Source organism: Zosterops lateralis (assembly GCF_965231275.1).
Source record: "Zosterops lateralis genome assembly, chromosome: 2".
Classification (NCBI taxonomy): Eukaryota; Metazoa; Chordata; class Aves; order Passeriformes; family Zosteropidae; genus Zosterops; species Zosterops lateralis.
In genome coordinates, this window is record NC_139763.1 from 106,929,864 (window position 1) to 107,071,802 (window position 141,939).

At 46.6% G+C, this 141,939-nt stretch overlaps 3 protein-coding genes across 3 annotated transcripts in view; all 3 read left to right on the top strand.

Annotated features, from left to right (window-relative positions):
- The first annotated feature begins 10,151 nt into the window (after nucleotides 1-10,151).
- Nucleotides 10,152-75,439, top strand: PTGFRN (prostaglandin F2 receptor inhibitor). Its single transcript, XM_083854823.1, has 9 exons — nucleotides 10,152-10,229; nucleotides 38,386-38,751; nucleotides 39,657-40,079; nucleotides 42,904-43,287; nucleotides 46,461-46,886; nucleotides 53,664-54,083; nucleotides 63,406-63,513; nucleotides 70,385-70,690; nucleotides 71,909-75,439. The coding sequence occupies exons 1-9, from the start codon at nucleotides 10,166-10,168 to the stop codon at nucleotides 72,073-72,075; spliced, it is 2,664 nt and encodes an 887-aa protein (XP_083710949.1). The 5' UTR covers nucleotides 10,152-10,165; the 3' UTR covers nucleotides 72,076-75,439.
- Nucleotides 75,440-86,968: 11,529 nt separating this feature from the next.
- On the top strand, nucleotides 86,969-104,133 carry CD101 (CD101 molecule; the record flags this gene model as incomplete). The annotated part of the gene is made up of 9 exons (XM_083855704.1): nucleotides 86,969-87,020; nucleotides 87,947-88,324; nucleotides 89,662-90,078; nucleotides 92,809-93,192; nucleotides 94,003-94,386; nucleotides 95,307-95,711; nucleotides 100,079-100,480; nucleotides 101,300-101,695; nucleotides 103,170-104,133. The coding sequence occupies 9 exons, from the start codon at nucleotides 86,969-86,971 to the stop codon at nucleotides 103,355-103,357; spliced, it is 3,006 nt and encodes a 1,001-aa protein (XP_083711830.1). The 3' UTR covers nucleotides 103,358-104,133.
- A 13,594-nt stretch (nucleotides 104,134-117,727) lies between these two features.
- IGSF3 (immunoglobulin superfamily member 3) overlaps nucleotides 117,728-141,939 on the top strand; it is a gene marked incomplete at its 5' end in the record, with an annotated part of 185,936 nt that continues 161,724 nt past the window's right edge. Inside the window, 2 exons of the mRNA XM_083855286.1 lie at nucleotides 117,728-117,807; nucleotides 120,633-120,706. Of these exons, the coding sequence (XP_083711412.1) occupies nucleotides 117,728-117,807; nucleotides 120,633-120,706 (154 nt within the window). The remainder of the gene's footprint in view (nucleotides 117,808-120,632; nucleotides 120,707-141,939) is intronic.

The window sequence follows — 141,939 nt, forward strand, 5'->3', positions numbered from 1 at the left end:
CTCCACATGAGAAGCAGAATGGGGAAGAGCAGTAATTCCCCACAGTATGGAGGAAGGAGAAAGTGAAAGACGAGACATCCTCTTTTGTTTGTTTGAATAGGCATGAGGTGTGCTCCAACATGTGCTGGCAGGAGCAGTCAGAGAAGACCAGCTACAGAAGCTCATCAAGAAATGCAAAAGGCATGACCTGCTATCTAAGGTATCAGTGAGATCTTCCTTTCTGTAGAGTTTTGTTTTTTTTTTTCCTTTAATGCTCATTATTTCTGAGAGCCTGTGGGCTTGGTAGCAAATTGTGCCGATGTTTTAAAGTTGACTACTTGATCATTCTAATTAGGATCCTGTGGATTTTCAGCGTTGCCAGCTAAGTGAATTTCAGTGCATTTTTAGTTAGACCAGCTGAGTACCACTGGACTTCTTGTTGTGCAGTGGCCAGGTAGCCCAGCTGATCCAGTGTTACTCACAGGGAGCACCACGTTTAGCTGGCAGCAGAAGCATCGCAACATTCAGATAAATAAGCCCACAATTGTATGCCAGAGTATGATTCCAGAATTGGCTTGGCATTTTATTAGCACTTCAGAAAGCTATTGCCATGGATTTGCCAGTCTCTGGATACATGAAATTTACTAGGAGTTCCTGTCTGAGACAGGAGAGCACCTGAAAACTAGCGCTATGTCACAGCAACTTGGTGGGGAATGCCCATCACCTGCTAAACATGGCTGGTTTTCAAACGTTCTTGAGAATAAACAGCCTTGATTTCAATCTAGAAAGGGATGCTTTATGGAGGCTTAGTGCCTGAATGCCTCGCAGTCTTGTTTGATTGGTGTTGAGATGTAAGCAGAGGCAACATGAAATCTCTAAAGCGATATTCACATGCAAACCTTGTAATACACAGTGTTCTCAGGGCAGGGTGGGGGAATGTAAATTCCAAGTACGTGAAAAAGAAAAACAAACAAACATGAGAATGGGGAAAGGCGATTTAAAATTTAGAAGTGGACTCCTCTGTCCAAGGATTTCATCTGTGCTGATGCTACTGGCCCATTGCTCTAGGTAGCAGGAGCAAGGCTTCTAGCTGCCAGTCAACCATTTTCTTTTTGATAATTATTCACATTGCTGTAGAAACGGAAATTATCTCTATTTTCTCACTTCCCAATTGAAAACTGTAATTGCAGCTGCTCCCTCCTCCTTGTTTGGAAGTTTTACATGCAGAGAGTCATCAGCCAGGCTTGCCTTAAATCAAATCTTCCCATGCAGCCTGGGTTATAATCTAGCGAGCACAGCAGCTGCCTAGTCACAGCAAGGAGAAAAGCAGCACATTTCTCCAGCCACTGGCTAGGAAATTCTTGCTAAAAGAAAGGGGCTATGCCTTGTCTGATGCCTTTATGAAAACGTAAAGGAGTCAGCTTCCTGAGGGCTTTCACAGATATTGCTAATCATCTTAAATTGAAACAGGACTTCCAAAACCAGCATGTAAATCCCCGTAACACACCTTCAATTTCTGTCTCCAAGGCTACCCAGCTGTCCTGATCCTCCGTGACAAGCTCTGGAAATGCAGTGATACTTCCTTTTGCACTAGTCCTTCCCTGCTCCTCAATCCCCCCTGCTCTGAAGTCATCTTGCTTGCATGAAACACCACTCCACAGCATGGTGGTGGGTGAGGAGCTGGCCTGAAAGCCCATGGGGAGTCTGAGTGGCAGGGAATGTACAGGCTTTCATCCCTTCCACCAACAGAGAATGCTGCTTCCCTTAGGGATACAAGAAAATAGCCAGAGCCCCCGTGCAGACCTCCCCAGCTTTGCTCACTCATCTGTGCAAGGGCTGGAATGGAGGTCTCCCTAAAACAATGCTAATAGGATTTATTCATGCTGTTTTTATCAACCCTTCTTATTCTGCTTTAAGACGTGCAATTCATGAATAACAGCCACTACTCGCCAGTCACAGAAGTGTATTTTGAGGGACACAGTATGTGTAGCCTTGTTGAATGTTTTCCAGTGACTTTATATGCACACTCTGTGCTGTCACAGATAGCCAAAATCTGCCCTCTTCTGAAGTCCCTTGGGTCTAAATTAGTGAGACTTTCATTTATTGTGATTTGGATCTGAATGTGTTTCCTTGATTGCAGTCCCTGCTGTCACTGAGTGACATGGGGACTTTGTGCTGTGGTGACTTTTGGGGCTTTTTTGGGGTGTCCTGAAGAACAGTCAGCAGACGCATACCCTGTTCTGTCAATGCAGAAGCACCTTCTAACAGTGCCCATCTTCCAGGATGAAAGATTTGCCAAGGCACAGGTGGTGTGGAGTGTCCTAGCAGAGAGCAGGAACCCTCAGCTGGCAGGTCAGCTGAAGGTCTGGGGTGAGACACAGCTTCTCTGAGTTACTCCTCTGACCATTATCCAAGATTCACAGAAGATGTGTTGGATGAGCTGATGAGCCTTTTGTTCTGCACAGATCTCCTCAAAACGCTGCAGGGTCAACAGCACAGTGCCAAACTAGAATCAATGAGGCCTTACACAGACACTCAAGAACAACAAGTCAACCAGTGGATTTGCAGGCAGACTGTAACAGCTTGTTATCTGATGTCCCCTGGGCACAAACACTGAGACATCTGCAGCTTTTGACCTTTTTTTTTTTGTCTCTGCTGGCTCAATAGCTAGTTAGCTGGTCACTCGTTGTGAAAACAAAACAGAGGAAAGGACAGCAAATTGCAATGGGCAGGAGATGCTGGACTATTAGGATGCCAAAAGGACTGGGAATATATAAGTACAGAGGTTGCTTTGCTCTCCTTTATTATTTTATTAAGATCTCTGAGTTGGTTTCTGGAACTCTCTTAGAAGTAAAGTTTTCAATATGCCAGTTGTCACTGAACTTTTATGTTGGTTTTATTTTGCATGCATTTTGCATCTCTATTCTCTTTGCTCGGCACTGCAAGTTAGAAATTAACCTGAAAAACACACATTGAGACTTCACTGACTTTCCCAGATATTTTTTGTCTGAGAACACAAAGCTCTCTTCACAGCATCTCCTCTAGTCCCATCAAGGGGAGGGAAGATCCCCAGAAGTCTGACTTCTGGATCATCCTTTGTACTGAGATCTCAGCTCCTTGGAATGCAGTGACTGCAGTGGCTTATACGTATGGGGGGTGTGAAGCCTCCTTCCTGTTTCTAGGCTCTTGTTAATAAAGACTGTGCCCACATCCCTCACATTAGACAGGGCCCTAATCACCAGCCTTAGCCTAATCTCTTAATTAATTCCTGTTAATGTAAATGGACTCGAAAAGATTCTTTTAGCCATAGTGTTCAAGAAATTAGAGGTCCTTTTTTGAAGAGACAGTGTGTTTCTTCTTTCATGATCTGGTATAATGACAACACTGTCTTGCTGTATGAGAAGGATTTGCCACATCCTATGGTGCTCATTTCTCATCCCTGGATTATAGATTATTTTAAATCAACTCAGGATAATGGGTGACAGCTCAGTGTATATTATGTGTAGCATTTCAGTCTAGCATAGGCAGAGACCTCCTGGCCTCTTGTTTCCATAATTTCTGTGTCTCAGAATGGCCTTGTGTAATACAAGGCAACAATATGTGAAGTTTTGGGACCTGCCAAAGAAATGCACTGTTCTGCTTCTGATTTAATCTGATTTATTCTCATCGCATGGATGTCCTACACATTGCAATCAAGGTCAGAAAAGGATTTGAGCCTGTTTCTGATGTGGGAAGACAGCAGTCCCACAGGTAAAAAACACAAAGAAGAGCTAAGCTCAGATTGACCTTACTGAAAAAAAAGCAATCTCCAAAAATGGAGTGTAACTGGTCAGTATCAAAAAAGTGTATCTGGAGCATGGTAAGAATTGTAGAATTGTACCTGCCCATGTTATAAGCAGAGACTCCCCTCTCTCGTGACTTCAATTTTGCCTAGGAGAATCCATATAAAAACAAATAAATGCCAAGAGAAATATTTCTATTGTTTTCCTTCTCTGTATCTAATGAAATCTGTTCCTTTAAAACAGAGCAATATCCTCCCCTATGATATTTTGCAGTCACATCGCAGAAAGAGTAAAAACCTGAAAGCAAAATTGACTCCTTTTGATTTTTTCCTAGTTCAAGAGAAGAGACATGCCAGTGGGAAGGAGAATAAAAATCACACTGAGTAAAGCTAGATTTTAAACTGCCTCTAATGATCAACAGCTATCATACAAATATTTATTTCTGGTTTTATAGTTTATTTGTGTTAAGGCTGACAGCAGATTTTTAATTTGATATTTGGTCTTACTTATATAAAAATATGTATCTTTTAGGTTGGTTATTTAAGTATTTACTTCAGTAGGAGTTCAGAGTGCAAGTTGTTGAGGGGATAATTTTGTCATGTACTGCTTAAGAATGTGTTTTCTGTTCCCTAATTCTTTGGTTGCTCAGGCTCAGTTCAGTACTAGAGATCAAATCCTGTCTGCACTCAAGTTGACAAGAAAATGTCCAGTAGTTTGAATGGGGTGTTGATTTTATCCTTACTGCTCATGCCGTAGTGGGAGCTGCCATAACATCTAACATCAGCTCTTTAACATCTCTCCAGCACTTTGAAGTGCAGCTCCTCATATTTCATTTACCATTTCAACCAAGAAGCAACAGAGGGACTGCAGCCCTGCTGCTGGAAGTGCAAGAGGGAGGCAGGAGGCAGGAGGATGTGCCATTTATTGCATAACAGGTTGGATAACCTTTTTGCATGTGGTTTGCTCATGTGGTGACAGCGATATGATGTGCAACCCACAGCCACAGGCAGCTTTCTGCAACCTGCCTGTTCTGCAGCTATTACAGCTCTAACCTGTGAGACCATCAATCATCTAGAGATATGCTGCTAAATCTGTACACATGCATGGAAATATCACGACACATGGGGGTTTTCCTCGTGTATTTAGTGCTCGAAATTCCACCAAATTTCAACAAGAGCTCAGCACGTAGTGTGTTCATGAGTGCCTAAGTAGTTAGGAACCAAAGTTCAGGCAGTCAGATTTGAAAAATCTAGTCAGTCTTTGAATGGTGTGCTCTGTTGAAAGGAATCTAGTCTAAAGATGCTCATGAAGTCTGAGAGTTTATGATGTAAAGAAACCTGTAGCTTGTGGTGTGTGCTTTCTACTTTTCCTGGATTTCATTATGCATTCCTGCCTCTCAGAACAGCTGTAACATTAAACCCATTGAAATTTGTAAAGTGCTTAGAAATCCACTGAAGGGAGGCTGTAGAGGAGTAAAAGGTACTCAATTTTCACTGCTGTTCTATCAAGCAGGAGAGTTTCCAGAGTGTCTTAATAATAAATAAGAGTAAATAACTCCAAATGTAGAATCTGTTCTATGTTCATTAATAGGTACCTTTGGGTCTGTGGTTGAGGACAATCTCTTTTAAGGAGAAGGTGAGTATAGATTTGAAGATTTGAATTCATATTTCAATACCTTCTGCATGGCCATGGCTTGAAGCATTGGAGTGTGCTTTAGTAGTGTATGAACATTATCCAGGTCTACCAGAATTTGAATAATAGTGGCAGATTGTTTGACCATTTTCTCCTGTCAATTTTCAACTGGATTTTCAAATAAATCATTCACCAATATTTTTTCCTCATGGTTTGGTTAGCTCAAGAGCCAGCTGAACAATATTCATCAAATAAATTACTCACTTTTTCCTCATCAATCTGCAAATAATTTATTCACAAATACTTTTACATGAGGCAGCCAGCTCTAGCCAGGACAAATCAAGGTAATTTCCTACGCTTTTGATCACATGCCAGTAGGACTTTATCTTGGACAGCTCAATAGAGACAGGTTTTAATGCATAATACATAAATGGGCAAGCTGAGTTTTTCACAGTTCTTTGTGAGCTCTCTACTGTTGCCCATATTTCTGTTCAACTGCTAAAGGGGAATGACAGGGGGGCATATATTTTCCATCCAGGTACGATCGGAAACATTTCACAAAACCGAGGGTGTGGGGCTCACGTCAGCCACAGCAGTGATGGGGCAGCCCCTTGGCTGGAACACGCAATCTGCTCACTGGAGCAAGGCAAAATTTAACAAGAGTTGAGAAGAGGAAATGAAGACGAGTATTGTGCCTGCTTGGAAACACAAAGGGAACCTAGGGGTGGAATGAAATCAAGCAATGTGGAATTTCACCAGCATGCTGGGGATAAAGTCCCTAGCACTTGAGAAAAGGGTCTTCAAATGAGACGACACATCCCTGCACAAATGTCTCCAGGACAACGTTTGTGCTGTGGCTCCCTTTCCCCAGGGTTCTCATGCAAACAGTCTGGAAGCCACTGAGAGCCCCCTTCCTGCCCTAGAGGATGCTGTGTTGCTGATGAGGCAGTCGAGCATGGACTTGCCTGTCCATCTGCCCACACCTCTCGTTTGTTGTGGAGAGCTCCTGGCTGCCACACGCTATGCAATGGCACCAAAAGACTTCTTCTCTGGTTAAGGTTTGCAGTCTGCAATCTGCACTGCATGAGAGGAGCACCTTTGCACCTCTCCCCCTGTGCTGGGTCCTCATCAGGTCAGGTCCTTCTGCTGTTGATCAGCCCTTCTAAATGTTCTTTACTCTTTCCCCCCGTGCTGGATGTGGACCTCATACACAGACATTTCACCCTGTCCCCTGCTGCTCAGGCAAAAAGGTGGGGAGAGCAAAAGTTGTTTATCCATGTTTGCCAGGAGATAAACTTCGCAGAAGCTAGCAAGTGTATGTTGGGGGAGTGGTGCAAGCAGGGAGTGGTTGCGTGTGGGCTTCTTTAGGATCAGGGCGTGTTCATGTTTCATGAATATGTGTGTGTATAATAATGTGTTTAATACAACACTCCAATCTTGATCCTTCCCTGGAATTCTGCTGGCTAACCTAGTTACCCCCAAATGAGAGACACTTTCAGCCTATACATTATGCAGAAATGTAGGTATGAAGAAACGTAAGCAAGGATTTTTACAGCATCATCAATAAATAAATATGTGCTATCTACTCAAATCAACAACATGCTAAACACTGAAAGTCAAATGGGATGCCTTCCTGAGAAACAAATAACTGACCATGTATTTACTCTGCAGCTCATGAATAAACATGGAAAATGCACAAAAACAGAGGAAGATATTTGTCTCAACTTGGAGAAAGCTTCTGGCTCAGACTGGCTCTCATAGCTGAACGATACAAAATGGAATTGGCAAGGGGGAAAAATGACATAATCACATACATGTAACAATCCACTGAAAGTAGGACACACAAAAAGGAGAAGAAAACAGGCTTTGAAGGAGAAGGTAGACTAACACAGTGGTCAGCTTCAGACCTGCTCTTTCTGTCATCTATGGTGGCGATTTATCAGCCGTGGATAAATGGCTCTCAAATTGAATGAGGGATCTCAGACACCTGCTTAGATTGTCACAACATTACAGAATGTATTTTAACACATCCTGCTGCAAGGCCATGTACTGAGGAGGGAAGAGCATAGTGATGAATGGCAGGATAAAGATGCTCTCAGGGAAAACACAGATGTACAAAGAGATTTGGGGACTCAACACGGGTAATGAACTCCACAAGCTTTTTGTACAGCAGAGGAAACAGTCTACTTCCATTTTTAGTTATGAGAGAAGGGGAAAAACAATGACTGAGAAATGACTTTTACTCAGTGCACAGCATGTGTGTATAGACCACAATGACATTGTACCCATGGTGGGTGCCTGCAAGTCAAAAAAAAACCACTTAGAAACACTGGAGTCCAAAAAATCTGCAGCGACTGGAACTAAATCTTACAATGTGAGGCTTCAAAGAAAACAATCTATTCAGTTAAACAAGAAGTGATAGAAGCACCATGTATAGTTACTTATCCATGAAAACGGGATGGATGTGCAGTTTTGTAGGCAAAGGCATAACAAGTTCTGATGTCTCGAAGTTGAAGTTAGACAAATTCAACCTTGAAAGAAGCAATTTCCTAGCAGCAAGGATAATTAAACATTGGAATAAATTAGTAGGTGGAAGAAGGCAGCTGCCATTACTTGAAGTCTTTAGAGGTGTTGTCTTTCTAACTCACTTTGATCCAGCTGCTGAGGAAAAAGTCTATGACTTTTGTATATGGGTCAGATTAATGTGTTATAGTGGCCCTTCTGTCTGGAAGTCTGACTATATGTGGGGGAAAAGTGATTCTTACTGAAGTAAAAGAGTGAGAGGTGCTTGTTGAGAATACAACCCAGGGCTCAGGACAGCATAGGGTTTCAGGATTAAAGCTTGATGAAGTATCAGGACTTTAACCAGTGTGATGATGAAAGCTGACTAGTGAGGGTGAGTCGTCTTCTAACCTGCTTTCTCAATTTGATATAAGGGGGACGTCTTGGTTTACGGAAGTGACATTTTCCGGTGAAGAAAAAGTGTGTTTAAATGCTGGCTAAAGGAGGAGAGCAGAATGACTGGAAACAGGCAGCAAGAACAAGCAGGGATATGAGGGCATTGTGAACATATTTGAAGACAGTCTTGTTTTGCCTGGGCAGTTTTTTCTCAGTCACATTTGTGGATTCCAACTGGGAGCTGGGAGAACTTGTGTTTGAACAAGACCAAGTGTCCCCCAGAGAGCTCATGGCTGCAGCACTGCAAAGAGATTGATCTACTCCATGCAGGAGCTCAGGTAACTCAGGAATTGTGGAAGTTCTCCTCAGCAGTTCTAGGAGGGTCTCATCTCATTCCGATCAGGCAACTCCCTCTCTCCCATAAAGCGTAACAGAAGGAATAACAAAGTCCAGCCTAGAACCCAGTCTGATAATCATGCTCAGTCAAGAACACAGCACACACTTCCTGCTATTGGGAGCAAACAACCTCGCCCAAGTCATGCTCAGGATCAAGGTGCACTGGAGATGCTTGAATAAAGCCTAAACCAGCCATTTCGTGCAGGAGCAGCTGTCCCAAACCATGCACAGGCTCCAGAGATTCCCCACACAGGGATCTTTCTCTGTGACGGAGCCTGGACAACAGAGGGCAAGACGTGCCCAAGGAGAGCACAGATATCACAGAGAATGTGCCAAGGGGGCTGAAAGAGCAGATAACTGTCCGAGCTACTAGAGCCGCCCAGTGCCTCCGCTCTTTGTTTTTACAAACAAACAGGAAATTAAATCCCCGAGCAAACAAAAATCTCCGAGCAGGCTGGGAAGAAAGGAGGTGGAGTTGGTGGCACGAATGCCATGCTGCAGCAGCCCCTCATCGAGTTAACTGTGATCGCGGGCAGGGGAAAAGACACTGAGTCTCAAAAAAGGGCAGAGCTGCTTGTGGGGGTGCCCTGCACCAGTGGGGTAGCGAGCGGTGCCTTGTCCATGAAATGCTTGGGGTGTCTGTGCTCCCCCTCTCCCCAGCCAGGCCGTGGGCAGGGTGGTATCACAGGAGCAGGGGCAGGCCCGGGGATGGGCCGGGGACACGATGGGCACCCCCAGCACCGCCTTTGAGGCTGCCCATGGCACGAGTGGCCCCCGTGTGTGCCTGGGGCGGTGGGCAGCCCGGCAGCCAGCCCCGTGGGGCGGTGTCTGGGGACAGGGCCAGCAGTGACCCCGAAATGTGCGGGGCTCCGTGAGGGAGCAGAGAGGGCACAGGCGAGAGGAGAGCGGGCACAGCGAGCCCCGGGAGCGGGCACCAGGGGACCCCCCCCCCCCCGTGAGGCGGGGCCGGGCGGGCTCGGCAGCCGGGGCAGGAACGAGTGACCCCACAGTGCCCCAGGGGCCCCGCGCTGCCCGGGGGCCGCTCCCGGCCCGGCGAGCCCGCCCTCCCGCACCGGGGCTTTCCCGGCCACGTGTGCGCGGCGGCGGCCCCGGGAGGACAGAAGGGAGGGAGGCGGCCAGGGCAGCGCCGTCCTCCGCCGGGCCCCGGGACCAGCGGCCGCGCTCTCCTCCCTCGCTCGCTCCCTCCCGCCTGAGGGGAAGGGCCGGGCCGCGCCGGACCCCGCGCCGCCCCCGCTACCTGCGGGCGGGGGCGGGCGCTGGGAAAGTTTGTCTCTGTGGTTGGCTGCGCCGCGCGGCGCGGCCGGTCGGGGCGGGCGGGCGGCTCCGTGCGCCGGCAGGGCAGGGCAGCGAGCGGCCGGCCGAGGAGCGCTGCCCGTGCCCCCGGGCCAGCCCAGCCCAGCCCAGCCCAGCCCGCCGTCCCGCTCGCCTTCCGAGAGGCGCCGCGCAGCCCTGCCAGCATGGGGCACCGCGGGGAGAGGGCGTCCTGCCTGCCTCTCCTGCTCCTCGTCCTGCTGCTGCTCGGTGAGCCGGGGGTGCGCGGCCGGGCCGGCGGGGAGGGAGAGCGGGGGGCGCTCGGGCACCTCGGGCGCAGGGAGCGCGGGGGGCCGGGAGCGAGCGGCCCGGGGCCGTGCCCGCCTGGGGCTCAGCCCGCCTGGGGCTCAGCGGCGGAGCCCGGCCGGGCGCTGCTCTCGGCGGGGCCGGGCTGAGCCGCCGGCCCGCGGCCCCGGGCGGGATCGGCTCCCTCCGGGGGATCGCCGCCGGGCATTTCCCCGAAACTTCAGGGCGTCCCCGGAGCGGGGGCGGTGGCGGGCGCTGCCCGGGCTCCCGGAACGTGGCGGCGCGGCCGTAGTGCCGGTGAAGGAGCCGGAGCGGGGCTGTGCTGGCGGGGCGGTGGGAGCGCTCCTCGCTCGGAAGCCTCACCTGGCGGAGGTGAAGCCGCTCGTTGAGGCGGGGACCCTCCGTGTGCCTGTCCCCGGGGGCTGCGAGAGCGGCCCCGCGCCCTGCTCCGGTTCTCTGGGCACACCGGAGCTTCCCCCTCCCCACCGGGCTCCCGGGTTTGCTGCCTCTGCCGGGAAGTTCTCCCGCTAGGAGAGGGATAGTGTGTAATTGTGTGGGTGATGGTTTACGCCGCGCTCAGGTAATTGTGTAGCTGTCGTTAGCATGACATGTGGCATTGTTCCTCACCGGTGTCAGTGCCAGCCAGGCAGCGTGCGGGAGTAAAGACAAGCAAGCGCTACATACACAAAAGGGTGGGTGGTGGGTTGTCCTGGGATTTTTTTTTTCTCTTCATTTTTTTCCCCCCTCCCCACCGTTGTGCTTGTAGCATTGTTGCTAACCCTGTTACAGAAGTAGCGGTGGATGTAAAAGTAGAGAAGCAGAAGACTGTTCGGGTTAGGTAGCGCTGTGCAGGAGTATTTAGGTGGCTTTGTGTTGGCTCTGGGCAGGCAGAAGGACATCAGGTGCTGGCGAGCAAGCGTGTCCCACAAGTTACTCTACGTACTGCGTGATTCAGAACACTTGATTAATTGCAGGTTGTAAGTGGGAGCCTTTTCCATATTTCAGGTGGAAGGAGCAGCTGAACAGTGGCCCAGCCCCACTGCCACTGCCAACACTCTTCTTTAAACAAAACTCTGTTCACTGACTTAGTTTGTGCTCGTACTTTTGACTTCGCTGCTACTTTTTTGTTTCCCCCTTAAGTCTGCCAGAGCACTTCCCTCGTTGTTTGGCTGTTGAATCTTTCATAGCCAGGTCTGCAGAGCTGAGAGCTGCAGTTGGAAAGTCAGCCTCCCAAACCTGGTCATGTCCCAGTCTTTTTCCTGAGGCTGCTTGCAGGCTATTGGGGCAGAGGGTGTTCTGTCTACAAGATCCTACCAGACAAAAGTGTCCACTGTGCTTTCTCTTACTTGCAGGTGATGTTAGTCATCTCGTTTATCTTTTCAGTATAGGCTTTCTGCCAGCCAGGGAAACAGTCAAGAGGTGGAGAGCTCACCTTCAGTGTTTTCGTTTAGAAACAGAAAGGGAATAAGATTTTTCAAGAGAATGGTTTAGTAGGACAAGCAGAAAATCAAGACTCTCAGATGCTCAAGGTCATGGAGCAAAAAGTTAAAACTATTAAGGATGATGCACAACAGGAAAGTTGCTTCCTTATTAATTCAGGAAGAAATAATTAGAAGAACTTAGAAGTGTTCATGCAGAGATATATGACCATTGTTCATGATCTGGTTTGTCTAGATGTTCTGAATTGTCTCTCAGGGATTTTCCTTTGGTGATTGGAATGGTGCTTTTAAAATTGAAAGTGTTTTTGTGTGCAGAAAAACCTCTGAACTGTAGTCTTATTTGTGATGTGTGTTGTAGAGTGCCTATCTTCTGATACCATTACTTGGTGACTTCTATGAGATATTCCAAAGGTTAAGAGGTTTGGAAAGTAGTAATTCTCTCACTCTGGATGGGAGAAGTGTGCTTCTGTGAACCATGTCTAGCAGGTCATTAATGGAGAGACAGGTTGGAGCTTTTCCTGCAAGTCTTGGGGAATCCTTGTGTAAGGGAGGTGGAGGAAAGGAGCTGGACCTAGACAAGTTTATCCCTTGTGAGTACTTAGACTTGGCTGTTTTCTTCAGATACTTACAAAACAATCCAACAAAAGGATGCAAATGGCTGAAGTATTTGGCTGTGAACAAATAAGAATGTTTTATCATCCTTTGTTTTTGATCCAGTACAGTTATAATCTGCTTGGTAAGGAGATTTTGGGATCCTGATACTTAGGCTTGATCTCGTCTCTCTTTTCTTCCCTCTGGTGTGGTTAGATCCTGAGAAAGGAGGGCATTTTGCTCTGTCTGTTTCATGTGTGATTTCACTCTGCAGCCACTCTACCTCATCAACCTGCTCTGGAATGAAATGCTCTGGAAACCAAAACATCTCTCCTAGGACAAGACAACCAAAAACCAAAACAAGTATCTGATTGTCACCAGGGCTCAGACAGTAAAGTAAACAATAAGCATTCCACCTCCTGGATTCTTTTTCGTGGTTCTTATTTGAGGTTCAAAGTAATAATTTCAGTGGATCTGGAAAAAAAAAAGTTTAAATGCTTTGGGGCGTGAGGAGAACATGTACTCAGTAGATCCTGGGGGAAGACCACTGATAATGGGTTTCCCAGAGATGGCCTTTTTCTTACTCACCTTTTAGAACTGCATGGCACTCACTGTCTGCTATGATGAAAGTCAGTTCCAGCATGCCAGAAGAACCCCAGGAGCTGTGTGTTTAGATGAATGGAGTTGTTTCCTGCATCTCGTGTGTCTGAAATTATTTTTGTTTCTTTTCCTCAGAAGCTACAACAATTAGTCATTTGAATCAAGGTTTAATTCACGCTCTGCAATAGAAGGCTTTTGGTAATTAGTGTAAGTTATTGTGATCATGCACTTCAAGGAAAAGCCTGCTTTAATCTTTTCCTGCATTTGCAGCTAAAGTGGGAACATTAGAAAACGGGAGAGCCTCAAGGTTTAGGGCAGGGAGGCAATGTAGGGATGACTGCCTACGGAGTGTTCCAAGGTATGTTAGGGTGGAATCTGCTCCCTCTTCCCTTGCTGGTGCCTACTTACCTGTGGGTGAGCCCAGGGCTGGCCCTGGTGGCCTTTGCCTGTTTTTGGGAGGAGGCAGGCTCAGATCCTCACTGCTACTCAGAGAAGGCTTACAGCTAGACCTGCCTGTCTCTTGTGACTTAGGAGGTGGCTAAAAAGGTTCCCAAAGGGGAAATGCAGACTGCTAAGGCACTAGAAGCATGTAGTGAGCGTTGGAACTGGGTTGGTGAGGCACTGAAGGGCAGGTGGTGTTGCTGAGGGGGAAGCACTTTCCCTGTGGCTTTGTCATGCTGATGTATTTTCTTGGTGTGTAGGCTGCAGGAACATGTGGGAATGGAAGGGTGAGCAGTGTAGTGAGTGTTTGTTCCTTTGCATCCTGTGTTCTTCAGGGCTGGCAGATGACAGCTTAGTCACCTTCTCTGGCTCTCTTGCATCTTTGTAGGTGCCTCTCTGGGGCTGCTTTTTAGGGAGCCTAGGTGCTTTTTCTGGAATCCTTCGACCTTGTTCCTCAGGTTTCTCGATGGCTACATTTCAACATAGCAACAGCTTGCTCTCTTTAGGTAGCCTCTGTTGTATTTGGCTCTAATCCCTGAACTGAGGTATAAACCTGCCTGAACAAGATTTGAAGTAAGCAGTAGGGGTCATTTAAAAATGCAGCCACATGCTTGATTAGAGGGGAATGTGCTCAAGAAATAATATATATCCATCCCTCTAGTTATATAAACAAACATTCAGAGACATTTGAGATTTCAGCTTTCACATCTAATGTATTCATGGGTTGATTTGTTTCTGTGTGGTTGTTTCTTGTTGTTGTGGGTTGGGTTTTTTTTTCCCCAATCTCCATAATCCTTGTCAAACACTAACCTGCAAAACAGAAATGTATATTTTTTTTTAGAAGGGAAATGGGTACATATCTGAATAAGGTATTTTTAGAAAGTGAGCATTTCAATTGTCTGGTTTTAGATGCCTTTCAGTGATATATTTTATGGTGTGTGAAGTTCTGTGTTTTAGAAGGAAGGGAAAGGGGACACATTGTCTAAAAATGTGAATTCTTTCAGATTATGTATAGAAGTCGATTGAAAGTTAAGTTGGAAAGAACTTGAGGAAAACATTGCTAACATGAGCTAGGTCAAAGTAGGGGTTATGTTAGTGTCTATAAAAGTCTCTAGTACTTCAAAAAGGAAGATATTAGATGGAGTATAAAGTCAGTGTGTATATTGTAATACCAATAAAAATATCTGTTTAATACTTTGTTTTTTACTTTTATTGGAGATGTTACCAGGCCTCTGATATTTGTTCTGCTTTCTCAGATCTGTGATAGTAAGTGATAAAGTCTGTTTTATAGAGACCTGTGAGGTGAAATTGTCTAGGCATACCGATCTTTCCATTTCTCTCCAAGAATAATAAGCAGTTTTGTGCATGACCCCAGTTCCTAACCTGCACAAGGTACCACAAAACTGGATGGAACAAGGCAGGGAGAGACTGTGGCATAAGCAGGTTTGAAGTTGTTAGAATTTCCTGTTCTAAAGAAGAAATGAGCTCGTATCAGAGAGATACTAGGATCATGATTTTTCCTTTTCTTTTCTTTTTGTAAGTCGATTTTCTAGAAAACCTCAAATTCCAGTTATTTTTCAAGACTTGAATATCTACTGAGAAGAGACTTTAAAAATAATAAGATACTTTTAATATACCTTGTCTTTTGCAAAGGGCAAAGGTATAAAATCAGTTTCAGACCAAACTGCTTTTGGATAAACTGACAGATAGCTGCTAAGGTGCCAAAAGTCTTGAATAATGTCTTTGAGATGAGCAGCATATGTAAAATAGGATAAGAAGCATGACAGAAATTAAAGAACTTAAAGTTTCTTAGGTTTTTTTGAGTTTGGTATCAGAAGCTGGCTTATTCATATACATGTAAGATTTCATAATTGTAAAGCAGAACTGATTTCTTCTTAATGAAGTCTGAGACAGGATTAAAGGTGCTTTTTTTTTTTTTTTCTCCATTCCTTCCAGAGTTGGAAGTGGTTTCAAAGCTGGGTTTCCAATGGAAACTGTAATCAACTTTGACTGTGGCATTCTGACCGACTTTAAAGTGAGTTAGATAGAAGGTAGAACCAATGTTGCTAAATGCCTGTGTTGAGTCTTGGAAAAGTTATGAAGCAATGTGGTGTAATGCCTATAGATTTCAGTTGACATAATTGCAGTGGGGAGTGCTTGAAACTGGCACTGAAGTGTTGCAGTTGGTGTTCCATTTCACTTGCCTTCCTCCTGGAGGAGGCAAGTTGTGGGGAAAGAGGGGCTGGAGAAGTAGCCTGGCAAGCAGGATCTGTTGTATGCAGCAGTGGCAAAATCCTGCTGCAGAAATATGAAGAATTGCTGAAGCAAGCCGAAGTATTTGACTAGTTATAATCTCCACGGCCAGATGGAATTTGCATGGATGCTCTAAAGGATCTGAACTGTTAGCTGAGCTATGGGAAGAAGAGGTAAGAAAGGCAGAGAATCCTGGACAGGATTTCCTTTAAAAAAGAATCTGAGGGTGGTTTTTAGAATTAATTGACTTGTGAACTTCAGGAATGAGAACTAATTAAAGACTGGAGCTCCCAGGCAATCTGTCACAGCTGCCAATAAGCAGGGCTGGCAGCAATGCCTGTAGTATATCTACTTGTTACTGTTTGTTATGAGTGCCATCTCTTAAATTGTTTATTATTCTGCAGGACTTCAGGCATTCATGTTGAAATTTTCTGGGCTGCGTGTCTACCATGGGTTGACTTTTTTTTTCACCCAGGAAACACTGCTCCCCTCATTCCCTCTTTCCTTAAAAAGTTCCAGTATTTCCAATAGTTGCACTTGGGAAAGGCAGCAGGGTGAATTCTCTTTTTCCTTTTTGATTCTTGTAGGTTCCAGCTATTTCTTCCTTGTCACTCTTGAACCAATAATAATCCTAGCTGCCAAGTTTAGAAGTTCTAGCACAACCATGGTTTAGAACAAGAACTGAAAATTTGGCTGGAGTGTTAACTCTGCATCAAGAATGTGGCTTTTGCTGTTTGTAGGAAAATGTCCAAATTTGGCCACATTATAAGGCTTGGAAAAGCATCAGTTCGTAAAAGCTTAATAGGGAATTAGTCTCAGGTCTCTAGAGAAAATGTTCTGTCATTGCTTGTAAGGTGTAAAAGGATTACAACTGCAGTTGGGGGTGGAGAAATGGAGCCCTCCTTTTTATTCCAGTTTCAGACTTCTGTAAATGTGTGTGAAGGCCTTTCTTTTTTCCCCCCCTTCTGTTCATTTTTTCTCTCCTTTTGCCAAATTGGCCAATGCTGGAGTGATGTACTGGTCTGTGTGGATCACTGATCAGAGCTGCTGTGAGAGTCTGCTGCTTGTAGCACACAAAGTGTATATATATATATCATCTTTCTTATATGTAGCTTGGAAAAAAAAAAAATCAATGTAAACTTTGTGTTGCTTTTAACTTTTGTTCTCTGGCTTCAGTTCCTCTCTCAGGCTTTTTTCCCAGATATCCATCACCATTCTTTACTTCACACTGGCTGTAAAACAACTCCTGCTGCTCTAGCTGCTCTTATTCCACTCTCTCTTTAAAAGGCTTGATTAGTCTGGACTTGCCTTTCTGCCTTTCTTAAAGACATGGTTTAGCTGTGCTGCTCAGTGCTTGCTTCATGCCTGCAGTTTGTGTGCTCTCATGGTTTTTGAGTCACCCTTTTCTTAGCCTCTGAAAAGAGTTTGGTGCAACCATCGCTGGGGGTGGTGTTGGTTAGCGAGAGTCCAGTTCTCCGACAAAAGCTGGCTCAGGTTTGCAGGTCTTAAAAAGAACAGTTGCCAGTGTAGAGGACTTTGTTTCCGTGCATGTTGCACTGCTGGCTCCGAGTGCAGAGATTCAGCGTGGTGTTTGAGTGGGCCTTTGATGCAGTGTGGCTGTGGGGAATCTTTGAGCGGGGCTGTAGCGCATTGTTCTCCTACGCGCGTTAAAATGATTGTTGCAAGAGAGGCATCCGCGGGGACCTCTGCCAGCTCCTTATTGATGTGTGCAGTTTCATCTATTGACACGCTACCCTTCATTATTACACAGTGGATCCTGTGGCAGTGGAATTCGCTATTAAATCTGCCCCGCGAAAGAGAATTGGCTGAGGCTGCTTTAAAAGCAGTGTGACCCCTGCATTTGCAAAGAATAGCTTCTAAATATGAAACAGATGCTGAACTGGTGGAGGATGCTTCCTAGATTTTCAGGGTACCAAACACAGTCATTTTGAGCAAAAAAATAAGAATTTGGCTCATTTGCGAATGGTAATTCAAGTTCCAATACCCATTTTTCCCCCTCAGAAATGCATGTCTAATCAGTACATGGATTTGTGCTTGAATGCAGCCAGTAATACTGAGGTGAAAATAGGCAATTATTTGTTAATGGGAACTGTTAGAATAGGCAGCGAGGTGTTAGTCTTTCTGTCTGCACTCTAATCCTCTTCCTAGAGGGGGGGAGAGGTGATGTATCTTCCTTTGCCTTTTGCCTTTGCCACAGACTATCTTGTGCTTTCACAGCACCACCCAGAATATTTACCCAGATAACATCCACCTTTTCCCATAAAGAGAAGTTATATTCTTTAGGAACCCAGCAAGATACTATATACTGGGGAGGTGATGTCAGTGGATGGTGTCTGTGTAAAGGGCCTTTATGGTGTATGTGCAGTGTTCCCATCCTGTTCATATGGAGGTTTAAATTAATGCAGAGTAAGAAGTGTATCTCATCAGCCTTGTTTCTGTTTGATCTCAGGGCTTGGTCCTAGACAAGGCATGTTGTACCTTTGGGCAAACAGAGTTTAAGTGGTGGCCTCATCAGTGAGAAAATAAAGAGCATGACAGCTTATTGGAGACAAAAATCACTCGGTGGGAAGTAACACAAGGCTGGGTCTTCCCTGTCTTATCACAAAGCTGGGTTGAATGGTCACTAAAGCTATTGACTGAGCCCTGTCTGCTGGCAACTCTATTGATAGGCACCTGTCAATAGTTGCAAAGCTACTGACATCCCTAGGTCTGTGGGTTTATCTATTAAAAAATATTTGAGAAATAGCATATATACCCTGATGTCAGTGGGCACAGAAGTATGGCTGTTGCTTGAAATTAGAAGTGGGAGAAGAGAGAACTGGAGTAGGGCATGCTTTCCACAGAGAAAGGGAAGTGCAGGAATAGCTTGTTTAAAATGGAAGAATTAGTTAAAGGGATGTCTGCATGAGATGGTGGTGCTGGGGCAGTTATCACCACAAAACAGCCTTGGTAAAGAACCACAGGTTTCTCAAAACTCTGCAGTTGAATCTTGAAGTACCCTGGTTTTCTGAGCCAAGTTTTCTGCTCATCACTGGCTGGTAAATGGAATATCTAATTGCAGACTCCTGCGGAGTTTAAAACAAGGACTGAAGTGTGATGCATGTGGCTGCAGGGTATGCTGTGGCATCTGAGTTGCTGGTGTCTGCCTTTTAAGTCTGAAAGGGAGGGTTGAGGGGGAGGTTGCAGTACTGTGAATAGAGTTACTGGGTGGGGATGTCCTTCCAAAATAGCCAAAGAACAAATGAGACTTCACATGGAACCCTTGTTCCTGCTTAGGACCAGAGAGGCCTCAGGGCGTGTGCCTGTTCCAGGCTTTGCCTTATAGACCTCTGAGGATCAACAGAGATAGGCCAAAGTTACTTAGAAAGTATCTGTTAAAGGTAATTTGAAGTATGTTTTACTGACCCTCCTCTTGATCTGAGCCATCAGCTTTTAGTTTGTATGTATATAGAGGGATTTTTCTCCCTGTCTGATGTTTTAGAGAGACCCTTAAACCTCCATGTGCATCTGAGCAAAGGTAGTAACCTACAAGTGGATGCAGAGCAGTGCATGGGACACTTCTGTACTGAAACTTGTAAGGTGGGTCCTTTCCTTGCTTTAACAATTCCTACCCCAGGATGAGTCCCTTTACCCGGATTTTCACAAAACATGCATTTGTCATCCAAGTAATGTGCTGGCTTTCTTCTGTATTTTCTTTTTTTTTTGCTTGCACTTCTGGTATTGGTGCATTGGGGTGAGAACACGCTTTGCATATGTGGGTTTGGCCCGAGTCCAGTGTGAGTTCTGCCCTCACATGAGTGGCAGTCTGGGCTCAGCACTAATCCTCGAGTGTCAAGGTTGCCTTGTTGCTGTGGGATCTTAATTGCAGTCCAAAGTTGAGCTTTGGTCAGGTGACTGCCATGAGTACACAGATGTTTCTTGGAATTTAAACTCTGCAACAGAGGTTGGCTCCTGAGTGAGCTCAGACCGCAGTTTCTGATATGACACAGCCAGATATGTGTTGGCTGTGGCTGACACACTCACGAGGAGGGACAACCCTGTCTGCCCTAGTTTTGACTGTTCTGTTTGCATGGGTGAGTGAAGGACTTTGACCTTCGAAGTTATTTGAATGCTTCTTGGCACTAGTTAACACCACCACTTCCTTCTGCACCTCCCCAGCAATTGCTGTTTTCATAGGCATTAGAAACTTGAAAAGCTCATAAAGTGACAATTGTTTTCAATACATAAAGCCAAGGAGATTTTTAGCTTGTGGTAATTAATACCCTACCTTTAGGACCTCTGTATTGTCCTGGATGTATGTCACCAGATAATGACAAAATGGTCTGATGATTTGTTTCTGTGTCTAAATTCCTCACAGGCAATTGCATGTACCCTTCTCTTGTAGTTTGATATAAAATTTGCTCCTGGTACATTTACCATGTTTCAGACAGATCGTCAGTACTTCTTCAGAGGCAGTGATGTGTCTGGGTAAGTCAGGCTGGGTTTGGACACTCTGTAAAGGTGTGCAAAGGGGAGAAAGCATGGCTTACCTGTGTTTTTTTTCTGCTGTGGCACTTCTTAGAGACCCCTGGTTCATACACTGAGTGTAGCTTGGAGGGTTGGTGGGAGTTTCAGGGGACCTGTGGGTCTGTTTCAGCAGCCTCTGCCACAGGAGCCTGAGACTGTCTCCTAACTAGCCTGCCTGTACTGAAGAGGTTCTGCTTTTTGTTGGAAAAGATGGCATATGTGCTTTGTATTGAAGTGGGTGAAGGGCAGTGAGTACCTGCTGGGAAACCTGAATAGCACTTGGACAGAATTCTGCTCATCTGGTGGTATATATTGTTGGCAATCCTAGGAGAGCAGAATCTCTCTCTTGCCCTCTTTCAGAACATCTGTTTCTGTGCATGAAGTTGTCTTTTGCCTGCCTTTTTTTCTTCCATCTGAATCCATTTCTACCTAAATAGTCTTCTTTGCAGTATCAGAGGCGTCAATGACAGCAAGGATTTTTGTCAGGTCATCTTGGGTGTTTTGTTCTGCAGGAAAGTCACTGTGGGTAGAAGCACTGGAGTGTACACTTGTGATGGGCAGAGCTGTGAGAGACTGTGGGGACGTGAGCTGAGCTGTGTTTGAGCTCACTGAGGCAGAATGATAGCAAAGGTATAACAGTAGAGAGGCTTTTTCACTAGGATCTTGGTGCTTGTGAAACTTTACAGAAGTTTCTTATTGTATCTGTTTCAGAAAAAGGACATGTATGCCATCTCTTCTTACTGTAACAGCTGGTCTAATGAAAGGTCTCTGAAGAATATTGCCTTATATTACTGTGTTACATAAATACTGCTACACTGTTACACAGTTATTCTGTGACTTCTTGTAATTTTGATGATTTTTGCCACATGAATGCTGAATTATGCATTGCATGGAAGCTCCTGTCACAAGTCCCAAGTAATAATAAAACTGGAGTTTAAAACTGAATGAGCTCTAAAAATGAAATAGTTGGCAGAACATACTTTGAATTTATGGTGGGGGTCATATAGAAATTCCTCTGTCCATTTCTGGATTCCCCCTCCTTAGCATCATCTACCTCTGATTATTACAGATATTTTTTGAGATAGAAACTAATTAGAATTAGGGCTATGAAGATGAAGGGACTGCTGGGGAAGCCATACAAGGGCAGCTGAGGTCACTTGTTCTGTTCAGCCTGGAGGAGACTGAGGGGAGACCTCATTGCAGTTCCAGCTTCCTCATGAGGGGAAGAGGAGGGGCAGGCACTGATCCCCTTGTGGTGACCAGGGACAGGATCCAAGGGATTGGCCTGAAGGTGTCAGGGGAGGTTTAGGTTGGATTTTGGGAAAAGGCTTTTCATCCAGAGGGTGGTTGGGCACTGAACAGGCTCCCCGGGGCAGTGGTCACAGCACCAAGACTCACAGAGTTCAGGAAGTGTTTGAACAATGCTCTCAGGCACATGGGGTGACCCTTGGGGTGCCCTCTGCAGGGCCAAGAGTTGGACTTGGTGATCCTCCTGTGTCCCTTCCAACTTGGGATCCTCTGTGATTCTGTGAATGTTTTCTTTCCTTGTCCATTGGTATTTCTGGCATTTAAGGATGAAATAGGGACAAACATTTAACTGACTGACATCCAGGCTTAGCAGGAGCTTGAGAAGTTAGATTTTAAAAGTCTAGACAGAAACTAGGGAGCCTCATTTTAAGCTTTTCTTGTAGGATGTTTCTTGTAACCCCAGTACTGCCTCATGGACTTAGTCTGACTGTGAGAGCTGAAACTGAACATTCAGCTCTTGTGCATTTCCATAAAAATACATAAATCCTGAAACAGTCCACAATAGTGATATTAAATTTGTTATTGGCTTCTAGTGTTGACATTCAAGGATACAGCTTTTGCCTCTGCTGTTGTTCAGGCTCTCTGCAGATAACTTACAGCCTTGGCTTACAATACTCTGGGTGGCTTTCACTCAAAGTTTGAGCTGCCCTGAATAAATATGTATCCTTCCTGCAGAAAATAGGATTCTGATTACTGAGTTCTGCTGCTTAACAGATGCTTGTTTCATTGATAACCAGTTGACTGACCATGCCTGTGACTCTTCCCTGGCAGTCAGCTGTGTACATACCTTTTCACAAAGTGGGTATCAGCTCGGAGTAAGAAGTGGTTTTGATGATTTACAGCACCATGCCCAAGAGCTTTCTTTTCCCAGAGAATTTGTAATCTGAATAATGTGATGTGAGTACAGCTTTGTTAGATTTGTAAACTCACATAATGATTAGAAGGGAAGAATACATCTGCCAGGTGGATTAATGAAGATGGTTCTTTTCATCAGCAGAAAGATTTTTTTCAATAGGATCTCGGAGAATTCTGGGAGAACTCACTGATTGTACTGAGCAATTGTAAGTGATGGACAGGTAGTGAATTTCTTGCATTGAACTGCTAGGAGATGAAAGTGAAGTAGTGTGAGCAGGGTAGGCAGAAATATGAATACCTTAAAACTGCCCAGGGAAGATAATTACTCAAATATTAAACTGATTTTTTTTTTAACCACAATTCTCTTTGGTGAAGAGGATATCCTTTTACAATAAAGGCAAAGAGTGCTGCTTTTCCATCTAGAAACAGTCTGGACTTCTGTACTTTAAGACTTCCAGGCAATCCCTTGTCCAAGGCTTACTTATTCCTTGTGAAAGGAATAAAGATCTTGAAATAATCTGTGTTTTGTCTGGGGAAAGGCAAAACTTGATCTAGTTGTGTGCTTTGTGCCCTGCATTTTGACTCCATGTAGGCTTAGAGTATAAAAGTACAAACGTTTTGTAGGAGGCATTTGTAGGCTGCTCTTGCATTCCATTAAGGCAGGTGCTCTTCTGCTTGAATTCTTTGAAACATCATAATTTGGTGTTGTGGATTTGAACAGATTTAAGCTCCTGGGAAATGCTCCTCAGATTATTAATCTCTAAAAACCTGTTCTTTTTTCTGAAAAATCAGTGGGGAGGCAGGAGGTGAGAGCAAAGTTGTATAGTAAACTAGAGCCCTGTAAATTCTTTGTGTACCTTCCATTTAGATCTTCACTGGCAGCAGGAGTGCCTTTTAGGCATTTTGTTATTTTCTTGTAACAGTAGTGATACTGATTGCTCTCTAATAATAAACAAATTTTCTATAGGATATTGGTGCTGTTAACATGACTTATGACTGCCATTCCAGCAAGACAGAAACTCAGTTGGTTATGTAGTGTAGTAAAATAAAAATTGAGCAGGGCGTATAAGTAGTACTTAGAAACTTTACAGTGTGAATTTATAAACAGTGAAGAAATTAAAAGGGAAATAAACAGTTTTGTTGTATTTATTTATGAAAAGCTTGTCAGTCTTATTGTTATGTATTGCTGTCATTGGACCCTGCTAGGTGCAGGCCTGGGAGGAGGGTACTTTATTTTTAAACCATCCATTGAGAAGTCTGAGTGCATGTCTACTGTGCTGCTTTCTGAACATTAATGAAGGCATAACTCCTTTTCTTTTGCCCAAGGGGGCTTAGATATAGCACTGACTTCTTAAACAATGCTATCTTTTTAGATGTTATCATGAAGTATGTGAGCAAGGAGAACTTCTTGGTGCTGCACAGAATTCAGTCTCTTACTTGCTTATCTTCTTATTTGGGTTTTTTTGGGTTTTTTTGTCTGTTTTTTTTTTTTTTTTTTTTTTTTTTTTTTTACAGCCTGAGTTAAGGGCTTAGGTGGTGCCAAATGAATACCTCCAGTTTAGGTTAGTGTGATACAAATATACATCACATTTGTTTTCTTTCTGTTTTCTCACATTTGGGTCCTGTGTTTTGTGCTTGCACTCAGAGGGATATATCAGTTCACGTGGTCTCTAGTGCTAAGGCTGGTGAACAGGTCTCTTTGGCTTGGCATGGCTTCCAGGATGTGTTCTGACGCAGGGAGCAAGGCTTGCCTTGCTCATTGGACAGGAGTGTTTCATGCTGTGGTTTTCTGGGCCCAGTCAGAAGTACCTCTGGGGAATATTGGCTCTCTGTGCAGTGAGTACATCCTTTGTTACCCAGGGCTCTTTGCCTTCAAGTGAAAGGGACAGTTCTGGGAGATGTTCACTAGAAATCCCAAAGGTACTTAAAAGCTGCTACTAAGGCTCTTCCCTCATGCTTTAAAAGCATGGACTGCAAATTCCAGTGTTTGTGGCCAAATCCATCTACAGCTCTCCAGGTGAATTTTAGCACCATTGGCTTTCTAAATTGGTGGTGTACTTTCCCCTTCTGTTCTCATTAGACAGCTACTGTGCTTGCACTAGACATAATTTCAATTGATATTAAAATTTTGTTTGCTTCAACACAGGGATTGGTGGAATCTTCTGAGGCTTAGTCAGCACTGCACTGTTGCATTTGCAACGTGTTGCAAGAGGTGTTGTCTGTAGTTGTCGTGCTGCAAATCCAGTGCAGGATCTACAAAATGGCTGATGTGCTGTCCATTGGGATATGCAGAGTCTTTTGTTCTGCTGAACAATGTACTGTGGGACATAACTGTTCTTTCCAAGGCAGCAAATGTGAGGATGCCTGGGGTGCATGCAATCTGCTGTCTGTTTCAATGTAAGCTGATTATAAGTGTTAGTTACCGAGTAATTTCAGCATATCCCAAGTTTCACCCAAATATTAACAGCTACTTATTTTGTGCGTAGGTTGTCATGTTAAATAGTGTAACCTAGAATAGATCTGCATGGAGACTGGAGCAGAAAAGAAACAATTAAGCATTTTCCCTCTGGGTGTCTTTCAAAAATTGTATTCTCCTCCTCCTGCTATTTTAATGTCATGTTGGTTCTCTACCCGCCTTTCACTCTTGTTTCATGCTCAAAAGGATTCCCTCACTTCTGATTTTGGAGTTACTTGAAAATTCTGTGTTCTTTCATTCCTTTTTTTGTCTCTGTTCTCACTGCTGGGCCCAGCCTAGTCACCAGCCTGGGCTCCGCTGCAGAGCAGCAGTGGTACAAGGGTAGTGCCTCCAAGCTCCTTCTTCCTGAGGCTGTAGAAGGGAGGGGAAGGCTGACACCAAAGATGTATTTAGCCTCAGGTCTTACCTCTGACAGTGGCCACGAGTGGAAGCCTAGGGAAGAGTGAACACAGTATTGTCCTAGTGTATCATTTCACGATCACGTGTAGCTTGGAAGCTTCCTAAGCTGGAGGTGGTATCCTTATAGAGTCGTAGGATGGTTTGGGTCGGAAGGGACCTCCAGATCGTCTAGTTCTGACCCTCCTTCCATGGAGAAGAACACTTTGCACTGTAGCAAGTTGTTCAGGGTTCCTTCCAACCTAGCTTTAATGTGCTTAACCTTGGCTAATTCCTCCCAGTGTTTGCTAGCTCATGGGTGTTGCATTTGGCTACCTCTGAAGTTGGTTTCTGAAATGTTCTGGGTGTTGGCACCTATTAGCTAATCTTGTTGTGTTACTTTTCCCTTTCTCTTTCATCACCTCTGGTGCTGACTGTCCAATGCATGACATGCCAATGACAGCAGCAAAGTATCTACTTCGGAGAGATACATTTCTTGAAAGCAGGAACGACAGGAAGCATTTTAAGATGTGTATTTGGGCATGCTTAAATGAAAGTGGGGAGCTAAAGGCTGAACCCCAAACTTTGCTAAGACTCCAAGTGGTACTGTTCTGTGATGTCTTTTATTACATGTAGGTTTTCTCATGTCTAATGGCATCAAATTCTCCCCAGAAGCTTAAATGTGTGTGATATTCTGCAGTGCTACCTGTTCCTGTGTGTACCAGGGAGGCTGTTCAGGATTGATTGTAGAGGCCAAAGGAGATTCTGCAGCAAATGCTGCAAGTTAATCAAAGCAGATAACAGTGATAACTTGCTGGCATATAATCTAAAGGGAGAAAAGACTTTAAATTTGTGATGGGGAACATGAAAAGACTGCTGGTCTTCTTCAGCCAGGTGCTGAATTGATGAACCTTGCTATCCTGCTACTGGAGGTAACAAAATGCCTGCATTGAATTCAGGGCAGGGTTTTCAGAGGTGATGGAAGGCTTGGGATTGTGAGCCTGGGACTTTAGAAAGGAGACTTGGTTCCCCAGGAGATTAATGTTTAGGCATTTTTGATAATTGAACCTCTTCATTTCTAGAACTAGCTAACTTTGGTCACAAAAGAGCAGAGTGCTGCTTTTTTTTTTTTTTTTTTTTTTTTTTTTTTTTTTTTTTTTCTTACTTTGTAAGTCACAAGTAGAAATGTTTGTTTTTCTCCAGGATTGGGTAACTAGGAGTGAAATGTCAGCAGGTGCTTGCTCAGTGCTTTGCTGGTTTCTGGATCTCTTTCATGTTGCCCACATGCACATACCTGTCCACCTGTTCCAGAAAGTCTCTTCTTCTGTCCAGTAAAATTAATCTTCCAGGAAATTAAACAGCAGCTGCATGCAATACTGTTTCCTTTCACGTGTGAGAACAGCTTTCTAGAGGTAGGATTCAGGGCCACAGACAGCTAATTACACAGCTAATTTGCCTTCAAGCTCTTGGAGGCACTGAATGCCAGGAAATTTTTGACTCTTGCATGCTTTTTTTGGAAATTTTGGCTGTTAAATTTGTTGAGCAGGCATAAGTGATGCTGCGAAGTGTGGGTGGATTTCAAATCCTGGCCACACACGTGTTCGTGGCTTTAACTCACATTTGTGATTTAGGGAAGAGTTTCTGTTCCCATACTGAAGTTCAAATGTGAACAGTCCTTTCAGCATCTTTTAAGAGCGCACAAGTTGCATCTTCATTACAATTTTGGTTGTCAAGGACTGAATTTCTGAGATGAGTCTCCTAACTCTCCCAGTTTCTGCAGTTTGCTTTTTACTGGGAAGCAATCTGAGCGTGGAGTTAGTATTCCTTGGTATGTAACTGTACCAGAAGTGTCACTCCAGGACTGCTGTGCTTCAGGTATCTTGGATCTTTGGTACATTGCAACCCCCCAAAGATGCAGTGAGATTTTTGGAGGTTTAGCATCAGCTGCTCTCTGCAGCCTCTTCTCTTTTTAAAACTGTGCTAGTGCCAAAGTAGAGATAGTTGTGCTAGGCTTTATTTTCTTTGTGATGCAGATTTTTTTTCTTTTTTTGCTGTTTAAATATTAGTGAAGTAAATAAGGAGGTCATCTTGATAACCTAAAACTTTATCCTGAATTTTCAGGAGTCTCAGTGAAACCAGCCATATTGATTTGAATGCTGTATGTGAGGCTTTTTCCTATATTTCCAGAACTGTCTTGTGTTGGTATTTGTCCCTTTCAAATAATGAAGGTGCTGTGGCATGCCTGTTTTCAAAGCCAGCTGTTTTGCAGACCCATCTGGGGGTAATTTTGTTTAACAGTCTGTGTGGGGGTTGCACAGAGACCTTGACTGGAATCCCTGTGTGCCTTCTAGACGTTGTTTTATGTCCCTGACCTCTCATCTTTTTTCTTATCCAGACTTCTTTTCTTCTCTTGCTCCCACTGAACCGCTGACCCTCTGCTTTGGAAGAGAGAAATGATTCTGTAATGGAAAATATCTCTTCCTGAAATGGGTAATTTCATGTGTCTGGTTTTTTTTTTTTTTTTTTTTTAATGCTACAGATGAGACTACCTATCTTTTCTGGGGCAAGAGAGTCTCTCATTGTCTCTCCCGTAGCAAATAATAAAAGCTCAGCAGCATCAAGTACCGTAAATACCTTGCAGTCCTGTTCTCAATTACAGAATTAGTTATGTAAATCTTGTCTTAAAGGAGGAAGAGCCCTGATGTCTCTTAAATCATACTCGGTGTGCACGCATGCGTGCAATTCCTTATTGTCCAGGAGAAAAATACCATGCGGGCTTCACAGGGATTAACATACTAAGCACTGTTGCTCTGTATGACCTGAAATTGGCTTTGGGGTGCTAATTGGATCTGTAGGCTTTGAGAGAAGGGCTTGGAAAACACTGGCCTCCAGGTTTCCAGGTTTCAGGCAGCAGTGTGGTTATGGTGGTTGTGTAGGGGCCCAAGTGAAGTCCTGTGGGGGCACCAGTTGCTACAGCACAAGTCAGGTAACTCTTCTGTGTTGGTTTATGTCATCTTGGCCTGGCTGTGCATATCGTTGCATTCATCTTTATGTAAAGAAACAGTGTGATACAGTGAGCACTAAGCCTGGAACCAGGAATGCCTGTTACCTGTTCCTAACTGTTCCTGTTTTTTTTAAATTTGGTGTAGTTGGTTAATCTGTCCAAGTAGATCTGGTGCAGAAAGACCTGGCGAGAGCTGTGCCACTGCACTTAAGTACATGTTCCTACAAGATACAGGCACTCATTTCCATGCCATAACACCCATTCTGTGTGCATCTGCTGCTGGCATTTTTAATGTGGCTGCTTGCTTGGAGATTATTTACGGTGAAGATGAGACCGTTAGAAAATTAAATTACAGGCGAAAAGGATTGCTCTAAAACACTGAGCTCCATCCCCCCACTGGCTCCTGTGGCTGCAAATCAGTTGTCAAGCGTGGAGCCAAGGTGGGCCAGTGCCATATGCTGCCTTGTTCAGCAGTTCCAGCAGCCTGGCTGCCCAGCCACCTCGTTCCATAATCTCTCACAACAGCAGATGCAGGCAAGAGTGAAGCTGCCCTTCAGGATCCCAACTGGAGAGTCTGAGAGCCCAAGTGTGTGTGTTGTGTCATTTGGCTTTGTGGCTGCTGACTTCTGTGATGGGCCTCTGCTGCTGCTTTTGCTGGAGCCTCCAGGATGGCTTCGCTCGTCCGGTGAAGTGCTGGTTAGGAAATGAGTGCCTGTGTGTGGAGATTGGAAGTGAACCCCAAAATAATTCTTGGGGAGGTGGAGGTTAAGATTAGTAATATTTGGATTATTAAAGTATTTGGCTTTTTAAATTTCATTTCCAAATCCCCTTCAGATTTAACTTGGCTTTAGACAGGACCTTGTCTGGTATGAGTGGGGCATTGGGTTAAATTGCAGTGGACAAATGCCACCAAATTTAAGCAGGTAAAGAACACAAAAACCAACAAGGAAAACCTCCTTCAGCCTGCCTCTCTTTATCCCAAACACCAAATAAAAAGCTCACATCTAAAAGTAAGGCAAAACAATTGCCCAAGAAACCCCTCCAAACAAAAAAACCTCCAAACATCTGTTTGTGCTTTTTCTTGCTTTGCTTTTTAGTTATAGTATAATTGTTAATGGAAAGTAAAAGACTTTATATTGGTTTCAGCACTTCTTGTATTTGTTAGCATTTTTAAGGTTTTTTTTTTTTTTTTTTTTTTTTTTTTTTTTTTGTATATTACCTAGCATTAGAGATAACTTGGAAAGCAAATGATTACTTTATGCTAATAAAAATCATTGCTTTCTGCTTTGGGAGGAAAAAAGGGTGATGATAGTGGAAATTATTTTGGGGAGAGGAGGGAGTGTTTCAGGATTTCCTTTTTTTAATATATATATGTATTATACAAATTACAGCTTTGTGAAACACATGGATATTGCTATTTGTGTATTTTTTAAAAAAGTCTTTTTTACACAAATGCTTTTTCTTAGCTTTCCAGCCTTATCAACTCTGCTATGTCCTATGTAAAGATATGCTGGTAAAAAACAGTAGTATCTTATTGAGTTTTAATGTGAGTGATCTTTCTAGGATTTAGATTTTTTTGTCTTGGATATTCACCTGATGTATGATTTTTAGTTAATATAGATGCAGATTTAGAAATTATCTATTCCGATTGTTTACTCCAGTTAAATCCTCCAAAAGTTCAGTTTGATCCTAGTGGTGTGCTGCATTCCACACAGAGCAAAGAAAATGGTTTGTCTCTGCCCAGAGGAAATTGCAGTATAGAACAAATGGATTTGGACTGCTCTGCTCAGTTCCAACTGCTTTGGGAAAGATTTAAGATAAGAGATAAGAGATAAGTGCAAGTTAATGATGTTGCAGAACAGCACTGATTTTAATTCTGTATATTCCAGTTTGGGGACTTTTTAAAAGTACTGCTCTTGCTCAAGTTGGCATTAGTAGTAGATATTTGTTAACTGCTGTCCTTCCTCCCCACAAAAGGAAATGTGAAGATACTGTAGATACAGCATTTCTGGAAATATTTGCAGCCTGCTTTCCAACTATGCTCTTAAGCTTGACTTGTGGGCTTTACTGCTTTGTCAACTGTTTTCTTTAGAATGTAACATACTGAACTTCTCCTCTGGAACACAAATTGCTTCTGAGGAAGAACAACAGAAAATCACCTGTCTTGTATGGCAGTCTAAATACCACTTCCAGAATCTCTGGACTTTTTGGGTCACATGTCACCAGGTAACCTGAATGGGCTGCTCTGTCAGAGTAGGATAAAAATGGAGATCTGTGAGACAATTTGGAGGACAGTAAATGAAGGCCATTAGCAGGGGCAGGTTTGTCAGGTGAGACCCAGGAAGATGTGTCATATTAATTCCTGCATTTCATGGGGTTTTTTTTTCCCATCCCTGTTCTTTTTTGCTCCCAGATGCATTTTAGAGGCTTGTCAAAAGTAGTTCTTAGATACAGCCTTTTATCTTTAACTGTCAGTCAGTGATAGGGAAAGGGAATAGAGATTATGTGTGATGGAACTGTTTGACATCCAGGGAATCTAAAACATGATCTTTAGTATTATCTTTGCCTGCTAGGTGTGGTGGTTTTTTGTTGGTTTGGTTTGGTTTTTTTTTTAAGTTTTGTTTGGACCAATGGTGCCAGAGTTCTCTGCTTCCCAAGAGCTGCTCTGCTTTACAAGGCAGCCTCCTGTTTTACACAGTTGGGAAAGGTTTATATGGCTTCTCCTTTCCCTCTTGCCTGCCACATGCTTTGGTCTACCTTCTTGTAGCAAATGCCATATGCCTTGGTCTACCTTCTCCCCATGGCCAGGAATCAGTGGTGTACAGAGGGATCTGTGCTGTCAGCAGCCACTGATTGTGTTTTAAATGCTGCCTACATGTGCAACCTGGTTTCTGCCTTCCAGCTCCCACTGCAGTTTACTGGTCTCTTCCCCTTGTCCTGTAGCTTGAATAATCTACAGAAGCACTTGTAGCAAATTCCTGTAGCTTGTTTTGGCACAGGATTGAAATGAGTGATGTGCCAGGGTGAGAGATGCCAGTCAGCTTGTCTTCAAACTAGAGGAGCTGTACAGGTGACCAGTGCTTCATTCCCAAAAGCCCAAGAGATGGCAGGAGGGGCAGTGCTGTATGTTGCAGCTGCCTTAGCAGAGAGACAGAAGGTGGCTTTCATTTTTGTGAGATGGTTCAGTGGTGTTTTTCCAAACTGAATCTTTTTGGGCAGTGATCAGATGAACTGCTGAATATCTGCAGTGATACAGTGTTTTTCATATGGTGAAGTACTGTTCTCTTGCCCTTGTCTTTTTAGACAATAAGATCTTCTGACTGCTGTCAGGCCTGGAACTCCTTTCCTGTGGAGAAAGGCTGAGAGAATTGGGGGTATTAAATCTGGAGAAGAGAAGACTTCAGGGAGATCATGTTGTGGCCTTCCAGTCCTTAAAGGGGGCTTGTAAGAAAGATGGAGAGAGACATTTGACCAAGGCATGTAGTGATAGGACAAGGGATAATGGCTTTAAACTGAAAGAGGGCAGGATATTAAGAAGAAATTCTTTATGGTGAGGGTGGAAAGACTCTGGAGCAGGTTGCCCAGAAAAGCTGTGGATGCTCAATTATTTGAAGTGTTCGAGGTCAGCACCTTGGTCTAGTGCGAGATGTCCCTACCTATGGCAAGGTGTTGGAACTAGATGATCTTTTAAAAGTCCATTCTGACCCAAACCATTCTGTGGTTCTGTGATAACTAAGAACTGTGCCCTAGTGAAAACCTCCTGGTTTGTTCAGGTGCTTTTGTAATCCTGTGGCTTGATGGTAGTGGGTGAGGGGATGAGTGGTGAAGAAAGCAGGTTGTTCCTGTGCTGCAAAATTAACATTCCCATGCTTTCACGTGAATGTTAATCCACATGGTATAGGTGGAGTTAGGCTGGGAAGGTACTTGCTTTTTCACCTGTGCTGGAGATGTGGTTTTTCTGAGATCTCAGATGGTATGGAGATAAGAACAATCCAGCAGCCTTGCAGTTTGATAGCTTTTCTGAGGCTCCACTTAAGATGCAGTATGCGTTTCTTCATCCTGATAGAGATAATGGGTTTTAAGCAATTACACCCAGGCTAATTCCTTTTGATAAGAGCTCTACATTATCTAAAAAAAGAATCCTAGCCGCCTGGGAAAGAACAATGTAAATGTCTCTCTCATGGACTCTTTCATTTGCTCTTCTCTGATATCTTCAGATGATAGGCTGCAGATCTTTCAGGCCATAAAAATCTATCAGACCTTTTTTAGGTAAGGGAGTATTGCAGTCAGAGAGGTGTAACAGGACTGTTTTATTGCAAGGTATGGAGGGAGCCCCGTGTGCCTCAGATGATCCCAGGCTACTGTGGTGATTACAGCTTTGACATAAAGAGTCAAATTTGGTCTCTTTTAAAGGAGCCCCTTGTTTCTTCCCTGTGCAGACTGGCTGGTTGTAAAGTGTGAGTTGTTTCTGCTGATTAAGGCAATCTGAAATTTGTAATTTGGAAAGAATAGGAATAGCCTGCCACTTAATTTAGCGTACATCCCAATCCCTGCTGTGTGTTTGTCTGCCCTGCAAAGAAGGGTATGATGATATCATGCATTGAGCAGGAATGATAAGGGATCTCACCTTACTTAGTTGTTTTTTGTTTTTTTTTTTTTTTTTTTTTTTTTTTTTTTTTTTCCTTCTCTTTTTGAGACTAATATGGAAATTTTGATAGTTAGCTGCCTTTCTGGTACTTCAAGAACTTCCCTTTTCTGCTTCATCTCTGACTTTTCCTCTCAGACTACACAGTGTAGCGTAGAAAAGTTAATTGACTGCATTTAAAAAGTGGAGGAAATACCAAACTAAAATGTTTGTTTAAATGCTCCTCTTCTAGGAAGATCATGTTATTTATATATTAGAAAAACAATTGCCGTAACAGTATTGAAAGGTTTTCAAACATTGTAGGCATGTTTGGTATAACTTGTTCTCTCTCTCCCAGATAGTCACTGATGACATTCTTGATGTGCCTGATTATAATTGAAGCTGGGAGGAGAGGCAAGGGGAAAAGGGCAGATTGGAGATAAGGATTATAATGTCCTGTGCTGATATGCTTTGGCTCTCCTTCCCAAGAGGGGAGCCTGGGAATGTGCACCATGCTGCCTATCCCTTCACCTGCATGCTTGCTAGGGAAAGTTGCTGAATGCTTCCCATCAGGAGCCTCATAAATTCTTTTTTGAAAGAGGAGGAAGACTATTTGAGTGGACGTGACTCTGGTGGGCTAAGAACAAAAATAGGCAAAAATATATTTTTTTTTCTTCAGTTTGGAAAATGGCTTCATGCATCACAAACACTATAGTTAAGCAGTTCAATACAGAAGTGAGAGGTTTGGGATTTTGCTAGAAATAGCTGTAATGGTAGGGAATCCACTGCTCACATTCCAATGTGGCAAAAGAAGGGTTGCCCCTCCTCAACCCACTCCCACAGTGCTGCAGCAAGTGTTGCTGTGACTGGAAATAAATGGAGGAGTTCAGGGAGGGAGGATTGTTACCACCATTTGCAAAGTTGGCTGCAGTATTTTTTTTCCTGTCATAAACTGTTGTGAATTTGAAAGGGCTGCTGGGTATTTCCTCCCCAGACATAGTAATGTTTAGTTGGCAAATGAAACAACCTTTTGTTCGGAAAGCTCTTTTGAGATGAAAGGCGTCAGCAAAGTTGTCGCTGTGTCTCCTGTGACTGCCTTGGTTGAGGAGCTGGACTCTGTGTTCTAAGTCTTTCTGATGCAGAGGCTCGAGTGCTTAGTCTGAGCCAATTTACTCATTCGTTAGCTCTTACTTTTTTGACTTTAATTGGCTTCCTACTGCATGTCAGATTGCATTTTCCTTTGGCTGGCGGATGTGGAGGCGACCTCCTTCTCTGGGCTGCTACCAGAACATGTTTTCTTATTAGATAGAGCTGTCTAGTGCAGGCTGGAGGAAGCACCTTGTGAAAGAGAGTGCTGAAGCACAAGTGTGTTCTTTGCAACAATAATACCTCCTCAGCCTTGTGGAAGACTCCACAGGTTGCTTTTTATCTTGTTCTTTTGCAAGTGATACGTAGATGCAAAATGTGTATGAAAATGAAGCTCCTAGAAGGCTTTCCACATGTCCCTAATGCAAGGGGAAGTCCTTAACCAGCCCTTTCCTTGAGGAGTTTTGTAGCTTGTTGAGAGTTTAAAGAGAGTACCTGTTCTGTAGATCCTGCACAATTTTGCTGCCTTGTTTTCTTGGTTATCCTCAAAATGACATGTTGCTATTTAATGTGCCTGGATTGACTTCACAACCCATCTACTCAATCATCTGCTTTCCTTGTTCTTTTTGGAAGGATTTAATTTAATGCCAGCAATGTGATGGTGCATCTGGGTGGTGAGACAAATTTATAAACCATTGCTAGGGAAAAAATACTACCCCAAAGCTGCCTTGGCCATGTCTGAGCTATTTTGCTCCTGTCTTACTAATATGGCAGACCCCAGTGGATTATTATTCTACCTTGAGCCACACTTTTTCCGTGTTTCTGGTGGAGTATTTCATGCATTCCCATGGGAGAATCCTCTAATCAAGTGCTTGACAAATACCCACCAGGGCTCTGTGGTTGTCTTACATTTATGTATTTCTGGCCCAGCCCTGCAAAAGGAGCAGTGTTACCTGGTAGTGCTGTCACCTGTTTAATGAACCCAAAGAATATGTCCCATGCCTTGTGTTTGTGTGCTGTCCTCCTTACAGAGGCTCCATTACCTTTTGTTTTGGAAAATAGTTCCTTGCAATTTCCTCTGGTGGTCTGGTAACTCAATAAAAATAAAGTTTTGTATTTGGGCAGTTAACCTTGTGCTTAGGAAAATTTGATGTCCAACACTGACTCAGATCCAGTTATTGAGTTCTTACTAAATACACATCTTTGGTGGGATTGGTGATACTGAAAAATACAGAATTGCCAAAGTTCTGTTGTCTTCTGTCACTAGGGTATATTGTTTTGTCCTCCTCCATCTGTTTCTATAGTTAAATGGGATTCAGATGAATTCATTAAGAACTTGTCACCTTATATTAACAGTCAAATATATTGAGTGTCATGAAAAATAAATGTTTCCAACAAATTTGCAGTTTTAAGCTCTTGTATCGTGATTGCTCTGGGAAGGTGAGGGGGTGTATGTGAGTAACACAGGGCTCTGTAAGAATAAAATATTTGTAAAAGCTCTTCCCTTAGCTGCCAGAGTAATATGGAGCTCACCTTTTGCCAAGATCAGTGTCTGTAGCTGCTTCTGCCACAATTACATGAAATGTTAATTCCCAATGCACGCAAAGAACATAACACCTTGTTTAGTCTCCAGGGATAGTCTTGCTGCAGGACCAAAGGCAGAACCTTGAATTCACAGCCTGCTGGGTCACTTAGAAATGCAGTTTACCCTTGGAGTGCCTTCCCTGTGCACACTCCTCCTCACTTGTGGGGAGGCAGAGCAGCTGCTCTGCAGGAAGTTCTCATTCTTCTATTTGGTGATGTTGCCTCTGCTCCTGCCTTACCAGAATCCTGATTTATCTTAGCAATAAGAAATGTTGTTGTTTGAAAAGTATAAAATTCTGTTACACCTCATCCCTCTTCTCTCCTGCAGTCTGTTCCACTGCCTTTCTTCCAGCCCTGGGTTAAGCAGGAATTGCTTGTGGGACTGTGTTGTGGGGAGGGGGATAGTCATGGCTTTACAGATCTGGTGAGGACTCCTTGTGATCCTGTCTTTCACTTTGGTTTGCCTTTTCGTAGGAAGGTGCTAATCACCCCCTACCTTCATTTAGTGTCAAAGGGTCTTTAGTGACCTTGGAAGAAGAGGAACTGAGCTGTCGGTGCTAATCTCAAACACAAATGTGCAGCCCTTGCCACATTAGTCATGCCTTTGTCACCTCTAGATTGGATTAGTGCAGTGCACGGTATGTGGGTCTACAGCTGAAGACACATGCTGAACAGTGTTGTCTGCTTGTTTTAGTGTCACCAGAGAGTATTTTCTGGAGAGATGTCAGTGTTTGAAGAGTGCCCTCAGTCAGGATCCTGAGCTGACTTCTCACAGTGGTTTGCTGGAAGCTGGTTTGGCTGTCAGGCTTTAAAGCTTACCTGCTGCTGTTACTGCTTTCTGTAAGAGGATAAATTGAAGGATTGAATGCAACTTAAGACTTTGTGAGGAAGTGTATCAGAGTCCTGTAGCTTGGTTTATTTTTTGTTGATTGTTTTTCTGTATGGATGATTTTAGCGTGGTGCTTGGGTTAGGAGATGTGTCCTTGAAGAACATCTGTCTGTGGAACAATACATTGTCAATGGAGGTTTTCCTCTCCAATGCACATGTGAATGGTGTAGCCAAGTCCAGCTTCCTTATTAGGATTAGTCAATCACTTGATCAGGTATATAATAACAGTCTTCTGGGAGGGATAGAAGGGGTAGGAGATTAACCCCAGTCTGCATTACAAATAAGTTTAATGAAGTACTAATGTTGAATACAGAAGGTCATGGCAGTGAGGAAATTGGACTATTATGACTGAGCCTGTACACGTGAACAGCCTGCAAAGTAAAGAACATGGTAAGAGTTCTGAGCTGGGGAGGTAAAGGCACTGTCAGTTCTTGGTTCAACTGCTTGCTGAACTGTAACTGCAAATAAAATTATGCTTTTTCTCTTGCAGTTATGCTGAGTGTGTACAGCTACTTGTGTAGTTTTAAATGCCCACAGAAATTTTATTCTTTAACACATCCTTCTCCACATTGCTCTGGAGGGGAAAAGCTGTGCTTTATAGGAGGTTCCTCAGTGGGGAGTTTCTGTTCACAAGACTCTTTTGCCCACACTTGGACACCCATTGGCATGATGGGCCTAAGGCACCAAGTGGAGTTCTAATCTACAGCAAGAAGATGTGCAGTGATAGGAGGGAAAGGCTCAGCAAATATATTGGTGTTCATGTCACTAGCTGGTGGCTTTCCCAATGGACTTGGTGAATTGTAGCAGATGTGGGATGCTGTACTTTGTGTGTTGGGGGGTGGTTTGTTTAAATTTGTCTTTTCCTCTGTGGTATCCCAGATCAGTTTTTTTGGTCCAATTGCTTTTGGTGTTGTTAGATGTCTACTTGTTTGTATCAAGATCTGTCTGTCAGTGTTCCGGCTTCTGTTCTATATGGCTATTAAAATATTTTGCTATGGAGGTGGAGATGGTGGGATGCAGTAAGCTGGTTATGTTTGGAAGCTGAGTTTAGGTAGTAGTCATCTCTTAAGAGAGATATCTGGTTGGAACTATGACTCAAAGCAGTTTGCTCTTTGGAGAAGTAAGGACCTGCCAAAATCCGTGTGCAGCTGCCGGGGTTATTCTCTGGACTACAGAGCCAAATCAGAAGAGTCTCTTGCTGTGTCTTTGCCAGGTCTTCTGGCTTGTTTAAGTGGTTCACACTTCTGCCTGGAGCATAGCACACTGCTTTGCCAGCCTTCTGCAGAAAACTGCTGCTGTCCTTCTTTCCTTCTGGTGGGACCAGAAAACATGGTCTGAGCACTGTGTGTTCCTCTGCTTTGGAGAGAGCCTGCTCTGCTCATGCTCCCGGGTTCTGGGCCTTCACCAAAGAGGAAACTTGTGGTTGCAGAAATCCACTCAAGCAAACTGTGTCTGTTATAATCAGTTCTTCCTTTTAAATCAATTTGGAGGGCAAGGAATCTCACCTTTGTGAGAGAAGCCATGACCCTCCAGGGCAGCTGTGACTATACTCATTTTTGGAGACAGTCAACTTAAAATTCTCATGGCCCTCAATCTAGGGGAGAATTAATTTCCTACTTCAGACTCTCTAATGGTATCAGCAGAAGTCTTATAAAAATTCCTGATTAGATTATGCTCTCATTGTAGTAATGAAAGCCACTTATTAATGTTGTTTATACATCTTACATAGCACTTTCCTTGTAGTAGAGAAACTGCTATCCATTGGATCTATGGTTAATTATCGTCTTTTTTTTTTTTCTGTTTACAATTTTCTCTCTGTCAGTATTTTGTTACTTCATGTAACATAAATTAAATTAAATAAGCAGTGAAAAAAAGATTGCCCACGCTAAAAATGGTGTGTTTAGAGGCTCCCGCTTCAGTGAGATTTAAACGTTAACGGGCAATATTGCTCTTACTAATTCTTGCTTTCTGCAGAGTGGGATGCCCAACCTGGGCATATTTAATTTTTGTTTTTTTCCTGTTTGAAGCTTGTCGTTAACTGTGTGTTATTCTTTGTTCTCCCGCCCAGCTTTGTGCAGAGGGCGCATTGTGCGAGTGCCCAAGGGGCCCCTCATTCGGGTGGTGGGCACGGAGGTGGCGATCCCCTGCAGCGTGAGTGACTATGACGGGCCCAGTGAGCAGAACTTTGACTGGGAGTTCTCCCGGGAGGCCGACTTCGTGCGGATAGTGAGTACCTGGGATTCTACCTTCACCTCTGAGGAGTACCAAAAACGCGTGGGCCGCGGGGATATCAAACTGAGACGGAGCAGCAACGATGCTGTGGAACTTGTGATTAGGAACATCCAGCCAGCTGACCAAGGGAGATACAAATGTTCCACGCCCAGCACTGATGCCACCGTTCAGGGAAATTATGATGCTGAGGTCCAAGTGAAAGGTATTTCTGAAGAGTGAGGTGTGCTTTAAATTTGTTTTTGATATTGATTACCCTTAAGAATGTTGACTTTCTGTTGTTTATGATTGTCATGATTTTTGGTTTTCTTTCTTCTTCTTCTTATTCCTATTTAATTCTCCTAAAGCCAGAATTTAAAATTTGCAAATATGATAGCAAAGGCAAGTGAGGTGAAGAAGTGAAGAGAGGCTGTTTACTATAAACACCATTTTCTTTTTTTTCTGTCTAGTAAATATGTAAATAAAACACTAAGTGGTGGGTATTCTGAAGATGTCTGCAAATATTTCATGTCCCTAAGGCTCTGGGTAGAGAAGCAAAGTTCAGGTAAAAAACACAGGCTGTCTTCTCTCTCAGTTTTAGTGTCATTTAGGGATCTTTCTGTACGAAGGAGGTAATCTTCCTTTTCTCCTTTGGCATTTTGATACTACAGTCTTGTTCCAGCTTTGCTCTATCACTTAGCATTTTTCAGTATTAAATTTGGACAGTATTTCTTTTCCCACGTCTTATCTTTTACTCACATGAATATCAAGATTAGTTTTGTATGGGAATAGTCAAAATGATGATGTTTGGATGAGAAACTAAAGTGAATGGAAGGATAAATGAATTCTTGTCTTGCAAAGTGAGTGGAAGGATAAATGAATTCTTGTCTTGGCTTGTTTAAAACAGAGCACTTCCTTTAGTGCTTTTTCAGCTGAATTTTCTTCTTCCTGGAATAGATTTATGTGTGGAAGAAGGAATGATTGGCAAGGTGTTGCTCTGTGGTGGTTTTATTGCCTTACATCTGAACAGCTCACTGTGGGTGTTCTCTTCTTGATTCTGTTTTATGATGCTTGTGTCTTTTGGTCTTTTTTTTTTGTTGTTGTTGTTGTTTTTTTCTTTCCCCCTAATAGTGATTTCTGACGGCTTGTCCGTGAGCGGTTCCAAAGCTCGTTCCTCGACGTCTCTCCGGCTGTCCGAGGGCGACTCCTTCAAGCTGCGCTGCTCAGCCATCACCACCTCCCCGGAGCACACCCACCTGCACGTCACCTGGCAGCTCAGGAGCAGCGGATCCTCGTGGCGGGACATCCTCTCCTTGACTCACGAGGGCAAGTTCCAGCCGGGCCCTGGCTATGAGGAGCGCTACCGCAGCGGGGACGTCCGCCTGGACACGGGGGCCAATGACACGTACCGCCTGTCCGTGTCCCAGGCCTCCTCTGCCGATGGAGGGGCCTACAGGTGCCTCGTCAGCGAGTGGGTGAGAGGGGCGGATGGCTCGTGGCAGAAGATCCAGGAGAAGAGCGTGGAGATCGCCACCGTGTCAATCCAGAGGACCGGTGAGTGTTCCCGGTGGGCTGTGGTCGCAGCGCGGGGCTGCGTCCAGGCTCTGGTGCTTTGGGGTCAGCTGAACCAAGTGAGGGTGCATCCAGCAGAACCTGGAGTGCTGTTTGGATAGCTGGCCAAATAATTTTTCTAGCTTTACTTTGGAGAAAAGGGGGTTGATGGCATGGAAGGTTTGCCTGGAACCTCTTGGATGCCTAGACCCAGATTTTATCTCATCCTTTGTTTGCTTCAAAGTGCTCGTGGTTTTTTATATTTGTGAAATAAACTTTGTATTTAACACCTGATCACCCAAAGCCTTCCCTCTGATCTCTTGTTAACACAGGGTTCCATAGCACTAAACAGCTGCACTTCCCCTGTGAAACTGGCTTGTGATAGATGTGGAGCTTTTCTGTATGCTGTTTATTAAAATAGCATGGAAAGATCAAGAGAAAGGAGGAAGGCAGTGATAATTTAACAGGGCAAATTACCCAATGATTTTTATCACTGATCTGATTGCTCTGCTGTGTTGGCAGGGGTCTAGGGCAGTAATGGTTCTGTTAAACACATCATTGCATGCTTGGCTAAGGAGACAAAAATACATGCAGTGCTATGCTGAGGATATCCAGATATCCCTGCCCATACAGATTTAGGACTAGATGCACTAAGCACTTGATTGCATTAGCACTGCTGGTTGGAGGAGGGAGGGCGGGGGTGATGCACCTTATCACTCAATAGGTGGAAAAACAGGCAGTGATGGTCCTTCAGAAATATGAGATTATCACGGTATTTCAGAACTGTGCAGATAGGAAGGGTATCTTTTCATTTTTTGTAATCCCTTAATCACTATAGGGAGAACCCATAAATCTGGGGTTTTTTGATTGGTTCCTTTGGATATAGTTTTAGTGTCTTGGTGGTACTTAGCCTGTGAATTTTGACAGGATCAATCTGTCCCCTCTTTTTCAGGGTGTCTTGCACAGCAAAGCTTGCTGGTGCTCTTTGCTGACACAGGACTTGCCTAATTAAGGGCTGTAATTCTCGATTTTGTCACACCTTTGCAGTGTTTGGTTTAAGTAGGTGGGTTTTAATCCGTGGCTGAAAATAGCATGAAGCTGGCCAAGACCAGTAGTGGTACAGTTTTTCTGATGTGGTTTGGGTGTGTGGTTTGTTTGTTGTGGGGGCTTTTGTTTGTTTTCCTTCGGGTTTTTTTGCCTTCATAGCAGCACTGGCACTTTGTCAGGGGCATGAAGGCTTTTTTGAAGTTATGCTAAAGGGGATAGGTTATTCTCCAGCAAAGTGCTGTATACACATCCTGTAGAAGGACTTGAAGAGCATCTTGTGCTGACATCTGAAATCTCTGCACTTGCATGCTAAAAGAACTTGAGATGTAAATGGTTATATGCCTATGGGTAAACTCTCTCCAAGTCCCTCTATGTGCATATATTGCCAGATTGTGAATGCCCATCACTTTCATGAAGACAGAAATGTTGCTTGGAGAATTGCTGCTCTTAACCTTGCAGATGAATCTTATTTTGTATTCTGGTATTAGTCTGTTAAATTAGCTAGGCTTTCCTGCTGATTCCAATCCCATGATAAGACAGTGAGGCAAGTCCCAGTGAGAGATTCATCTGGACTTGGTTTCAGCACTCAGGTGGGGCCTGCTACCCTCTGTACAGTTTGACTGCTCTGTGTTATCAGGTGGTGAGGGGTGAGAATGAGCATTGCTTGGTTTTATTGGCAATAGTTCTGACTACTCAGTTTGGCTCTAGCCTTCATGTGTTGTCTCTCATTCCAGATGATAGTCCAAGTAAGTTTATGCAGATGCTTTTACACAGAAGTCACTAATCTCAGCAGAGAGACAGTTGCTGGTTTAAAGCAGAGATCTCTGTTATTGCTTGTGCTGAGAAGAGCCACTGCTGTAGCAGCCCTGTCCACTGGCCTCAGTGGAGACTTTAAGAGCAGCTGCATTACACACTGTGAGAATGATGCTGCACTGAGACCCAGATCTAATCTTCAGGCAGTGTAGAGCGAGCAATGAGCAAGTGAAGACAGGTGGTAGCCTGGTCTTGACACTCTGATTCCATGGTTTTCTCTTAGTATTCTGTATCTGGCCCTGTTTGAATGCTGCCTGTGACCATATGTGATATGTATATTAAAGCTATTCACTGGCCAGTGGTTGTTAAGTGTGTTTGGAGTGGCTGTTGGTGTTGCTTTGAAGTCCCCAGTGTGTGTTGTTCTGAGCAGTAAACGGAGAAATCAGCAGTATAGGGAGTTACTGCTGCCTTCTGTTGGCTTCCATTTCATGTTTTTGCAGCACACCTGAGGTCAGTCAGGACTCCAAGGTATGGCTATGGTTGCTTCTCATCTAAATCTGCTCTGTTTGAGGACAGTATAAACCATGTTGAGTTCCAATGTAGTTCCTAGTGACTTCTGTAGATGCTTGGTCTTCTGAAGCATGGTCCCAAAACACTTTGAACCTCCTGCGAGACTGAAAAATCCTGTACACGTTTTCCTGCTATGCAAAGGTGATGTGCAGTCTGTGGATGAAACAAAGCCTTCATGGACCAGTTGCTGTTGAGTTATAAAAATGCTCTTCTCCCTCCCTTTCTCCCCTCTGCCCTCATCACACATCCCTTGCTTGACTGATAATGTGTACTGCCCTTGTAATAGATCACTCGGCTCAATATCCAACAGACATTTGAAGGTTGGGCTACTGAGCCTGTTCAGAAGCTCCTGTTAAAGAATGAGAAGTTCTGGATGACTTAGAGTGAACTATGTTTATTAAAAGTAACAAATAAAAAAATATTTTTTTGTTTGAATTTTTGTGTCTCTCTTTCCAAGCTCTAGATGTGGTCATCTCAACCAGCAATGTGTCTGTGACCGAAAGAGACTCCCTGGACCTTACATGCAACATTACAACAGACAGGAGTGGTATTTTCCAAGCAGAGGTGATGTGGTATTTTTCGGCATCACCTGATGACACCTTGTCAGATGCTCAGCTCTTGCTGAGCATGGACCATGATTCTGTTGTCAGTGACTCAACCCTCATCAGCCTCAGCCATGTGGACAGGAACTCCTATCGCCTCTTGGTGCGCGATGTGGATGTGGAGGACTCTGGCTACTACTTCTGTGAAGCTGCTATCTGGGTGCCACTGCACAATGGGAGCTGGCATAAGGTGGTGGAGAGGACCTCTGCACCAGTCAGTGTGGTGGTGACAGCACTAGGTGAGTGATTGTGCTGTCAGAATTCGTGGATAATGTGTCCCTCAATCCTTGGCCCCATCAGAAAAGGGAGAGGACCTTGCAGAATCTCTCCTGCATGAATGTTTCTCTTGTTTGCATCTATTGTCTATATGTAGAGATCTCTTTCACATATATTTCTCTTTATGCAAATATCCTTAGAAGTAAAGTTACCTGGGAGAAGTACTAAAAATGAAACTCCAGTAAAACTTCTTAAAAAGCCTATTGTTTTACAGATAGGTCTTAGATATGTCAGCCTACCTAATCTGTTCTCTAGTTTATTCTTGGAGATAATAGCTTCAATTTAGAGGCAGTGAAACTCAGGATGTTGTTGCAGAATGACGTAGGTAAGGTATCTGCACCTGGTAAAGTTGACAAGGTATTGGAAGCCTGAATGAAGCTGGATGTGAGCTGGCAGAGCTGTAGTGCTTGGTGCCTGTTCCCAGGCCCAAACCCTTTCAATGTACCCTTTCAGATCCTCTTGTCATGAGAAACTGGTGGTACTGCCCAGTTACAAAGGCAGAGCTCCTCCAACATGAAAGTGCTGAATGAGGCCAGCATATAGAGAGCCTGTTTTTCAGCAATAAATGGCTGTGCCATAAGGTTAAATCCCATCGACAATGACTTTAAATGTTGCATTTTAGCATTGTGCAGAGCAGCTGAGCCGTGGCTGTCTCCAAGTACACTTGTAATGTGTACTAAAAGTGCACAAGTGATTAATGTCTTCATTTCCTGTCCTCATTCAGCCATTCACATTGTACATTTAACTTCTGAGTATTCCCTCCTTTCCCCACTTTGTGTGTGCAGTCATGCACATGTGTTCATGTGTGTACGGATGTACTTGCACGCTCATGTGCTCTCTTGTCGTGCCTGTACCTGCAGGACTACTCTTTGCATTCCAATGTAGCATTATTTGGGAACAGGAGAAAATAAAATCTGCTTTTCAGCAGATGCAGATGCTTGGTTGCTAGGGAGAGGGAAAGCAGAATAAATTTTCGGCGTTTGAGGTTTTCAACTGCATCCAGAATTCACCAACTCCTCCTCCTTAATGGAAGTTAAGAGCTCCTGGAGTATTAAGTCATTGAATTGTCAGTGAGGCTGTTCTTTGACAGCTGACAGACTGGAGGAATGAGGTTTATCCAGCCAGCCTTTTATTCTTTCTAAATCCTCTATTTGAGTGTCTGTCAGGGTGAAGCGCCTGTCTGGAGTGGTGCTATCAAAGGGAAAACTCTCTTCTTAGGGTCCTTCCCCTGCCCACAAATAAAACAAACCTCAAGCAATTTTCTAAGAACTTGGGATTCTTGCAGTTTTTCCTTCTTGTGTCCCTGTCTTGAGAAGTGCATCTGCTTTCTTTGTTGCTGTGAAAATATTAGTTGGTCTTGAATGCCTTCTTTTTGAGGGGAAGGGGAGGCAAAGGGGGAATGATAAGAGAGTTGTAGAGTGTGAACAATACATCATGAGGCCCTGGAGTAAACTAGTTTTGTGAATGAGAAAGGAAGAGCAGTGTAGCTGTAGGATCTAAGGGGGCTTACACTACAAGCAGGGTTTGGCCATCATTATTAATCTGTACTTTGGTTGTAGCAAAATGCTGTGCATTTCCTTTTTATTTTGCCTTACTTCTCCTGAAAATGTGCAGAAATCTCCACATGCTCACTGGTAGTAGGTACCACAGACTTTGTAAGCAGTGCTTTTAGGATTTTATGTTGCCTAATGTCACAGAAACTCACCATCAGTATTACCAGATTCTCTGGGGTCTGGTGTGTATTGATGCCCTTGTTCTTGCTAGATGCAAGGACACTGGTGGGAGATATTTTCTGCAGGCTGACATAGCAGCAGCCCAGCTTGTTTGCTACAATTGTTTTTATCCTTTGCATCTCAAGTGCAAAAGTGCATATGCACACAGAGTTTCCACAGCAGTTCTATTAAGATGCTTTATTATCTTGGCTCGTTGGTGAGCTAAGCCTAAGTTTTAGCCTTGGATTGCCGTCTTTGTCCCAATTATAGCTTCAGTTAATTGTTCCTAGGAGGGCAAAATGCCAAGTAAAACATAAAACAGGAAATAAATACAGAGTGCTGAATACAGTTAGGCTGTAAAAGCCGTGTGATGAGTATTGGCCAAACAGTTGGGAAGCTGGTCATTTTTCTGAATTATAGTAGACAGCAAGACAAAAATATTCTAATACTAGTAAATAAATATGTATTTCCTTTGTGGTGTGAAGTTCTTGCTGTAATCTTTTTCCTTTACTATCTCTGTAGTCTGAGAGAAAATAGTCATGCGGCTCTCTTATCACTTTTAGGCTTTGGGCAGCCAGCTATTTCAGATTTAAATATAACAGCCCCATTCTTAACCCATGAAAGTCAGGCACTGATTTTCCAGCGTGAGGTATTCCAGCCTCACAGCTGTACAGCACATATTTCTTTATTCAGACTGTGAAGCTTTTTCTGATCTACACATCTTCAACTCTTATCCTACTTAGTATTTATTGACTTTAGGTAGTATTTAAACTGCTGACCTCTGAAATTTACTGTGCTCAGCTCTTGGTGCTGCCTGTGGCCATTGCCAGTAGTGTTCCCTGTCCCCTGGCTTGGGTGTCTGGGTGTTTTTTACCATTCTTAAACTGTTGTAGAGACACAATGGGATGGTTAAGTGTGGAAAGGAAGGCATTTCAAGATGGAAGATGGCCTCTTACCCTGGAGAGATACTGGGGAAGTGGGGTGTCTCTGATCAGTCCAAAGCTAGAGGATAACCAGTGTTCTGCTGCAGGTTGCCCCAGGCATTTGACAGATGCAAAAAGTGGCTGGCTGGGTTGAAATCGAACCCACAGGTGGGTTCTTGGGGGCAGGCCTGAAGGAGGTAATTATTTTGCTCAACAAGATCTATTAGTCCTGATTTTTCTGAAGTGGTCTGACCAGACCTATGAAATGGAATGTCTTGTTTAGAAATGCAAATCTAGGGGTACCTGCATCAGACTGGTACAAGACTGAGAGCCAGAGTCCAAGTTCCAAGGTCTTGTAAAAAAAGTGCATATTGTGGCACTTGGCTTCTTAGCTCAGATGCTAAAACTGGATGTTAGAAGTTAGTGAACCTTTTAATTAATTCTGCCATTTTCTCCCTTCTTGTAGCTTCTAACCCGTTTCTTCTGTTTCCTCTCCTGCAGAGCCAGACTATGACGTGTTCCTGAATGCCTCTAAAACCCCCAAGTTTTCAGATGACCCCACAGAGCTCAACTGCAGGATCACAAACGTGCAGGACACCGAAGCCAACATCCGCTTCACTGTTTCCTGGTACTACAGGCAGCACCTGCCTGGTGATGACGTGGTGGCAGAGGAGCTCCTGGCCTCGATGGATGCAGACTGGACTCTGCTGCCTGGGGACAGGGGCAGAGAGAGGATTCAGAATGGGGAAATAATCTTCTATAAAAAGTCTGCTGACACCTTCAATATGAGAATCCAGTGGACTTCAGAGAGCGACAGAGGGGATTATTTCTGTGTCATCTCAGCGTGGAGTAGGCACCGCAACAACAGCTGGGTGAAGAGCAAAGATGTGACTTCTATACCTGTCCACGTTTTCTGGGCTACACAAGGTAGGAACTTTGCACCTGGGTGGCTGAGAACAGGCTTGCCAGCCAGAAGGCCTGCTAATGGGCTTTGGAAATGGAGTTCTGTGTTTATCAAGGTCTAAAAGCACTGTCAGCTTGTGTAAAGGCCTCTTATCTGTGGAGGGGAATAATTACTTTACATCACTCTTTTATTTTACATCACTACTTTACCAGTTTTATGCAACAGTTTGGAGTGGAAGTGCAAAGGAAGGGACACCATCAAAGGAGAGATTCCATCAACCTGCTGAGACTTCCAGGAGCTGGGCTGGAAGTGGCAGGGGTGGCATCCAGCAGCGTTGCTGTGGTCATTGCCCACTCTTGTGGCTCGGAGTATTTTGGTCTCTTTAGGATGTAGCTGGCTGCTAACAACAGGGTTGTACTGAGGTGAAAGGAGAAATGTCCGTTTGTCTTCTCTGCTTGACAGTTTGAGAGTTGTGGGTTTATTTTTCTCTTCTATAAACCCATAGTTAAAAGGCAGTTCTGAGGAAGTTCATGGGCATAGCACTACCAGAGTATCAAAAAAAAAAAAAGTGGGTAGCTGAACAAAGTTAACTCAGTGGTTAGCTTGGGTCTTGACCTTTTTTTAGGCTGAAGTGAACTAGCTCTAGTCAGTACCTAACTTATTCTAGGAGCATTTTTAGAAGCTTAATAGTTACCTGAAGTTGCTTAACTCTGGTTTAAAATGGGATCTGTGTTTCCTGGATGTGCTGTACAGTGATACTGTTTTGGCTGAGAGTGAAGTCATGCACAAGGGTCTTGGACAGCCTCAGAAATGTTAGGATGACCTAGGATGTAATGCCTTTGTCAAAAATCTGTTCTTAGCTGAGCTGCATTTATATTGATAGATTAGTGTAACAGTCTGGCTTAGGCATCCACAGGCAGAGAACTGTATTTCAGAGACAAGCAATTTGAAATAATTTTAAAGTTGTTTAGGGATAATCCCTGAACAGCAAATTGGAAATCTTCTGCTGTGATTCTGCTTCAGTGGAGAGAGAAGTGGTGGGCTGCTTGCTCGTTACTCCCTGCATGCCCAGACCAAGTGAGTGGTCCAGGGAAAGGTCTTTTTTTTTGATTTTGTGGGTTTGTTTTTTTTTTTTTTGTTTTGTTTTACCCCTGAAGCTGGCTTCTCCAGCAGGACTGAGAAGTCTCATTAATGCTGAGTGTGGTCACAATTAGTTCAGTGTTATGCCACAACACGGAGTGTGTGTATGTGCATGCCAGTGTAATGGATCCTCACTGTCGGAGCAGCCACAGAGACCAGCTGGAGTTGAAAAGTCTCAGCCTGTGTTGACATTTCTGAGGGAAAACAAACCGTGACAGGTGTGAACATTCCCTCGTTTCTGGTTTTGTTCCAGAAACTCTGCTAATTCTGCAGCACAAATGTAAATGTTATAGTCCCTGTGCTGAAAAGTACGTTCTGTTGGCAAAACTCGTAGTTGGGGGATTTATTACGTGAAAGTGAGCTCTCCTACAAAAACCTTCCCCTCCTGAAAAAGAATGTGATATGTATGTGATATGGGGAGGGTGAAATATAGGTTTGATTTCCCCTTCTCTTCCACCCATCAACTCCCCCCTCAGCATTGCAGCCCCAGATGCCTCTCCCTGTGTGTCCTGTCCCCTGGCATATCCCATTCCTGTGAACTCCAGACTGGGCTGGGAGCCCAGTGTTGTTAGCCAGCAGCTACGAAGGAGTTAATCTGCTGCTGCCTGTGCTCTCTGGCTGTTGTTTTGACAAGTATCTCTGGTGATTTGAGTCCCTAACTGCTCCCAGTGCTTATAAAAGCCAGCAGCCAGGCTCCCACGTGTTTGCCTAAGGAGAGAACAGAAATTTGCCTCTTCCTTGGATAGCTTATGCCTATACAGAGACTTTTCTTCCATCTATTTCATTGCTTGCATCTTCTTTGTTGACTTTAGAGCAGTGCTTTGGGGAGAGGAGGTTGGAGAAATCTCACTTTGAAAACAATCGTTCTGAATTCTTGAGAAAGGAGAAGTGGGTTTATATTGTGTCTGTGGGTCTCTCAGCAAAGAGGGGTGTTCAGAGCCTTTATTCAAAATGTAAACATCATGTAAAGATGTCAAAAACCCTTTTTTGTGCGTTGTATAATAAGTTGTGTATTTGTCCATTTGAACTTGAGGTTTTATTATCTCTGTTTTCTATTTTATTCCACGGGGACCAATAATGCTCACACATCTTTCTGCTTACTCAGCTTTGCAAATGCAGCCAATTGCTATCATAGATCACCGTTGTTTTTGACATAGTCTGCCTGATATGTTTCTTCCCCTCTTCTACTTTCTCCCCTGCCAAGGTGACAAAGAAGGCATTTCTGTCTCATCTCAGAAATTAAAAACATCAGTTGTATTGTTTTGCTTATTTAGAGTACAAATTCCAGTCAGTGAAAAGGGGTGTAAAGAAAGGGAGGAAACCTTTTTTGACTAGTTCTGTAAATGATTTTCAACACAGAAAAAAGTTTGATATTCTAAAAGATAATTTTATTTATTTATTTGAATATGAGTTACATTTAGAGCACAGATACTGTTTGCAGTGGAACATGGAATCAATGCTTTTTTCCTAAACCAGTGTTGTCAACCTTGGATCTGCATGGAGTACTTAGCAGAAGAGAACATTATCTTTTAATTGAAATTCCAAATCCCAAAGGTACTATTATTTGGGGTTTTGTTAATACTTCTGTCTTTAATTTACAAAATAATTGTATTTAACATGATGTTACTTGTCCTAAATGTTTGCACAGGCCCTCCCATCACACTTAATTGGGAGCAAGGGTGCCTTAATCTTTCAGACAGCCCTGCAAAGAGAGAACAGATAATATTTCTGCCACCTACTTTTCTTTATCATTGCTGATGTATCACAGACACAGTGTGGTACAGACACACAGTTCCTCCCGGGCAAAGAAATCCCCATGGCACTAAGCTGGTGTGTGTATGTGCCAGTTTGGCTGTAGGGACAAGAGTTCCTGAAGCCAAGTGTGTGTCCAAGAGTAGTTGATGTGTTCAGGGGGAGGCTGCAGTGCAGGCTTTGGTGTGCCTGTTGTGCTTCCAGAGCTGCTGGGGCTGCAGTTGTACCTCGGCATGTCATACAGCCACCTCTTCCTGCCGCGGTAGAGCTGTCACTGCCTTGATCTCTGCTGCATTCCTGTACCTGCAGCCTCCTTAGTGCACTGGGGGATGAAGGGGCCTTTATGAACACTGAGATTCTTGTCAGCAGCCTCAAGTAGTGCTGTGATGCTCTGAGGTTGCTGTCAGCCCTGGCCTTTTCCAGCTGGAGCCAGAGCAGTGCAGGGAGGGTGTTTGCTGTTTTCTCAAGTCTTCTTGCCCTTGTAGTTGTTGGGCTTCTCTAGAAATTTGCCTGGCGTAGATTAGGTGAAAACTGGTTTTGGTCACTACCCAGGAAGTGCTCTTGAAGCTGAGCACACACTTTGTGGTAGAAGAGCAACAGGAAAATTACAGTGTGGCTTAACCACTTGGACTGGCCAGTGATGGAAGGCAGAAGGCATTGCCAGGCTCCAAAGTACAGTTTACTCAAATTTTATTTGAGTCATTTGGCTAGGATTTCTCCTGTTGCTAGCCCTCTGTCTTGGAGTAGTGCCCAAGCTTTGGGTATGGTTTACTTAGGAACTCTTCCCTTACTGCTTTCCAGAGTAAACTGCAGATTGCAGCCTCCTGTATATAACCAAGCCGAGTGTGTTTTATTGTGCTTTTCATTCATGGAGCTTTACAAGAAGAAGATGAGACTCCACATGGGACTGCAGGCATGTATGCAGACAAGCAAGTCTGTGGAATAATGGTCAAGACTCACACTGCTTCCTTGGAAATTCCCAGAAGATTAGAAATGAAACCTTAGGCTGTAGTTTTTGGAAGAAAACATTCATTTGTCCTCTCTGGCTCATCTTATGCTGCAAGATCTGATGAGTAATTTCTGCTAACACAGGAAACATGAAGAGACTTTCTTTTTCCTCTTAATTTTCTGTGCATATTACTGTTATTTCTAAGATAAGTGCCAAATCTTTGGGCTGCCCTCTTTCTCATAATGCGCACTCTCACACACAGACAGCTACATGCTTTCCTAGGTGGGGGTGAAGGAGTGCTAATTACATTTCATCTGCTGCTGCTGAAGGAGAACAATATTAGCACAGAACCAGAATATTAAGAATGGTGACCCAGGTTTTTCTAGTTGATAGGATATGGGGCTGTTGTTGTTGTTTTACTTTGCTACATATGCAGGTCTCTAATATTATGGCACATAGAGAAACATCCCTTTGATCTTTTTTTGACTTTATTGCAAAATGAGACATTCAGCACCTGCACGTCATGGGTTGTGTGTCCTCTTCTCTATTCTGTTCTAGATTTCTTATGGTCTAACAGAAGAGTGGGTGCCTGCTTTGTGTGCTCATCCAAACTAAGGGTCTCAGGAGTTTTTAAAGGAAGGAAAATGCTTTGAAAGGACTGTCATAAGAGCATACCTCCTTGTTCTGTTCAGCATCCTAATTTCTAACCCTTTTGAACTCTATCAACTGTTCTCCAGCTGCATCTCTGGGCCCCAGTTGTTCTCTTCCACAAACTCTACCAATGGCATTTCTGCTGTTGTCCCATGCTACCACCACTCCTTTTTCTTTTTCCTTTAGCAGAAATACTTAGTAAAAGCATCTGCTATTGCCCTCAAATGGAAAGCCAATAAGGGATGTCTAGGAACAAAATCTGCTCTGCTCTTGTTGGGGACAAGACACTGCCCTTTCTGCTGCTGCCTGACCTGTGGCTCAGGGAATAGTGGAAGTTAAGGTATTTGAAGCCCAGGTAGAAGGGAGAGTTAATTCAGCTGTAGCTGAACTACTCTGAACATGTGAGGGCGTTTAATATTAAACACATATGCTGGAGACCAAATGTAAGATTTCTTTTCTGGTGTCTAACACACAGTGCTCTGGATGTGAAGATCAACAATATAAAGAACATTTAAATAAGGAGGGATTTTTGCCCAGAGCCTCCTCATATGGCCTAGAAAGCAACAATATGTGCCAGAAAAGTATAACTAGCTGTTTGTGCTTCTGCTTTTGGGACAAAATATAATTGCCTACTATACTCCTAAAAATATGTGAAAAGCTGATCTGTGCTGGGCTCCTAAATGCTGAAGAAGGAAATATCAGAGTCTGACAGACACAGAATGAGGAAAAAATGGATTTTAAGTCTGGAATTTGGTATCTGATGAGCTTTTTCACAAAGGAGAGGAGAATGACTCTGAGTCTATACTATTTCATTTGTGATTGTACCGAGTGCCTAAATGTGCAACTCTTGTATTGTCACTTGCTTAGTGGGTGGACGTGTGAGGGGGGTTTGGTGTGGAGTATCAAATAATTCTGTGCTCAGCTAGACCACTAGAAGCATCTCAGCCTTCACTGCTCCTGCTGTTTCTTTATATAGCTTTGTACTGTGATCTGCTTTATACAGTACTGATTTAAAGTTGTCATACCAGGCTTCTCATCTTGTGGGCTGTGTTTACTCATTGTGAAAACTGCTGCTTGAAGGCAAAACACTGCAAAATGTAATCTTGACAAGTATCTTGTTGCTCTTGTGGGGAGGACATAAATATTACTGCATTTAAGTTCAATTTTGGGAAATGTGTTTCAGTCTCACCATTGCTTATTTCCCTTTTCCTGAGAAGTTTCAACTTGCATAAAGAGGTTCTGTGGAGCTTTTTAACAGTCTATGCTCTTTTTTTTTAATGGGAGAGGGAAAGGAGAATATGGTACAGCAAAGTAAGTCCAGAGAGTTGGATTGGCTGTATTTTTGCAATACTGTTACTTCTGTGTATTCTGCCCCATCCCTCCCTTGCTTAAGAAAAACCTTGATGTACAGGGTGTCTTTTCATCACAATGCCAGGAAACTGGCAACTCCCTTTCCTTTTATCTGATTCTGATTTCAGTCACTCCTCATTTTCTCAGTTTCTCACTGTGAGCTTGTATTTTGTGTGTCTTGGAGCTGTGCTCCGAGATGTATAATTTTCCCAAACCCTGTAATTAGGGGATTCTTTGGATTGAGGAGCCAGTAGAGAATGGAAGGAAACTAAGCAGTAAGTGTTACTGGAATTCTTGATGTCAAATGGGAAATTGTCAAGACTTCTGGTAGGCTTGTGTGCAAGTAAATGTGTGAGAAGCAAGGGCAGTGAAGAGTGACACAGAGGCAGAGGTGTGTGTAAATCTGTAGGGGAATACCTGAGGTGAAGACTTCTGTTACCACCAACTTTTGTCATGTGTTTCCAGTTGAATGTGTCTGGATTGCTGTTTGGGTGTCTTTTCAAGGGAAATAAAAGATGCTAGACTAAGTGTTGCCAATTCAGCATATGGCAGCTTTTGTCATTAGTCGTGAGTACTTCAGCAGTGCCCTTATTACCCCACCACTGAAGGTGCTCCTCCAGATCCAGTATAAAACTGGGGCTCTGAATCTTGTCTAATATCTTTACTCCTGAATAAAACAATCCTGTCTTGTTACAACCTGTGTATTCTGTTATCTGCTCAGTATTTGGTGTTTGTTTGCATTTGTCCATTTTGACCCAAACTGTTGTGCACTTTTGTGTGTGTGTGCACTGTTGAGTAGCATTCTGGGCTGTCCACATGTTTAGATAAATGTGCTGAGATTTCTTCCTCCAAAAAGGGAACTTTGCCTGCCCGTAATCTTCTAGGTTGAACGGTGCTGCAGAAACACCCATACCTACTTGTTAACCCTCTCTTGCTGCTTATTTCCTTCCCTCTTCAGATTACACCCTTACAGTGGAGGCGGTGAAACTGAAGCCATTCTTTGTAGCAGGCCACACCTTTGAGATGACGTGCAAAGTGTCCTCCAAGAACATCAAGACGCCGCGCTACTCCGTCCTCATCACGGCCGAGAAGCCCCTGACGGACCAGTCGAACCCCAACGGCACCACCCGCATCATCTCCCTGAACCAGGACTCGGTGGTGCGGCTGGAGGACTGGACGGACCAGACCCGGGTGGACGGGGTGGTCCTGGAGAAGGTGCAGGAGAACGAGTTCCGCTACAGGATGTACCAGACGCAGATCTCCGACGCCGGGCTCTACCGCTGCGTGGTCACCGCATGGTCCCCAGGCGGGGGTGGCATGTGGCGCGAGGCGGTCAACGGCTTGTCCAACCCTATCCAGATAGACTTCCAGACATCAGGTTGGTACAGAGCCTGGCAGCCGTGCACCTAAGCTGGAAAGGGAGAGAATTCTGTGACGCTTTCCCATTAATTTCTCTGTGTCTCAGAAATGCCTGCTCTTTGGAACAAATGGTGTGATGGCTGAGAGCTGTGCTTGTCTTCTTTGGTGGTACTTGTGTCCTTTGTGCTATTGATTGTTTACAGAAAGATGTTTAATGAATTGGCTGTAATCATAACCCCTGGGTTTTTCTCTACTAATGCAGCTTTTATGGTCCTGCAGGCTCAGAGCTGGTTCTCAGTATGGAGCCACTGCTGCTGCATTTGCCAGCTGTATCACTAGATTGTTAGCAGTGGCTGCTCTGGAAGAGGATTAATACAAACTGGATTTCTGTTCCAAAACAGACTCTATTAGCATAGCATTAAATTCCCTGAGCACACCTGACTGTTGATGTAATTGCAGAAAATGGTCAGGTCAGGGTAACATTTCAGCCATCTCAGTAAGTGTATCCAGCCACTGCAAGACCTTAGAGGTCCCTCATGGCTGAACTACAAAGCTCCACAAACTGGGATGAAATTCAGTACCCAGAAGGACATCCTGTTCCTCAGTTGCTTACTGAAACCCTTACCTTCAGCTGTAACAAAGCCTGCCAGTTGAGACTTTTCTATAGAAATGTGCCTGTCCTAATATAATGTTGGGGGCAGGGAGAGATGGATGGCATTGATTTGGATCGTCAGAGATGGATGTTAACCCCCTGACTTCTGTCATGTTATGTTGTTGGGAAGTGCAATGGGAACTGTTTTCATAACACTGGTGCATGTATGAGTGAAGGGTTGGTTCCTCTCATGATTTGATAAACAAATCTGGTGGGGTCTTGTCCTGGTGGGGTTTTCATGCTCATATTTTGCTGGTAGTAATGGGCTGTAGCATATCTAGATGTGTCTGTGTCTAGGCAAGAGCAGCCTGACTTCTGGTTGCATCTACAACTAAGGTAATTATTCTAGATGATGTGGTTCCTAAGACCTGAACTTGCTTATATGGCACACTGGGAAAAGGACAGGGGCTGATCATAGGAGGACAGCCTGGCAATGAGGATGTCACTTTGTAGGAAGCTTTGAGATGTAGCTGTGATCTAAGCTGGCCAGAGGACGTTGACTCGGCTTCTTTCAGTTTTAGGTAATTTCTCAAGATGGTTTAGTGGGCTGCAGTTTTAGCCTTATTACTCTTCGTATATGTGTCAGACACAGCGGGAGATAGTATTTGCAAAGGGGGTGATAAAAGAAACCAGAAAGAATGAAATCTGCTCCAAACTCTTCCCCTCCAAGCTCTTATGTGGAGACTTCTCTGTGCAAAAGTAGTTGGTTGGTGCCTCTCCCAGCATTGCTTCTCTTGTGTCACTTTGAACTCCCATCCAAAAAGTTTGTTGGGATGCTTTGACACCCAGGGTTCAGAGGGAAACCTGCGAGCAATGCAAGGGAGGGAAGCGTCCGTGTTGTAGTCTTGACTTCTTTTTGCTGTCAGCCTCCCCTCCCAGCCCCTTCACCCAGATTGGATTTCTGGAGCGTGGAGTGAAGAAAGGGAGGCAGTGTGTAGAAGTGCCCTGGGAATGTGTGAATTCCAGTAGCAGGGCTGGAGCAGGGGGAGGGATGGTCCTGAAGCCCTGTCAGCCTTTCATTCTTTACAAGAGAATGAAGAAAGAAATGAGATCCCTGGCACAATTTGCTGGAGTGCTACTTCCCAAAATAATCTTGGCATGTAGTAAAATCTGTCTTGAAATACCTGCAATTTTCTTTAATTGATGGATGAACTTTGTGTCCTTCGGTTGTTACTCAGATATCTCTGCTGGATATTCACCTCTGGGCACGATGAGAACATGTGATGAGTACAGTTGGAATGGACTAACTGTGGAATTATTATTTGGGAAATCATCTGGAATTAAGTATACAAGACAGAAGATGGTTTGTGGGTGTGTTACTTTGGTTTTGTGTGTTGAAGCCTCCTGTCTTTGAGGCAGACTGAGTCAGGGAGCCAGGGGTAAATGGCAAAGTGGTGGAGCAGCTATGAAAGCACAGCTCAGATATCACACCCTTCTCTTGCATCCTGTGGCACAAGCAGCTGTCAAACTTGTTCTTCAGAAAAAATAAATTGGTGCCAGAATTTCCCTAATGGGCATGGTGAAAGGCAGAACTGCTGAGGGAGCTAGTTGTTTCTAGGGAGATTTTCCCCAAAATTGGAGGGAAGATACTAACAGGAAAGGTGCAGGGAAAAAGAGGTATCTGCAGCTTTCCAGGCAACTGGGGGGAAAAAAAACCCCCAAAAAATGCTGGGGAGCACTAGTGTGCTAAATCCTGAGCTGTATGGAGGGTGGGGTGTGGTACCTTATGAGCGTTTGTCCATGATAGGAAAACTGTTAAGGAGTCAGTTGCACTGATTTTTCAAAGTGTAACAGAAAGACAACTTGTCTATAACTGCTGGAGGGAATATAATACAGCAGTGTAATTTTGAAAAATAGGATGTATTCCAGTCTCCTCCGTACTTTGAAGTCTTGGGCTTGGGCAGCATTTTCAGTTTCCATCATGGCTGTTGGAGTGGGGAAAGGATCAATAAGGAAGCAGCATTTTCAGCAAAAGGAAGCCCTTAAAGGGTTTTACGTGAAGCTTTTAGTCCTAGGAGGAATTTCTTTCTCAGTTGTTTTTATTGATTCCCCTTTGATGGGGGATGGTGAGGCTTGCTGGGACTGGAAATCCTTCTCTCCGATTTGACTCTCTCCCAGATCTCTCTGAGCTGAGTGATGTTTCAAAGAGGAGTTTTTAAGCATGCATACACGTTGTGCAGTGTGATCTCTCTGAGTGGCAGTGGCCTGTGAGCTTTTCACATATGAGCTGGGTACTGCACACGTGAAACTTCAGTGTTTCCTGCCACAATAGGCTTGAAATGTGGCAGCGCTCTGAAATGTTTTTCCATGAACATCTGTGGAAAATGTCTTGCTCAGATTCTTTCCATTCAAGGCAGAACTTGCTGGCTGCAAGCAGAGATCTCCTTTCTTATTTCTCCACTTGCTGTTGCAGAGGGACGTATTTATTCCGTTTGCTTAATGAACTGAGATGTTAATGTAAAGGCATTTGTTTGAAACAACCTGGACTAAAAAAAAAAGGAAATGTGGATTTTGTCCACCGGACCATATGAACTGGAAGTGAGGGTGGAGGAATGAGGTGAGGAGGAGCCTATCAGGCCATTAGTTTTCAAATATTCAATCAATGGTATATTGTTCTCTGCTGGATATATTTTAAGACCAGAGATGATCTTGTGAATCTTCTGGTATGACCTCATGGATAACATGGATCACTAGACCAGTTTCATAAAACGAATGCCTTTTGTATGTCCAGCTGCTGTAAGCAAAATAAGCTTATCTGGGAGGCAGGGGAAGCTGTCCCATATGAAGAATTTAATATTCCTCAGTGTTTTTTTGTTTGTCTTCCCAGTGTAGGACAGAAAGGTTCTGCCATGTCTTTTTTAAAAGGTTGCCCAGTGATGTGAGGAACAAGAGCAGCTGCCAGTGCCTGTCTTGAAATGTTCTCTTAATTTCATTGCACTGTTTCTGCTCCAGTGCATCCTCTCTCCTCCCAAGCTACTGGTTGATGCATGTGTACAGAGCCTTTCTTTCAGCCTGGAACACGCCTGTCTTCTGTCCCTTGCTGTTCTTCCCAAGCCAGTGCATGAAGACAGCTTCATGAACTCTGTTTTGGCATTCATCCTTTAATTTTCAAACCCTTTCACCATAAACTGGGCAACCCAGGTTAGTGTTTAGAATGTCTTTGCCTGCTACACACTCTCAGGGATTTCCACAGAAGTGAATTATTTTCCTTTCTCTGGAAGGAAACAGGGAGAAGGAAGCTTTTAATCTCATGTTGAGAAGTGTGTTATGAGAGAGAACCATTTGCAGCTTGGCTGTGCTCTGAGCTATCTCTGCTCTGTGCCATTCAGCAGAGGGTAGAAAGTTCTGGAGAGGCAAAAATAAAAGAGAACTTGTAAGGGAAATATCTCAATGAAATCTTCAACTCTGGATTACATCTGCATGTGAGCTCATTGCACAGCAATGTATTATCATTCACTTTGGAGGGAGCTGAGATAAACCAAGAGCTGCTGAAATATGAGCTGAGTATTGATGTTGAACTTGCAATTAAAATGAAACGATGCCCTGCAATGACCCCAAGAGATACTCAATTTCAAGAAGGGCGAGTAGAAAGATCCTTAAAGGAAAGAAAGCTTAATCACGGAAATGAATGAAAAGCAGTGCAGCAGAAACTCTTTGGCAAGAAAGGCTGGTATTTTCCAGCCACTGTTAATGGGCAGGAACGTGCTTTGTCATTGTGTGCCTTTTTTTCCTGTGTGCATTAATTTGTAGCTGGAAGTAGAAACCACAGACTTAACTACTGAGGGTTTCTTCCAGTAACAGCCATTATGAGGCTTGGGGTAAAGCTTGTTAGGGAACAGCTTCATGAAGAAGCTGGGAGAGGGCAGGGGTCTGGAAAAGTGAAGGTGAAGAAACTTATTATCTGGAGAAAAGCAGGTCATGGAATTCTCAGCTGAAGAATGAATGATTTGGTGCCAGGGCAGAGATGAGTAATATTTTGGACGTTTGCAGAACTCGTGGGTTGCATCAGTTGTTTCCCTCTTTGTGGTCTGTGGTGCTATGTGATTGGAAGCAGGGAAGCTGCATGCAGGAATTCCAGCCCCCCTGGTCAGTAATGGACTGGCATGGGCTTCTTGGGGTGAACAGTCTGCCCTAGGTCTCTGTTGTCATCAAATTACTTGACCTTTCTCTTCTCTACTTGGCTGGGAAATAAAACTAGCTTGTGTCTTAGGGGAGACTATGCTTTATTTTGCAGAGAAGTATAGTGTAAAATGATAATCAAAGACCTAGGACCCTAGATAATTAGGACCTCTTCGGTTACAGAGCTGCATTGTAACTGGCTCTTGGTTATTCTCTTTCCTTTTCCCATTTTTCTTGCAGATTTAAAGTGGATTACTGAGCAGGGAAAGAAAGCAGGGAGAAAATGGGGTGACATCAGGTAAAGAGGGCTCAGAATTTGTCTCCAGTTTGTAAATACTTAAGTTGAGTAAATTAACACGATCAACTTGAACTCTTCTTTTCCACCCTGCAGTCCCTTCAGTGTGAATCTGATTGTGCACAAAGTAAAAAACAAATTTTGGTTCAGCTTACAAACTCTTTCTTCTTTCATTTTTATATGTAGAAAAATTAGCATAGCACTTCTTAGCTGAAAAATGTATCACTATAGGGTCTGGCTCCTGGAGTTACCTTCCTGGTGACACAAAATCAACAGTTTGAGCATCGAGATCTAATATAAAAGGGAACATTCAGAGAAAAGTACACAGAATAAATCCTGATTCTGGAAACTGTTTTCTCTTCAAGCACTTCTGGATTTGTACTAGTAAATTTCTTAACCTCAATTTCTTCACTTTCTGCCTAATGTTCTGTAGTGTTTTTCAAGTGTTCAAGAGTCAATAAATGCTCTGAAAACTCTTACTATCCTGACTGCAGAAAATTTTTAATATAAATTTGTTATAACTTTAATAAAGAAGAAAACTTCTTTTAGGGATTTTATCTAAGCTTACATAAGGCCTTACTTATAGTGAGGAACAGATATTTTGGCTTATTTTAAATCAAAGCTCTCAGTAGAATATTAGGATGCTCAGCTCTTAGAATTGGGAATGCTGCTTTGTTTTGTAAATCTGTGCTCTTTGGCTTCCAAATTATATGAGGGAACGACACTTATCTTCAAATCTGAAGTTATTAAAATCCAGTTATTTCTCACCTTTCAAGCTGGTGAACAGCTCTTCAGCATTTAACTTTGCCTTGTTCTTGATGAGTTTTACAGGTCATGCTTGATCTGTCAGCCCTGCAATTGAAACTAAACTCTGGTTTGTTTATTCTCCCGAGTGGCCAGTAGGTGCCAATAACAGTATTTCAGACTGTGAAATGCAGGTGGCAGGATGGCCAAAGCCACATCATCTGTTATCTGCAGAGCTCTGTTTTTCTCGGTGTTGATGTAGCATGGACTCATATCTCACTGAAGGAGAGAGTTCCTGTCACCTCCCCAACCCTTCTAGTGACACTGAAAGTACCTGAGCGTGACGGTGCTGAGACCCTGAGCCAGTGTCATCAGTGTCTGCTGGGAGCTGCCTGTTTTACCACATGCCTGAATCTGTAATCTTGGGGTTGAGATGTTTGGCCTCTTTTTTTGTGGGGGTTTTTTTTTTGTTTGTTTTGTCTTGGAGGGCAAAAATTTGAGAAAAGTACTTGGGTTTTGTGTTCTGAGCCTTGCTTGGTGTGGTCCAGATCCAGGGCCTCTTGAACACTGGGCAGGGGAATGGGGCACTCAAGCCTCCTGCCTTTTCAGGATTTTTAAGGGGAGGAATAAATCTCTGAAAGTCCGAAGGTTTTTTCTGTCCTTTCATGCCTGAGGCCCAGGGTTATGTGGGCAGAAGGCCTGAGATACACCCAAAGAAGGCATATAACCTTAGGAAGTTGCAGCCACACAGTTTTTGAGACTGAACTGAGGAACTTTCGATGTAATTAATCTTGCTTAGGTTTAAAAAAACAAATGTTGTTCTCCCTCTTCAGCTGAAGAGGGAAGAGCACAACTACCAGCACATCTCTTGACTCTTTATTGATATCCAGTTCTAGCACAGGACAGTGATTTCTCCCTGGAGGCAGAGATGGTAATTTGCAAGAGATGTTACCTGCTAGGGAAATAACTAAAGGGAAAGAACTGTTTGTGCCTTACCAAGGGGAAGCACAATCCTGAAATGCCAATGCAGCTGATGCCTTGGAGCCTTTCCAGCCTAGGAAGTTTTGGCTCCATGGGGGAGGCCTGGTAGAGAAATGCTTGGTGACTCAAAGGAGTCTGTTCATTGCAGGAGGTACCTGGACTTTCAGCCTAGAAATAAGGCCTGAAAAATCCCATGTGCCCTCTGTCTTTCCTTGTTTGACCTGCCAGGGCAGGGGTAAGGTAGCCCATCTTTAGCCTGACAGAGTTGGAATCATTCAGTTCATCTCTCTTGCTCAACCCCTCCCAGCATCCAGCCTGTTTCCTGGAGTAGAGCACATCCTGTATTCCTGATGTGATGTCCCCTCACTTGCTGCAGGATAGACTTAGGGTAGACTCTGGGCTAGGACAGTATCAGGATTATTATGGTACTGTTCTGCCTTTGATCAGTGCAGCAGAGGGACTGTGCTGGGAATGTAAGGATGTTCCTAGCAGATTTTGACTGTCTCTTTCTTTCTTTTCTTTGACAGTTCACACACAGCTTGAGACTTTTCTGCTTATAGTTGGCTGGAGTACCCTGGTCCATGCTGCCTTTAATCCCCTAGGACCTTGAACTTCTGTCTGCCCAACTCCGAAAAAAAAGGATGGAAAATGTCTTCATTTATCTGAGGACAAATAATCAAATAGGCTGCAAGGGAAATAAAGTTTGGTGTGTGTGTGTGTGAATGTCAGGAAACAAATTGAATTCACACAAAACCAGTTTAGATAGATGCTGAGGAAGCATTCAGATTAATCTCTGTTCATCTCCTAGGAAAAGGATCCCATCATGCTGAGCTGAAGTTAGGGCTGTGCTTGTGTGAAGTCACTGTCTGAGCAGCTGATCTCAGTATTCTGGGTCTCTTGTTTCCTTAAATGTGTTCTAGCATAAACATGTAAATAGTACTCTTGGTTTGTAATCCATTTATAACCTCTACTGCTTTTCTACCACCCTTTTATCCTTGACTGGGGGGGGGGGAGGTAATTTGCAGTGTTAATTTTAAGAAAGATCTTCTAGTGTCAAAATGGGTGTCAAAGTCTCAGATTATGTGTCTGCATGCTACCATTGTGTACAAAAGTTCAACTGCTTCTGGGGCAGAGGGAATTGGGGGAGGGGGGGTTTTGAAAGCTGGAAAAGTCATTATTGCATTGTAGTTGGAATTAATTTCTTAGCATGCTGTGTATTATCTCTTGACCAAAACAAGACAGGCTGTAGTAGTCTAGAAAAGTTGCACCAAAAGTTATAGCTCTAGCTTCATGATACATCCAAGTGTCTCTCCAGAACCTCAGTTTGGGAATGATGTGGTAAAGTGTGTGCCATGGGGTGAGCTGTCAGAGTAGCTTTCCACAGAAACCTGTTGAGAGAGCAAGGCACAAGTGGGTTGTTTTGGATGATTTCCCAAAGCGTTCTTCATTAAAAGCGTTGTTTGCTACTGATCTTCAGCGGATTTGAAATGTAGGGTTCTTGTACTAAAAGAGTAGCATGTGAGAATGGAGGAGAGTGAATAAGCAGCTTTTCTTTCGTCCCAAGCCACTCTTCTCTGCTTGTTGTTACTGCTGCTGTGCCAGAAGTAGGTGAGCCAGGTAATAATAGGAGTCTAGGGAGTGTAAAAAGGGTTCTTAATTTGAGTCCCAAGTTTCTTTTTGGCTCTTTCCTTGCTCTTTCCCTGAAAGTCATCCTGGAGGTCAGCATTGGGATCAGCTTTCCTTCTACTAATCTCCTTCACCTCAATTAGTAGGGAAATCATAGAGGTATTTTGGTACATTCTTCAGTTTCTGCCCTGTGAAATAGAGAGTATTAACAATGCTGGCATATCTGAGGAGTTGTGATTTTGCTACTTTTCCACTAGAGATGCAGCTGTTGTCAAAATTCGGAGAAGTTTTGTTTCTTTAACCTATGTGTGTCAGAAGTCTTTTAAAACATCACAGTGTTGTCATGGTGTCTGAGTATTTCAAAACAGCCTAATGGTTTCCATTGATATCATCACCACTTTGCAGCTGAAGGAGTTACTGTACCCTTGGGCTTTGAGACATCTGCAGAAGAAGCTATCTGTGGCAGAGCCTGAAGGAAAACCCACAGAAAAGTATTATCAGATGCACTGCTTGTATTGTCTGTTCCAGTTCCACTGTAAAACCATTGGTATTGTTAAGATACTGTTTTGCTTTAACTTGAATTCCTGTTGACAGCCTCAACAAAAAGATCCATTCTGGATTAGCCTGCAAGTCTGACTCCCATGCTCTTAAAGTGGAAGACCAGCTCCTTTTGTGCTGGAGAGTAGAAGGCAGATCTGGGCAGCAGCCTCTGTGTTGGCCTGATGGTTTGGATACTTTGTCTTAGTACAGGATTAAATGGCTAAAAACTATTTTGCAAAAAACTTAAATGGCTGCTTATCCCTCCTTCAGAGCTCTGTCTCCACAAACTAGGAGAGAATACTTCAAAAACGTGCAGGAAAGGCGTTGGACAGTGAAATAAAGCCCATCACGAATAATTTACTCTTATTTCTTACTCTCTTCCAGGTCCTGTGTTCAATGTCTCGGTACATTCTGACAACCCAACAATTTACCAGGGCGAGGTGGCAGACTTGCTGTGCATCATCACAACGGAAGGAATGCCACTTGAGCCAGGTATTTCAGCAAAATTATTTCACTTGTAACTCATTTGCCTTCAGAAGTTACAACTCTATGCCCTTAGAGTGAGGGTGGAGAGTTGAGAACTAACAGTTCTGTGGAACTAGATAAAAACAGGACAGTGTGCTTGCTTTTACACAGCTCAGTTTAAAGCAAGTTTGTTTTTTCATTTTACCTCTTGAGGGAGGAGGGTAAAAATATTCTTAGCAGCAAATCCCCCTCTGCTTTCCCCACCAACTGACCCCACTGCAGGCAACCTCAACCTACAGCCATCAGATGGGCCATGAAAACTATTCCTATTCCCTTTAAATGGAAAGGAGGTCATTTGGCTAAACCGTTTAGAAGAAAATGGTCATCTGTAAAGAAATCTTAGACACCTGGCCAGTCAGCTTTTTCAGAGTGAATTTAAGGCTTAAGGTAAATATAAAAATCATAATAATTGACTGCTGCAGCCTAAATGTCAAAATGAATGTTCACTGTCTTCAGAGCTGAGCATCCTCTTTTTATGTGGAAGAAAGAAATACAGTACCTAGTTCCTGTGAGAAGGATAGCAGACACAAAAGCAAATTTTTATGGGAAGCTAAAAAGTTCAGAGAATTGTTCAAAACCTAGCTGCTTGCCAAGCATTGTCTGAGCTGCTTTTCATCAAAATGATGTGAGAGTAACTCTCTCTTATACCCAAAATTTGGGTTTGGATTGAGTTGAGTCACTATGTATATAGTTTGTTTATGAATATAAGCATGTCTTTAAAATAAGTCTACAAATATATATGTAAATATAAATATCTATGAATATATCTAAATATAAATTTGTCATGATTCATGCCTAACTTAAAAGCCTGCACATAAACCACTACAAAAGAGGTGCTGTGCAGAAAATATTACTTATGGTGTAGTAGCTGATGAGATGAAGTACCAGGCTTAGTAAAGGCCCATCACTTTGAAATTACAAGATGTCTGTTCTACATTAAATATGAGCGTGGCAGGGAAGCAATTTGCTAGATTACAGTCGTGTGCTGCCTGTGAAAACATGATAGAAGTCTGTAGATTGTATTATTGAAATGCTTGGTAGGGAGGAAAAAGCTGAGTAAACTTTATTGCTGTCAAAAGAGCCATAGCCTGGGATATTGGGCACAGCAAGCAGCAACGTGTGCCTGTGCATCTACCTCAGCCTGTCCTGTGGCTTCTGCTCAGCAGGAAGCCCCTTCCACATTGAGGTGTGCTCAAGCTCTTACAGGTATTGTTGTGAGGCAGTACCCAGAGCAGCTGCCTTCCTTTTCAAAGCAATAATTGCTGACAGGGAGCAGCTGCTGCTTCTGCTGGTGTTCGACAGCCTAAATAAGCTCGGCATTGCCTTGTGAAGGAGGCCTCAGCATCCCTGACTCACTTAAAACTTGAAAACTGGAACACGAAAAGTTCCACCTGAATATGAAGTGCTTTACTGTGAGGGTGACCAGAGATGATGTGGAGGCTCCTTCTCTGGAGAGATCAAAAGCCCTCTGGACAGAATCCTGTGTCATGTGCCCTAGGATAACTCTTGAGCAGGGAGGTTGGACCAGGTGAGCCCCAGTGGTCCCTTCCAGCCTTACCCATGCTGTGAAAAGAGGCCACTTAGTAGCAGTGGGGCTCTCCTGTCAGTGCTTTGCTGCAGTTGGGTTTGGGATGGGTTTGTGTGTATTTGGTACCTTGAGACTGGGAGGAACACAGAGAGTATAAGGATAATCAAAAGGGTTGAAGTAAAAAGGTGGTGTCTTTTGAGGAGCTGCTCATCAGCCTAGTTAGGTTTTAACTTGACAACTTCACAAGGGTTTATGGGTGTCTGTTGAATTGATAGATTATCTCTGGAGCTGGAGATGATGATGTTTCCAGCAATCCTGGACTACCAGAACAGAGTCTTAAATGTCAGCACTGTAATCTGTTCCATAGCTGGCTAATGTCATCTTGGACATGGCAGACCTCTGGCGGTTTTTTTTCTTGTTTCTTTCGTGTTGGTGGTTTGTTTAGTTCCTTTCTTTTTCAGTCTGTAATGGAGCAGATGAGGCAGACAAATGAACCTAGAGTGGAGTAAAGTGTGGCATTGTGGCAGGCCTTGAGGGGGCTTTTCAGTCCATGCTCTGAGCCTCCAGTTGCAGGATGAGCAGAATTTGGGGCCTAACCAGTCATGCTGTGTGATGAGACACAGTCTGTGCTGGTCCTCTGGATGAGACTGGCAGAAGAGCTGCAGGAATTTATACAGGGTGTGCAGACTTCCCTCATCCATCTGCATTCTTGGCCTTGGGAGCTGGAGGGGGCTAATGGAGCAGGTTAGAGGAAGGGCTGAAGGGCTTGTATGGTAGCAAACAGATGTAGTTCCTCACTGTATCCCATCTCTGATCTGTCTTTATGCTGTGTCAGTATCACAATTTAATTCACAACTGGAATGGAGGACTTGCTTTTTAAATTAGTGCCAAATGTTAGACAGACTGTGCAAATAACAGGGCTGTCTCATCCCACTGGGGACATGAGGCACACTATTAGGGAAAGCCTACACCTGGCATTTAGAGAAACAGGACAAGAGTTATCAGCATCTTCTGGAAGAAAACAGATGACTGCAGTACAGACATGGTCATTCCATTTGAGAGTGTGATGAGAAAGGGAGAAAAGAGCAAATGCATTAGACTCCTTTCTGAGGGGTGTGGTGGCTTTCAAGGCCATCTGTACTTCTTGTGTCAGACCTGCTGCAGGGCTGTGGTGTGGGAGCAAAGGAGGAGCAGGATGCTTCATAAGATGTCCTGTTAAATGCACATCCTTTGACCATATGTGGTATGCCAGCCAACTCTGCTCTTGTGCACACAGTCACTCAACTCTGCAGGCATGCATGTGGGTTAGTATGTATGCCTCCAATGTGCATTGGTGTCAGGTACCACCTTTTCTCTCCCTCTTTGTATGCACAAATAAAAAAATAAAGTACTTCCAAAGAGCTGAAGAAAAGCTCAATGACCAGTTATCTTTGTCAGTGCCATTTTTTAGTTTTTTTTTAATATACATATAAAATTCTAGAGGCATCACTTATGGTTTGAACCCTTTTCTGGTGGAGGCAACTCACAATGCTTGCAGTGTGTGTTTGTGTGTATCCGCCCTGTGGGAAATTTTCAAAAGGGTAGAAAAGGTTTTGGTGTGACTGCTACATGCTTTAATTTCCTCTGCTTCTTTGAGACCCTGCTGAAATCGAGTGTGTGTTACTAAGCCCAGTACATGGCAGCAACTGCTCCATCTAAAGAAGGGCTCCTTTGGCTTGGCAGCTGTGATTGGTGTTTTGAATTGATACGAGGGGAATATGTTTGTGTGTCAGTGGGGAATAGTAGTTCTTCTGTGCCCTGAAGATATAAAAGCTACTTCTGATACTTCTGTTGAATACACATTTTCACAAATGATCTCTCTGGACTTCCCAGATCACCCATTCTTGGGCTGTGTGCTTAGGGATTTAAAAGTATTACTTACTGTGTCTGAAAGGAGATGTGGGTTTTTTTTTTAATCTGCTCCAGACAGACCCAGTGGGCACTCCAGAGAATTTCACAAAACCAGCTTGTTTACCCCTTATATGGCTTGAAGTGGTTTGCTCAGCTCTCTAGGAAGCCCTATTCAACCTCATTTAAATGTAGTAAACAAAAAGGGTCTCAAAATTGTGATTCAACACTGTAACAGGATGCTGAGAGAGCTCCATTCTAAGCATTCTAAGTGGAAGTGTATGGTTCCTAAGAAGCTGGTCTAGAAATAGGATTCCCTCTTTTGAGGAGTGATTGGTCAGGGAACTAGCTAAGACCCAGACAGCTTAGCCCTGTGTGTCAAATCGAAATGTGCGTAAAGATGTGCTTTACATGTTGATGATCCTCACTGGCTGAGGAGGGGAGGAAGCACAGCACCACTGTTAACTCTGCTCACAGAGCTCTGAAGTGTCCAGCTCCCAGTGCTCCCTGTTCCTTTAGGGTTGCATGTCCTGCTGGCACTGAGGTCCTTGATGCCCTTGTGGGCACTGGGATGTTACGCTTCACTGTGGGGCAGCTTGGCCAGGTATCCCACATTACTGACTGTGGCACAGAAAGAACCAGGAAAAGAAATCCTTATTGAGTGTGAGTGTGGCTCTTGAAGTGGAGTTTTTGTAGATTTGGGTCAGAAATTGAGAGTGACTTGTCAACATTGTTGCAAGGTGTGTGGAATGGTGCAGATGCCAAGTGTGTGACCTGTTTTATGTCAGTGAATCTACATATTTATTAGCACTTGGTAGCTGCTAGGCATGTTCATCTCTGATATTTAGAGAGGACCTGATTTATGTCCTGGCTTTGCTAAATTTGCCTGTGTTTTTATTGCATGAAACCCAGAGATATATAGATATGAATCAGATGACTTTGCTGTATTAAGCTATTTCAAGGAAGATAGTGACAGAGTACTCGGAGCCAAATCCTCCCTCTGACTGTCTGTAGTGAGTCACTAATTGCAAACTGTATACTGGCTAATAAAATATGTTGGCATAATACTGTTGTCCCATGTTGTAATTACAGAAGATAGATTCAAATATTTCAAAATGACAGCAAGTGCCTGTACTCATGTGAAGGGAAGGGAACCTCAAATTATCTGAGATGCAAAAGAAGGAATTCTGCAAAGCTGCCTGAGGATCTGAAGACTAGATTATTATTATTATCTTTTAACATCTAAATTTATTGCCTAAACCCTTTCCAGCAAGGTCAGTGGTGTGTTAAGTATAATTTGACTTAGCCTGAAAGGTGTCCATGTGCTCCTATAGCACCTGGAAACACAAGAGCAAGCATCAGTCTTGGATCTTTGGAAGGAATTGGTCATTCCCAACGTGACTGCCTGTGGACCAGGGCTATTACCGTATTTGGCATAAACAGACAGCAGGGATGAAGAGTGGTTTCTATAAACAGAGCTCTCTCCAGCAGAGGCTCTGTTTCCCATAGACACTTGGATGAGTGCACAAAGCAGAGGTCAAAGTTTGGTCTCTTTGACTGAACATGTGTTTATGGTAATTTTTATTAACTTTGGTTTCAAGGGAAGTGATCCGAGTGCTTTGCCAAATAACTGATAGTTGCATTTGTAGGATGGAGGCAAAGAGGGATTGCTCTGAGGGCTGCTGGTCCGTGTGACCTATGCTCAACCCCATGTAGGATTGGGACACTAGCTCCTGCTGTAGGGCTGCAAAACAGGCCAGGTGCTCTCACGAGGTTCTGTGCATTGCCCAGAACACCAGGGTGTGGCAGGAAGGCAGGAAACTGGCTGGTGTCCCAAAACAGCTTGGTCAGACACTCTCTGATAGTAACATGTGCTTTCTCATATTTTTGTTTTGTTTCTGTAGATGTGTGTAAAACCAGTGCACCTTAAGAAGGAGTTAATTATACCCCAAACACTGATTTGTTTGGGTTTTTTTCTGCAGTAAGGAAGAATGTCCCACAGGGCTGGCTGATAATATACTTCAAGTAAAAGAGCTGAGGCTGTCCCTTTACTTTAAAATATGGAGGTTCCCTTCTTTGCCAAAGTGATAGCTTGCCTGATAGAGACTTAAAAATCATCTTCACTTAGATCTATAAACAATTTCAGTACAACAGCAGGCTTAGGGCTTCAGTTATTCCATTAGCCTGGAGGCCAAATGTGAAAGTGTAAGAGAAAAGCAAACCCAGTTAGACAAAAGATCTGTTTTAAATTTCAGATTGCTAGTACTGTATTTTTCAGAGCTCTCAATAATAGAAAATGGAGGTTTGATACATTGCCAAAAGTCACTGGGACTGCCTTAGGTGTGCACACATTGTACCAGTACTCCAAACTCAGGACAGAAATAGTAACTTCTGTTTCCAATTTGGACCCATCAGTTTGCTCATGTGCCAGGAAGGAAGACCTGTGAGGAAACAAGTGAGCAGGCTTTCCTGTCTGTGCTGTAGGTCATGCCAGGTTTCAGACTCTGACAGGTGTTGCTGGGCTCATGATAGCAAAGAATAGTGGTGATTTTTAAAGTAGATACTCAGCCACATCTGCCTAACAGGCTTAGGACTGAGATCTGCTAATGAGATCAATAGGACCTTGCACGAACACACAGCGAGCTGGATGTGCTGACAGACTCTGACTACCTGTCAGCTGTGTTAAAAGTGTAAGTTCCTGCAAATCCATATTATAGACTGTGTCTTTGGGTGGTGAAACTCGTACAAGGCATCATGTCTGATGTGTCACAGTAACCCACAACTCTGGGAAGAATGTATAAATGCAGCATGGTCAGGCTTTGCTCCTGAATGTTTTATACTGTTGCAGGTAAGTTTTGTGCACTGTGCAGAATCAGTGTTCATTTAGGCAAGCTCTAAATGCAAGGAAGGGGCTTCCAGGACAGAGCCTTCTGATCTTGTGGTTGTGTAGGCCCCCATGAAGACAGTGACTTGCAAATCTCTCTCTGCTAGCTAATACCTAGCACTCCTACCCCCTTTCACTATAGGTGCAGCATACCTGTAGGACTTCTTATGATACTAGGCCTGCTTGGTAAAAACTTAGATCAGAGTTAAATACAAATTTCAGAATTGCAGGCAGAAAGGCAAGAAATCACTTCTGTGTCATCCCTGTGGTAAGTCACCCTTTCTGTACAATTCCATTCTTCCTGTCAGTGCGTTTCATGGCAGTTCACTGCTTGAATCTTCCTAGAAAGGACATGTTCAGGGGACTCTTTTTCTTTCTGTTTTCTTTTTTTTTTTTTTTTTTTTTTTTGTTTTCCCTCTGCTGTCAGACCAGTGCTGGCTGTGCTGCTTACAGATTAACCTTTCTGCTGAGAAATGACACTGTGAATGCTTTTCAGGACTCACCAACCTGTCTGAATTCTTCTCTGTCCACAAACACAGATGATATGTCCTTTGACGTCTCCTGGTTTGCCGTGCGCTCCTTTGCGCTGGACAGGGAGCCCATATTGCTGGCCTCACTGGACCGCAGGGGGATTGTGACACAGGGCAGGAGGAATGGGAGCAGCGACCTCAGCCTGGAGAGGATCAGCCCTCTGGAATTCCGGCTCCGCGTGCACGGCTGTGAGGACCATGACTTTGGGAACCACTACTGCGTGGTGACCCCCTGGGTGCGATCTGCCACAGGCGTGTGGCAGCGGGAGCCTGACATCAAAGCCAAACCCATCTTTCTGTCTGTGAAAATGGATGGTAAGAGACTGAAACATGTGTTCTCAGTTTAGTTTTTAACACCTTTTATTATGTCTTTTTGTGGCAAATGTTCCCCATGACTACTTTTAAAGGTGCCTCTGGTAATCTCATTAGATTTTGTCATCTTTTTTTATGGTTAGCAATTTCTGATTCGAGATTCTTCAGAAGAGAAGAATCTGTTCTGCCTAAACAGTAGGTAGATATAAGGCTGGAGCATTTTCTTTTCTGATCACCTCTTGGGGATGTTTGCCATAGCTGAGGCATCTTCAGTCAAGGGCACAGTATTCTCTCCAAGTGTTAACCCTTCCTGGCTTGCAGATGGGATTAGTCACATTTGTCACAGTGTCAAAGCTGGGAAGAGAAAATCAGAGCTCTGACTCCTTCCTCCCTCTCTAATGACAAGACGTGTTGCTCCCTGCACTTTATGCCTTGTCTACTTTCCACACAGGGTTGCAAGTGTAGCTAGACTTCATGAGAAGGAAGTTGCACACTAGATACTGCATTCAGCACATAGCTAAGGAGGAAAATGAATGCAGGAGGGGTTTTGAACTAGTTGCTTTCTTGATATTTCCAGGAGAGGTCATTTTTGGAAGTTCCATGAACTTGAAATGAACAAGAAGCTTTTGTTCTCCCCACTGTGCTGATAACTATTATAACTGCACTTTCTAAACTCCTTTCAGTTCTTACTGCCTTTTAACTGAGCAGTAGGTACTTCAAAATCAATTTTTTTGTTTAGGTACCAGCTTTGAAGGTTGATTAGACAGAGTAAATATGTAGTAATTCTAGTAATTCAAAGCATAAAGGAGTCCACTCCTTGCTTTTTTTGAAATGTATTACAAAGAATGCAGCCACACTCTGCCTCTGATGGGGAAACAATCCAATGTTTTTGTTTGGGGAAAAGTGTGATAGGATGACTCTTGGAATAAACTCAACTTTTTTATCTCACTCCAAGGCTCTTCTGGTGCTTCCAGCCTCTCCAAGGCTTTGAAATTACAGAGGAAGAATTAGGGTAAAGAGGAAAGGGAGAGACTAAAGGACCAATTTTTCAAATCTGGGAAGATGGAAGTCAAGAAGGAAAGTTAGTGTAATTTCTTTCTGAAATAATTAATCTGCCCCTGACTGAATAATGTGGAATTTTCTCCTTTTTCAGGCAAGAAGAAATAAAGGGGCTGTCTGAATTTCTCCACGATATCTAACAACTCTGCCTTCCTTTTTCAGTTCTGAATGCTTTCAAGTACCCCCTATTGATTGGCATCGGCCTGGCCACTGTCATTGGACTCCTATCCTGCCTCATTGGCTACTGCAGCTCCCGTTGGTGCTGCAAGAAGGAAGTGCAGGAAACAAGGCGAGAGCGTCGCCGGCTAATGTCGATGGAGATGGACTGAGCACAGGGGCAGGACACACTTGCATTTCGGGAGAGACTCACAGGCCTCTTGGATTGTGTTGGGACACTTGCTCACAGGCCCAGACAATGCAGTGTGTTTGCCCTCTGATTCCAGCCTGGACCTCAAGCTTCTCCTTGTTACACGTTGTGTCCTGAGAACAATCAGGCCGTATTTAGCAACTTGGGAGTTCTCCTTTTCCAGCAGCACTTTCTGCATAGGGATTATGTCCTTCTAATGTGCAAACTGTTGAGCCTTCTTTCAGCAGGGCCCTGTGACAAAATTCATTAATGTTTTGTTGTTTGTTCATTGGTTTTATTTCCCCCCCGTGGTTTTGGAAAGATGTTCCTGTATGAAAGCAAGTGGGCAGGATGATGAATGGGAAAGAGGCTGGTAAAAGTGTTAGACTTTCACTCTAACCAATCTACCTTTCCCTTCTATCCCCATCACACCATCCTGTTCCCTTTCTCTTTCCACCTTGGTATCTCAGAGACTTCTCTGTGTTGGGTTGAAGGCTGGGGAAGGTTCCTGTGCTGGAACCATCACGAGGCTGTTCCGGCAAAGAACAGTTTTATGGTTGTCAGCATGCCTTCTCTTTCCCAGCTTTCCAAGAGATTGCAGTTAGTCCTGATGTGTGACTTGCCTGGTGGAGGTCTTTGAAGCACTTTTTACAAACCTTTTATTTTTAGTGCTCAAAGCTCTTAGCTGTGGTAAGTAGGGACTAACTTGGCAACCCTGAAGGGTCAATCCTCAGACAAGCATTTGATGGATGTCCGCCTATGGCCACCTTCTCCCCCACTCTACCACCTTCTTTTCTCCCCACTACAGCTGCTCACATCGTGCCTGAGACCCTGTTCTGCTGGTGGCAGGGGGGCACGTGGTATCTGGGGACAAGGCTCAGCCTTCTGCTGGCCTCAGCAGGGAGGCTGGAGCCCTTGCTCCCCAGGTGATGGTGTGACTTATGAAAATAGTAAGAGATGAATCTTCATCTGCAGTTGGCCAAGCGATCATGTTTAGAGACTTGTAAACTATGTATTACCAAATGCACAGACCAGACTTCAGTGCTGCTTCTGCCAGTCACTCACTGGTAACCCTCAAACCTGTGAGCAGAATCTGAGTTCTGCAGTAGCTGCAGTGCAGCTCAGGGTAGGAATAAGAGCAAGCCCAAGAAGGCAGCAAGAATCCTTCAGGTTCCAACGGCCCTGGTCTTGAGCATGGGCCTGCAGTGGGGCTTTCCCCATGGGCTTGAGACCTATTCCTCGGTGCTATAGTACAGAAGTCCTGCTTTGGTCTTCCAAACACACTGACCTGGCTCCTGAGAGGGAGCAGCATCTTTGCCAGGCAGTTCTGTCTTCCCAGCACAGCTGGTGTTCTAAGCAATAAAGGTCAGAATAAAGATACTGTGTACAAACAAACGAGGAAGTAGGACTTCACCACCATCTGATGTCGCAGCCGTGGTTTGGCTTGCGTCAAGAGGGGTGAGAAATGCAGAGATGAGGCCAGGCCTCAATACTTACCATGGTTTTTAAGATAAAAGATGGTAAAGAGGAGCATCCATGGAAGGTAGTGGCCGTGGTGTGCTGTTGGCTGATTAGACATTAGTTATGTCCTAGACAATCTGCTTTTCTAATAGCTCATCCCACTGCATATTCCAGGGGAACTGCAGGTCTGGTATCTGGGCTATGAAGGTTTTTTGTGGTAAGTTTTCTTAGTGTGGATTTTTTTTTTCTGTCTTGAATTGTGACCTTTTTCTCTGAGGCTGATGTGAAGGGGTTTTCCAGAAGGCTGCTCTGTGTCCTGTGTGTGAACATGCATGCAGTCACATCTGTATGCATAGAGGTGTCCAGGGATTTTTGAAAGATTAATATGAAATTATATTAATTAATATCAAAATGGGCTTGATTTGCAGAGTTGGGGCTTGTAAGTTGTTATTTGACTCTTTAGGATGTTTCATGTAGTATTCCAAAACTGGGATCCCCAGACCTATGAACCTCTGAAAGACCTTGGCCTGAAGGTACATGGGAACTTTTCTTTCTGGCGTGATTTTTTTTTTTCTGGAAGAGCTCTGAAAAGGCCTCTATTGCAGGCAGAATTAGCTGCCTTTCCTAAGGAACAGGGCAGAAGCATTCTCTAGCTTCCACTGTGAAAGCCCAGAAATCTGTAGCAATGCTTTCCAAAGGAAGGAACTTCAGGAAAGGATTCACTCAGACACTAATTTGACAGCAAGAATTTTTCTTCCTCTCCTGTCTCTGTAGTGAAATCTTGCTTTTTCCTGGATGTTATGAAACACTATTCTGATATGTGGGATGCTGGCTGATCTAGCAGCTTCTTTCCTGCATTAACGTCTGCTTTCTTCTCAGAAGGCTTGTGGCATTGGGGCATCTTGGGAGGGGTGGAAGTGGTGGTGAAGTTGTAAGCACAGCATCAGTCACTTTCTGTCCTGGCAGACTGACTCCTTTTCTATCTGTGCCCTCAGTTAAGTTTTAGGGAGAGAGGATCATGACCGTAATGCAATAATTAGGGAATGGATGAGCAGGGAACCGCCAGCTCTTCCCAAACACACAATATAGCACACTTCCTCCCTGCTGGAAAAAAACTCAGGGTTATTTTGGTCAGGGCTCCCTTCTTCTCTAGTGAAAGGTCCCGTGTCCTTATCCAATGCTGACCTTCCTTCACGGCCCACAACAAACCACCTTGTCACTCCAAGTGAAGGAAATTTGCCACTAGCTTGTACTGCTGACAGCCCCTTGGAAGGCAATGCTGCATCCCATTCCACCTTGTATTTGCTGTAGTTGGGAGGCTAGAAGCTGATGGGCTAGACCTAGCCCCCAGGTTTCCTTCTACTTGTGCCAATTTTGTATTATCCCCTTTTTTAAAAATAGAGTGTGAATCTTCTCTCTAAGGGAAAAAAAATCGAGGTCACTTTTCATGTTTTTTATTATTATTGTTATTATTATTATTATTTCATGTGTGACCAGGATTTGTGTGAGTGGAGGTGTGTGTGCATCTGGTTGTGTATTAAACCTGCAGAGTATCAGAAGAGTAAGCTGCCTGTGGTGCAGTACAAGCATCCATATCCTCCCTGCTGCAACCTGTGGTATTGTCAAAGTATCCTAAGGGCTCACATTGATCTTCCTCTGTTTGCATTGCCACGTCTCCTGGTTAAGCTGGTAAATTCCTCCAGGCACTTGGAATTTCGATCCAGGGCAACCTTGAACATCATACAGCAGAAGGGCAAGATATTTGCTTTCTCTTGTTTTGATTTCAAAGTTATAAAATAAAGTTTTGGGCACAATTCTGGAATGCAGGTACTGAATAGTTCTAACAATGCTGTGTAAAATGTTTCTTTTTATGTTTAAAATAAAGAGCGAGCCTTTTTGATTATGTCTGTGCTGTGGGTCTGGGTGTTTGAGCTACGGGCACTTCTTTCCTTGTTCCCTGCATGTATGCAGACACTATTGTTGAAGGTATAAAATGTAAACCTCACAGTCCTGATTCCAGCACTGTTTACCCTGTAAAATAAGCATGAGCCCTATTTTACAGTAAGTTTTAAATATTTGCCTACATTGCTGGGATGAATTGAGAAGCATAATTATTTTCTGAGTCTATTGTGTTTCTACCCCACTGTAAGTCAGCCTTTTTGTTGGGAGAGTTTTATTTTGATTAGCTAAGGCCAGGAGTCACAGTTGGGAGTGTATATTTAATATCTGCTGTAAAACCTGGCATTAGATGTTGAATCTTCATGAGGCTTCTCGTTTCCAAGGTACCAAGAGGAAAATCAATAGTGAAGAAGAAAACTTCCTGCTTTCTTTGCCAATGGCTGAATTTAGGATGTTTTTTTACCCCCAGCAACCATGCAAAGGCACCAAAATCATACAGCAAGGAGGTGACTTGCTGTCATGGTTTAATCCCAGCTGGCAGCCAAGCTCCATTAAGCCACTCGCTCACTCCCCCACCAGTGGAAGGAGGAGAGAATTGGAAAGGTAAAAGTGAATAAAATACATGTGTTGAGATAAAGATAGTATAATACGGAAAGCACAAGCCATGCACTCAAGCAAAGCAAGGAATTCATTCCCTGCTTCCCATGGGCAGGCAGGTGTTCAGCCATCCCCAGGAGAGCAGGGCTCTGTCACGCGTAGCGGTGACTTGGGAAGACAAACTCCATCTCTCTGAATGTTCCCCCTTCCTCTTCCTTCCACCAGCTTTCTGTGCCCAGCATGGCCCTGTCTGCTCTGGGATATCCCTGGAGCCAGCTGGGGTCACCTGTCCTGGCTGTGCCCTCTGCCAGGGTAGGGTGAGAGGCAGAAAAGGCCTTGGCTCTGTGCAAGCTGTGCCCAGCAGTAAGGAAAACATCCCTGTGTTATCAGCACTGCTCCCAGCACAAAGCCAAAACACAGCCCCATGCTAGCTACTGTGAAGAAAATGAACTTTATTCCAGCCAAAACCAGCACACTTGCTTTCCATCAGGAAGTTGTTTGAGGCAGCAGTGTTTTTGGGAGGCTAAGGCAGGCTTTGGCAAGGTGAGTTTGTGTTCAGAGTGTTGTATGCTCTCTGAGCAGGCTGCAGTGCAGGACAGGTGACAGCAAAGTGTGTACCTTTGGCTTCTTTCTAGATGGAAAGGTGTGCTCTGCAAAGTGTGCTTGCAGGAAGCTGTGAGGTGGCACCAAGCTCTAAATCTCTAAGGAGCAACAGGAGCCATCAGCTGAAATCCAGGAACATCACAAATGGTCCTCAGCAGATCCTCTGCCAGCTGTAGGTGTCCAGCCAGCACATGTACAGCAGCAAGGAGTGGGGTGTGTGTGGTATGGCAGGTAAGTTTGGATTTGCTTTTATGAAATTCACTTGCCTCCCCCACGCCCAGGGATGACCTGGGTCTTCATACTGTTCTTGTAAATGTGCTAGGATTTCGTCATAAGAAAGAAAGCTGAAAAATACAAGTCTGGAAATGAAAAGGGGTCCTGGCAAGTTGAGTGCCTGGGTGTTGCAGTGAGTGATGGGGGGTGTCAAGTCTCTAACACCACCTTGTACCTGCCATGGGCTTAGCTCAGCCAGCTGCTGACAGAGGTATGTATGTCCTGCTGCCATGGGGGTGGCACTGAAAAGCACTTTTGTGCCAGAGCCTGAGAGTGTAGTTGCTTTCATAACACCAGGCTCAGGTAACAGGCTTGGCTGTTCTTTTTCTCTGACAGGGCTTGGTGGTGTTGCTGTGGCTCTGGCTGACTGCCCTACTCAGGTCAGGGCCAGTGCAAAATCCCTCTCTGGGCTGAAGCTGCCTGGTGTCAAGCAGGATGCATGAGAAGACCTGCCTCCTTCTTTGTCAGGTGAAGCCCAGTCATGCAAATCTTCTTAGAAAATGTGTGGCTTTAGCCTTTCCTGTGGGACTTCCCACACTTCTGTGACTGCAGGGGGCTGAGATCTGCACAGCAGGTATCAGGACAAATGGTGTTGAGAGAGAGAGTCTTTAGTGACTGACTGAAGGTGTGGGATGTGCTAACTGAAGGAAAAGCCACTGCTCCTTCTTGTGAGGCGAATACATCTTAAATGCCACGTGTGTAGTCTTCAGCCAGACAGCCCTTTGCCAGGGGTCTCCTCCTGCTACTGAGGAAAATGGCATGGTGCTGCAGCAGATGACTGATCCTGAGAGCTCCAGGGGAATTCCTGGGTTTTTGAGGAAACCAGGCCCTGTGGATTCACAGGTCCCTCAGAAGAGCTGCCATAGACACAAGCTGTTCTCCTCTCCCTGGCAGCAGAGTTGCATTCCATGAAGTGCCAGAAGCGTAACAGCATGTCTGCTTCCACCTCTGCCAAGGGGGTAGAAAGGCAGGCTTTGTGAAAGCAAGTTAGCATTATATTAGACTTTGTTCATCTGGGATTTTATAACCTCCAGCATGTGCTGGGCCTTAGACCAGACCACAGATTTAGTCTGAGCACACCTCTGTTGTTGTCAGAGGTTGAGTGATGAAGCTGCAGACAAATGGACATTAAGTTCTGTTCCTTCTTGGCAACTTAAACCTGGTTAATGCCCTCTAGTTCCTTGCTTGTATGATCCTGGCAATGGTTTGACATATTTAATGGATGGTAAGGAGTGCCAAAGACACTAAGTTCCTAAAAGTTTCCTGAAGGGTGGAGCTAGAGAGAAGGGAGGAGGAACTTCAGAGCTCCTTCAGCAGAGCTGGCAGGATGAACGTACAAGTTACTGGGCATCTGAGCACCCAGAGATGTCTGAGAGGATAGGAGTGGTGTTGTCTTTGCAGCTCTTGTTGCCTCTGTGCTGAATTCAGCTCTGCAAAGGCCCTGGCATGATGTGCAGTGGCTGGGATGCTAGGACTGTGGTAAATGGAGAAAATATCCATGCTGCTTAGCCCCTGCCTGGATGTATGAAAGCTGTGTGTGGTTACAGCCAAATGCATGTTCTGAATGCAAGTGCAGTAGTTGTAACCTCCCCTCTGGTGTTCAGTACATCCTTTTGCTGTCCTGAAACTTGTTTGCTGATTTAATCTGTGCTTTCTTCCCTCTGCCTTACCTCTTCTGTTTTTCATACTTCCCTTCAGGAGCCTTTTCTTGCCTTTGTCTCTCTGCATCTAAAGGACAATGGTCTTTTGGGCTTCTCTCTCTCTGGACAGAGGTACATTGTTATAGTGTGCTCTTGAACCATCTTCTGAGAGCTCAGGCTGCAGAACTCCAGCCCAGTGCCCACTGCAGAATCACCTGCAAGACTAGCACCCTGTGCACATACACACAAATGTTTTGTAGCCACTTTCGTCACGAGGGCTCCAGGCAGTATGCGAGGAAACTAAGCATTTTTGATGGGCAAGTGATTCCAAAGAGACATTTATATTCCCTTTGCCAAAGCAGAAGGGACTGTTTTTCTTTCAAAGAAAGATGGTTTAGCCTTATTTCTCCATCTGCTTGCTATCATAACACAAATTCTGCTCAGTGTCTAGGAGCTGCAGACAAGCGACCACTGTGCGGAACATTTTCATTTTTCAGGATAACAACGCCATGATTCATTGTTAACACCCAGGATAGCTACCCTGGACTTGAGAAACAAGTAATTAAAGAATGTAATTTATCTGAGCTACTCGAGATACCCATCTCAGAATAAAAACCTGAAGGCACTTGTTTCTCACTATTGCTGTAGAGGAAAGCACAACTTCACCTAAGACATGAGAATTAGGCAAGACACTTGTATAAAAGTATTGGGCAGACAGGTAGGGGCTGAGAGAAAGGAGGTAATGGCAGCTCCCTCTAGTGATGGACTGGGGAGGAGGGAAGAAGTCTCAGCAGGGAGCTGTGGTCATTATTCAACCAACAGACAGGTCCTCAAGTTCTCTCCAAACACAGTTTGTTTCTGTGAATATGCTTCCAGGATGGATTTTGATCTCGATTTTGTTACTTGCGTAATTCCTCTGCCTTTGTGTAAGAGTCCTTGGATGACAGTTATCCGGATGAATCCAGTCTACTTTGTTTTTTTAGCCTTTTGCAGGGTCCTAGACTTCAGCCAGGCAGCTTTTCTGCTGTGTGGCTACTGGAGTCAACCATGCCTCATGCTGAGGTCCCATGTGTGTTATCCACAGTGTCCAGTTCCTCTGAAGGTGTCTTTCCTAGGAGCTGTACCAACACTGAGTGACCAGGCTTCTCGGAGTATTTAGAGCAAAATCATTGCCATAAGGTGAGTCTTCCAGTTAAAAAGAAAAAAAAAAAAAAGATAATGTGAGATAATGTGTCTTTCTACTTCATTGTGGTTTTGCCTTTTTTGCCTTTCTTCTGCAGGGGCAGACCTTACTAGCTGGTTTGTGTCACTGCCCACTCTCTCCCCTGCCCCCATCACTGTTGGCTGACAAGCATGGCCTCTTCCTCTAGATCAGAAATGTCCATCTCTGGTTTTTCAGGGAGAGCCTCTTCAGCTCAGAGTGCTCAGACTAGCAGAATTATACATTTCATTAGAAATAAGATGTTAAGGTCCTTTTGAAGTTGATGGCTTTTCCTGTAGCCTTTCAGGTCCGTGCTGAGATGTCTTTGCCTTGTGCCATTATCTTTTTTTTTCCTCTCTCTTCTTTCTGTCTCCTACAGTTCCCTGCATGGATGAATGCAGAAAAGGTCTTTTCAGAAAAGGTCTATAAAGGTCTTTTGTAAGTTGCTATTCATTAAATTCCCTTTCCTCGACCCAACTGTGTACAGTGTTAACAAGACAGCTCTCAGGACCCTTGGGCATGGCCCTGCCGTCTTTAAACCCTCCTTTACCTCGTGTCAGTGGTGGCAGCAGCATGTTGCCAGAGTGTCACCTTTTCCCAGCTTGACTGAGACCCACGTTTCAGTGGTGAGAGGTGTTCTCCAAGTCCCAGAGAGTTAGCAGGGGAGTTCTGCAGGCTCTCTTGTGTGGAAAGCATCAGGTAAAAGGAAGATAGCTGCTGCTGTGTTGCAGTACTGAGCCTATCCTTTATCAAGCCCTTCAGTGGCAGCGTTGAAGGGGGAGTTGCTTTCACACAGAGACTGACAATCGGAGCACAAACAAGTGAGATGTACTGTGTACATTTGCAATTCTTCCTGCCATCTCTGTTTAATCAAAGCAGTGTACCCTGCAGGCTTTCCCTGGAGTTCACTGCAGCTCCTGCCTTTTGTTTGAAGGGAATTTGTTTGGCTCAGAGTAAATATAACTTAGCCTTTCTGTGACGATAACCAAGACACCGTTCTGTAGAGCAAATGGAGGACAGCAGCAGCAACAGCCTCAGCACTGCCTACAGTGTGCTCTGCTCTTGTGGTGCTTGTGTGACACCCAGGGCAATGTGGGGTGGTGGTGTCCAGAGTGCTCTTCCCAAACCTATGGAGAGTGAAAAGGTGACATATAGGAAGCAAAGCATCTACTGTGTGGCCAGGTACAGCTCTCTGGGTAGATAAACACACCCAGCCCATCATGTTAATACTACATTGGGAAGAAAGGCTCCTCTGGAAACCCCTCAGGCTCCAAGCTGAGTTCTTTTGGACACCTGCATATGGATACTTGAAGAGAAGAGAGGAAAGATGCTTCTGGAGCTTCAAGAGGAACTGAAGCTGGCAGTTCTGGGATTTTAAAAAGGGCCACTCTGGCTCTGCTGTTGGGCCCTGCAAAGCCACTGCTATTCCTGTGATCTCAGAGGAGTGGGAAAAAGGGAATTCTTTCAGGCAGATGAGCAAAGCCTTTGATGGTAGGTGAGCTGTAAGTGCAGTTCTGCCATTGCTCCCTTGCTTTGTCATTCCAGGAGCACAGCTGTGTAACGGTCCCACATTGTTGGCAGTGCTGGGCTGGCCCCACTCCTCTGGTGAAGAAAACACTTCAGTGTCCTGGCTGGTAAGGGTGGGACTTTCTGTCTACATAGATGGTGGGGGTTTATGTGGTGATGTTTCCCCTGTCAGCCCAAGTGCTCGTCTGTGGCACCTCCAGCTCCCCCCTCTTCAGCCCCAGCCCTGCAGTTGCCTGCCTACAGCTCCTGGATGCTCTGCTCACTGCAGTAGCCCAGGTCAGGGAAAAATACATGCAATTCCAGATTCACACCCTGCCTCTGGAGAGGCACAAGCTTCCTGAAGTGCCTTGGAACCCTCTGCCTACCCCTAGAACTGGGAAACAAGGTTTTGTGCCTGTTCCACTTGGGTTTGTTAGGAGAGCACCTCCCTGCTGCAGCCACTGGTGCAGTGGGTTTTGGGAATTGGAGTTGTCATTTTCCCAGCCTAGATGTATTTAACAGTTGGTTGCAGCAATGGGTGTTTAATTCTCTTGCTAGCATTTCCAGGCCAGCTCTTTAATTTTATTTTCTTCAAACCCTATTGCTTCTGGAAATCCTGTAATCGAATCCAAGCTCTGTCAATCTAATTAGTTTTGAAGTGCAGAATCTCCATAACTTAGAGACCTAAATAAGCAGCTTAATATGAAAACCTAGTTTCTCTCCCAACACGTAACAGCATCCTGTGCTCTCCCCCAGAAATTCCTCCTGGACAACAGCCCCCTGCTCTCCCATCCCTCTGTTAACCTCCCTCCTCTCTTCCCCGGCCTCTGCCCTGCCCGTGTCCACCGGGAACTGAAACAACCAGGCGCATCTCCCTCTGCTGCTCCGCTTCAAAGAGCCTTTCATGATGCTGCTTGCGTAAAAGATGCTGATGCTGCTTCAAAACGCCAGCGCGGAGCGGCCCGGGGGCGGCGTGGGGCGGCCCCTGGTGCTGCTCAGGAGCCGGGCTGGGCAGGGGGGCTGCACCCGGAGACTGCACAGTGACGTGATGGGGCCCTCGTGTGCTGCCAGGGGGATCACCGGGGTTTGTGGAGGGCAGGCTGCACTCTGCTTTGACTTTATTTTTTTTTTTTCCCCCAGTGGAAATGATGGTGCAAATAAGAGTGAACACCAGTTCGTTGAAAAGGGGTTGTGCATGTTCTTGGTTGATGCTCAGCGTGGTCAGAGCCTTTGGAAACTGCAACTGTCCAAAACAGGTGTCTCCCTGCTGCTCAGCCACTTCTGCTCTTGGATTTCAATTTCTGTTGTTTTGTTTGTGGTTTTAATTATTTGTTTTCACTTGCTGTACTGTATTGTGGGTTTTCTGCAGCGCAAACCGACCCCAACACACTTTCTGTGCTGCTGTGGGGTTTTGCAGGTGAAGACCCTCACCTTGCCCTGCACTGGAGCCGTGTCCCATGAGGGCCGTGCAGGATTTGACTGAAGGAAGCAAACTTTCCCACCACCATAAGAAAAGGTTGTTATTTGCTTCACTTTTGCTAACCTTCCCCTTTTCTTTTTGCGGCTGTCTGGTTTTCCCGGGACTGACAGGCTCCCCAGCACCTCAGCGGGGAGATCCGTATCCACCGAGATCTCTCTTGGCTCCCGCAGCCCGCGGTGAAAGCCAGGCGAGCTCCCAGCAAAGCGAGCCTGGCTGCGGCAGGAGCTGGAGGGATTTGGGCATTTCTGCTTCGTCAGGAGGTTTGTGGCCGTGCGAGGCTGCCGGGGGAACGCGGCTGAGCCGCCGGCCTTGGGGAAGGCGGGCAGGGAGCGGCCGGCTCGCTCTGTAATTGGGGGCAGTACCCGGCTGCCTTTGATGTCTGAGCCGGGCTGAGAAAAACTGATGGCAGACTTCAAAGTCTGTTGCGCCAGCTCCCCTGATTATCCGTAGGCTTCTGGCGCGTCCCCCAAGACTCCAGATTATCCCGGCTAATGCCGCGCTCTTCCCCTGTCCCCCCACCCTGCCTGGCGCCAGCCTCCTGCTTCCAAGGCTGCAGCTTCCATCCCTCCCTCCCTGTCCTTCTGCCTCTCCACAGTCACTGTGCGCTTATGGCAGTGGCGTTCATTTCTGGGTGGGAGACGGAGCTCCTGAGACCTGTGAGGCAGAGGCGGCATTTTTGGAGAGCTTGCCTAAAGCCTGCCCCCCATGGGCTGTGTTCCCCCTCCCCATTTGGTCACAAGAGCAGCCTGAAATGTGAGGAGCTCTCTGCAGCTGCTGTCTGCACGGCACTGAGGTGTTTACAGCCACACCGGCTTTCCTTTCCCTGCCTTTCCCCTCCTAGCAGCCTTTGGGAAGCAGGGCTCCCACCCACGCTGCCTCAGGGCAGGATGCACAAGCTCATGGGGGCTGGAAGGAGAGGCCTGTGTTGGCTTTTCCCCCTTCAGCCTCTCTGCCGGGACGTCACTGCCTCAGATTAGTCTCTGGCTCCTTTTGCCACCTGCTCTGGTGCCGAGGGAGCCCCAGGCTGCTGGCAGGGCTGTGCTGGGCAGGGCAGGGCATTGCTGGGCTGTCTGGGATGGGGCGAGGAGGTGGCAGATCCTTGGGGCTGAACAGAGGCCCTGGAACTCATACCTCACCCCAAGCAGTTTGCTTTCACCTGGGATATTGCACAACAGTGATAAAAGCTCATGGGGAAACGCTCCTTTTTATGAGCTAGGTTTTATTTCCTCACAGAGCAAGCAAGCAACCTTGGCAGTGGCTAAAAACTCTTCCTGTGCAGTGCTGAATTTGCCTATTACGTAGTTTAGGGTCTGATTTCCTTTGGATGGTGGGGTTTGTTGTGACTTTTCAGTGGTAGCCAGCAATGAATGTGATGGCTGCAGGCACAGGAAACCACAGCTTCCCTAACCCCAGGCGCCCAAATGGGGTGAGAGAACTCATGGGAGCCATATAACCAGACTGGGGTCTGGGTTACAGCCTTTCCCCTGTGCTTGCCTAATCAGTTTTGGGTCTCAACAGACTCCTCCCCCTGAAAATAAACACTGGTTACTGGGTCACCTCCTTCATCCTCAACAGCTCCTCCACAACAGCCTTTCTACCCTGATGTGGGGCTGATCCTGCCTTGTTCCCATCTCTCCCCAGGCTCATTGCAGTGTGTAAGGCCAGTGTCAGCACTTGTCTAGCCAAGAGGTTTCCAAGTGGATGTTGCTGGTGGCTGCTCTGCTCTTTTAGGCAGAGCCTCCACCTTGCTGCTCTGGGCTTGGTAAAACTTTCCATGCTGCATTTTTGGTGGTGTTTTTCTAGAAAGCTTTGACCCAAAGTGGCCGAGCAACATCCAAAAAGGATGCCTTCAAAGGGATCCGGGGAGAGGCAGGAGGAAGGAGAACAGGTACTTCAGTTCACCGAGTGGGCACATGCACCACCTGGCTCAGAGGAGGCATGATCTCTGCTCTGGGTAGGTACAGGCAGGGACCCTCTGTGGTATCCAAAAAGCATAATTTCCTGTCATTTCCTATCTGGTGTCATGCCTGGGAAAATATGGCAAGGGAATCTTTCTCCCTATGGATTTGGACTCACTGATGTGGCTTCTAATGGCAACACTGTCTTTGTAAAGAATTCTCTGATCCCCTTCCTTCACTCTGCCCTGCTGCATGTCTGGTCGCACTGATTTCCCAGGGAGGAAGAGAGTGAGTTTTAGGCTGTGCAGTCCCAGGAAGAGGGAGCTGCTGGTTTTGTCCAGAGAGCATCATTATTGCCAGGGATAGAGCTGGCCCAGGCAATCCTATTCTCCCCAGTTTCTCTACTGCAAATGTAAACTGCGACTCATGCATCATTAGAGTTGCAAGCTTCAAGTTAAACTGTCCTCGAGTGTGTGTTTATCTGCACGCTGACTGTCGGAAGCTCACTGAGGTTGAACTCCAAGTTTCCTTTCCATTTACTCTGTCACTGTGGCAGAGATGCTTTTGATGCTTTTCTCTGCTCCAAAGTGGTAAGTGGGTTGGCTTACTGTCAACAGGATGATCCCCCAGGGCACTGCTGGCAGTGGGTTGCTCTTGGAAAGCAAACCTCTCCATCTCTTTCCTTCTGAAATGGGGAGGTTTAATCCTGCAGCAGGGAACATAAGTCTACCACACATGGCTCTGTGGATGGCTGTGTCCTGCTGCCACAGGGCACACACCCTCCTCGGGGTACAGGTGGGATCCTGCAGGGACCTCTGCCTGCTGCCACAGCCCATCCTCTGGCCTGGATTTGGCTTTCTGGGGGGCTGATGGAAGGGTCAAGCCTTGCGGGAAGGGGCCTCTGCCTCCACCTCCCAGCCCCTCAGGCTGTCATATGAGTTGGTTTTATAAATGGGGAAAGGAGGGACCTCATGTTTGTTTTGGGTCGTTACATGAATCTCATTTCCTCTGGAAGTCCCCTGGGATCAAGCAAGAGGAGTTGTTTGATGGTTGGTTTTTGCTTGTGATCCCTGAGCTAATTAAGTCATTCAGTCAATCCCTCTGGCACCAGTGGGAGCAGCATGGCTCAGGGATAAATGCTTTGTGCCATCTGGGGAAAAAAGCCCAACAACCCCAAAACAAAGAAAATAACCCCACCCCAAAAATCCCCCCCCCCCCAAAAAAAAACAAACAACCCCACACAACAACAACAACAACAAACACCAACCCAAACCCACCAAACCAAAAAACCCAAACAAATAATTTCAGCAGTGTCTCTGAGCCCATCTCTAGTGTTTTGGTTACATGCCTCAGAGACTGGGTTTTCCCTGCCCAGGATGTGCCTCTATCAACCTCCCACTATATCCCAGGATACCCTGGCACCTGCCAGCAGGAGCAGCAGCATGTCCCAGGCACTTATCTCTGAGAATGTGCAAAGCCCCTGGGGCTGTGCTGGAGCCTCTTGACCTCAGTGCACATGCATCTCTGGAACCTCCAATGCAGCTCCCTGTGCTCTCATTGCTCCTGCAGGAAGTGTTGGGCCAGGATCTCCCACATCCAGGTAGCTGCCCATGGGATATGCATACAGGATAGAGTTCCTGGCCACTTCCTGGCTCTGTGGTGATCTTTCAAGAGCCAACAAGCCAGCTGGACTGGCTGTTATGGTTCTCCTGACTATGTAGTGGATGGACTGGTGGGGGTGCTGGGGGAGAGATGCTCTGCACCAGAAGGGAATGCTTGGAGCATTCAAGGAGCACTGTGCCACCCTAGCCTGTACCTAAAGCATTATGCTACTGTCTGCAGCCATGGGAAACAAATAGCTGGAGGAACCTTCAGCCCTAGAAATCTTCTCCCTGGAATCCAGCCCCTTGTCCCCTCCTCACTGTTAGCAGGGGGCAGGCTACTCCATGCAATAAAGTGGGAGGAGTGAGACAGAGTTTTAGCCCATGAGCTGCTGTTGGACAGCAAAGCCACAGCCAGTAGGTGCCCACAGGTGGGTATCTGGCACTGTGTGGACACAGTGGCAGAAGGGGCTTTGGGCATAGTCATACTTGCCCAGGTGACATGAAGACAGGGTTCTGGCTGTCACCTCCCAGAGGGTGTTACTCTGCTGATGCACCCTGCCCCGTAACTTCTCCCTGCACTTCTAAGCAGAGGAAACCACCACTGACAGACAGTTTCCTCCCAGCCACTTTCTAAATAGCAGAGTGGCTGTCACCATCGTCCATGAGAACCCACCGCTGCCCCTCTGAGACAGGATCGAAGCACAGCAGATTCCCATGGGGCTGGCACAGTGCCTGGCAGCTGCCTTCCTCTTCCTCCTCCTCCTGGGTGAGTGCCCTGCCCAGTGGCCGGGGCTTTCTTGGAAGTGTTGTGGGGAAAGCAGGGCAGGGGGAGCTCAGCCAGCGCTGCTCTGGCTCGATCGCCGTGGGAAGAGGTGCATCAGCATGTGCTCCTTCTGCACTGTGTTTTCACTCTGAAATGACAGCCCAAACCCTTAGAGGGTTTCCGTGAGGGGACATACACGTCCCCGTTGAGTGGCTGATTGTGGTGTGGAGGGCATTACCTCTCTTTCACTGGGGGCGAATTTCTTAAGGTTCCCTAGGCAACGCTGTCACCAGTTCTCTTCCCTAGACACCACGGTTGCTTTTTGACTCAGGACCCATGTCCTGTGGGCATTCTGCTTGGTGTGCGTGCTGAGCACCAGAGAGACTGAATGTCACCACTGGGAGCTATATGGAAGGGGAGGGTCCATGGGTGGCAATCCCCAGACCCTCTGCAAGCAGAAATGGAGGGAGTTCTCGATGCTTCCTGGTGCCCCCTGCCTTCAGAGGAGCTCTTGCTGACTCACTCCATCTCCTATGCTCTACTCAGTTTCTGCCTGTGGAGCATCTCTGCAGCAGCCAGCCTGCTGCTGACCTTCACTGCCCCATGTTCCTCAGCTTCTGCATTGCATCTCCTCCTCTGGCAGTGATCAGCTCTGCATCCCTGCTCCCAGTCCCCCACACTTTTTGCAGGACCCGAAAGCTTGCCCCTCTTAACACACCACAAGCTTCCTCCAGTGCTCTCAGCCCAGTTGCTGCTTCCTCTGCAAGGCTGCCTGAGGGAGGCTCTTCAGGCACGCACAGGCTTGGCAGCCCTGTGGCCATGATGCTCTGGTCTCTGTCCTGTGGCCCCTGGTGTGGCAGGAGACAAGAAAGTTCAGGGCTCTGTCATTCTTGTAACTGTACCTCTGCAAACACCGTGTGTGCTGACAGGTCTGACCACTGCTCAGAGGGTGGTGACTGTCCAGGAGGGCCCCCTGTACCGCACGGAGGGCTCCCACGTCACCCTGTGGTGCAAGGTGAGCGGCTACCAGGGCCCGGCGGAGCAGAACTTCCAGTGGTCCATCTACCTGCCCTCGGCCCCCGAGCGGGAGGTGCAGATCGTCAGCACCGTGGACCCCTCGTTCCCCTACGCCATCTACACCCAGCGCGTGCACGGCCGCGGCATCTTCGTGGAGCGGCTGCAGGGGGACGCCGTCCTGCTGCACATCACCGAGCTGCAGGAGCGCGACGCCGGCCAGTACGAGTGCCACACGCCCAACACCGACGAGAGGTACTTCGGCAGCTACAGCGCCAAGACCAACCTCTCAGGTGGGTCCTGAATGGGAGCCCTGCTCCCAGGGGTGCCTTGGAAGGACTGACCTGAAACAGAGACTGGACTAGTCTCAGAGTTAGTAAATAAAGCTAGTGAAACATTTATTGAAAGGTCTCTAGGATCCACCTTGGGCAGGACAGGGCCTGACCAGGGCTACACCCAAGGTGGACAAAGAATGGTCACAAAATGACTGACTGATCACGAGATCTTACACTTTTATAAGTTTTGGTCCATTTGTGTATTGGGGTTTAATTGTCCAATTACAGCTTCAGGTTGTGAGGCCCATCCTTCTTGTTCCTCCCTTCAGCCACCCTTATTTATGCTTTTGGGTGTGAAAGTTGTCCTTGGTCTTCAGCAGGAAAAGGATTTGTTTTGTCTCCCTGCTCTGTGAAGAGAGCTGACTGACACTTAATATGAGGCTCGGAACTACAGCCCTAGCTAGGCAGCACAGAATCTGAAAAACATGAAAGCTAAAATTTAAGGCATCACCTGTGGGGCAGGTCTCTACTGTCTCCACCTTTCTATTGGGGTGCTAGAGTCCTACTGGGGAAAAATGCCCATCTGTCAGAGGGACAGCTGGGGAAAGAGATGATTAGTGGGGCTGAGGTTAGGTATGTCCAGATATCCCTTTCCATTTTCTCTAGTTATTGCCTCTTAGCCAGAGCAAGGGATGGGACAGGACGCCTCTGCTCTCTCATGGCCTGACTCCAGACACAGACACAGCATGTCACAGCTGAGCACTTAGGAATGCAGGAGTTTCCAGGCTCTGTGCATTAACTATTGTTGTCTTCTCAGGTCAGGGTGTGGGAATTGACCCAAGTGGGATACCCACAGATGGAGGGAGGCAGCAGCCCTTGCAGGCCACTGGGGAGGGAAGGCAATGGGGTAGAGAAACAGAGGGAAGGGGCCTACTGTGAGCCCACCAAGTCCACATGGTGGTATGGTACTGCCACTTGGTGTTCAGCCCTGTTTTCTCCTTTATCTCGGTGTTGCACCAGTCTATGTTTGGGATATTGAGGGGATGGATCCTAATCTCCTTGGGGTTGCCTAATTAATAGTGACTGTAGTTTGACTGAAGAGGGCACTGCAAAGAGATTTGCTGTTTTTCTTGTTTGCTGAGATTTTTGTTTGCTTCGCACCTCAACATAAGCTGATGGAAGCCTTGTCAGTCAGCTATAGAAGATTTTTCTCCTATGCTGTCAGATCCCTTAGGCTGTGGTTGTAGTTTCTTAGGAGTTATCCTATGCAGGGACAGGAGCTGGACTCAGTGATTCTTGTGGGTGTCCTTCAGCTCAGGATATTCTGTGATTGTCTGTTTCTCCCCCATGCTCAGTGATTCCAGACACACTCTTGGCTTCCATGGCATCCCAGGCCCTCACTCTCATGGAAGGGGATGTGCTGGAGCTGACCTGTGAGGTGTCCAAGTCCACTGCCCAGCACACCCATCTCTCAGTGGGCTGGTACCTTCTCCAGGGAGCAGGAGAGCACCGCCCTGAGGAGATCCTCACCCTCACCAAGGACTTCACCCTGAAGCCAGGGCCCTCTTATGAGAAGAGGTTTCTGGAGGGGGATGTGCAGCTGAACAAGGTTGGGAACACGATGTACAAGCTTGTCATCAGGGGAGTGAAGCCTTCTGACCAGGGGCTGCTGTACTGTGAGGCAGCTGAGTGGATTGAGGATCCTGACAAGACATGGAAGGACATCTCCCGCAAGGAAACAGAGAGGACTTCGCTGGCAGTTGTGAGCCAGGGTAAGGCCTTTGAAAACTCACATGTTGTCTTCAGCTCCCCTGTGCATTCAAGGCTGTACAGCAGCAGATTTCAGTGCCCCTTCACCTGCCTCTGCTGCAGCCCAGGGACACTGGTGGGTCTGGCTGGACACAGAGGGGGTGGGCTGGGCTGGGCTCAGGGCCTTGGCAACCCCTGCTTCAGGAGCTGTTGGTGCTTTGGCTGTTCCTGCAGTCAAATCTGTGATGCCAGCAGCAAGCCCACAGCCTCACAAACCCATGAGAGGTGTTACAGAGGTGTGTGCCCAGACCAGCCTGGATCTTTGGCAGCGCTAAACTCCAGCATGTGGAAAACGGGGTTGTTGCACTACCTTGAGGGTCTTGTGGCCTTAAAAATGTGCACCCCCATCAGCTGCTCATCACTGTGCCTCAGCCACAGGCACAGAGGGACACAGGGATGGCCTGTGTGTGCTGCACAGCTCTTGTTGGGGGTGGCTTGTCTGCCCCTGCTGCCACCATCCCACTGGTTTCCAGAGCAACTGGCACTGCTGTTTATTAGGCTATTCCTCTGAGCACCCTTTCTGCCATCTCTCCTGCCACAAGCCCTTGCTGGCTGCAGTCCCTCACCCTGCTCTTCCCTCAGATGTGTGTGAGTAGCTGTGCCCAGGGGAAGGGAGAATCTGTCTCACCAGTAGGCTTTAGCTCAAAGCAGGCAAGGCAAGGATGTGGCTAGTTGGTGTCCTTTAGCATAGTGTGCAGTAAAATTGGAGCAAGTTTCCTGCTGAAACCCTGCCTATGGAGATGGTGTACCCTTGTCCCCACATCTCAGGGTGAGTGGAAGGAGGCCACAGAGCAGAGCTGAGGCAGTGAGGGGAACTGATGTCTCATGTGAGGGTGGTGAGTCAGAGCAGGAAACCAAAGAAATGGGTGAGAACTGAGCACTCCATACGTGGCTCAGGGGAGCAAGGTATCAGGAGGAGGGGGAGGAAAGTGTGGTCTCTTGTCAGTCTGTTTCCTGAAACCTATCTGACTGGCAAAGCTTTATTCCCCTCATTGTGCACTGTTTGCAGCAAAGGCTTTCTAAACCTGCTGCTACTTGGGGAACAATGGCAGTCAGTGCACTTCTATGCATCCTCTTGTTGAAGTGAGCTTGTCGTGACTGGTAGTGTGTGGATTCAGGCATCAGAGCCATGGGATCATTCCAAAATAGAGAAACCTTGTCAGAGTGTGGTATTTATCCTGTGGTGACTGTTAAAGCTGGAAGGGAGGTGATGGTGGTGAGCAGACATTATGATGGCAGTATTGGTGCTCCTGGTATTGTCATGGTGGGACAGCAGTGAGTGTACAAGACCTCCATCAAACATGCAGGGCTGGTTTATTCCTCCAGCACCCAGTGTGGGACCCCAGGCTGCAGGGCTGAGCACCCCATCATCACTCTGAGAGCCATCAAGCACTCTGGCCATGGCTAACTGCTCCATCAGTTTCTATAAACTCTGCAGCAAATATTTAGGAATGCCAAACATATCTGCAGCAGCTGGGATTCCTGTTCACAAAGTGTTTATGAGCCATGTTTAAATTCACAGGGTACTCTGCTTTCAATAAATTATTTGAGCCCTTCCAGTTGTGGTCTGGGAGCTGCTCTGTTTTCCTTCCAAACGACAGCATGTAACCTTTCCTTGTTTTGAGACTCAGGGGGCACCACAGTGACCCCAGGCAGACAGAGTGGTGTGAGCCAGGGAATCGGGGCTCAGTCCTTCCTCCAGGTTTTTGGCCATGCTAGTGCTTTGTGGGGTCATGGCACAGGGTTTTGGGGTACCCAGTGGGTTTCCTGCTTGCAGCCACTGTCCAGCCAGGCTGATGCCAGGAGCCAGGGACACTGAATGCCCAGCAAGGAAGGTGAATAGTATCATAGGACCAAGAGATGGGTCTCTAGCTCAGACACAGCTGACTGGCTACCCAAGAAGGTTGGCCAAGGGGAAGATGACTTTAGGTTCCCTCTGTCACTGCCTTCTTTGCTCAGCACCTACTGCTGATTGGTATGGGGGGCAGCATCCACTGCCTCTTGCTTCCTTCCTACCACCCCATGCTGTGACAAATCTTGACATTTCTGCTTTCTGTAGCAACTTAACCCAAATCCTCTCCAGCTTGGAGAGCATCTCTTGCCACAACCCACAGTAACCAGTGGGGACTTCAGCAGGCAGGAACAGCTACAGCAGATTCAGACAAGCTGCTTGAATACCAGACCTTCATGCACCTTTTTCTGCCACAAGCAGCAGAGTTAAAACCATCACTGTGATAAAACCCTCTTGTGCCCCTTTTTGGCTTCCAGGAGAGGTGTTCCATGAGGTAAAACAGCTCCAGGAGGTGAGACAGAGGAGCACCTGCAAAAGCTGATGCCTCTGAGTAACGGCAGCCCTCAGTTTGGATGCCTGAGCTGAGCAGGGGGGTGGATGTGGCCAAAGGCCATCACAGTGAATGCTCTCCTCTGTTAGGTTTATGTCCTCTTAAGGGGGGAGCTCAGCTCCCCAGGGCTCTGGCACTTCCTCCACCTGCAACTGTGCTTAGTGCCCAGAGCTGGCAACCCTCTCCCAAAGGTCAAAGTTTTCCATCCTGATCCCTTTTCTTATGAGAGAAAACGTTTTAACAGAGAATTCCCTCCTGTTGCCCTCTGCAAGGCCACTGGTGCTGCCAGGCAGGAGGAGGGAAGCATGGGCAGGGCCACCCACCACCCTCCTTGTTTCTGACTGCCCACAGGCAGAGACCTCTCTGTGGACATTGCTGCTACTGAACAATTCCTGTCTGAAGGAGACACCTTGCAGCTAAACTGTGTGGTGGGAGCCCCAAAGAGCAGCAGCAGGCACTTTGAAGTGATCTGGCTCCTCAATGATATGGAAGTGGTCAAGATTGACCCCCATGGGGTGTTGACTTGGAAGGAAGAATACGAGGAGAGAGCCAAGCTGGGGCAGCTCCGAGCATTCAAGCCAAGCAACACAGTTTATGTTCTCACCATCTCTGAGGTGGAGCTGAAGGACAAGGGTACATACCAGTGCTCTGTGTCAGAGATGAAGACTCCTGGAGACTTGCACAGCATCCAGACCAATGTGTCATCAGCCATACAAGTCAACGTGAAGCCAATAGGTTAGTAAATCCTAATAGCTGCTCTTCTGGGTAAAGTCTGCCGGATCCTTGACTGGGGAATGCTTTAGGTCTGGCCTCATCTTGACAGGGGCAGCAAGAGTGCAAATATGCCATAGCTTGTGATAGATAATGGGAAAAGCATTTGCTTTAGCAAATATTAGCATGACAGACATAGTAGCTATCAACAAGAGTAAACCTTTAGTCCAGTCTCTTTGCAGTAAGTTTTGGGGCAAATAGGTAGAATTCTGAGGAGTCTGGGTCCTCCTGTGTCTTTGCTACCAAAACCTGTGAGCAACATCTGCTGCTGCTCCTGAAAGATCACAGGAAAACCCAGCAGAACAGGTACATCTGGGGAGAGGGATCATTGCCATTTCCATCAGGGTATTCTCCCTGTTTTGGGTGGATGATTTATGAGAAACCACTCTAAGAAAAGTGTGTGGGAGGCTTTTGGTTTCCTTGTCATAACTAGATAATGGTTGTTCTGATGCAGCAGGAGCTGCCTGCTGGGACTCAGTTTTATAACTAATTCTTTATGTGTCCATGCCCCAAGAAAGACACTAAACAGAAACAAAAAAAAATCCACAACAGAGGGTCCCCTGTCTATTGGGAGAGTCACCACAAGTCCCCCTGCACACCGACAAAACCCCAAAGCCTTCTCCAAATTTATAGGAAAAGTCTTGTTGAAAATTTCAGGCAATTCCCTAACTCCTTTCCTTTTCCAACATCAAGATTTATCTAGTCTTTCCATTTAATGCTCTGGCTTTCCCAAAGGAGCACAACATCCCAAGGTGTGGTAACTGTTGTTTGCAGAGAGCCACATGCACCTGTCCGTGTCCACCAGCACCCCATGGGTGACGGCGGGAGACCCCCTGATCCTGCAGTGCCAGGTGCAGGGAGCCACCGGCCCCGTGTCCCTGCACTGGTGGCACCTGCCACCTCAACACCCAGGGCACAAGGTGCTGGTGGCCACCATGGAGCAGGATGGCACCCGGAGCCTGGGCAGCGCCTACCAGGACTCGAGGACTCGGGGGAGCCTTCGGCTGGAGAAGGAGAGCTCGGGCACCTTCACCCTGGTGATCCCCAGCACCCTGGGTGAGGATGATGGTGGGCAGTACAGGTGTGAAGCCACACAGCGGTCCCGAGGCCAGAACTGGACAGGGAAGGGAGAGGCAGCAGTGACGGTCAGTCCCATGGGTAAGTTCAGACACTCCTATTTCTGGGATGGAGGCAGTGCTGGAGGTGTGGGTGGATGCATCTCAGTAGGAGACAGGACACTGAGCTCTGCTGTTGCTGCTGCAGGGTGACCTAGGGCTGATCACTTGGCCCTGCAGTACTTCAGTTTCCCTATTGCTACCAAGTTGCTGGAGTCCTCCATGGTGTGTTTTGGGGGACAACAGCTAAAATGCTCAGAGACCCGAAGGGCAGTATTTTGCTCAGCAGGCCTGTCTCTTAAGCTGGAATACAAAATATCTGTTCTAGCAGCATAATTACTTGCAGCAATTAGAGTTTAACAAAGCTACTTGCTGAGTTGTCTGGTGGTATTTATCAGAGATACACCCCTGATGCTGGCCTCTGATTGCTTCTCTTGCCCTCTTCTCTGAGTGCAGAGCTGCTAATCTTCACAGTGTGCAGTGACCTTTTCCTTCCTTCTTGGGTACCTTTATGGAGAAGCAGCTTTGGGCTGTGATTTAGGATGGTTTTCGTTTTTCGTTACTGGGCTGGGTGCCTGACAGCACCAGTCAGGCCACAGGAATTATTAAAGTTTTGTGGAGGGTGGAGGGAAGCAGCAAACAGGACAGCAGCATCAGCAGAGGATCCCTGGCTCCTCTGGTGTGGGACTGGGGACTCTGGAAAAGAGGGTACTCAGTTTTCTGGGAAATTGGTGCTGGGAAAGTGGGAGGTAGGAGAGGGCCAAGGGCTGCATGGGGTTGGCAGAGCACAGTGCAGCCAAGTGGAGAGTGGCACTGGCAGAGGAGCAGCAGCACTGCTGGTCCCATGGCCCTGCAGTGCCCAGGGCAGTGAGGACAGGGCTGTCCCCTGTGGGAAGGGTGGCAGTGGGGTGGCACAGGGCAGGACTCCTGTCCCCATGCCAAGGGCTCTCTCCTCCTGAGCAGGTGTTGGTCTGCACGCCACGCTGAGGAGCCGAATCCCCACCATCAGCTATGGGCAGAGCTTTGAACTCTTCTGCCAAGTGAATGCCAACTACACCCTGGAGGAGGTGCCAGCATCTGTGCAGTGGCTTTTCCAGCCCAGCCAGCCCACGGGTCCCTTACAAGAGCTGGTCCAGGTCCTTCCCAGTGGCACTGTGGTCTGGGGGACAGCACAGCCACACTTCCAGAGGAAAGCCCAGCTGGTGAAGGATGGCACCTCCTTCAGGCTGCACATCCATAGTGCCCTGCCTGCCAATGAGGGGATGTACCAGTGTAAGGTGGAGGTCTGGAGGAGGAACATCCTGCCCCTGGGGCAGCCAGCAGCCAGCATCAGCTCCAATGCTGTGGAGATAAAAGTGGTGCTGCCAGGTAAGCAGAGCCTTCAGCAGAGGTCTCTCCTGCAATTTTAAATCCATCAAACATGGGGGCAACCAGGGCCACTGATGTCTGGAGTGTCCCCAACAGGGTCGCCTCCCGGGGCTGCAAGAAATGGTGCTGCCTGTTCTGGTGCTTCCTTAGCAAAACCTGACAAAAGGTTTTGCTTGGAGGCAAATTTGGTGCTGGCAAGTGGCAGTATCTATTTGTTTGCTGATTACACCAAGCATACAGGGATCAGCCTTGACACTAGGATTTTACACCCAGTTTCTGGAAAGAAGCAGTGCCCCCCAAGAAGCCCAGCTGAATGTTGGGGTTGTGGGGTACACCCCATGGTGTGGGCTTCTGGGAGGCAATGGAGAGGGACCAGCCCCTGAAGCTGATGCTGGGATATGTTTGTGTTCCCTGACCAGAATATTCAAGGTATGCTGAGAAAGCACCAAGCCTCTCTGCTGGGCTGGGAGCCAGCCCTGAGCCTCAGGGTGCCAGGGACTCCGTGGGAAGGTATCTCCTGCTGGGCACAGCTGCAGCAGGGGCCCTCCCCAGGGTTCCCTTTTATGGCCATCGCTGCAGGCAGGGTCTGTGCTGCCATCCCTCCTGCCAGCATCCCGCTGGGAGCCTGTCTCATCCTCTTATGGAAGAGAGATGTTGCAAACAGACCCCAGCCCCCCAGCCACCCTGCCATGCTTCCTGCCACCCCTGGCAGCACCATGGTGTCTGCATGCCCTGCTCACAGCTGGGGCTGCTGCAGGAACTGCAGGGTTGTTCTGGCCAAAGCCTCTGATCCTTTGGAGGCAGACATGAGAATATGGGCCAGTTTATTTTTTTGCCCTCGTGTCTGTTCTGCCAGCAAAGGAGAGTTCTTGTTCTCTCTTTTTTTTTTTTTTTTTTTTTTTTTTTTTTTTTTTTTTTTTTTTTTTCCATGTGCTCCTTCCTCTAAAATCCTTGGATTTTTGGAATCCCAACCTAGTGGACTGAAATTATGCATTTTTCATGTTTTTTAACTGATGGGTTTGCTGTGACATACAGCTAATGCATTTCCTTCCCTGTCTGGGCTCTTTTCTCTGGTGCTCTCTCCTGTTCCACTGTTACTCATTCCTCATCCCTGTGGAGCTGCCTGCTGGGATGCTCTGTTGAGCACTGGAGCTACAACCAGCTGGGGCAGGGTGGCACTGAGGCAAGGGGTGACAATAACCAGCATCTCTGACACACATCTCTAGGGTAAATGGCATTAAGATGAGCAGGTGTAATTGCAGAGCATCTACATGGAGGAGATGGTAGCAGCATGAGACTACAACATTTGGCTCCAAACACATTGCAGCTGTTGCTGGAGACTGTGACATTGCAAAGATGGTGGGAACTTGGAGAGGGTGATGCACTGGGAGAGGAGGTTCCTGCTGGCTCTAGTGCCACCTCTCTTGGAAAGGCAGCACAAGTGAAGGATATTTGGGAAGGTAGGGAAGTCTGGGGAGGAAGCCAGCTCAGGCAGCAATAGGGTTGAGGAGAAGCTGCTGAAAATGAAGCTGCAAATCATGAAAATCACCAGCCTGCTTCTCCTCACATAAAACATTATAGCTGGAGCCTGCAGAGATACTGGAGTTCTTGACTTTTTGCTTCAGCACTTTGTTCACTACTTTATGTCAATCAGTGCTTTAGGAGTTTACATGTTGCTGTGGTCTAGGGACCATCTTCAGATGGGAGGGACATCCATGAAAGATTATAACAGGTGGGGAAGGAGGACAGATCTTTTCCATTTCCAACATCTTAAGTGGAATTTCATAACCAGTGCTCCATGAGCCTCTCAGTGCAGCTGCTTCTCCCACTCTGGAGTAAGCTGCAGGGGCTTTTTCACCTTGTGTCCCTCAGGCCAGCAGCACATAGGCTGTGCTCCTCTGCCTGCTCCACTGCTCTGGGCCAGGCAGAAAGCCAAGCATCAGCAGGCAAGGCTCACAGTGAGACAAGCAGTGAGATGCTTGGCTTGTTTAATTAAATTGAAAATGAAAGAGAAAACAGCACCATGGCTTTATGTGAGAAAGGAAGAGGCAGGCAGCTGCTCTGCCCTTTTGGTAATTGATCTTTGGCAGTAGAGAGAGAGGAAACCTGGAGCTAAAACAAAGGGGCTTTGCAGCAAGTGCTCTGCTTCCTCTTGAGGTGATCTCTGAGAGTGTAACAGTGATTTTCCTCAAAATCAAGCACTCAAGGCAGTGGTTCCTGTGCCTCCTCTCTGAGCTCTAGTAGCTTTTCCTTCTCTGGAGCATTTTCTGCCCCAGTGGATTTCATACTGAAGCCAGACCTTGCCTGCCCCTTTGTCCCCTGGCAGTTCACTGACTGGCTCAGTGGTATCTTTGGTACTGAGCAGATGAAGTTAAGAATTAAGTGTCTTATTTTTTCCAGCGTGATCAGTTCACCTGTCACAGAAACACCGGATGGTGGAGATTGGCAGGGACCTCTGGAGGTCCAGCTCCCTGTGCAAGCAGGGCCACCTAAAGCAGGCTGCTCAGAACCATCTCCAGATGGCTTTTGAGTATCTCCAGTGTTCCCCTCTGAAGAGTTGTGCTTCCACAGAATTGGCTCTGGGATGGGCATACTTTCAAGTACTGAAGTTTAAGACATCAACTTGCATCTAATTCCCAGATGTGCTCAAGTCTCTGTGATTTTCATGGTGGATCTGATGAATTTGCACAGTGTCCTAAATTAGGGTGATGCTGTCCCCTGTCTTCTGCTTTTTTGCCCGTACCTGTTTCTTCAGAGCAGCAAATGCACACTGTGAAATGCAGGACAGCACTTTGATCCCTTGGGAGCATCCACCTCCCAGATACCCTGTTGAGTCTTGCTGTGGAAATCCTCACCCCTGAAGTGAGGCAATAAGTGGATACTGGGACTCATATAATGCCTCTGGAGGAAACTGCCAACCTTTTGGTGAAAATGTGTTTGTCTGCAGAGAGAAGGAAGAGTAATGAGGTACAAAGAGAAAAGAACAAGCAGGGAGGTTTTGTTGGCAGATTTTACATAGAGGCAGAGAGGCTCTACAGGGATGTAAAGACATATTAGTTGGGATATTTTGCTTTGACCAGTCTCAAGAGAGGCAGTGAAGGCCTCTGAAATGGATTGCTTGAGTTTTGAGAAGAAATGCTTGAAGGAAGGGGAAATGTTCAAGCTTTCTCCTGCAGTGTCCCTCTTCCCCCTCAGCGCCTGGGAGAAGCCACAGCTCCCTCCTGTCCCAAAGCCCTCTCCACAACCTGCTGCCAACACATCCCATGAGAGAGGGCTGGGAAGGAGAGTGCCCTGATGAGCCTGTGGCCAAGGGCAGGGGTCTAAGACATTCTGAGGGACCATCTCAGTGTGTCCTCTGCTGCCTGTCCCCAGACCAGCACCCAGGGGCTGAGCCTTAAGGGAGCTCAGTTGTCTCCAGCCTCTGTGGCAGAGGGTGTCCAGCTGCTCAGCTCATATGCAAGAAAAAGTGCTAAGAATGGAAACTCAGCCTACAGCCCCTAAAAACCCTCATGAGGTCTCCTGCTGAGTAATTTCTCCCTACCCAAGGTGGATACCTGTGTGTACTTCTTCCCCTGACTCCATCTGACAGAGGTGGAGTTTCAGCATGGAGAGGAAATGCAGGTGGTTGGAGGACCTTTAGAGATATGGATTTGCAGCCTTTTCACTGCTGGAGGAGAGGTTCCAGCAACAGGTGATGAGCTGTGGGAAGAGTTTCCCTCAAAGCAGGAGCAGCACAGACACACCAATGCCTGCTGCTGAGGGCAGAGCTGCAGGCTGCACCATCCCTCTGCTCTCCTCAACTGCATCGCCTTAAGCAATCACTGGGTGTGATCACAGAGGGTGTGCAGGACTCTGTCGTGTGGTTTTGGATTAATAACCACAGCAAACACCTGAGATGGCAACTGTTAGTGAAACCCACAGGAGCTCTGTAGTCTCTCTGCGATAAAAGACATTTGTTCACAGTCTCCAAAGCTGTGGGCTGGTTTTGTCACGTATGTGTGAACCTGCTGATGGAAGCAGTGGTAGACAGACACATTTGCTTCACACAGAGACTTTGCATCCAAGCTCCAACACAATGGCTGCCTCCATCCCCCATTCCTGCTCCGTGGTCTCCAAGGCAGCTCCTCTGCTACTCTCCTGCCCAGCTGTGATTCCCTGCTATTGTTCAAACAACGGTGTGTGGATTTGCTCTTTCCCTCCTTCCTCCACCCTCTGCTCCAGCATCCCCTGGGTCCTTGTCCTCTGTGCACCTTCTTCCTTACTCCTCTTTCAGTGTGTTTCTCTCAGGACAGCTTTATTCCTCTCCTTGTCAGTATCCCTGTACTGGCAGCTGCATCTGGCATGATTGTTTTGTTTCTCCATTTTAGAAAGCAAGCTTCAGGTTGCTACGAAAGACAGCTCTGTGGAAATTGCCAGCGGTAACACAGCCATTGAGTGCAGGGTTGTGTTTGCCCGGAATGATTCACAGTTTGCTGTCACCTGGTACCTCCTGCCTCCTCTGGCAGATGAAACACCCCTGCAAATCGTCAGGGCCAACTACAACAGCGTACTGGAGTACGGGTTTGAATTCAGCTCTCCTGCACAAAAGTCCCGGTTCCTGAGCCAGAGGGTGTCCAGCAACATATTCCAGCTGCAGATTGTGTCTGCAAACCTCAGGGACGGGGACAGGTACTACTGTGTGGTAGAGGAATGGCTCTGGCTGGTGGATGGCTGGTACAAGCTGGGAGAGGGAACATCAGGAAGGACCACGCTGAAGTTCAAATTCCAAGGTGAGCAGGTGTTATCCCTTGTATAGATGCTGCTGAAGAAGGTTGGATCAACTTATGATGGGCCTCTGCCAGGCCTCTCCTAAGCTGGCAGGGCTTAGGAAAAGCAGCAGCTCCTGTGTTGGATCTGAGGCTTAAGGATGCAGGAGTTGTCAGTGCCTCTCAAAGGGAAATAGGGAATTAGGAAGATTTACCATATCCTCCCAAACCAACCGAGCTGCTATTTTTGCTACTGGCAGATGTAGTCGAATGCTTCATAACAAAGTGAATTGTGGCCTTTTTCTTTTCCCTCCAACACCTGGTGCACTTGGGTGGTTGTACAATGCTGTGAATAGAGAAGCTGCCCTTACCTGGTGCTCCTGAGCTGCCTGAAGGAAAACATTTGGTTTTCCTTACCCTGCAGCACTAACTTGCTGCTAAGAAACAAGAGTGGAGGTTCAGCTGCTCTCACCTTAATCACTGCACCTCTGGGGTGCATGGTGGGTCTCCCTGGCTCAGTTCTTCCCTCTCTCAGCCTCACTCCAGCCCTAAATAAAGTGGATCAGAGAATTCCACCTTCCTAAATAGCTTTTGGTCCAAAGGATGCCTTGATTATTTATTGGGAGGGGGTAGGAAGTATTACTGCACAGGGGCAGAGATGATGGGGAAGGTGGGGACATGAAACCCTGGGGAGAATGAGTCACAGGAGCAAGGGGCCTCTGGGTGTCCAGCAGAGGCTCCTGTGGGAGGCCAAGGTTCCTCTCAGCCTGTGGGTGCAGGCAGAAGTGTTTTTACAGCAGTACAACACCTCAACATCTCTTTCTGCTTGCACTCTTCCCCCAGAGCACGAGCTGCAGGTGGAGAAAACCAACCACAACATCTCTGCCCGGGAGGGCGAGGAGGTGACGCTGCCCTGCCGGCTGCAGGGCGCCCTCCTGCCCGGCACACACATCTTGGCCACCTGGTTCCAGGTGCAGAGCAGCGGCCGTGACAGCGCCCTGCTGAGCCTGCACCGCGATGGCTCCGTGGAGTATCCCCGGGAGCGCCCTGCAGGGAGGCTCTACCTCCGCCGCCCCTCCGCTGGCGACTTCAGCCTGACGCTGAGCACCGTGCAGAGCGGAGACGCCGGGCTGTATTACTGCCAGCTGCAGAAATGGCAGCAGCAGGGCGAGGGGGAGGACTGGGCTCTGCGAGCCTCGGCGCGCTCGGGGTACACCCGGCTCACCACCGCCCCGCCAGGTAACGCTGCTGAGTGCCGGGGGCTGATCGCCCTGCATGGCTCCTCTCCCCACAGCCCTGCTGGGGCCACAACCTAAAGGCTCTTCTTGGTGTGACTTCTCTGGCCAGTCTGTCTAGAGTGAGGTCTCTAAAAACAGCCTCTGTTCAGTTTGGGGTGAGTGGGGGAGCGTGCTGGGTGCAAAGGTAGGACTGGATTGTGCGTGCAGAAGTTTGAGTAAATAAAAGCAAAGGTTTCAGTCAGGTGCACGCAGCCTTTTTAGGAAGGTAATAGGCAGGAGTTGTTGCTGCTTTGGGAAAATAGGAGGCTCAGATGACCCATGTGGAGGAAAAAATATAAACTGTGAAATCAATCATGATGCACCCAGCTGAGAGGATCAGCACTTGTACTCTCTTTCAGCTCTGGAGCTGCCGTGCCTGGAGCCAGCCTGGGCGCCCACACGGCTTCTGCAGCAATTCCCAGTGCTGACCAGCATGGAAAGAGTGGCCCTGCAGAGCCCTCCCCTGTGCCTGCTGCTCCCACAGCCAGGCACGGAGCCTGCTCTCATGACTTTGCACCTACAGCAGAGCTAATCTGGATTTAATTGCACAGAGAGGGACTGACAGCACTTCATCCCCCCTGCTGTTGTGTTACTGCTGTTGTCCATCACAGTTCTCTTAAGCACTCAAGATTTCTCCTTCATCAGCTCCCTCTGTCTCTTGCTACCCATTACTGGTGGGGTAACCATTGCTAAAATTGCTCAGTAACTGCTAGTAAATTCTCCTCCAATTTTTGAATAAGTGCTTTTGTCAAGAGGTTTTCATGGTTTCCACAAAAGGCAAAATATTAGCTGAGTGGTTTTTCTTTCTCCCTCTCTTAAAAAAAATTTTTTTTGACGGGTGGCCATGTGTGTGTGTTCCTCCAGTGATGCAGGTATCTTTGAAGTACTCAGCAGCCTCCACCTCAGCTGGGGAGCTGTTCAGCCAGGGATGAGGATGGTACTCCCAGCTGCCTGCAGCTCATTGGGGATGAAATATGATAGCAGATCAGCAGTAACAAGGAGGGGCAGGTATCAGGGTGGGACAGGGACCTCTTGATCTGGGTTCCTTTGCTTTCCTCTTATCCCATCTTGCTCAGTGGTGCAGCCTCTGACAGACTTCTACCTCATCCCAGTGTCACTGGTGTCAGGCAGGGTGTGTTGCTTTTCCCTACTGAGCCCAGTCTGGGATGGGTTAGCAGAAGAACTGGGCTGTTTCTGTTGGGATGTTTTAGATTAACAAGCCAGCGCCTTATCTGACCTCCCCAGACAAAAAATTGAGCCAAATTACCTGGTTTCTCTCCCCCTTCTCCTCAGGTAGCCTGTATAAATTCTTAAAAATTGGTAGCTGTTGAAGATTGAGGGAAAAGTGTTAAGAAAGTAGAGCTTAGAGAAACAGTAGGAGACAGAAACTCAAACTAGCTTGGGGGCTCACTTTTTTTCTTTCTTTTTTCCTTCAGAGTCAACTGTTTTGTCTAGGATCTGCTCATCCCCACCACTGCTGAACTTCATCTTATACTTGCCACTGGTTCTGATCCTTCTCCTGGCCCTTGGTGTCTTCTGCTGGTACTGCAAGTCCAGGAAAAGCAAGAAGGGCAACATGACAGGATGGATGATGGAACTGGAAGGAAATGAAAAGAAAACTTAGAAAACTTAGCTGGTCTGTAGAGGCAGATGTAACTTAGGGGAGCAGAGCTGGACAGCTGAGGAGGACTGAGTACTTGCAGAAGGGCTTTTTATTGTTTTGTAGTAGGTCTTGCAATAAATCCTTGAAATTGTATGTTTGCTTTTGATGGAATGAAGCAGCTGGAATTACTAAGCAAATAGGGTTTTCATAACAAGTGTTTCTGTCTTTTAGGTTAGGTACTCACCCTTTTCCTACTCTGTTGTGGTACATTTGAGGTCATTGCAGTATGCATCTCCCACTGCATGGAAGTGATGTCATTCCTCTTCAGGAATAAGGGGAAAAAAAAAATCATCTCTTTCTGCACTGTGACACAAAAGTACTGCATTTCTGCTAATTTTATGTGTCCTGACAAAATCTATGTGGTATCCAGGCTAAAAACCAGTGGTAGAATTGGAATATTGGTGTCCCAATATTTTTTGCCCATTCTTTGCTGGGGAAGCTCTTGGACATCACTGTTGTTACATTCTGAGAATGTCTGTGCCCAAAGAACATCATCTCCAAAATGAAATGGCTCTTCATCACAAAACCTGTCACAGGAACATGAGGACTGAGCAAGGCTGGCTGGGCCTGAAGAAAATCCAGAGGAGAGGAATCACAGCCATCCATAAAAAATAAAATCCTGCTGACCCAGTAATGGACTTGCATCAAGTCTTGGATCCCAGAAGGAAGATGTGGACACCAAACTATCTCAGAGATGAGTGTACAAAGTTTCCAGCTCCTTCCTTTGCTTCTGCTGTAGAAGACAGGATCCAGCCCCTGGTACCTGGGCTGTCTGTGGGTCAGGAAGCTGCACAGCTGGGACCTGGTATTAGACACATTCAGGTTGTTCCACATAATAAAAATGTGTATGCTTGTGGAGCAGCTCCTCTATACCCTGGAATCCAGCTCAGGCTCACCTTTTCAAGGCTGAAGAGCTCTGCTACCTGAAGAATGTCTGGCTGATGCACGGAAGAAAGCAGATTTCTATCCAGTGCTGATAAGCCAAGGGATAATCCACCCCTAATTGTGCAAAATGGGATGTGGTCCCAGGGAGTTGTAAGGTCAGGTATCAAGGCAACACTCTAAGCACTGTCCTCAGACCAAAGCAGCTTTATAGAAACCACAGCAGACACTTACAAAACTGCTTCCTGTCACCACAGAGAGATTTGGAGACACCACAGCCCCTGTAGATGATCTGTTCTTTCACTTTCTTTGCAATTAGGAAAGCTGCCTCACTTCATCCTGAAGAACTGGCTGGTGCTTCAGTCCCTTGAAAAATGCAGTTTTTGCACACATCTGAAGACTACTGCTCGTGTTTCCCTGTTCAGCCACCTCTGTCTGTGCTGGCTGGTTCCAGCTTGCTCAGTCTTTCCCTGCAGGATGTTTTCTGGACCCCGTGCAGCTTTTCCCTTTGCTGCCCTGACCCCAGCTGCCTCTCCCACAGCGTGAGCGCTCAGAGCTGCATGTGGGGCCCTCTGCAGAGGTTTCCCCCCTGCCTGGTGGGTTATGTCCCGTTTACACATCCCAGTGGGATGTTTGATTTTCTCTTTGCGTGTGACGGCGCGGCACTGTTTGTGCTTGGCTCGTGCTCGTCAGGCTCCTCTCCTGCAGATTTGCTGTCTAGCAAGTTGTGTCTCCACTGTGTGTTCAGGCTGCTGGCTTTTCCTCTCTAACTGGAGCCCCATTTTCATGGGGGTGTTGAACAGCTTTCTGCAGCAGTTTGTGGAAGATCCTGCCGTCTGTCTTAGCCCTGTCTCCATTAAGCTTTAACTCATGGGCCAGTTTCTGTCTGTTTGACAGAGAAGCAGATGCTCCCAGGATATTAAACTCCTACAGGTTTCATAGAAAGTGGTAGATGGATGGAGGAGAGGAGGCGGGGGAGTTGTGCCACCCAGGGAAGGCTGCAGTGTGGGTTGGCCGCCTGGTGCCTGGTTTATGTTTAGGGAGTATGGAAAGGAGATGTAGGTGTGCTAGGGCATGGGAAAGGAAAGATAGAACTGCTTTTGACTATCAACTGTTAACAATAAATCTATGCATGTATCTTATCTGCTAATTTTGTGCTGTTTATCCAGGTTTTCATTTAGATTGCTTAGTTAGTTTGCCCATGAATACCTTGGGAGCCTACTCCACAAACCTTGGTAAAGTCAAGAATACATGATGCCTACTGCTTATCCCTTCCCACAGGGTTTTCAGTCTTTTTGCAAGGGAGATAGGTAGGTCTGCTTTGGTTTTGTTCAAAACAAACAAACAAAAAATTACTGGGTTGTGTTTTTTTCTTGCATTCTTTTTAGTACTTTTAAGTACTTTGTCCCTGTATCTCCCTGGGGATTATAGTTAAAAAGATGGTGTTCAGTTTCCACTTCTTTTTAAACATAATTTTGCCCTATTCGACTCACTTGGTGTCACACATGTCCTCAGATATTACCACAGCAAACTACTAATAGATGGCTTGACAGCCCTTTCTTCATGTGGCTTAGGATGAACCTCATCAGGACCATCTTTCTAGTCGAAAATCTGAATTATTTAGGTTGCTAATCATTACCAGAGTGCTGGGGACAGCCCTACCCTGCTGCAGCAGCCACATGTGTGGGTCAGCCTCAAAAAGCTGTGTGAGCTCTCTGAGTGACTTGGGTTTGGTGCATCTCCCAGAATTGTGCTGTCCCCTTGCTCAGCCACCTCAGCAGCCCCTGGCAGGTCTGTGGAGGCATTTTTTCTGCCATCTGATCTGTACACAAAAACTGCTGACTGCTGCAACAGGTGATTTTTTTTTTGTCTGGTGGACTGAGGGGAAAAAGGTGGGCAAAGAGAGGGAGGTTTCTCCATCAACAGGGCACTTTCTTCTTCTGTGCCATTTTTGCTCAGTTAATCAGAGCCCCATGAAGTAGCAACTTTCTATTCATGCAGGTGTAGAGATTTTAATTTAAATTCTAAGTGTGCCTTGGGCCTTGATGAAAGGGTCTGCAAAGAGAATGTGGTTTTTAGTAGGGGTGGGCTTTTTCCCCTATTTTTTCTTCTGGCTTTGCTGGGTCACTGCCAAACCTCTCAGCTAAAAGTTTAAGATGTATTTTTTTCCATGAGTGAACTTAGAGTTGTAACTAATCACAGCAAAAGCTCCAAAACAGTCCTATTTTTAAAGAGAACAATTCTGTCAGCTGAGGTAAATGTGTAAGAAGGGAGAGAGATGTGTGTGCTTGGTGGGACAGGGGGGAGGATGTTGATTTTGCTGCTGAGTTTTTTGACCACCTTTACCCACCCCTATCACCACATGTTGTTCAAATTCAGCCTGTGATATAAATTAGAATAGCTAATAAAATATATATTTAGCTGTTATAGCCATTTTCCACTTGAAGGGGGGAAAACACTGCACCCTGTCCCTCACACATGCCCTTGTCCAGGGAATGACTGCCCTGTGTGAGGGCACCATGTGGCAGGGAGATCCAGGGCCCTTTCACAGGTTTTAAAGCAGTTTAAAAAGGTTACAGGGCAATGCAGAGCTTGGTCCATGAGGAATTAATCCACTGGGAAGTGGCTGCATGGGGCTATAAGAACAGAAGTGCTGTGCTGTGTGTGGAAGGTTTTTGTAGGAAGGTATGGAAACTGTAAGGCAAGGGGAGAGCAGCACAGCACTGCCTTTCAGGCAAGCCAGCACAGCCCAGCAGCTTGGATGGATGATGTGAGGGCAGGATGGATGGGAATATTACCCCTGCATTGTGCATCCGTCCTGGAATGCTCCTATGGCACCTGCCTTCGGGCAGGAAAAAGCCCTGCTTAGTGATTTATCCAATATGCCGTGGCACAAAGGATCCTACCAGCGTCTCACCTGCACTGAGGACCTTTTTTGGCAAGAGGGAGGGTGGGTGATGGGCTGGTTGCTGTGCAGAAGTGGTGGGAAGTGGTCTGCAAGCAAGGAGATAGTTTGTGGCTGATGGCTCAGGGTTTCCTGGCCTGCCCTGCTGCCCTGGAGCAGAGGGCACAAGAGCAGCATGCTGTCCTGGACTGCCAGGGCAAGGCTGCTAAACTTCTGATAAATTATTCCAAACAAATGACCTGGAGTTCTCCTGGGATGCCCCCTCTCAAGCAGCATTTCTTCATTATTTCCTCTTAACTCTGAGTTGGTTTTGAAATCTGACATTCAGTTTTTCTTCCTGTGATAAAATATTTAAAAACTGGAAATAAAAGAACTGGAATAAAAGAATATTTTTATTATGTGCTTTGGTCTCACTTGATGACATTTTGCATTCCAGATGGTTCCTGCAGCCTCTGCTTTTTTCCTGTGTCCTTTGGCCTTGGTCTTTGGCACCTTAGACAAAGCAGAACCACTCATAGAACTCTGAACCCTCCTTAGCCATCAGGAAACTGCTGCATTGGATCTGCCTGCTGCTGGATTTTTTTGTCCTTCTCAAGTCACCTGCTCCTCCCTCCTTTCTTCCAGCAGACAATGTGGCATTACATAATTATTGTCCTAGTTGCAGTTACACTTAATTGTAGTTGCACAGGGCAGGAAAGGAGTAATGCTTTGCAGGGCAGAAGCAGTACAGCTGTGAGGCTTGAAGTGGGAAGGATGGATGAGAGGTGGTGGAATCTGGAATCTGGCTCAGTTTGCTGCCACAGTAGACAGGAGGGACCAGCTCGGTGGTCTTTAGCCAGCTGCAGCCCCCAGAAAAGATGCTGGTTGTGGTGGTGTGGGACTGACAAGGTTAATGTGTGTACCTGTGCTGTACCTGCTGCTTGTAGGGGTGAGAGGAACATTCATTTCTAGGGCTGCCGACCAAGTGTGAAAATTGACCTGCTGGGGGCGGGGGGGAACACTGGTTTTATCATTATTTTAAGCATGAGGGAATTAATGGGTGAATGCTGGAAACCGTATGGAATACCAGGAGGGGCTGTGACTCCTCCCAGCCCCCTCGTGGGATGCTAATAGGGAGGAGAGGTCCACTGTCCCATTTGAAAGAGAAGGGCCATGACCAATCGATGTTAAATGTGGCGGTAATGCCTCACGCGGTGGCCGCGGGATAAAAAGGCAGAGGCAGCCTGAACTGTAAAGACATTTCATTTCCCTGGTAATGAGGGAGACACACTGTGGCAATGAAACCGGGGAGAGAGAGACTGCGAGATGCTAATTTCTGTTCCTGCTGCCGCTGCCGCTTTGATCTGAAGCAAATGCCCGTTTTAAATTGCAAACGGATGCAAGTCAGATATCATCCAGCCAGTGGCTTACAGGCTTAATGAAGTGGGACGTACGCTGCTGCCTGGTAATGTTAGGAGAGGCAGGCAATTCAGAGAGGAATTACTAAAGGTCTAAAGAGACAGGGAGCAAGGACAGGGGGGATGTCACAGGCTAACTCTGTTTGGCACAGTGTCCCCTGCTTCCTGTCCTTGGGAAGCTGTGCCTGTGGCTAAGCCCCCTCCAGCCCCTCTGTGTTTGGAGAGAAAGCCTGAGCAGGCTGTCCTGGTGTCACACGCACACATCCTGTGTAGGGCAATGCAAGGTCATCCTGCCCTTCGGTCTCAGAGCATGGACATCAATTTGGGGTGTTCTCTAGGTCTGGGAGGTTAGGTGTTGTTCATTTTGTGCTATCATTTGGATATTTAATTGAACTTGAGCAAGACAACTGACAAAGATATTCTGGGACAGACCCAGAGGCTCCTGGGGATGGAGTCATTAATCCAGAAGCAGTGGCCTGGGAGCTGACACTGGACAAGGGCAGCTTCTTGAGATTCTTTTGGGGAAAGATCTAAATTGTCTTGAAGAATGAATGTCTAAGGGGATATTTATTATACTCTTCACCATCACGAGGCTTTTGGGTCCTAGGATGAGGCTAGAGTTTGTTGTATGCCTCCTGTGGGTATTCAGAGGTTTGGATGTCTCTGCAAGATGCTATGCTTGAGCAGGCAGACATGAGAAATCTGAGGGACCTGCAGGCACCTTCAGGGAGGATTGACCTCTGCACTAAGCAAGGAAGAAATGGTCTGGCTATTGAAAAAGGCAGGCCTGGCTCACAAATCTATTAAATTCTTTGAAGGAGTCAGCATGTGAATGGGAAAAATCTCGTGGTTGTAGTCTGTGTGGAGCCAAAAGAGGCTCCACAATGTCCATCCTTATTACAGAAACTAAGTAACGATAGGACAAAACTGGCAGCTCCACGCAGGGCTAAGCTATTTGTTAAAAATACCAGGCAGGAAAGAAAGTAAATGGTTCTGACAGAAAAGAGGGGTCACCAGCGATGAGACCTGTGCTGCTCAACGAACACAGAAATGGTCTGAAAAAGAGGATGATTGCTAAACAAAGAAAGATAATATTAAGTCAATCAAGGCATTAGCAACAAGGACTGACTCTGATGAAATGCACAGGATATTATGAGACTGAGTGGCTGGGTAACGTAACAGGAGATGACATTTGTGCAGGTGACTGTAAAGTTAGACATGGTGGCAAAAATTAACCAGTCTCAGCTTCAGGTATGAAACCATGGGGTCTGAGCTTACCAACCTTCATGTGAGATTAACCAGGTGTATGTAACATCTGCATTATGATCAGAGCAGCCAAGATACCAAAAAAAAGGAGTGAGTTATCAGGAAATAAAGACAAAACCATAATTTGGTTGCTGTGTACACCTGAGGAGCGTTCACACCTTCCATGCAGGGCTGTTCCTGCTCCCCTAGAAAGGACAGCACACCTAGCCAGGGCACAGGGAGGGCAGGCAAACAGTTGGGGTTTTTTTCTAAATATGCATTTAAAAACATTAGAATCCCCTTTCAGTATAGTAAATCATGCTAATCTGTAGGCCACTAGGCAAAACGAAGCTTTTAGATTATCCACTATCCTTTCTTTTTCTATAGCATCTTCTATTCAAAGACTTCACACTATCACAATAAGATAGTTGAGAATTTTTTCTGCTTAACAAAGGAGGGAACTTAGACATAGTGGTTTGCTGTGAAACAGGCAAAGAAATAGGAAATCTGGGTTTTTTAGAATATCTCTAGAGAAAGAGACAAGAGAAAAGACTGACTGTAATAGTGAGAATCAAAGGGAAAAATCTCTCTGCTGGATCCAAAATAAGTTTCCATAGAAACAGATTTTTCTGAGAATGAATTACTGCAGTATGAAATTAAGATTGTGGATCTAATTCTGCAAAATATTTAAGCATGTTCTTTGCTTATCCCTATTCAGCTCAAGATGCAAGCATGTGATTTCCATGGAGGCTTATGTGCTTTATTTGATGGAGGTAGAAATAAGGATAAGCTTCATTGAAGTAGGATCCAGTTTTTCTTGTGCTTCCTAGTCACTGACAAACTTGCAACTTATTTTTTTTATGACAGTCTGTGTTGCTTTGCTGCCAAAAGTGTAGGCCCCAGTGCCTCAATTTGAGAGTTTTCAGCACAAAGTTCCATCAGACTCTTGCCACTGCTGGGGAGTGGAGTCAGCAGAGTTTTTACATTGCTGGATACTTTATTGTTTTGTTAATTAACTTTTTTTCTACTTACGTGCAGGTTTAATTTTAAATGGGATACTTATTCTGTAAATGAACGCCATGGTGATTATCAGATAATTAATTTGAGAAGTGATGGTATAAGAGGTTGAGATTTGCTCATAATCTGTCTTTTGTGCACCTCTATTTGTGGCCCATAGATATTTTAAAGACAGGATAGGTTCTTAATATTTTGCATGCTAATTGCTTTTATTGTAAATGTGTTCTGGTAAGTGATTTGGTTTAGCTTAAGCTATTTAAGACTGTTTTATATATCTTTCCCCCCCTCTCTGTTGTGACTTTATCCTTAGCTGAATTAATAGGACAAATAAGGTTTGACTCAGAGTTTTATTTCCATTTACTGTACTTGGAATAGATGCAACTCTTGTGTAGCCAAGCTGCAGCTACTTTTCTTCATGCAAACTATCCATGTTCTTATTCCCTATTCCACATTGTCTTCCAGCTTTCTATTTGGGGAGGTATGTATTTGTAGACCCCCCTCCAAGCATTTCCCAGCAGCACTACAGAGCCCAAAAAATGAACTTAAGCCTAGTGATAATAGTGTTTTGGGGCTCTGTTGAGAAGATGCAGTACAAATAATCCTCATGGAAACTGTATCTCATTTTTTTTTGTTCCCTTCTCTGAGCCTTTGTGCTTGTCCCAGCCAAAATAAACTCTCAAGGCATTTAAACAATCCATCTTCATGTAATGTTCATGTCAATATTCCATCTTAACATGGAAACTCTTGGCTTGCTTGGGTCCAGATGAACCATTTCCCCCTGCTTGGTGCCCACCAGGCTGTGGCTGCAGGGGGTTCTTGCCTGCCCTGGGGTGGTGGTGGTCACTGATGGTGAATCTAGTGCTGGAGCCCAAATCCTCAGTAAGGGGGCAGAAGCAGCTGAAACTGTCCCCTAGCACTCCTGAGCTTCAGTTTACCCTTACAGCTGGAAAGTATTCTTTCTCAAAATTTCCTCTGGCAGGGAGATGGAAGATGCTTCATCTCTCTTGTTCTTTGTGCTTACTGAGAGCCATGCTCGTTTTGCTGGCATCCTCCTTCTCCTCCTCCTCCTCCTTCCTGCTTTGGGATGGATTTTTTTTTTTGTTTAATCAGTGCCTGCCATGGTGGTACCATCAAAAAGGTACATTAGTGGTGGCAGAAGTTATGCCTCTCCTTTTCAGCTCCAAGCTTTTCAAGGTGTGAGGGAAGGAGGCTGTCAAAGGATATTACATTCCTGCAGCAAAACCATTGAGGGGAGCCTAATGGACAGCTTTTCTTCTCAGATGATTTCAAATCCCTGAGGAGGCCATGACCTATGCCAGAGACCAAAATATTGAATAGATTTGCATGGGAAAAGCAACTTTTGCCACCCTTTTGCTGCCTCCTCAGACCTCTGGCCCCACATGCCCAGCAGGGAGGGGCACCCAGTGCAGAAGCCAACCCTGCCCACTCCCCAGCCAGGCTTGCCCAGGTGCCCTCTATGAGGCATCCCAGGCCCATGACACAAACTGTGGAGCTGCACACACCTTCCTCTGTGCTTCAGACCTGAGCCAGGTGAAGAAGGTGAAGCGGGTCCCCACACAGACCCGCTTTGCTGGCCCCCAAGCCACACACATTTCCCCTTTGAACGTGCAAAGCCTGCAGTTTGCATGCTCAGTTGAAGCAAGGATTCTCCTTGGATAAAACCAACCTATTTTTAATCCAGTGTGAGATCTCTTACTCTTGGCTATTTTTTTCATAATTGGTTCTGTTTTCTGCTAATGATCTGAAATTTAGCATCTATTTCTGCCTCGGATATTTTGATAACTGGTGCACAGGAAGAAGATGAAGACTGTTGTTAGCAGTAAAGGCTGCAGGACATATGGATGCTGCAGACCTGTTAGTGACAGACAGAAAGTTGTTTGGAGGCAATGGGACAGATTGTCTGGGGTTCCTGGCTTAGTCCCAATGAAAAGCTGATGAGGTAAGTAGTGCTGGGAAAATCCTAGGAAAGGAAAAGAGCAGACTGGAGCTGAGAGATCACTGGATGCGCTGTACTGTATATGCAGTTTCTCTACAAAATTGAATTCACTTTTGGCACAAAAACAGGATTCGTAATTTCTCTCCTTGGTGCACTTGCTTCATTAGCAGGCTTGTAAGGCACTCTGAACTGTCCAGCTTTTAGTAATGGATTAAGACCAAAAACTCATTCTGAACCATTGAGGCAGTTGTTTCAGGTTTGATTTCTGTCTCTGTCCCATTTGCAGATTGCATCTCATAGTGTGGGATGAAGCATCCAGAACAATATCCCCAGAACTGGTGCCTGTTGATATGACAGAGATCAGAAGCTCCAGTGTAGAAACGTTCCTTGCTGAGCTGGAGGAGAGCTGTTTCCAAATCCAGGAAGGGCATTTGGGGCAGTGGGAATGTGTACACATGCATATGGGGAAACCCTTTGGTAACCACCAACACCATTCCTCCGATCCTGGGAGATGTCCTGTAGCTGCAGTCTGTGTTTCCATGTTGGGCATGTTTCACATTTCCCTGGTCCCTTTCGTCAACGGGTGATTTGTGCCATTTCCTTTACAATAAGTAGATTAGCTGTGATTTATTTGGGACAGGGTTAGGACTGGTGATTTGTGTGCTGCTGTGGGTGTACAGTTGTGTGATCTCATGCAAAGGGGGATTGCTGTGAAGTGCAAAGGCACAGATTTCAATAAATGACACTCTGGATCCAAGAGCTGAATGGAGATGTGGGTGGGATATCCAAAATCCTTCAGGTGCATTCTAAATACATCCTGTTCCACTCCTTGCACCTTTCTGATTAGGGACAACAAAGTGGCAGGTTTGTCTCCCCTTTTACTCTCTGCTTTTTCAAGAGGAGGTGAGAGGAGAAGCAAAGGAATGAATTCTTCTGCTGAAGAAAAGAGGTCTGCGAGCAGAGACCATGTTTCTTCTGTCAAAGGCACCTGTGTCTGGTCAAGGCACAGTCACGATTTCCTCTAGTAGGAGACAGGGGAGGGAATTCTGGGAGGGATGGATGGAGGCAATGTCCCTGGGTAGCAGGAGAAACCTGGGAGGGGTCCTGCACAGGGGTCAGGAGGTGCAAGGACCTGGGGGGAGGCTGGGGTCTGGAGATGGGACCAGTCTCAGAAGCACAGAACAGCCCAGGCTGGAAGAGACATTGAAAGATTGTCTGGTTCAACCTTTCATGGTAAAGAGAGTGCAGATGAGATTCTCTGGCACCCTGTCCAGTCACATCTTGAAAGCTTCCAGTGATGAGGCTCCACCACATCCCTGGGGAGGTTGTTCCAGTGATTGATTGTTCTCACTGTAAAAAATGTATTTGTTATATCAAGATGAAATCTCTCTTCCTGCAACTTGTACCCAACTTGTACCCTCTCCATGGCGCTCCTTGTGAAGAGACAACCTCTGTCTAAATTGTAGCCACCATTTAAGTCCTGAAAAACTGTGATGAGGTTCTCCCCTGAGCCTTCTCCAGGAAGAAAGGACCTAATTGCTTCAGTTTTTCCTCATACTGAAGGATTTCCAGCCCTTTGATCATCTTTGTGGCCCTCCTTTGGCCCCTTTCTACTCTATCCACATCTTTTTTTGTGTGTCATGGGGATCAGAAGAGGATACAGGATGACAGGTGTGATCTGAAAAAGCACTGAGGAGAGTGGGACAATCGCATCTGTATTTCTGCTGGGAGTGTCCCTGTGGATGCAGCCCCTGGTCCCATTTGCCTTTGTCACTGCAGTGATGCACTCCCAACTCATGTTCAGCCTGTCCACTGGGACCCCCTGGCCCTCTGAGTCCCCCTGTGCAGCCAAAGTCAGGAGAACCCCAGGGAGCAGCTGGTTCTGTGCAGGGTTTGTGTCACTGCCATGCTGCAGGCCTCGACATCCCCTTGCAGAGAGAGCAGCTGGCCATGGGGAGCAGGGCTTGTTTGCATGCTGAAGGTGGACAAAGCAATTGCAACATCGGTCAGGAAGAGTTTGATGCAACAGAAACCCCAAGGCACCATGATGTGTCACCTCCCACCCCTGCAGAGAAGCAGCTTCTCCTTTCCCATGGGAAGTGGAGGGGCTGAGGGAGGCCAACAACACCCACGCTGTGGCTTCTGCCTTGCAAATCTGCTACCTGCTGCTGCAGGCCCTGTATTTACACATCTTCCAGGCAAGGCTCTGTCCAGCTGGCATGGGCATTTGGAAAGCATTTTCCTGATGCTTGTAAAATGCCATTTTTCTATTCCAAATCCCCATCTTCTACATCTCTGAGTGGCAGATCTGACCCCTGGCATCCTGAATCTCCATATGGAACCATCACTTTCCTGCCTGCCTGGCTTTTTCTTGGATGATCATGCATCATGAGAGTGAGCAGAACAAGAGCCTTCCTGTTTCCCTTGCTGCAACTCAGCACCCTGCCAGTGACAGCAAACCTGCAAGAGCCTTGTCAACTTTTTGCTACAAATACATATGAAAATCTGGCACCTGCATGAGCTGCAGACTCCGCAAGGTAAGCAACATCTGGCAATAGATACATTTGGCTGGAAAGACAACGTGGAAAATCAGAAGAGCTGTTGGAAACATAGGGACATCCCACAGCATCCAGCAGGCTGTGGCTGAATTGGGAGCTATCCTGCTCCTCTTCTGCAGACAGAGGGGAAGCAGAGTCCATTGGACACCTATCACCTGATGGAAGCAATGCTTGGACTCTGCAGTGAGATTCTGGGCAATGCAACCTGTGCCATCCTCCCCTCAAAGAGGTAGGATGGTGCTCAGGGAGGAGTGCCAGACTTCCAGCTGAAGTCCAATAACTGTTACCAGCTCAGTTGGCTCTTGAATCCCATCTTTTCCTTTGAAATGAAAGAGGATGAGCCTCTGTTTTTGAATCTTGTTCAGGAGGAAATGAAGAAGGTGGTTTGTGATTAAGAAATGGAGAGGAAGGCTGCAGGGAAATATACAAGAAACTGAAATTAAAACTGTGGTTTGTTGCTTCAAGATGCTGAGAATCAGCAAACCATGGCAGAACTAGAAGAAATCACCATCTGAAAGAATCAATGGGCTTTTGGTCTGGTGGTCAAAACCAACATTATTATCAGCAGAAACCTGACAGGCTGAAGGGGTTCATATCTGAAAATCAGTATTACCCCCAGCCTCATGAGCCATCACAAGAGTGAAGTGTTTTGTTGGCCTTGGACAGGGTTTTTTCTAGGCCTGGAAGAGTATCTGCTCAATCCAGAGCTCAGAGAAAGTGCCACTGGGTCAGGAGGGGCACAGTGTGAGGCACAGTCTCTGTCCTGCAGTGTAGCCCCTGGCTCTCACTGCGGCTGGGTTCACAACACACAGGGTTACTGCCCTGACAGGAAGAAGTCCTGTGTCCCCTGGGCTAATGTCCAACACCTCCTACCCCTGGGCATGTCTGGGCACCACAGTGCTCCTTGGCAGCTCATCACCCAGCCACAGAACTGACCAACCTTGGCAGCTGTGTGTGCCAGGAGCTGGAGAGCAGCAAAGACTTGCACCCGGTGCCACTGACTGCCACTGCCACCCAGCTGTCCCTTGTGGTGGGACTTGCAGCTGCCACCTGACAGACAGCTCAGCAATGTGTTTGTCTCCCCACCCCGTTACCAGGGCACACATCACATCTCTCTCAGTCACCTTTTAAAAGCTTTTCCTGAGAGCTGACGGCTTTGGGGTTTTGGTTAGCCCTGCAAGGCCCCCAGAACATTTTGGCTTTTCACTTGGATGCCTCGTGTTAGGTCTCAATAATGTTGCAGTGATGGAGAAGTTAAGATGGAGAGTCTCCAGCCCTCCTCTTGGGGTGAACTACAGTGGATAATTACCTTCCCCAGTTAAGAGCACATGGCTTTTCTGACTCTAACTTTCAGTCACTGAATCGTCTTTTACTTTTCTCCATAGGATTCTTAGACTGTTCTGAAAGCACTTGCTCAAAGCATGTCACAACTGGTTTTGGACAACTCAGACTAAGCTTTTCATGCTCTTTACTGGACAACATTTTTTCCCCATCTTAGAAGATCAAAATGAGTTTAAGCATGCATAAACCTAGAGGTGTAAAAACATTGATTTCCCAAGTAACCCATACCGGGAAGTCTGCTTAAATATTTGAGGATTGAGTCACCTGTACTTAAAAGAGAGCAATTAAAGAAACTAAATATGTTCTTGAAGGGCTGAATAATTCCTTCACATCAGTATCCACTATGAAGATGGCTCTGGAGGTGCTTGCTCAGATCTTGCCCTTTTCTACAGCAAGAGCAAATAGCATCAGAGACTGAGAGAGTAGGAGATGGAACAACCAGTAAGCATCATTAAACTTCCAGGTCATGATGGTGTACAGCCAAGAGGTCTTGGGGAACATGAGCATGAAAGGGCCATATCTCAAAAAGAAATATTTCTCTCATCGAAGAAAAAGAGCCCCACACACACTTTTAAAAAAATAGAAAGAAAGAAAAAAAGCTGGAGAATGTTTTACTCAAATTTTTATCAGCTCTTGGGCTGAGCTGGAGAATTACAGGCCTGTTAAACATGCATGCAAATGAATGCAATGCCTAGCAAATTAGGAGAATTGGCCATGAAGCTTACATGGGTAAGACTGCTCAGAGGTGCAACCTGCAGAGATTCTGCAAAAGGAAACCACATTTCCTATGTTCGTGCAAGTCTTTGAACAAACTAGTGAACCAGTTGGAAAAGAAGAACTGCCTGACATAACTTAGTTACCTTTTTTGGTAACTTTTTGCAAGTACACATTCAAGACGTGGCTGCAGATATCTGGCCAACATCAGAGGAAGTAGCTTATCACTATGGCTCTGACACTGGCCAGGACATGGGTGAGCAGGGGGTCAGTGCTGGTGTGAGATGAGGTGTCAGTGACATGCCTTGATCAGCCATGGCAGCCTCTGGGGACAGGGAGAAACATGCCAAAGCTGCAGTGAAGTTCAAGAAGGTCACTCAAGAAAGAGGAGAGAGGTAGGTGGAAGACCTGAAGGAGGAAGCAATGGAATTCAAAAGGATACCTATGCCCAGGATGGTGCTATAAAGAGGTACTGAGGGGTGAAAGTTGTTGTCTCCTCAGCATTGTGTGTTTACGTCCCTGATGCTGAAGATCTGGCTGTGCAGGACACCAGCAGGCTGGATGTGGGGACAAAACTGCTTTGCCAGGCAATCTCAGGGGTCTGTGTTAGACCAGTCTCAGGGGAAATGCTGAAAAAAATCCAGAATAGGAGACCATCCAAAAAAGCAGTATGTAGGGGGAAGAGAGTACCCCCTTCTTGGTAACATCTGAGTCAATAACCTCCAGCAACAGAGGACCGGGCTCTTGCTGAGCCACTGAAGCACATCTGATCAATAACTCAAAGTCCCGACTTGCACATTAGCAGAGTCAATTATCAGCTCTGCCCTCTGCTTCCTTGATTATTATTTCAGCATGTAGCAGCTGCTTCACAAGCGTTATGGCCCATCACACTCTGAAGGGACTGAGTTAAATGCAGATTATTGACCGATGAGGCCATAAGAATGTACTGTAAAATATACAGTCATGTTTGCCCATAAATCCCCAGTGAGAGTGCTTTCCAAAGCAATTTCTCTTGTGGTGGCACTATGGGTCACTGTCAAGGCCATGAAAAATGTTTTTTCCACCTTATTCCTGCCATCTCTGCCGTGGCGGTATTGTCTCTTTTGGCTTTACACCAGCACATGAATGTGGGATTCTCCCCACCTCGAGCTGTTCATCAGGCCCCTTGGGCTTCTGCAGGGACATTTGGGGTATGACTGACTTTACACATGGGTAAGGTGAATTGTAATGTTTCTGTTCTGGCCCAAGGTTTTCTTGCTCCCAAGTTTCCCAAGTTCCTTCAAACCCCTCAGTTTTGGCTGAGGTTGTGGGTTTATGATTTGCAGCAGACTGAATTCAGGCGAGCCACAAGCAAGTTAAATCATGAGCTGTTCGAATATCAGGTAATGACAGCTTTCACTTCTCTGCCAGTCTGATATAGTGCTGGCCATCAGCCACCTGCTTCACCAAGGCCAGAAGTGCCCTGCTTGTTTTGGTTTGCAAACTTCCTCAGCTTCAGCATACAAATCTGTTTCAAGGAAAGGGATGAATGTCTGTGGTTGTGAACTGTGAAAAGCTATGTGCCTCTACAGAAAACCTCTCTCCAATGAAGACACTGGTAGCTGGACCAGCAGTGATGAGGTGCTCAGCAGCTCATTAGCTCGGTGCTGCCCTTCATGTGGAACCTGAGAGGAGCCTGGGCTCATCCTGGGCAGGTTGATGGTCATGGCAAGCACAGCACACACCAACAGCTCACATCCCTCTTCTGGGCTTCAAGAACATCACTCATTTTGACCACTGTCCCCAGGCTGAGAGACCTGCTGCTTTACCCCAGGCAGTAAAGGTTGGTGCCCTTGAAGGTAGATCCCTGCTGCTGGCAGCCTGCTGAGGCTTCCTTAGTGCTTCTAAGGATTTCTTGATCTTCTTCTCCCTGGAGTGCTCCCCTTCCAAGGACAGGAGAGGACTTCACAAGCTTTGAGCTGGAGAGATGGCTAATTTGGAGCTTGACATGTTACAAAAGTTTGGGGGTTCTTCATATAATTTTGACGTGACTCTGGGGATGTTTTTTTCTGGAAGCTTTCTCAAGTGCACCATTCTGGCCACAGTTCTGGCTGCAAATATTTTTAAAAATTTCACTGTAGGAGCCACTCAGATCCTCAGGACCAGGCCTCATAAATTCACCAGGATGGTGCCAGCAGGTGTAGGGGAATTCTGCTGGCCACAACTTCTGGAACCTCGTGCTAAGTCCCAGCTACTGCAGCACCTTCACGTCACACAGATAAAAGCACTGAGAGAAGTAAAGGAATGTAGAGTGTCCCCTGTTATGGCAGGCTTGTCCCAGCAAGGCTGAGCACAGCAGCACACAGCATATAGGATCACTCCATGTCTTTGAGTGCTGTGAACTCCCTGGTGTTTATATTCTTTAGCTCACTTTTCATCTTGTTTTGTCTTCCTGTTTGTCTGTTAACACACAAGCTTGCCTTCAGTTGTGTCATACACATTTGCTTTTCAGTGCCAGAGTAAATCTCTCATACCAGCCCTGCACAAACACCTCTCCTTGTCCCCTCTGCTTCTCTTCCACACCCTGCATACACATGAAACACCTTTGTTTAAATGTCATCCTGGAAAAAGAGGGTTCCTGGTGATAGAGTTGTATCCTTTATCAAGGATATCGTTGCAGCAGGGCTGAACTCATCAAGGAGGGACAAAAACTTTTGAAGACTGTCCAGGAAAGAACCACTGTGAAGTGACCTCTGTCCCTTCAAAGGCCTGAAGTGCAGGGAAAAGGCAACAAGCTACTGAATTTTTTCTTGCTTGCTATTGTCATAGATGTCTAGCCAGCTCAGAGTTTCATAATTGCCTCATGTAACCCATCTGGAGAGCCAGACAATATCTCCAGCATGTTATTTATGCACTAATGTTCACTGCTGCCTTTGCCTGCTCTAGAAATGTCAGGCTACATGCAATGAGAGCCCTGTGGTGTGATACAAAATCTCGACACAAACTGCAAGCAACTGAAACCACGCTGCACCAGCACAAGCTGTTCATGCCACACTTCCAGTCTTGCAGCAGTGTTCAGAATGACTTTATCTCACTTTTTTTAAAACCTTCTATGTCCCCACAGTCAAAGACTCATGTGCTAGACCTAGAGCTGCCTCCTGGTTAATGCTGATGGGGGCATGCCAGACCTACACTGGTTTATACAGTGATTTTCAGGCTGAGTCCTCTCACATCTCCACAGATGTGTCTCATTGGTCACCTTGGATATGTTCTTTGCCTTCAACCTGGGGCCACTACCTGAATACCACGGCAAGGGTATGGAATGAGATATAGTTATATTTGCACTCTCAGGGATGCAGATCAGGCTCACATAACCCTAACTGTGTCCTTTGAAAGCTGAGGGATGTGAAAATACTTCAGTTTTTGAAGAGGAGGAGGCTGTCAAGGAATACAAACGAGGTTTGCTAAGTCACACAGGCAGCAAACAGGGAGTTGTTCACCCAACCCTTCAGCACAGCCACTGTGAGACATTCGCTGAAATTCCTACACTTCTTTGGAAGAAGCTACAAGAGGAAGCACAACTTCATGCAGCAGGTCCTGGACACCTGGCCCTCTGCCCCTTGGAGGCAGGCAGCCCCAGCAGGTTTGGGCAGGGTGAGAGGCATTTGAGGACAACAGGTTGAGGACTGGGGTACTCCAAGGGAAGGGAAGTACCCTCTTACACCCATGGCTTTGAGAGGATGGGAGCTGTGGGAGGATGGTGGGGACAGAACCCAGGAGTGGTCGACCCTGTGTGCTCTTTCCCACGGCTACAGTGGGAGATCAAGCTAGACAGCCTATCAGTGTGGATAGGCATTTCCTAGGAATCTAATCCCAAGATTTAAAGCCTTGAGAGAAACCTCCCTCTCTCTGAGCAAAACTGAGGATTTGGAAGCTGAGGTAATACAGACAGAGGGAATTATCAGGAGGTTAAATATGTGGAATCACACTGATGTCCTCAATTTTTCTGCTCCTGATTCCTCTGCTGTGGCAACATCCAAGCTCAAGAGTTTTCCTGCTGGGTGATGTCTCACCTTTTCTCACTGCAGCACGGAGGTCGTGGTTTGTGGCTAGGGGCCCTACTGGTGGCAGTGACCCAGAGAGAAATGAACAAGCTGAAGCCTCTGATTAAAAATGTCCCTGTGGGGAGGGAGGACAAACTTAACTGTGCCCTGGAGAGCCATAGCTGCCTGGTGGCAGCTGAGCAAAGGCCAGTGTGATGGTGGGGGTCTCAATCCTCTCTCTGCTTACCCACATTTGTGGAAATATAGGATGTAAGTCAGGGGGACCTTAATATAGCTGAGACTGCAAGCTTTTCTATCAAATTTCATTGCAACTTGAAGAAAGGGCAGTGAGAACACATCCATGGGGAGGGGCAAGACACTCTCAGGCCTCCTCACCAATGAAACCAGCCTGGAAATAAACCTTGTCTGGAGCAAGGCTTCATCCAGGGCTGCTTTTGAGGCTGGCAGCTGGAGAGTGGCTGCAAACACCTCACAGCACTGCTGGGGGGGCACTGCTTGCCTGCTGCCAGCCAGGCTGGTGCCTGCACTGACACACAAACGTGCACAGGCTGCAGCTGCCAAGCACTTGATCTGATGTGTCAGCCAGGAAGGGCTGGAGGGGAGGGAGAAACCCCAGCCCTGGGGCAGAGACCTTCGCAGCCAGAAGCACCACTGGCCCAACCTCATGAAGAGACAGGGGTGTTTATAAAGCAAGGCTGAAGCAACTGCATTTCCCCAAAAAGCAGGAAAGCATTATGGATGCTCATGCCTGTTGAGTGCAAGGCAGGGAAGAGGTAAGGTAACTGCATCCTGAGGTCAAGGCTGGAGGAGCTGGGGACAGAGCTGAGTTTTCTGCTGGAGGAGAGGGTTGGGATGGTGCTGCTTGGGAGCATGTACACAGAGGCTCCTGTGTATGAGAGGGCTGGGGCTGTTGTGCTCCTTGGCCTTTCTGGCAGCAGCAGTTTGGTTGTCATACTGGGAAAGGTCCTCGGCATGCAAAGCCAGCTGCTCCAGCTGGCAGGTTTGGGACAAACCCTCAGAGCAGAGAGCAGGGTTTGGTGATTTAATTCCCTGCATGAGGACCTGGAGTGGGGAGGAAGGCACTTGCCAGGAAAAGCAAAGCTGGGCAGGCAGCTCTCTGCCATTCAGGCTCCAGCACTAAGTCCTCTCCTGGAGCATTGGCTCTTGGTCCTAACCCTGCTTTCCAAGAGGGCTCTGCTCACTCAGCTCTCCCAGGCTCCTGGTGACAGAGGCGTGCCTGGAACAGTGGTGTCATGGTTTTATTAACACGTGGGTGAGCTTAGCTCTTGGGTGTAGATGAGGGATGGGTGGGCTCCCTGCTCTGTAATTTAAAAGCTGACTTTTGTTTAACTATGACTGCATCACCACCAGCTGGAGCACCAAAGCCCAGAGTGGATGCTTGAGGTCAGCAGCTTTCCATCCCTGGTGGGCAGTTCCCTGATTTTGGGGGTCTGAAGCCCATGTGCTGGCTATTGAGGTACCCCCTCTGGCTGTCCCTGTGCGACTTCCCAGGCAGCTGATCATTGAGATGGCAATTTCCTGCATCTTCACCAGCCTCTGGCACAGTCCTGCTCACAGAGGGGTTTGGGAAAGCATCACTGCTGTGGGAGCCCGAGGTACCCCTAAAAAGCCCAGGAGCCCTGTGGTCAGCAGGGAGGGCCCTGTTTGTCCCCGTCCCTGAGCACAGGAATCTCTGAACTGCCTCAGCAATGAAACTCTCCCTTTCACTCCTCTGCTGGCATTTGACATGGAAATGATCCTGATTTATTCTGGAATAATAGGATGAAATGGTGCAAAGGAAAATTTTACACTGAGGATCGAGATAAATTGCCCAAAGCCAAGTCAGCCAAGAGAAGGGAGGAGAGGAGGGGGGAACTGCATTGCTCTGAGGAGCAAACATTGCAGTGGAAAATAAAAACGGTGGAAACAACGAGACGCTGGCCAGGGAGTGCTGGCTGGAGTGAAGGAGGTGGATGTGGATCTTCTCGCAGCCTCCGAGGAATTAATTAGTGCCGTTTTTTGCAGGGCCCCCCAAACCCTGGCACCCCTCCTCGGCCCCGGCACCCCCGGCAGGCCGGGCCGGCAGCTCCCGCAGAGCCGGGCCGGGATCCCGGAGGGTTTCTGACAGTCTGGCACCATCTGCTGGGCCTTCCCGGGACACGGAGCGGCGGCTCCCGGGGCTGTGCCCGCGCTGGCTCTGCCTGGGACCGGAGATCCCCAAATCCTTGAGGCTGGAAAGGACCGATCGGGTCACCGAGCCCGGCCGTGCCCGCCGGGTGCCACATCCACAGGCCTTTGGAACGGCTCCGGGGATGGGGATTCCGTGATTCCCGGGACAGCCCATTCCAGTGTGTAAACACCTTCCAGGGAAGAGGGTTCTCCTGGTCCCCGGTGCGGGCGGGGCCCTGCAGGAGGCCGGGCACAGCTGAGGGGCCTGAGGGGCCTGAGGGGCCCCGCTCCCCGGCCGGGCCCGAGCACCCCGGGGCACCAGCGCACACCGAGCCATGGTGACAGGGCACCCACCGGGCCATTGGCATGTCCTCGGCACGGGATCAACGCCTGGTGGGTGCTGGACTGCTGCAGTCTCGGGTTTTACGGTTTTCTCTGCCCCAGATTCCAAGGCTGGTGGCTCGTGTGGGTCCGAAGGAGTGTTTTTCCTTCTCCGACCTCTGAAGGTTTTAGATCTGACGTGGGGCTTGGTGCGAGAATGATGAGGAGTCTCAAAGTCTTGGTTTTCTTGGTTTCTCACGTTGTTTATAGTAATTCTTATATTACAATTCTCTGTGTCCAGCCAAGGTGTTCATGGCAGCCTGGACACGATGTGACTCCCTCATGATGGGAGGTCACTCTGCCTTTATACAGATAACTATGTAGTTATTATTTACCATTTCATACCAATGTCTATCACCTATACTAAGAGAGTCATTTCTACTCTGATCCAATCCATTGAAACTACTTTGTGCCCACATCACTACAGAAGATGGATGCCAAGGGAGAAGAAGAAGAACCCAGGGCACCGCCCTAAAATCTCCATCTTGTCCCCTTGCATCTGCGTTCTAAAAACCCCAAAACTACAAAATCTTCTACATGGTGATAAACTACACTACTCTCTGTTACACATTTGTGACTTGCAATTCTTCTCTGTGTTTTTCACATGGACCAAAATCAAAGCCTGTGTCTTCCTGGGCTCTGTGCCAGGCAAACCCCCCTGCACAGATCCCACACCCTCTTTTTCGGGTCCCAGGCCTCTCTACCGACGTCTGTGACTTTCCAGGGCACCCAGAGGGATGCCCTGGACTCCAACAGTGCAGGATCACAGCAGGATGGACAGGAGATAGTTGTGTGGCAGTCACACAATTAACATGCCATCAGCGTGATGGTGATGCAATTGTCGTGTGATGTTTTTGTGATCCTCGTGAATGGCTCATGGTTGGCACACGATGGGTGAATGATCTCGCCTGATCCGTGCGTGGTCGGCACCTACTCTGCACACAACTGGCTTGTGATCATCTTGTGATGGACTCGTGATCATTGCATGATTGGGGCTTGATAAGCTTCTGATTAGTGCGTGATCGCCATGTGATGGCCATGTGATGGTTGTGTTACTGCCATGTGATGGGTGCGAGATTGGGCTGGTATTGATGCCTTAAGTTTTGGCTTTCATGTTTTTCAGATTCTGTGCTGCCTAGGGGTGCAGTTCTGAGCCTTATATTAAGTGTCAGTCAGCTCTCTTCACAGAGTAGGGAGACAAAACAAATCCTTTTCCTGCTGAAGACCAAGGACAACTTTCAGGCCCAAAAGCACAAACAAGGGTGGCTGAAGGGAGGAACAAGAAGGATGGGACCTCACAACCTGAAGCTGTAATTGGACAATTAAACCCCAATATGGAAATGGCCCAAAACTTATGAAAGTGTAAGATCTTGTGACCTGTCAGCCATTTTATGACCATTCTTAGTCCACCTTGGGTGTAGCCCTGGTCAGGCTCTTGTCCTGCCCAAGGTGGATCCTGGAGGCCTTTCAATAAATACCTGCTTTATTCTCCAGTCTCTGTTTCAGGTCAGCCTTCCTAAGGCATCAGCACTGGCACCTTCCCTGGAGCTCGCCGTGTTTTGTGCCTGGCTTTGTCCATAGCATGAATTCACCCCTCTTAACCAGGCTTTTCCTTGCCATCCAGGTAAATCTTTTTAGTCTTCCTGACTCCCTAAAGCTGCCCCCCACGCAACTCAAGGCTGTTTCCTTTTCTCCTATCGCTTGTTACTTCACCCTCTCCTCCTCCTCCTGGTAACTGCCTTGCAGTCAGTGTATCCTCAGTAGTACAGTGGCAAAGGTGAATGATGGCCCATTTTTACAGACCTGAAGTCAGCTCCCAGCTAGGGTCAACCCCTCCTGGTTCACTTGGTTTAGCTGAGGACCTGGGGCCATTCACATTTGGAGAAGCTGCCTGCCCTTTTTTGGGCCTGGCAAGGTCAACGTTCTTGCTGCTGAGTTTCCTTCATATCCTTTCCCTTTCTCTTGTCTCTCCTTGCCCAAAGGTGGTGGGCACTCCTCTCCCAGTCCTTGGTTTGCTGCCCAAGCACTCTTATGCCCCAAAGCTGTGTTAACAATGGGAAGGCATCCCAGGGCCAGGGCCAGGAATAGGAAGGGTCCTGGGAATGATGGAGTGAATTGAAGCAAGTGCTTCCTCTGCTAGATGGGCCCCTGCTGTGGGGGTGTCCTGGGGTTGGCACTGCTCTCTCGAGGAGGTCTGGGAAGGAGCAAGGTGAGCACACATTGAGGAGCACATCCCTAACTCAGGATCTGGCAGCAGGAGCTGGGCATGGCTGTGTTTGCAAAAACCACCATCCTTTCTACTGCCAGTACCCTGAGGCAGCTGGGCAGCAAGAACACCTCCCAGTTACAGCTACACTGCCCCTTCCTGAATTTGTCCACATCTGCTGGATGAGGCTGTGCCTGGCCTCAGCCTCTGCCCCACACAAGCAGCAGAGATGTCCCGAATTCACACAGACTTGTCCTTATTAGAGGCTCCAGTGAAGCAGGGAGGGAGGGAGAGGGAGAAAGGCAGAAATCTGCCTCCAGCAAGACGGTCTGCACAAATGGACTGGCTTATAAATGAATTTATAAGTTGAAATTGGCCTATAATGAGAGAGTTACTGAGAAAAAAGAACTGTGCACTGGAAACCACTTTGGAATCGGAGATCTCGGTGATTATGTGGAGCCAGAGGGGAAATGCTGGGTCCTGTGAGCAAAGGCATCACAGATTGCTGTGAGCACTGACAGGCAAGCTAAGGCCAGTTATGCTGCCTACCCTGGAGTCCCTCACTGGCCCTGAATGCCTTCTCCAAAAATGCATTCCCCTTTGATAATTTTGTGAGAGGACTGGGCTCTTGAAACTGCTCCTAAATGCCGTCATTAGAAGTGGTTTTATTTCAAGGCAGCTTTTACTAGTAATGGTTCTAGAGTCAGTTCTCCAGAGGAATAGGGTTGTTTTAAGTGTTTTTGGATTTTTTTTTTTTTTAATAAAGCAGTCTCCCAAGCCCATTGCTGTGGTTGAGCTTTGTGCTTACAGGCTTCTGTCGACAGCTTACTTGATGAATGAAGATGTGAGGGAAGAAGAGCTTTTCAGTGAGATTCCCAGGGCTGGAATGGTAAACAAGACATAAGCAGTGATTGAAAACATGACATCCTGCACTCAGTACTCCCTAACATATGCAGAATCAATTTCACCTTTTGAATTCCTTGAAACCAGAGAAGAAGTTGGTGTGCCTCCATGCATGTAACCCATGGATTATCTGATTGGGAAGTCTGAAAATCCCGGTTTCTCTGAATTACATGCAGCTAGGAGGTGTGGGGAAAGTTCAGCCTACAATATTCCTTCTCCCAACAGCCATCTGACCCCCCAAAGCTGTCCAGAAACTTCTTGTCTGATTTCATCTTTCCCCAGCAGCTCATCTCCACCTCAGTGCTGCCTTTCTGAGGTGCAGGGAATAAGTATTTCTCTCCTTTGAGTCTGAAACGATGTCAGGTGCCATCCCCAGCTGTGCACCTGAGGTGTTCACAGTCTCCTGTCACCAGCTGTGTCTCACTCCAGTGCCTACAGCCAAGAGGGATGGACACCAAGCAAGCTCATTGGGAGGGTCTGTTGTTCCCTCACGCCTCCACACTCATTCCATGAAAAATTCAATCTTTGCACGAGGGAAAGCCACACTTTTCTTGAAAGGTCAGCCCTCCTAGCCAGGTGTGCCACTGGCACAATGGTGACCTGCTCTCCTTGCCTATGCAAAGCTTGCAGGGCTGCTGCCTTAGGGAAGCTGCTGCCTTTCCCACAGTCTGACCTGGCATTTCTCTTGCTGTGTGGGGAATGTATTAGCATATTTTCACTCCTTACTGTCACATGCAGCTATAAAATCTGCTCTCAAACAATTGGCCTGGGAGTTTTCAGAGACCATTAATAGAAAGAGAAAAACAGCATCTATATAAAGAAAGTCAGCCTCAATATTCAGCTGGCATTGCTCAAAGCTGAAGGGCTTCAAACCTCCTCTGCAACAGGGAGGTCTTAGGCAGTGGGAAGAAATGCCAAGCAAGGAGTAAGAGCCAGGAACAGCAGCAAACCTCCTGGGATGCCTGCTGGGTCCCATTTTCCTAGGGGGCACAGAGTGCAGACAGACATCAGCTTTCTGGAGTAATTTTTAAATAAGTTCTTCCATCAGAAGTGGTTCCCTGGCTCCTGCAGGATGAAAGGGGACCTGGAGGATGTTGGTGTGCATTGACCCAAAAGTGCACATCAAAGAGGATGCGTTTGGTATCAGCCAGAAACCCAACAGAAATGTCTTTGTGGGTGCAAACCTCCTGTGGATACGTGTGAACAACTAAATTTCCCTGGCTATAACTCTCCTGGGAATAGCTAAGATAACACAGAGATGTGATTTTTTTTCTTTAAAGTGCAGTGCATCCATGTTTTCTGCTAGGGTCAATCAGAGCTGTGGGAGATCAGAGGCTGATGAAAGATGAGTGCCTTGCTATTGCCTTGCCTCCCGAAATAGTGATTCTTTGTTTTCTGAGTTATAGTAAAGCACTTACTTAGGAGCCATGTGAAGAGCTCTTGGCTGCTCCTGCCTCTTCCCCACGGCAAGGAGGCAACCAGGTAAAGGAAGACAAGAGGATAGCAGCTGGTTTGGGTTGGCCACTTTTCCTCCACCCCATTCCCTATGCAGTAGTGTGTCCTAGAGGGCATGATCCTCTCAGTTTCTGGGACTTGCTTGCCTCAGGGATGCTTGTCCCTTGCCTCCTGGTTTTCTCAGCATCTGCAGATGCTGTGGGAGGCCCTCAGCCTTGGAGGAGACATTGGTGCAGGAAGCAGTGGTGCCATTCTGGTGTTTCCACTCTTGTTTTTCAGTAGAGGAGCTGATGCCCAGGCTCACTCTCTCCTTAGGCAGTGTGACCCCTGGGATTGCTGCCTGTGTCTCTCCTGGCTGCTCTCACAAGGGCTGCCTCCTCTCTGCGTGGCTCCTCAGAGCCCTGGCAGGCACAAGGGAGGGAGGGAGGGAGGGATTTGACTCAGCACTGATGTGACTCTGCTCTTGGACATTCACCTGGGGGTACAGCAGCACCTGGAAGAGCACAGTGCTCCCCCCATACACCAAGGACCAAGCAATGCTTGTTGCTTGGCTCACACTGCCTCCTCCTATTCCCTGTGCCAAGGCTGCTGTGTTTTTGTCACTGGGGGAGAGCCAGGCAGCTGTTTGCTCTATGACAGTTGCCTGGCTGACATCCCAAAGTGTTTTGCTGCTTTCTTTCCTCTCCTGACAGACAGATGAGTGGGATTATTTGGCTGAAGAAGGTTTTTTCTAGCACCAGCCTCTCTGGTGGCAGCCAGAGAACAGGGTCATCCATTTGGCAGTGAAAGAAAGGCACTGCCTTCCCTAGCACTGACACATCCAACAAGGCAGTTCCTTGGCTGGCATCAACCTCCTGAGTTCCACCAAAATTGGAGAGACCCCTGGACTGATGTCAAGGTTGGAAGTTGCCATCTTTTGCTCAAGGACACATGAGGGGAGCCCCTGGCAGTCAGGGGCCAGTGGAGCCCAGAACTTCTGGGGCACCTGGGAGAGGCAGATCCCCTCCTATTGTGCTCAGGCTCTGCCTGGGGTGAGAAAGCAAGGATTACTCAACCCTTGAGGGGAAAGAGGTCCCCAGCATGCCAGAGTCAACTGTGAAGGAACTTAACACTTGTAATGCATTTCTGAGAAATCCCTCTACTTGTTAACCATTCAAGGCGAGAGTCTGGAGGCCTGGCTTTGGCTAGGGCCATGTATGGAAATCTGGAGCTACAGCCACTACTGTTGAACCTAAGAGACAGGAGAAAATATCTGTGTGGTCTGGGAGCACTTTAGGCAGGTTTTATCTTATTCTGTCCACAAATTTAGCAACTGTGGTACCTGCAGGCACAGAAGGAGGGCAAAGCCCTTTTCTTGCACACACAGCACTGGTAGGGGCTGTGCTCCTCATCACTGGCCCTGTGACATGTGCCCCTGGGAGAAGGGGGCCCTGGAAGGCAAGGAAAAGCTGACTGCAGCTGTGAGCAATCTGTGGTGCATGGCAGGGAATGCCAGCAGGAAATTTGACTAATGACTCTGCCCTGAGCTGGCTTTTGTCACCTCAGCCTCCTGGCACCGAGGGCAGCAGGGCTCCAGGGCTTGGCAGCTCCCTCCTGCTTTTGCTTGCAGAGGCTGGAGGACAATGCCAGTGTGTCACATCTGATCCAAATGGCCACAGACTGGACAGGCTTTGACACATGTTTTTAATGCTTTGTAAAGTCTCCCCCATGCTCTAGGCACAGCTGTCTGAGAGGATTCCCTTCTGCAGCTCCACAGACACTTGCCCATCTTGTGTTTGCCTGAGGAGCCCAAAGCATGTGAGTAGAACAAGTAGCAGAACAGCCCAGGGTTTTTGGTCTCAAATGCAAGTGGAAAGCAGCAACACTAATAGTAGCAGGCAGATGCTCTGCAGCTTGGCTCCCCCTCACAACCCTGCAGATGATGCATGAGGTGAGCCTCCATTCAGGAGTTCTAGAAGTTGGACACCAGTTTGGCCCTGCTGCATCCTGCTCCTCTTCAGCCTTTCCCTTGCACGAGTGCTCTGTCTCTGGAACACAGAAATGGCCATAATCTCGGATAGGATGTGCTGCTTTTCTGCTTGGAGCAAGAGGCAGGGCCCTTTCCAGGGAACAGTGTGTCACACATGGCTGTCTGCCTGTGATGCCAGCCTGGTTTTCCTCTGAATGACAATGCTCAGACAGCAGAAATCCAGAAGAGAATTCCACCTGCTGTCAGGGTCGTTCTGGAGCTTTTTGCACAGAGTTTAGGAGCTGTAGCTGCTCCTAACTGACCAGAGACCCTGTTAATCCCTGGAAATACATCACCTTTTGCTATGCCCTGGTGGGACAGTGGCAGCCTGGCTGGGCTGTGCTGTGGGGTAAAGGCAGTGCTTTGTGTTTGCAACTGAGGTAAAAGCAGGAGAAGGGAGAAAACACCAGCTGTCATGAAATACTGATAGGTAGGTAGGAGAAATGAATCTCTACCTCACATGTGGGTGCTGGTGTGGCAGTACTGACAGGTGAGGGCACTAATTGATGTAAAGCATTTAATCAATATAAAGGGCATGTGGGGTTGTAGGCTGATTGGGAGTAGAGCATATGCCTGCTAGGGGTTCAAAGCTGTGCCAGGGGAAATTTAAACTGGGCCATGGGAAGCATTTCTTTAAGGAAGGGGCAGTCAAGCACTGGAAGAGGCTCCTAAGAGTGGTTGATGCCCCATCCCTGCCTGTGTTTAAGAGGCATTTAGACAATGCCCTTGACAGCATGATTTAACCTTTGGTGAGCCCTGAAGTGGTCAGGCAGTTGACTAGGTTATCCTTTTATGCCTCTTACAACTGAAATACTCTATTCTAATGTGCTCATTCACAGAGAGAGCAGTGGCTCCCTCCTGGCAGAAGACACAAGTTTTCTGCAGTGGTCTTGTGCACCTGACAATCAAAATAGCACCCCTGGGCTGGTGCAAGGATTTGCTGGATGGCAAATTCCACATGGCATCAACCCCTCTCTGTGGGACAACACCTGAGCTGGTGCAGAAGCAAGGCTGTGACAAGGTAGATCATGTGGGTGATGAGACCTTTATAGGCTGGTTGTGTTCAGGTACTGGAGAAAGTAAAGCTGGGGATGAAGATTAGAGACAGGAATAGGAAACACTGCCCTGGACTAGCAACAAATCAGCTTGAGTCAGCTTCCAGTTTAGGGACTGCCTTTTCTGCCAAACCACAGCAGGGAATGCCGCCCTGGAAAATGGGGCTGTGGTGGGAAAGGGATTTTTGCCAACTGGAGGTTACACTAGAGAACAAAAGCTTTGGGAAAGGGATGGATGAAGTTAAAGGGTAGCTGCTGGCACTGCTTTTGGCTCAGCAGTGCTGGAGCTCATCCTCACCCCTTTTTGTTGATAGGCCCTGTGGTTGCTAAATGCTTGCCGTGGGTGCCTGGAAAGGTACTTTGCTCACTCCAACAGGTCTGGAGTGAGAAAGGAGAGAAAGAAAAGTTTAGATGGTCAAGTGGGTCTACCTTAAAAAAGGAGGAGATTCACTTTGAATACCACATAATGGATGTCAACAGGGTGAGAAGGGGAAGAGGACTTTTCTTACATTTGTCTCTTAGGTATTATAAATCTTTCTTACTGCCCTTTGGCTCAGGCAGATCATGGGATGCTCTAAGCCAGGCAGTCAGTGTTGTGCCTGCCCTTGTGCCAGGTGAGCTGCTTGTCAGCCTCAGCTACTTCTTATCCTCCTTGTATTGCTGTTTCCTCCCCACCCCTTTTCTTTTGAAGCAGACCAGAATTAAGGGCAGGGTTTATCACAGCCTGCCTTTGGGAATGGTAAATTTGTAGGGCAAAGACTCCTTATGCTCTAAAAGGTAATCACACCTAAATAGAGAAAGAAGAAGCTTTAGTTCTTCCCGACAGGGTGAGGTCTAGAAGAGCTGGCAGCTTGGAGAAAGAAAGGTGTGGAGAGGAAGAGCAGGCTTCTGGAGGGAGGAATGGCCCCCTGTCTGTTTTTGCATGGCTGTTATGCTAATGTGGAAGAGCAGCCCTCAGGCCCTGGAGTCCTAAATCTTGAGCTTGTTATTAAACCCTAATGTACACAGCACTCCACAAAATAAGAGGATGCCTAGGCTGCACTGTCAGGAGTGAGTTTAGGAGGCTCCTGTAGTGCTGCTCTCAGGGGAGGGGTGTGTGTGCTTCTCTTTTCTCCTGTCACCTGCTGAGCCCCAGCAAAAAACCCTTCCAGCAGTGGGGGAAGGCTTTCTTCCAACAATCCTTATCCTTGGGGACCAGGATTAAGCTACAGTACTCCACGACTCATTTACCACACTGCACCAAACAGCCTTCGGTTGGTAATAATTTTCACTCACTGCAGTTTTGTGTTTGGAGAATTAATTGCTTTAATAAGGAGCTTAATTAGAAGTGCAAAAGTAGAATAAGCAGCAGAAATGTTGGATAAGTGCTGAAGACCATTTCCATAAAGAGAAATGCTGCCCTCTTGGTAGGAAGGGGTGTTGTGTCCTGCAGCTGGGCTTCACACCTGGCTGCTGCTTCTCCTGACAAAGCCACCCAGCAATGCTGTGGTGCAGGGGTCTGTGCTGAGGGGAGATCTGATGAGCGGCTTTCTTTGACAAAAATATGGTTTTTGCAGACCTTGTAGCAAAACAGCATTTCCAGACTGCCAGAGGCTTTCCCAGCAGGTCTCTATGTGCAATCCCAATTTTTTTAATGTCCTGGAATGTTAGGATAGCAGAGCAAAGGCAGGGACTGCAGCCTTCCTGATGCCAAAGCATGGAGCAGTCTACCTTTGCCACCCCTTGCCTGCAGGCTGTTTGCACAGCCTGGTCATTCCCACAGTGAAGATGAACATTTCTGACTCCAGCTGAGTTAAAGAGCTTCAGGAACAAATGAACTCCAAGGCAGAAATAGGCTATTTTCCCTCCACCCCCCTGAAGCAGCTATCAGCAAAGAAAAAAACCCTCAATTTTCAGGGCAACTGAATCCATTTGCAAATGCATGTCAAGTGCGACAAATAGTTTGGGCTTAAATAATGGAGGGTGGCTTTTTTTCAATCTAAATGTTTTATTCCCACAGTTCCTAAACAAAACATTTCCCTTTTTCATTTTGAAATAATGTTCTGTTTTGAAACATGATTTTTTAAAAAAGAGCATAAAACAAAACATAAGCCCTCCAAATGAAGTAAATGGTACGGAATTTCTGTGTCAAAGGAAGGATTTAGCCAACCCACTGTGTTTATTTTTTCCATGGTAGGTGTCAGCAAGCAAACTGGAAAATCTGCATTTCTGGACAACCTGAAATTATTCTTCTTTTCCACTCCTAACAGAGAGCTCAGAAATCAATTTTCACAGGTTCATTTTCTAAGCAATCTCATCGCTGCTGTCAAAATGATCTCTCTACTCTTATTTGTACCCAAAACGGGCAGATGAAAAATATTCTTGAAGTAGAGGTGCAATTCCTCTTCCCGTGTCAGTCAAGCCCATTGCCATTGCCCTGATCTAAATAAAATGGATCTTGTCCCCCTCATTTCTCCCCAGAGCAGCTCACGTTTCAGGTGGTCACAGGATCAGTGCCATCACCTTGTTCTTCCACAGCACCTGAACTTCCCAGAGCCCGTACTGTTTAATTAAGCCTTGCAATGATGCTGTGAGATACACAAAGCACGCACAGGGATTGCTGCCAAAACCCTCATCTGTCGGTGTTGTCAGAGTCTTTTCTCTGGTTTGATTTTTTTTTTTTTTTTTCTCTCCTCTCTCAGCCTCACTTTGCACTTGGGCTTTTCCAGCCATCTCTGCCTGGTTCCTTTCTGACTCCGTGGGCAAATTGGCTGATGGCATATCTATCCCGTGCAGTCAGACAAATCACACTGGTGCAAACTATTTATGGTCCCCTAAGCATTGCTTGATTAACTTACTTGGCTGGCGTGCAGGGCTGTCTTGCCAGCTGACAGAGGGAGCCGATGACACAAGGTACTTTCATTTGTTGTATCCCTTGCAAGCCTGGGGGAGGCAGAGGACTGCCCAGGAAAAAAATCACAGATGAAGCCCGGCCACCGGTGAACTCTTGAGCCAGGGGCTGGCATGTCCCAGGCCAGGGCTTCGCTTGGGCAGCCTGGGGTTTTAATTGTAGTGTGCAGACTGTTCCAGGGGGTACCTGTCAGTCGGTGCCACGGTGCATTAGCTCTGCTTTACAGGGGAAGCAGCTTAGGAAATCCCTGATTTCAGAAAGAGATGGCTTCCCCTTTCTAGACGTTTCCTCCAGAGCCAGCTGTGAGGGTTTGATCCTTCTCTGTTCAGCACCCCTGCCCAGCTCCTCTGCCTGGCACAGGTAGGTGTCTGATGTCCTGCACCCTGTACAAATGCAAATGTCCCGTTCCACAGGCACAGCAGGGAGAAATGCAGGTTCGTGTCCTCTTCTCTTTGTGGCTGACACTTAGCCATGAGCTGACACAAAAGGGCCCCGTATCTTTCCACGCTCTGGATGGCCGGTTTCACACTTATTTCTCTGCTATTCTGCGGCCCCGGCCGCTGGTCCCGGTCAGCATCCCCGGCCGTCTCTCATTGTAAAAGTCGGTGGCTGCTGCAGTAGGGGAAATGCAAATTCAGCTGCCAAGAGATGGCGCAGAGGCACTGTCACTGGCGAGGCGGGCTAGGGACGAGCCCCAGGGGCAGAGCTGCTCCGACACACGGGGCTCTTGGTTCTCCTTTCTGTTTGCAGACATGGGGAAGGGCTCGGTGCTTTTGAGAAGGGCCGAGCAGTGCTTTGTGGCTGCGATGGCTGCCCAGCCTGGTCGGCTCCAACACCTGGGTGCCCGCCTACCTGTGCCTGGGATGATGGAGCGGTACATGCTCTGTCTCTCCATGCATCCCAGGTATTCGTGGCCGCTCCTTGCATGTGTGTGTGCAGCAGGCTGCTGCTGGAGGGGCCAGAAGAGTGGTTATTCCCCCACGCTCCCTGGTGGCTTTCTTACCCTTGCAGAGAGAGGGCAGGAGTGGCGTTTGGGGACGACAGACCGTGTTTTGTGTAGGTTGATGATGCCAGGGCAGGGCTCTCCTTTGCCTTTCTGTCCCCCAGCTTCAGAGGTGGGCGATGTCTGTGTCCTAAACTGCTCTCTGGTCAAGAGCCATGGCAGGGAATGTCCAAGCCAGATTCTTCTCTGTGGGGGTGAGCCCTGTGCCAGCTCCACCTGCACCTTCAAGGGGCAAGGCAGGGACTGTCACCAGCCAAAGCACCCAGCCACCCTCTAGGCTCCCTGATGGAGCAAACCAGCCAACTGCTCTTTAAATAGCTGTCTGCACCACTGAGAGAAAGAGCAACATTTATGGAAATGTATATATTACTTGAGGTGAAGCCAGGGTCAATGTGTACCTCAGAGGAGAATCTCAGCCAGAGCATGAAAAGGATTATGTGTTGATTTCCAAAATCTTTTAGTGTCTTTTCCTTGAGAGAGAATACTGTGTTTGAAAGTGGATGGTCAAAAGTAGAGGCTTTGCATTTGGGAAAAACCGACAAGGGGTTTGTGATACCAACTCGTTCTGCATCTCCCAGAAAGCCACTGAGCTCTGGGGCTCTGCTCTCCTCTTTGGCACGGGGTGACATTCATACCAACCTGTGGAAGAATGGTAGAGCAGGAAGGTCTCTGGACTTAGTCTAGCAGACCACAATAGGCAGTGTAATGGCAATAAAATTCCAAATGCTAGAACACAGGATTTATGTAGGGAAAACCATTCTGAGGCCGTTCTTTGGATATAAGCACTTGTTGGCTTGTGAATGAGTTTTTGACTGTGGCTTGATGTTCTTTGTGTTTGAGTGACAGCATCTGGATGTACCTTTGCCTGGCAAAAATTCACTGCTTTGATTTTAGGCCTGGGCTTCACATTTTGGAGGCCGTGGATGCCTGTGGGATGGAGGGAAAGAAATGTGAGCTTGATCAGTGCAATGAGGAAGGAGTCAAAAAAAGCAAGGCAGCCGTATTTGTTGCAAAGAAAACGGATGGAGGCTGTGGAAAGCAATCACTGTTAGGGGCTAGAGAGTGATGGCATCCAATCAGGAGACAAGGAAAGAGTTCATTTCAGAGCAGTAACTGGTGTTAGCTTCCCGTTAACAGTAATAATAACTATATCCTGGAGTGATGGCTGAGTTCATTTGGACCAGATACAATTATTGCTTTGTGTGCAACAAGCACCCTCGATTTGCTGTGCAATATTAAGCTGGAGTCAGCTCCCTTATGGGCTCTGGTTTCCAGAGGCTGGGTTGCTAACAAAGTGCCCTCTTGCTTTCACACACCATCACTCACCACACGTTCACACACATCTATAGTCTCTGATAAAATCAGGGTCTTTGCAGCTAAATGCCAGGTAGTATTTATTTCAGAAAAAAATCCCTGTCTTCCTGGCAGGAGCCTGGGAGTCCCTCACTGTAGACTCAGAGCTCTCTGTGCTTTGGAAAAAAACAACCTGCTTGTCCAATTCCCAGAGCCCTGCTCCCCAATTTGGGATTGGGGCAGTTGGGCTCTGTTGAAGACATATTTTGCGTGGAGAGTCTGGGAAAGCTGGGCCCTCACCTGCCATTGGGAATGCCCTCATTAACCTTGGCAGCCTTGGTGCTTCCCCTGGTAAACTCAACAGAAGCCCTTGGGAATAATAAGACTGACACACCCCAAGCTTAAACTTGGACAAGCTTTTTAATACCCAGATGAAGAGATTACAGGAATGACCTACTTGTTTATATGTGGTAGATCTGTGAAATGTGCAGAAGGCTTTCTCATTAGAGGACGTCTGCAGGGTGGAGTTGCCCCACCAGTGCCAAAGCTGCAGCCAGGCAGATTAGATGGTGCCTCCAAGGAGCTGGGCTCTTTCATGTGTTTGGAAATCCCCCATGCCACCCCTAATTCCTAGAAAAAATGCTTTGTGTTGTGAGGCAGGAGAGGCTAATCCCAGCTTCTAAGGCCAGCAGAGGTTTCCAAGCATTTCAGGCTCATCTGCACAGCCAGTGCTACTTTGGACCTGGGATGTGCAGGTCCATCAGTGGCATGCTGTGCCCCACAAGGCCAAGTAGGTTTTGTGAGTGCCAAGGCATGCCATGGTATAATCTGGGATCCAGCACTGCTGCGTCCTGATCTTCCACATTGGCATTAATTAAAAGCTTTTTGGGCACATGCAACATCCTCTCTTTTCTTCAGTAGCTTTCATGTGCCCTTACTGATGCCCAAGATGCTCAATTTTGGAATGACTGAACTCCTGCCTAGCCCATGGTTCTTTGGGAGATCACAAAATGCAAACTGGCACAAAAGCAGTTTCCTTAAGAGAAGAGGGTTTTTTTTTTTTTCTGCTGGCAGAAAGTACAAAGACCTCGGGAGCATTACTACTACCCAGAGACTTACCCTGATCTGGGTTTTGAGGACTTTCTGAGATGAGAGCTACTGCAGGAGCCAGAACATGGGTTATAACTTGATAAATACAATAGCTTGTGTTTTCTGTGCTATGATTAACCTCTCCCAGAGCATGCCAGGCTGGGAGATGCAGGAAAAATGTTTCTGTGGTTCAGGTGATGGGAGAAGGGTGCCCAGCTTATCCACTGAGAGCCTTGAATACCCAGAGTCTCTTTGATGAGGTGTCATAAGTTTGACTTCTGGTACATTCACCATTTGCTGGAGTGTTCCATAGTGCTGCTGCAGTGACTCTCAAACCTCTCATGGTCCTGTGCCTTAAAGAAGGATGGAGACACAGAGCTGGGACCTATCTGGAGATGTGAGTGTTGAGCTTGGCAAGTCTCTTAGCAGCAAAGGAGCATCTGTGTGAACTTTCCATGCTGTCAATCACCCAGAGCATGCAAACATCTGCACAGCTAAACTGCCAGACTTGGTCTTGGTGTGATCTGGGATGTGACTCCTGTGCTGTTCCCATTTGGGTCAAGCTGAGCCCAAATCCCTCTGTGCCTGCTGCCTGCCTGGGAGGGACTCCAGGCTGATACTAGTGTGTGGGAAGACAGGACAGGCCTGCTGGGGTATAGGTGGCACCTACAAGAGTTCTCATCCCCTTGCTGCTCCTCCTGCATGCCTGCCGATGAGCCCAAAGCCATCCTGGCCAGCATTTAGCAGGCAAGCAGGCAGCACAGGCTGCAACAGATGTGGGGTCACAGCAGTGCAGGTGCAGCCGCCGAGTCCTTGGGCCAGCGACAAGGAGAAAAAGTGTGTTGTTATAAATCTACCACCTGCTCTTAATGGCTTGGGGCTACAGGCATATAGATTAAATTTCAGTCCTATATTTCACAGAAGTCACGCCGTGGCATGTCAAGGTGCTGCAAGTGAACAGTCCTCTGATGGTGTTTTGGATGTCTGGCAGGGGACTAACTAGAGCAATGAAATAAAGCATAACATGTAGGCTGAAGAATGGGAGAATTTCATAGTGGTGAGATCAGGGCTGTAAAATAGCTTCTGGAGGAACTTATGGAAGCTTCTCCATGATTGGGTTATTTAAAAAAAAAGATTGGACAAATGTTAGATGGTGTATATTAGCCTAGTGGTGTGAAAATCATGGCAATTCTGTCAGAAAAAGGATGACAGAAGGGTATGCTGTTCCATTTTCAGCAGCATTACTCTGAATGCTGTTTACTTTTCTTTGGACAGTTAGGAAGCAGGTTGTTTCATTATTTTGTGTTTGGGAAGAGGAGGTTTCTTTAGTTGTCAGTCTTAGAGAAAAAAAGAGAGATATTTTAATTCTGAAGTATTTAGCTTGTGCACTTTCTTGTGGAGTCGAGAGGGATTGGAGGAAGGTAACTTGCACCCCACTGGGACAACCTCCCCCAGCAGAAGTTTGGACATGGTTCTTGCTGGTTGTACTGAAGGATGTCTCTCTGCAGCTGTGAGATGCAGGAATGGGAAGGGGAGACTGGCACAGACTGGATACCCATCAGCTGGTGCATGGCACAAGGGTGGTGCCACCTTGCTGGATGCTGTTCTGTGGCAGCTTCCTTTTGGGCTGCCCAGTTTTCTCTGTGCATGGATGTGCAGGAAAGGTACAGGACAGCAGACAAGGGAAACAACACCCCAGTGATTTCCCAGCCTTGTTCCCTTGTGAAGCCATCCCTGAACACATCCTTACCCTTCTGACCTGTCCCTGCTTCTCAGATAGTGCTAGCCTGGCTTTTCCCAGCCTGTGCATGGTGCTGCCAGCTGGTGTCAGCTCAGCCTGGAGGAGAGGCCAGCAGGAAGCATTTGGCCAGTGAGCAAAAGCAGCCCTTACTCTAGTGCTGGAAATGAAGGGTCTCTCTCTCCAGCAACAGCCTCCTTCAGCCCACAGCCAGTTCCTGACTCTCCCCACTGGTGTACCAGCAGCAAGCCTCTTTATTTTTGGACACCCTGCCACAGCAGCCAGCTCTACCAAGGCCAGCAGTGACACTGTGCCCTTGGAGGGCTGCAGGGAGCAGCCCAAGGTCCAGAGCAGAGGAAGGTGCCCCTCACCCCAGGAAGCCTGTCTGGGTGTGCGTGCTGGGGGAAGCTCAGTCCTCAGTAAAAAGTGACGAGCTGGTAATAAATATTCAATTTATTTAGAATTGCAAATACCAGGGGAAGGAAACCAGTAAACAAAAGAGGCTGCAGTCAGTCGACATCGTGGCTAAAATTCTGGGATGTTGGACTGCAGTGATGGATACAGGAGGAACAGAAGGCGGCAAGTGGTCAGCCAGGCCTGTGTGCTAGCAATTAAAACAAATTCAAGCCTAAGAAAGCAGAAACTCAAAAGGAAGCTGCTTAAGTTAGGCTCTTCTTAATGAGAGACAAATACACTAGAAAATATTGCCTGCTAACAGTATTCATAAGCTGCTCCCAAGATGTTTTGATTAAACCGCAGTTGTCTTTCTAGTGTACTAATGGTTTTTAATCTCTCTTGATGCCTAGGGGCGAAGGGGTCTACTGATTCACAGCAGCTTGGTGAGCTGAAACTTGTCCCTGGTGAATGCATCGCTCATGCCAGAATCACGGCTTTTAATTTTTAAAAATGTAAGTTTTTAGCAAAGGGAGAACCCTTAGCATGTGAGGGGGGTATAAGTGCCGCGTGCCTGGATATGAAGGGAGCTCCTCTGGGAGACAGATCCATGCTTCTCCCCCTTCTCCTGCGGGTCCACTGAATTATAATTCTGGCACTATTTCACTGCTGGGCAAAATCTAATTGCAGTTTCCTGCCTGGCTGGTGTGGAGAGGAAGAGGACAATGCCATGAATCCTGCAGCTCCTGTGCCAACCTGCCAGCAGCAGGCAAGAACAGGAGTTGCACAAGGCAAGGAAGGTCAAAGCTCCTCTCAGGGGGCTTCACACCTCTCCAAAAGCCATGGGGAATGATGCTGGGGGACTACCAATAGCTTCCTTCCTTCCTTAGAGCTCTCCTAAGCAGAGGGGGTCTGCTGTGTTTGCCAAAGCATTGGAGGCAGAGGCACCACATGGGGAAGAATGAGAACACAGCCATACCTCAGCCAGAATTGCTGTGGGAGTGAACTACAGGTGTTCAGCACAGAGCATTTGTGCCAATCCCTCCCCTTTACACTTCCCTTCTTGCCAGCAGTTATGGGATGGCCCCAAGCCTTAGCAGGGCCTCTCATGTCTTGGAAATTTGGCTTCATCTTCCCTGTGAGCAGCATCTGGTTGTGCCACCTGGCTGGTTCATGGGCAGTGTTCTGACTAGAGAAATGTTTAGTTAGGAAATGGGACATGAGAGTGCTGATTTCTGGTGTTCTGTAGCCCTCACATCACACAGCAATGCTGGGAGATGAGGACAGTGAGTTGTGTTTGATTTCTGGGGAAGATGGGAAAGTAACCCTTTTTGTGCCCTAAAGCCATGCTCTGGGCTTATACCAAATTGGAAGCACACCTACCTGTCTCCCAGCAGGCTGTGTCTGTCTGGTGCTCAGCCTCCTACAGAGATGTCCATACCTCCCTTCTTTTTACAGCCCCCTGTTTATTCAGCATTCCTGACTGTGTGACTCTACTGTGGGTGGGCATCCAGGGCTCCCCACCAGCCATGAGCCCCTCTTTCCCAACTCATCCCGAAGCCCACAGCCAGCAGCCCATTCCTCTTCCATGCAATTTTGTCCCCTCAGTTTCATCCCCCAGCCTCATGTTAGCAGCTTTCACAGAAGGACAGCTGGGAAGGGAGGAAAGGCTTTTCTGTCAGCAGGTATGAGGGGAAAGCTCTGCCTGCCAGGGGCTTGCACAGCACATGGCATGGGCCTCCACCTCCTGTCTGGGCCGGGCACCAGAGAGCATCCCTGATGAGAGCAGACAGTTCCTCTGTCCTCTGGGTACAGTAGCTGCTTGTTGCTCACAGAGAATGAAAACATATTAAAGTACAAAACTGCTGCACTAGTCATTTTCCAATTCCCCACTTGGAGAA

Bases quoted from the DNA above. Each gene is read 5' to 3' on its own strand.
- PTGFRN (XM_083854823.1), top strand. From the start codon at position 10,166: ATGGGGCACCGCGGGGAGAGGGCGTCCTGCCTGCCTCTCCTGCTCCTC. The intron at 43,288-46,460 runs GTGAGTGATTGT...CCTCTCCTGCAG, and splicing joins TGTGGTGGTGACAGCACTAG to AGCCAGACTATGACGTGTTC. The intron at 46,887-53,663 runs GTAGGAACTTTG...TTCCCTCTTCAG, and splicing joins CGTTTTCTGGGCTACACAAG to ATTACACCCTTACAGTGGAG.